This window comes from Rattus norvegicus, chromosome 1, assembly GCF_021556685.1.
Source record: "Rattus norvegicus strain SHRSP/BbbUtx chromosome 1, alternate assembly SHRSP_T2T, whole genome shotgun sequence".
Classification (NCBI taxonomy): domain Eukaryota; kingdom Metazoa; phylum Chordata; class Mammalia; order Rodentia; family Muridae; genus Rattus; species Rattus norvegicus.
Window position 1 is genome coordinate 77,278,518 of NC_141534.1, and position 144,179 is coordinate 77,422,696.

The window sequence follows — 144,179 nt, forward strand, 5'->3', positions numbered from 1 at the left end:
CTGGGCTGGCATTTGTGTTCTCTTAGGGTCTGTATGACATCAGTCCAGGATCTTCTGGCCTTCATAGTTTCTGGCGAGAAGTCTGGTGTGATTCTGATACGTCTGCCTTTATATGTTACTTGTTCTTTTTTCCTTACTGATTTTACTATTCTTTCTTTGTTTTGTGTATTTTGTGTTTTGACATTTATGTGATGGGAGGAATTTCTTTTCTGGTCCAATATATTTGGAGTTCCGTATGCTTCTTTTATGTTTTTTTTTTTAATTAACTTGAGTATTTCTTATATACATTTCGAGTGTTATTCCCTTTCCCGGTATCCGAGCAAACATCCCCCTCCCCCCTCCCCTTCTTTATGGGTGTTTCCCTCCCAACCCTCCCCCCATTGCCACCCTCCCCCCACCAGTCTAGTTCACTGGGGGTTCAGTCTTAGCAGGACCCAGGGCTTCTCCTTTCACTGGTGCTCTTACTAGGATATTCATTGCTACCTATGAGGTCAGAGTCCAGGGTCAGTCCATGTATAGTCTTTAGGTAGTGGCTTAGTCCCTGGAAGCTCTGGTTGCTTAGCATTGTTGTACATATGGGGTCTCGAGCCCCTTCAAGATCTTCCAGTTCTTTCTCTGATTCCTTCAACGGGGGTCCTATTCTCAGTTCAGTGGTTTGCTGCTGGCATTTGCCTCTGTATTTGCTGTATTGTGGCTGTGTCTCTCAGGAGCCATCTACATCCGGCTCCTGTCAGTCTGCACTTCTTTGCTTCATCCATTATGTCTAATTGGGTGGCTGTATATGTATGGGCCACATGTGGGGCAGGCTCTGAATGGGTGTTACTTCATTCTCTGTTTTAATCTTTGCCTCTCTCTTCCCTGCCAAGGGTATTCTTGTTCCCCTTTTAAAGAAGGAGTGAAGCATTCACATTTTGATCATCCGTCTTGAGTTTCATTTGTTCTAGGTATCTAGGGTAATTCAAGCATTTGGGCTAATAGCCACTTATCAATGAGTGCATACCATGTATGTCTTTCTGTGATTGGGTTAGCTCACTCAGGATGATATTTTCCAGTTCCAACCATTTGCCTACGAATTTCATAAAGTCGTTGTTTTTGATAGCTGAGTAATATTCCATTGTGTAGATGTACCACATTTTCTGTATCCATTCCTCTGTTGAAGGGCATCTGGGTTCTTTCCATTTTCTGGCTATTATAAATAAGGCTGCAATGAACATAGTGGAGCACGTGTCTTTTTTATATGTTGGGGCACCTTTTGGGTATATGCCCAAGAGAGGTATAGCTGGGTCCTCAGGCAGTTCAATGTCCAATTTTCTGAGGAACCTCCAGACTGATTTCCAGAATGGTTGTACCAGTTTGCAATCCCACCAACAATGGAGGAGTGTTCCTCTTTCTCCACATCCTCGCCAGCATCTGTTGTCCCCTGAGTTTTTGATCATAGCCATTCTCACTGGTGTGAGGTGAAATCTCAGGGTTGTTTTGATTTGCATTTCCCTTATGACTAAAGATGTTGAACATTTCTTTAGTTGTTTCTCAGCCATTTGGCATTCCTCAGCTGTGAATTCTTTGTTTAGCTCTGAACCCCGTTTTTTAATAGGGTTATTTGTTTCCCTGCGGTCTAACTTCTTGAGTTCTTTGTATATTTTGGATATAAGGCCTCTATCTGTTGTAGGATTGGTAAAGATCTTTTCCCAATCTGTTGGTTGCCATTTTGTCCTAACCACAGTGTCCTTTGCCTTACAGAAGCTTTGCAGTTTTAAGAGATCCCATTTGTCGATTCTTGATCTTAGAGCGTAAGCCATTGGTGTTTTGTTCAGGAAATTTTTTTCCAGTGCCCATGTGTTCCAGATGCTTCCCTAGTTTTTCTTCTATTAGTTTGAGTGTGTCTGGTTTGATGTGGAGGTCCTTGATCCACTTGGACTTAAGCTTTGTACAGGGTGATAAGCATGGATCGATCTTCTTTCTTCTACATGTTGACCTCCAGTTGAACCAGCACCATTTGCTGAAAATGCTATCTTTTTTCCATTGGATGGTTTTGGCTCCTTTGTCAAAAATCAAGTGACCATAGGTGTGTGGGTTCATTTCTGGGTCTTCAATTCTATTCCATTGGTCTATCTGTCTGTCTCTGTACCAATACCATGCAGTTTTTATCACTATTGCTCTGTAATACTGCTTGAGTTCAGGGATAGTGATTCCCCCTGAAGTCCTTTTATTGTTGAGGATAGCTTTAGCTATCCTGGGTTTTTTGTTATTCCAGATGAATTTGCAAATTGTTCTGTCTAACTCTTTGAAGAATTGGATTGGTATTTTGATGGGGATTGCATTGAATCTGTAGATTGCTTTTGGTAAAATGGCCATTTTTACTATATTAATCCTGCCAATCCATGAGCATGGGAGATCTTTCCATTTTCTGAGGTCTTCTTCAATTTCTTTCTTCAGTGTCTTGAAGTTCTTATTGTACAGATCTTTTACTTGCTTTGTTAAAGTCACACCGAGGTACTTTATATTATTTGGGTCTATTATGAAGGGTGTCGTTTCCCTAATTTCTTTCTCGGCTTGTTTCTCTTTTGTATAGTGGAAGGCAACTGATTTATTTGAGTTAATTTTATACCCAGCCACTTTGCTGAAGTTGTCTATCAGCTTTAGTAGTTCTCTGGTGGAACTTTTGGGATCACTTAAATATACTATCATATCATCTGCAAATAGTGATATTTTGACTTCTTCTTTTCCGATCTGTATCCCCTTGACCTCCTTTTGTTGTCTGATTGCTCTGGCTATAACTTCAAGAACTATATTGAATAAGTAGGGAGAGAGTGGGCAGCCTTGTCTAGTCCCTGATTTTAGTGGGATTGCTTCAAGTTTCTCTCCATTTAGTTTAATGTTAGCAACTGGTTTGCTGTATATGGCTTTTACTATGTTTAGGTATGGGCCTTGAATTCCTATTCTTTCCAGGACTTTTATCATGAAGGGGTGTTGAATTTTGTCAAATGTTTCTCAGCATCTAATGAAATAATCATGTGGTTCTGTTCTTTCAGTTTGTTTATATAATGGATCACGTTGATGGTTTTACATATATTAAACCATCCCTGCATGCCTGGGATGAAGCCTACTTGATCATGGTGGATGATTGTTTTGATGTGCTCTTGGATTCGGTTTGCCAGAATTTTATTGAGTATTTTTGCGTCGATATTCATAAGGGAAATTGGTCTGAAGTTCTCTTTCTTTGTTGTGTCTTTGTGTGGTTTAGGTATAAGTGTAATTGTGGCTTCGTAGAAGGTATTCGGTAGTGATCCATCTGTTTCAATTTTGTGGAATAGTTTGGATAATATTGGTATGAGGTCTTCTATGAAGGTTTGATAGAATTCTGCACTAAACCCGTCTGGACCTGGGCTCTTTTTGGTTGGGAGACCTTTAATGACTGCTTCTATTTCCTTAGGAGTTATGGGGTTGTTTAACTGGTTTATCTGTTCCTGATTTAACTTCTGTACCTGGTATCTGTCTAGGAAATTGTCCATTTCCTGAAGATTTTCAAGTTTTGTTGAATATAGGTTTTTATAGTAAGATCTGATGATTTTTTGAATTTCCTCTGAATCTGTTGTTATGTCTCCCTTTTCATTTCTGATTTTGTTAATTTGGACACACTCTCTGTGTCCTCTCGTTAGTCTGGCTAAGGGTTTATCTATCTTGTTGATTTTCTCAAAGAACCAACTTTTGGTTCTGTTGATTCTTTCTATGGTCCTTTTTGTTTCTACTTGGTTGATTTCAGCTCTGAGTTTGATTATTTCCTGCCTTCTACTCCTCCTGGGTGTATGTGATTCTTTTTGTTCTAGAGCTTTTAGGTGTGCTGTGAAGCTCCTGACATATGCTCTTTCCTGTTTCTTTCTGCAGGCACTCAGCGCTATGAGTTTTCCTCTTAGCACAGCTTTCATTGTGTCCCATAAGTTTGGGTATGTTGTACCTTCATTTTCATTAAATTCTAAAAAGTTTTTAATTTCTTTCTTTATTTCTTCCTTGACCAGGTTATCATTGAGTAGAGCATTGTTCAGTTTCCAAGTATATGTGGGCATTCTTCCTTGATTGTTATTGAAGACCAGTTTTAGGCCGTGGTGGTCCGATAGCACGCATGGGATTATTTCTATCTTTCTGTACCTGTTGAGGCCCGTTTTTTGACCAATTATATGGTCAATTTTGGAGAAAGTACCATGAGGAGCTGAGAAGAAGGTATATCCTTTTGCTTTAGGATAGAATGTTCTATAAATATCCATTAAGTCCATTTGGCTCATGACTTCTCTTAGTCTGTCTACATCTCTGTTTAATTTCTGTTTCCATGATCTGTCCATTGATGAGAGTGAGGTGTTGAAATGTCCCACTAGTATTGTGTGAGGTGCAATGTATGTTTTGAGCTTTAGTAAGGTTTCTTTTACATATGTAGGTGCCCTTGTATTTGGGGCATAGATATTTAGGATTGAGAGTTCATCTTGGTGGATTTTTCCTTTGATGAATATGAAGTGTCCTTCCTTATCTTTTTTGATGACTTTTATTTGAAAATTGATTTTATTTGATATTAGAATGGCTACTCCAGCTTGCTTCTTCTGACCATTTGCTTGGAAATTTGTTTTCCAGCCTTTCAATCTGAGGTAATGTCTGTCTTTGTCTCTGAGGTGTGTTTCCTGTAGGCAGCAGAATGCAGGGTCCTCGTTGCATATCCAGTTTGTTAATCTATGTCTTTTTATTGGGGAGTTAAGGCCATTGATGTTGAGAGATATTAAGGAATAGTGATTATTGCTTCCCGTTATATTCATATTTGGATGTGAGGTTATGTTTGTGTGCTTTCATTCTCTTTGTTTTGTTGCCAAGACGATTAGTTTCTTGCTTCTTCTAGGGTGTAGCTTGCCTCCTTATGTTGGGCTTTATCATTTATTATCCTTTGTAGTGCTGGATTTGTAGAAAGATATTGTGTAAATTTGGTTTTGTCATGGAATATCTTGGTTTCTCCATCAATGTTAATTGAGAGTTTTGCAGGATACAGTAACCTGGGCTGGCATTTGTGTTCTCTTAGGGTCTGTATGACATCAGTCCAGGATCTTCTGGCCTTCATAGTTTCTGGCGAGAAGTCTGGTGTGATTCTGATAGGTCTGCCTTTATATGTTACTTGTTCTTTTTTCCTTACTGATTTTACTATTCTTTCTTTGTTTTGTGCGTTTGGTGTTTTGACTATTATGTGACGGGAGGTGTTTCTTTTCTGGTCCAATCTATTTGGAGTTCTGTAGGCTTCTTGTATGCCTATGGGTATCTCTCTCTTTTTTTTTTTTTTTTTTTTTTTTTTTTTTTTAGCATTTCACATGCTTCAGTTTTAATGAGCATTTTATGAAACTTTCCAAAACTCTCTTTTTTTATTTATTTAGAGAATACTTTATTAGTTTTTGTAATCAAACCCACGTATATAAGACCTTACATATTTAATACAGTGTGTTACCCCTGTACAAATGGAAAAAACTTAAGTTCAACATTTCTAGACCAATATGGCTGTTAATTTCTGTACAGTGCAAACTCAACACCGTAAACGGGGATACTTTTTTCCAAAGTTGACAGCACAGCTAAAGTTTCAAAAATTCAAATTATATATCTGTATATATATATTTATATTTACATAAAAAGACCAATAATAGCAGTGTGTTATGCATCAACAGCAGCAACAGCTTTTCCAGGTTCTGCAGTCATCTGAACAAAACTGTAGAGACATCCAGCACACACCATTAAAAAAAAAAAGTAAAAAAACCAAACCCGAGAAAACAGCACAGTTCTGTTACTCTTGTGGTATCTGGCACCATTTTTTTTTAAATTAGCTTCTCAATCATCATCTGGAAAGAAAACATTCTGAGCAACATCATTAAAAACAGCTCTGATAAAGCACGGTCACTACTACGTATCATAAAGCAGGTACAAGCTATTTTACATCCACAGAGGTATGATACAGTACTGTCCTACATCTATAATACTAGAGGATACAATTTAAGGCATTATTTGAGACTTGATTCTACTTTTCCAGCAGAGAGCCCAAAGGATGGTGTGACACAGCTTTGTAAAGAAACATACTCTAGACAGGATTTCCTTTCACTAGTGGCACACTTCTAAGGATTCATTCTCTCCATGAATGTCAGCTAAAACCGTTATTAAAAAAATGAAATATCCCTAGAACAAAACCGTATAACCACCGGATTCACATGAAGATGACCTAGTGGAGACAAGCTGGACCTCACCTTACCAACAAGCTAGCAAATCTGTTATGTTTAAACAGTGAGACCTCCAAGGAAGGAGATGCCAAGTAGTGCTTCAAAGCTTCGGACCACAATCAAACACAGCATCCTTTTCAACAGAAGCAGAAGCTCATCTGAATATGCTCATGGATGCTGACATCAACATTTAATCATCTACTCACTCATCCAGGAAGAAGGGGAGATCAGTTACTACTGTACTTTATTGTGTTCAACCAAATCACCATGTTACAAAAATAGCAAGCTGCCATAATAAAAAATAAGGCTCCTCTATCCAGCACCAGATAGCATCATTTTACTTTCAAGCCTAGAAACTGCACACTTGTATATAAACCAATCGAAGATGAGGATTGAGAGTTCATCTTGGTGGATTTTTCCTTTGATGAATATGAAGTGTCCTTCCTTATCTTTTTTGATGACTTTTAATTGAAAATTGATTTTATTTGATAATAGAATGGCTACTCCAGCTTGCTTCTTCTGACCATTTGCTTGGAAAGTTGTTTTCCAGCCTTTCACTCTGAGGTAGTGTCTGTCTTTGTCTCTGAGGTGTGTTTCCTGTACGCAGCAGAATGCAGGGTCCTCATTGTATCCAGTTTGTTAATCTATGTCTTTTTATTGGGGAGTTGAGGCCATTGATGTTGAGAGATATTAAGGAATAATGATTATTGCTTCCTGTTATATTCATATTTGGATGTGAGGTTATGTTTGTGTGCTTTCATTCTCTTTGTTTTGTTGCCAAGACGATTAGTTTCTTGCTTCTTCTAGGGTATAGCTTGCCTCCTTATGTTGGGCTTTACCCTTTATTATCCTTTGTAGTGCTGGATTTGTAGAAAGATATTGTGTAAATTTGGTTTTGTCATGGAATATCTTGGTTTCTCCATCTATGTTAATTGAGAGTTTTGCAGGATACAGTAACCTGGGCTGGCATTTGTGTTCTCTTAGGGTCTGTATGACATCTGTCCGGGATCTTCTGGCCTTCATAGTTTCTGGCGAAAAGTCTGGTGTGATTCTGATAGGTCTGCCTTTATATGTTACTTGACCTTTTTCCCTTACTGCCTTTAATATTCTTTCTTTATTTTGTGCGTTTGGTGTTTTGACAATTATGTGACGGGAGGTGTTTCTTTTCTGGTCCAATCTATTTGGAGTTCTGTAGGCTTCTTGTATGCCTATGGGTATCTCTTTTTTTAGGTTAGGGAAGTTTTCTTCTATGATTTTGTTGAAGATATTTACTGGTCCTTTGAGCTGGGAGTCTTCACTCTCTTCTATACCTATTATCCTTAGGTTTGATCTTCTCATTGAGTCCTGGATTTCCTGTATGTTTTGGACCAGTAGCTTTTTCTGCTTTACATTATCTTTGACAGTTGAGTCAATGATTTCTATGGAATCTTCTGCTCCCGAGATTCTCTCTTCCATCTCTTGTATTCTGTTGGTGAAGCTTGTATCTACAGCTCTTGTCTTTTCTTTTGATTTTCTATGTCCAGGGTTGTTTCCATGTGTTCTTTCTTGATTGCTTCTATTTCCATTTTTAATTCCTTCAACTGTTTGATTGTGTTTTCCTGGAATTCTTTCAGGGATTTTTGCGATTCCTCTTTGTAGGCTTCTACTTGTTCTCTAAGGGAGTTCTTTATGTCTTTCTTGAAGTCCTCCAGCATCATGATCAAATATGATTTTGAAACTAGATCTTGCTTTTCTGGTGTGTTTGGATATTCCGTGTTTGCTTTGGTGGGAGAATTTGGCTCCGATGATGCCATGTAGTCTTGGTTTCAGTTGCTTGGGTTCCTGCGCTTGCCTCTCGCCATCAGATTATCTCTAGTGTTACTTTGTTCTGCTATTTCTGACCGTGGCTAGACTGTCCTATAAGCCTGTGTGTCAGGAGTGCTGTAGACCTGTTTTCCTGTTTTCTTTCAGCCAGTTATGGGGACAGAGTGTTCTGCTTTCGGGCGTGTAGTTTTTCCTCTCTACAGGTCTTCAGCTGTTCCTGTGGCCTGTGTCTTGAGTTCACCAGGCAGGTTTCTTGCAGGGGAAAAGTTGGTCCTACCTGTGGTTCCACGGCTTAAGTTTGCTCGTGGGGTACTGCCTAAGTCCTCTCCGCTGCGGCAGCAACCGGGAAGATCTGCGCCGCTCTTTCCGGGAGCCTCCGTGCATCAGGGTTCCAGATGGCGTTTGGTGTTTTCCTCTGGCGTCTGGATGTGCACAGAGTGCAGTCTCTTCTGGTTTCCCAGGCGTGTCCGCCTCTCTGAAGGTTTAGCTCTCCCTCCCACGGGATTTGGGTGCAGAGAACTGTTTATCCGGTCTGTTTCCTTCAGGTTCAGGCGGTGTCTCAGGCGCAGGGATCCTGCCGCTCCTGGGCCCTCCCCTACGGGAACCTAGAGGCCTTATACAGTTGCCTCTTGGGCCAGGGATGTGGGCAGGGGTGGGCAGTGTTGGTGGTCTCCTCTGCTCTGCAGCCTCAGGAGTGCCCACCTGATCAGGAGGTGAGGTCTCTCTCCCATGGGGTTTGGGAGCAGAGAGCTGCTGCGGGCCGGGATCCGTGGGTGTGGGACTTCCGGTAAACACAGGAAGTGCCCGGTCCTAGAGGAATTTTGCCTCTGTGTGTCCTGAGTTCTCCAGGCAGGTTTCTTGCAGGGGAAAAGTTGGTCCTACCTGCGGTTCCACGGCTCAAGTTTGCTCGTGGGGTACTGCCTAAGTCCTCTCCGCTGCGTCAGCAACCGGGAAGATCTGCGCCGCTCTTTCCGGGAGCCTCCGTGCACCAGGGTTCCAGATGGCGTTTGGTGTTTTCCTCTGGCGTCTGGATGTGCACAGAGTGCAGTCTCTTCTGGTTTCCCAGGCGTGTCCGCCTCTCTGAAGGTTTAGCTCTCCCTCCCACGGGATTTGGGTGCAGAGAACTGTTTATCCAGTCTGTTTCCTTCAGGTTCCGGCGGTGTCTCAGGCGCAGGGGTCCTGCCGCCCCTGGGCCCTCCCCTATGGGAACCCAGAGGCCTTATACAGTTGCCTCTTGGGCCAGGGATGTGGGCAGGGGTGGGCAGTGTTGGTGGTCTTCTCCGCTCTGCAGCCTCAGGAGTGCCCACCTGATCAGGCGGTGAGGTCTCTCTCCCACGGGGTTTGGGAGCAGAGAGCTGCTGGGGTATCTCTTTTTTTAGGTTAGGGAAGTTTTCTTCTATGATTCTGTTGAAGATATTTACTGGTCCTTTGAGCTGGGAGTCTTCACTCTCTTCTATACCTATTATCCTTAGGTTTGATCTTCTCATTGAGTCCTGGATTTCCTGTATGTTTTGGACCAGTAGCTTTTTCTGCTTTACATTATCTTTGACAGTTGAGTCAATGATTTCTATGGAATCTTCTGCTCCCGAGATTCTCTCTTCCATCTCTTGTATTCTGTTGGTGAAGCTTGTATCTACAGCTCTTGTCTTTTCTTTTGATTTTCTATGTCCAGGGTTGTTTCCATGTGTTCTTTTGTTGATTGCTTCTATTTCCATTTTTAATTCCTTCAACTGTTTGATTGTGCTTTCCTGGAATTCTTTCAGGGATTTTTGCGATTCCTCTCTGTAGGCTTCTACTTGTTCTCTAAGGGAGTTCTTTATGTCTTTCTTGAAGTCCTCCAGCATCATGATCAAATATGATTTTGAAAGTAGATCTTGCTTTTCTGGTGTGTTTGGATATTCCGTGTTTGCTTTGGTGGGAGAATTGGGCTCCGATGATGCCATGTAGTCTTGGTTTCTGTTGCTTGGGTTCCTGCGCTTGCCTCTCGCCATCAGATTATCTCTAGTGTTACTTTGTTCTGCTATTTCTGACCGTGGCTAGACTGTCCTATAAGCCTGTGTGTCAGGAGTGCTGTAGACCTGTTTTCCTCTCTTTCAGTCCGTTATGGGGACAGAGTGTTCTGCTTTCGGGCGTGTAGTTTACCCTCTCTGCAGGTCTTCAGCTGTTCCTGTGGGCCTGTGTCTTGAGTTCACCAGGCGGGTGCTGCCCAAGGGCTCTCTGTGGCGGCAGCAACCAGGAAGACCTGTGCCGCCCCTTCCAGGAGCTTCAGTGCACCAGGGTTCCAGATGGCCTTTGGTGTTTTCCTCTGGCGTCCGAGATGTATGTACAGAGAGCAGTCTCTTCTGGTTTCCCAGGCCTGTCTGCCTCTCTGAAGGTTCAGCTCTCCTTCCCACGGGATTTGGGTGCAGAGAACTGTTTATCCGGTCTGTTTCTTTCAGGTTCTGGCAGTATCTCAGGCAGGGGTCCTGCCACTCCTGGGCCCTCCCCCACGGGAGCCCAGAGGCCTTATACAGTTTCCTCTTGGGCCAGGGATGTGGGCAGGGTTGGGCAGTGTTGGTGGTCTCTTCGGCTCTGCAGCCTCAGGGGTGCCCACCTGACCAGGCGGTGAGGTGTCTTTCCCACGGGTTCTGGGAGCAGAGAGCTGCTGCGGGCCAGGATCCGCGGGCGTGGGATCTCCGGCAAACACAGGACGTGCCTGGTCCTACATGAACTCTGCCTCTGTGTGTCCCAATCTCACCAGGCAGCTCTCTTGCAGCAGACAAGTTTGTCTTACCTGTGGTCCCGAGGCTCAAGTTTGCTCACGGGGTGCTGCCCACGGGCTCTCTGGGGCGGCAGCAACCAGGAAGCTCTTCTTTTATGTTTATGGGCATCTCTTTCTTTAGGTTAGGTAATTTTCTTCTATAATTTTGTTGAAACATTTACTGCCTCTTTAAGATGGGAGTCCCAGATTTCCTCGATATTTTGTTAGGAACTTTTTGTGATTCACATTATCTTTGACGGTTGTGTCCATGTTTTCTGTGGTATCTTCTTCCACTGAGATTCTCTCTTTTACCTCTTGTATTCTTTTGGTGATGCTTGCATCTATGACTCCTGATCTCTTCCTTAGGTTTTCTATCCCCAGGGTTGTCTCCCTTTGTGCTTAGTTTCTGTTGCTTAGTGTCGTGAACTTGACCCTCGCCCTCAGGTTGTCTTTGGTGTTAGATTTTCTTGCTGTTTCTGACAGTGGCTTGACCCTCTTGTAGGCCTGTGCATCATCCCTCCCATAGACCTGCATTCCTGTTTTCTTTCAGCTGGTTCTGGGAATAGAGTGCTCTGGTATCATGTGTGTGGGCACTCCTGGTGACCAGCTTTAAGCTCTAGGTACAGGCAGGAACTGGACAAGTCCTGCCCCTGACTGCTCCTATGTTCCTGTGTCTCGGGGGCACAGATTGTACTTGGTGATTCTCTTTTTGTTCGGGAATGTGGGCAGAGGGTAGCCTCTTCTCAGACCTCAGGAGTGTCTGTACTTCTGAGGATCTAGTTCTTTCCCCCATCTGATTTGGTTGCAGGGAGCTGTGTGACTGGTTCAGTTAAGTTCCAGGCCCAGACTGGAACCACTGGAACCAAAGCCTCTGACTGTTCCTATATTCCTTTGTCCAGAGGCACTATGCACTTTCCTCTTGGGCCAGAGATGTGGGAAAAGGTGGGCAGAAGTGGCATTATGTCCCGTGGTCTTGGGATCGTCCACACTTCTGGGTGTTCAGCTATCTCCCCCATGGGATTTGGGAGCAGGGAGCTGTGGGGTGGGGTCAGTTCAGTTCTGGGCACAGCCAGAAAGTGGAATTGCCCTGGCCCAGAGTACGTCTGCCTTTGTATGTCCTGAGTACACCTAGCAGGTCACTTGGAGCAGAAACGTTGGTCTTACCTCTGTTCTCAGGTTTGTAGTTCCTCTTGGTGACTCTCTTTCACCTTTAGGTGCAGGACTCAAGTCTCTCCTATTTGTTGATACTTTCCCTGTGCCTTAAATTGAGATCTATTTTAGACCAAGTCTTATGCTCTGCTTTGAAGAATATGTGTTAAACAATGTTTGAGTAAAGTGTCCTGAAGACATATGTCATTTCACCTACATTTCCATTTAACTCTATTGGAACTTTGTTTACTTTTTGTGTGCATGACTACTCTAATGGCAATGGCATCAAATGGGAACATATCAACAACTCACAGACATTTCTAGGGAAAGGGATAGACATTTCCAGGTGTAGTAAATGACTTGGCAAGTGAAATCTTCACTACATATCATCTCCACCACCAGTCCTACTATGCTTATTGCAGGATCACTCAGAATCCCTAGGAATGTGGGTATAATATGAAACATTATGTGGCATCCGGGTCAGAGAAGAAAGCAAGCATCACTGACTATAGGACAATCCGAACAAGAATATCTGAAATCCAAAGATGCTCAAAAGCACCTGAGCAGAAACCATAATATTTAGGATCCCTGTTGGAGAAGTTTTTGGTCAGAAATTCTAAGTATAATATGACTGTTCCTAGAAGACCATGTTGTTGTTGCTGGTGTTGTAGCTATTGTTTGGTTTTGTTTTTTTTTGTTTTTTTTTTTTTTGTTTGCTTTTTGCTATCTTTGTTTTACTGAATGGAAAAGGAGAGAGTGGAGAAGTAAATCTGAGAGAAAGGGGAGATAAAATGGAAGAAAATAGGAATGATGGGGGAGCAGAAACAGCCATAGGTATGTATCGGTGAAAAACAAAACTGTGTTCTAGACAGACAGGGATATATGAAAGTGCCAAACACTTGGGTGTGGTCACAGCCAACTAGAATAAAGATTCTCTCTCTCTCTCTCTCTCTCTCTCAACTAGAATAAAGATTCTCTCTCTCTCAACTAGAATAAAGATTCTCTCTCTCTCTCTCTCTCTCTCTCTCTCTCTCGTCTTGATTTTTAGATTTTCCTTTTTTTTAACTTACATTTCCCAATTTCCCCTCTGGAGTTCCCCTATCCCTTCCCTCCTCCTCTGTCTCTATTAGAGTATTTCCTCTACCCACTAGTCCACTCCCTCCCATCTCCCCATCCTAGCTTTCCCCTACACAGGAGCATTGAGCCTTCACCGGGCCAAGGGCCTCTACTTTCATTGATGCCCAATTAGGTCATCCTCTGCTACATATGTGGTTGGAACCATGGGTCCCTCCATGTGTATTCTTTGGTTGGTGGTTTAGTCTCTGGGAGCTCTGGGCAGTCTGGTTGGTTGATATTGTTGTTCTTCCTATGGGGTTAAAAACTCCTTCAGCTCCTTCAGTTCTTTCTCTAACTCCTCCATTAGGGACCCTATTCTCAGTTCAGTGGTTGTCTGCAAGTACCTGCCTCTATAATGTCAGGCTCTTGCAGAGCCTCCCAGGAGACAGCTATGTCAGACTCCTATCAGCATGCACTTCTTGGCATCCACATTATTGTCTGGGTTTGATGATAGTATATGGGATGGATCCTTGGGTGGGGACATCTCTGGATGACCTTTCCCTCAGTCTCTCTTCCACGTTTTGTCTCTGTATTTCCTCCTGTGAATATTCTGTTCTTTATGAAAGAGTGAAGCATCCACTTTTTGGTCTTCCAACTTCTTGAGATTCATATGGTGTGTGGATTGTACCTTGGATATTTCAAGCTTTTGGGCTAATATCCACTTATCAGTGAGTAAATACCATGTGTGTTTTTTGTGATGAGGTTACCTCACTCAGGATATTTTCTAGTTCCATCCATTTGCCTATAAATCTCATGAAGTAATTGTTTTTGATAGGTGAGTAATATGGAGTCACTTGAGTTTTTGAATTTAGCCATTTGACTGATGTGTAGTGGAATTTTAGGGTTGTTTTGATTTGCATTAGCCTGATGACTAAGGATGTTGAACATTTCTTTATGTAGTTCTCAATCTACATTTAGTATAGGATTTTTTACAAGCAAGTGAAACAAGAGTGTTCTAAGGGGGGAACACAGTAGAAGCACCTTGAGATAGAAAATAAATAGCTCAAAATAGCTACAGAAAGACCCTGATATGAAATAAACTCATTATTGCTCTTCTACTCCTACTGGAGAATAAACAGTAAAGATAATGCAGATTCCAGCCCCTGCCTTCTTCCCTTCAAGTTTCAGAGATCACACCAGCAACTTAGAAGTACATACTAGCAGGACTGTGTAGAACAAATGGAGACAAGTCAGCTATCTGGAAAGGACACTCCAACCTGCAGGCTGGGAAATGAGATCCAGTTTTCTAGCTTTGGGATGTGAACTGTCACCCATTCTAGAGTGGGCTTTCATGATGTAGTAGACTTTGCATCATTCTGATACTCTGAGTATAGCCAATAAAGCTCACTGTATCACCCATGTTGTACTCAGGTAGTATATTATTTGTTCTATAATTGGTCCCTATCTTGAGTGAATAGAGCTAGTTCATGTCTCTCTAGGAATGGTGGCACCCAACACTTTGTCATTAAACTGTTTACCAGATTTTTTAAAACAACACTAAGTACAATTTCTGCTGCCCATATACTCTTGGATGTTTGGCTTTCTCCTGGAGTAATGGTCACTTTTCCAGTGTCTTCATCTTTAAAGAAAATAGACTCTTTCTCTCAGGAGGTATTAATTGCCAAAAGCTCTTTAAATATAGGTGGGATTTCATGCCTACTTCTCTACATTGGGGTTTTACTTGAGACAAGGTTTCACACAGCCAAGGATAGCCTTAAATTCCTTATACAGCAAGAATTACCTTGAAATTTTGAGCTGTGTGCCTCTACCTCCACAGTACTGGGACCATAGAAGAGAGTGACATATCATAACTGGTTACATAAATTTGTTTTTGGGTATTTATTGATTTGTGTGTAATTGTGTGTGGTCAGAGCCCTACTTTTGGGACTCAGTTTTCTCCTTCTACAACAATTCCAGAGATGGAGCTGAAGCTGTCCATTTTAGTGGCAAGAACACTTAACCACTGAGCAAGCTTACATTAACATTTTAAAACATCACTAAGCATGGTATAAATTCATAAGTATATATTTCATATTTATTCTTGCTTCTAGTCTGGTCATGCAGGGATAGATACATGTATATGCATGTTTATTAATTTAAACTTGTTATCTATGGCTCTTCCTCACTCGCGCTATCTGTGCTTGTAGGCACATAAAAGTAGCTACAGGGCCAGACCAACAATATTGACAACTTGAAGATGTTATTTCTTTTAGATAACTAAAAAATTCAATATTTTATGTTATTGAAAGAATTGGTTAAGAATATATGAATAATGCTGCCACTTGTCTTAGGAAAGGGTTACTTGTAGAATTTACACAGAGAGGAATAAGACGAGGTTTGATTAAAAAGAGTATCAGCTCTTATTTTTAGTGTTAGTTAGAAGGAATGAGTGATTTCTTTAAAAATATGCCTTTCATATGCCTAAGACATATGTAAGACTAAATTAAGACCAGATCACAATGTGAAAAGTGGGGTTGTACATGAAGTTCCATCTCTAGTTGAGGAGCTGTAACTCCTTAGCTGCTGGGAAGAAGGATCAGTTTTCTTTAAGTTCAGCAACTAACCATGTTCCAGTAAAGGAGCTCATATTCAAGAATGCTTGGATACAAGTACAAGATCTGTTCAATAAGAACTTCAAGCCTCTGAAGAAAGAAATTGAAGAAGACCTCAGAAGATGGAAAGATCTCCAATGCTCATGGATTGGCAGGATTAATATAGTAAAAATGGCCATTTTACCAAAAGCGATCTACAGATTCAATGCAATCCCCATCAAAATACCAATCCAATTCTTCAAAGAGTTAGACAGAACAATTTGCAAATTCATCTGGAATAACAAAAAACCCAGGATAGCTAAAACTATCCTCAACAATAAAAGGCCTTCAGGGGGAATCACTATCCCTGAACTCAAGCAGTATTACAGAGCAATAGTGATAAAAACTGCATGGTATTGGTACAGAGACAGACAGATAGACCAATGGAATAGAATTGAAGACCCAGAAATGAACCCACACACTTATGGGCACTTGATTTTTGACAAAGGAGCCAAAACCATCCAATGGAAAAAAGATACCATTTTCAACAAATGGTACTGGTTCAACTGGAGGTCAACATGCAGAATAATGCAGATCGATCCATGCTTATCACCCTGTACAAAGCTTAAGTCCAAGTGGATCAAGGACCTCCATATCAAACCAGATACACTCAAACTAATAGAAGAAAAAGTGGGGAAGAATCTCAAACACATGCACACTGGAGAAAATTTCCTGAACAAAACACCAATGGCTTATGCTTGAAGATCAAGAATTGACAAATGGGGGGAGGGAGAGCTAAACCTTCAGAGAGGCAGACACGCCTGGGAAACCAGAAGAGACTGCACTCTGTACACACATCTCGGAAGCCAGAGGAAAACACCAAACGCCATCTGGAACCCTGGTGCACTGAAGCTCCCGGAAACGACGGCACAGATCTTCCTGGTTGCTGCTGCCGCAGAGAGCACCCCGCGAGCAAACTTGAGCCTCGGGACCACAGGTAAGACCAACTTTTCTGCTGCAAGAGACCTGCCTGGTGATCTCGGGACACACAGAGGCAGAATTCCTCTAGGACCAGGCACCTAATGTATTTACCGGGAGTCCCACACCCGCGGATCCCGGCCCACAGCAGCTCTCTGCTCCCAGACCCCGTGGGAGAGAGACCTCACCGCCTGGTCAGGTGGGCACTCCTGAGGCTGCAGAGCGGAAGAGACCACCAACACTGCCCACCCCTGCCCACATCCCTGGCCCAAGAGGAAACTGTATAAGGCCTCTGGGTTCCCGTGGGGGAGGGCCCAGGAGCGGCAGGACCGCTGCGCCTGAGACACCGCCTGAACCTGAAGGAAACAGACCGGACAAACAGTTCTCTGCACCCAAATCCCGTGGGAGGGAGAGCTAAACCTTCAGAGAGTCAGACACGCCTGGGAAACCAGAAGAGACTGCACTCTGCACACACATCTCAGACACCAGAGGAAAACACCAAACGCCATCTGGAACCCTGGTGCGCTGAAGCTCCCGGAAATGACGGCACAGATCTTCCTGGTTGCTGCCGCCGCAGAGAGCTATTGGGCAGCACACCCCGAGCAAACTTGAGCCTCGGGACCACAGGTAAGAGCAACTTTTCTGCTGCAAGAGACCTGCCTGGTGAACTCAAGACACAGGCCCACAGGAACAGCTGAAGATCTGTAGATAGGAAAAACTATATGCCCGAAAGCAGAACACTCTGTCCCCATAACAGGCTGAAAGAAAACAGGAAAACAGGTCTACAGCACTCCTGACACACAGGCTTATAGGGCAGTCTAGCCACTGTCAGAAATAGCAGAACAAAGTAACACTAGAGATAATCTAATGGCGAGAGGCAAGCGCAGGAACCCAAGCAACAGAAACCAAGACTACATGGCACAATCAGAGCCCAATTCTCCCATCAAAACAAACATGGAATATCCAAACACACCAGAAAAGCAAGATCTAGATTCAAAATCATATTTGATCATGATGCTGGAGGACTTCAAGAAAGACGTGAAGAACTCCCCTAGAGAAACAGAGGAAAACATTAATAAACAAGTAGAAGCCTACAGAGAAGAATCGCAAAAATACCTGAAAGAATTCCAGGAAAACATAAATAAACAAGTACAAGCCCATAGAGAGGAGACACAAAAATCCCTGAAAGAATTCCAGGAAAACACAATCAAACAGTTGAAGGAATTAAAAATGGAAATAGAAGCAATCAAGAAAGAACACATGGAAACAACCCTGGATATAGAAAACCAAAAGAAAAACCAAAAGAAGGGACAAGGAGCTGTAGATACGAGCTTCACCAACAGAATACAAGAGATGGAAGAGAGAATCTCAGGAGCAGAAGATTCCATAGAAATCATTGACTCAACTGTCAAAGATAATGTAAAGCAGAAAAAGCTACTGGTCCAAAACATACAGGAAATCCAGGACTCAATGAGAAGATCAAACCTAAGGATAATAGGTATAGAAGAGAGTGAAGACTCCCAGCTCAAAGGACCAGTAAATATCTTCAACAAAATCATAGAAGAAAACTTCCCTAACCTAAAAAAAAGAGATACCCATAGGCATACAAGAAGCTTACAGAACTCCAAATAGATTGGACCAGAAAAGAAACACCTCCCGTCACATAATTGTCAAAACACCAAACGCACAAAATAAAGAAAGAATATTAAAAGCAGTAAGGGAAAAGGTCAAGTAACATATAAAGGCAGACCTATCAGAATCACACCAGACTTTTCGCCAGAAACTATGAAGGCCAGAAGATCCTGGACTGATGTCATACAGACCCTAAGAGAACACAAATGCCAGCCCAGGTTACTGTATCCTGCAAAACTCTCAATTAACATAGATGGAGAAACCAAGATATTCTATGACAAAACCAAATTTACACAATATCTTTCTACAAATCCAGCACTACAAAGGATAATAAAGGGTAAAGCCCAACATAAGGAGGCAAGCTATACCCTAGAAGAAGCAAGAAACTAATCGTCTTGGCAACAAAACAAAGAGAAGAAAAGCACACAAACATAACCTCATATCCAAATATGAATATAACAGGAAGCAATAATCACTATTCCTTAATATCTCTCAACATCAATGGCCTCAACTCCCCAATAAAAAGACATAGATTAACAAACTGGATACGCAATGAGGACCCTGCATTCTGCTGCCTACAGGTAACACGCCTCAGAGACAAAGACAGACACTACCTCAGAGTGAAAGACTGGAAAACAACTTTCCAAGCAAAGGGTCAGAAGAAGCAAGCTGGAGTAGCCATTCTAATATTAAATAAAATCAATTTTCAATTAAAAGTCATCAAAAAAGATAAGGAAGGACACTTCATATTCATCAAAGGAAAAATCCACCAAGATGAACTCTCAATCCTCATCTTCGATTGGTTTATATACAAGTGTGCAATTTCTAGGCTTGAAAGTAAAATGATGCTATCTGGTGCTGGATAGAGGAGCCTTATTTTTTATTATGGCAGCTTGCTATTTTTGTAACATGGTGATTTGGTTGAACACAATAAAGTACAGTAGTAACTGATCTCCCCTTCTTCCTGGATGAGTGAGGAGATGATTAAATGTTGATGTCAGCATCCATGAGCATATTCAGATGAGCTTCTGCTTCTGTTGAAAAGGATGCTGTGTTTGATTGTGGTCCGAAGCTTTGAAGCACTACTTGGCATCTCCTTCCTTGGAGGTCTCACTGTTTAAACATAACAGATTTGATAGCTTGCTGGTAAGGTGAGGTCCAGCTTGTCTCCACTAGGTCATCTTCATGTGAATCCGGTGGTTATACGGTTTTGTTTTAGGGATATTTCATTTTTTTAATAACGGTTTTATCTGACATTCATGGAGAGAATGAATCCTTAGAAGTGTGCCACTAGTGAAAGGAAATCCTGTGTAGAGTATGTTTCTTTACAAAGCTGTGTCACACCATCCTTTGGGCCCTCTGCTGGAAAAGTAGAATCAAGTCTCAAATAATGCCTTTTAAATTGTATCCTCTAGTATTATAGATGTAGGACAGTACTGTATCATACCTCTGTGGATGTAAAATAGCTTGTACCTGCTTTATGATACGTAGTAGTGACCGTGCTTTATCAGAGCTGTTTTTAATGATGTTGCTCAGAATGTTTTCTTTCCAGATGATGATTGAGAAGCTAATTTAAAAAAAAATGGTGCCAGGTACCACAAGAGTAACAGAACTGTGCTGTTTTCTCGGGTTTTGTTTTTTTACTTTTTTTTTTTTTTAATGGAGTGTGCTGGATGTCTCTACAGTTTTGTTCAGATGACTGCAGAACCTGGAAAAGCTGTTGCTGCTGTTGCTGCATAACACACTGCTATTATTGGTCTTTATATATATATATATATATATATATATATATATATATATATATATACATATATATATATATACAGATATATAATTTGAATTTTTGGAAACTTTAGCTGTGCTGTCAACTTTGGAAAAAAGTATCCCCATTTACTGTGTTGAGTTGGCACTGTACAGAAATTAACAGCCATATTGGTCTAGAAATGTTGAACTTAAGTTTTTTCCATTTGTACAGGGTAACGCACTGTATTAAATATGTAAGGTCTTATCTACGTGGGTTTGATTACAAAAACTAATAAAGTATTCTCTAAATTAAAAAAAAAAGAAAGGCTGGAAAACAACTTTCCAAGCAAATGGTCAGAAGAAGCAAGCTGGAGTAGCCATTCTAATATCAGATAAAATCAATTTTCAACTAAAAGTCATCAAAAAAGATAAGGAAGGAAACTTCATATTCATCAAAGGAAAAATCCACCAAGATGAACTCTCAATCCTAAATATCTATGCCCCAAATATAAGGGCACCTACATACGTAAAAGAAACCTTACTAAAGCTCAAAACATACATTGCACCTCACACAATAGTAGTTGGAGATTTCAACACCCCACTCTCATCAATGGACAGATCATGGAAACAGAAATTAAACAAAGACGTAGACAGACTAAGAGAAGTCATGAGCCAAATGGACTTAACGGATATTTATAGAACATTCTATCCTAAAGCAAAAGGATATACCTTCTTCTCAGCTCCTCATGGTACTTTCTCCAAAATTGACCATATAATTGGTCAAAAAATGGGCCTCAACAGGTACAGAAAGATAGAAATAATCCCATGCGTGCTATCGGACCACCACGGCCTAAAACTGGTCTTCAATAACAATAAGGGAAGAATGCCCACATATATGTGGAAATTGAACAATGCTCTACTCAATGATAACCTGGTCAAGGAAGAAATAAAGAAAGAAATTAAAGACTTTTTAGAATTTAATGAAAATGAAGGTACAACATACCCAAACTTATGGGACACAATGAAAGCTGTGCTAAGAGGAAAACTCATAGCGCTGAGTGCCTGCAGAAAGAAACAGGAAAGAGCATATGTCAGCAACTTGACAACACACCTAAAAGCTCTAGAACAAAAAGAAGCAAATACACACACGAGGAGTAGAAGGCAGGAAATAATCAAACTCAGAGCTGAAACCAACCAAGCAGAAACAAAAAGGACCATAGAAAGAATCAACAGAACCAAAAGTTGGTTCTTTGAGAAAATCAACAAGATAGATAAACCCTTAGCCAGACTAACAAGAGGACACAGAGAGTATGTCCAAATTAACAAAATCAGAAATGAAAAGGGAGACATAACTACAGATTCAGAGGAAATTCAAAAAATCATCAGTTCTTACTATAAAAACCTGTATTCAACAAAACTTGAAAATCTTCAGGAAATGGACAATTTCCTAGACAGATACCAGGTACCGAAGTCAAATCAGGAACAGATAAACCAGTTAAATAACCCCATAACTCTTAAGGATATAGAAGCAGTCATTAAAGGTCTCCCAACCAAAAAGAGCCCAGGTCCAGACGGGTTTAGTGCAGAATTCGATCAGACCTTCATAGAAGACCTCATACCAACATTATCCAAACTATTCCACAAAATTGAAACACATGGAGCACTACCGAATTCCTTCTATGAAGCCACAATTACTCTTATACCTAAACCACACAAAGACACAACAAAGAAAGAGAACTTCAGACCAATTTCCCTTATGAATATCGATGAAAAAATACTCAATAAAATTCTGGCAAACCAAATCCAAGAGCACATCAAAACAATCATCCACCATGATCAAGTAGGCTTCATCCCAGGCATGCAGGGATGGTTTAATATACGGAAAACCATCAACGTGATCCATTATATAAACAAACTGAAAGAACAAAACCACATGATCATTTCATTAGACGCTGAGAAAGCATTTGACAAAATTCAACACCCCTTCATGATAAAAGTCCTGGAAAGAATAGGAATTCAAGGCCCATACCTGAACATAGTAAAAGCCATATACAGCAAACCAGTCGCTAACATTAAACTAAATGGAGAGAAACTTGAAGCAATCCCACTAAAATCAGGGACTAGACAAGGCTGCCCACTCTCTCCCTACTTATTCAATATAGTTCTTGAAGTTCTAGCCAGAGCAATCAGACAACAAAAGGAGGTCAAGGGGATACAGATCGGAAAAGAAGAAGTCAAAGTATCACTATTTGCAGATGATATGATAGTATATTTAAGTGATCCCAAAAGTTCCACCAGAGAACTACTAAAGCTGATAAACAACTTCAGCAAAGTGGCTGGGTATAAAATTAACTCAAATAAATCAGTAGCCTTCCTCTACACAAAAGAGAAACAAGCCGAGAAAGAAATTAGGGAAACGACACCCTTCATAATAGACCCAAATAATATAAAGTACCTCGGTGTGACTTTAAAAAAGCAAGTAAAAGATCTGTACAATAGAACTTCAAGACACTGAAGAAAGAAATTGAAGAAGACCTCAGAAAATGGAAAGATCTCCCATGCTCATGGATTGGCAGGATTAATATAGTAAAAATGGCCATTTTACCAAAAGCAATCTACAGATTCAATGCAATCCCCATCAAAATACCAATCCAATTCTTCAAAGAGTTAGACAGAACAATTTGCAAATTCATCTGGAATAACAAAAAACCCAGGATAGCTAAAGCTATCCTCAACAATAAAAGGCCTTCAGGGGGAATCACTATCCCTGAACCCAAGCAGTATTATAGAGTAATAGTGATAAAAACTGCCTGGTATTGGTACAGAGACAGACAGATAGACCAATGGAATAGAATTGATGACCTAGAAATGAACCCACACATCTATGGTCACTTGATTTTTGACAAAGGAGCTAAAACCATCCAATGGAAAAAAGATAGCATTTTCAGCAAATGGTGCTGGTTCAACTGGAGGTCAATATGTAGAAGAATGCAGATCAATCCATGCTTATTACCCTTATTTGTACTTATTATTAAGTACAAAGCTTAAGTACAAGTGGATCAAGGACCTCCACATCAAACCAGACACACTCAAACTAATAGAAGAAAAACTAGGGAAGCATCTGGAACACATGGGCACTGGAAAAAATTTCCTGAACAAAACACCAATGGCTTATGCTCTAAGATCAAGAATCGACAAATGGGATCTCATAAAACTGCAAAGCTTCTGTAAGGCAAAGGACAGTGTGGTTAGGACAAAACAGCAACCAACAGATTGGGAAAAGATCTTTACCAATCCTACAACAGATAGAGGGCTTATATCCAAAATATACAAAGAACTCAAGAAGTTAGACCGTAGGGAGACAAATAGCCCTATTAAAAATGGGGTTCAGAGCTAAACAAAGAATTCACAGCTGAGGAATGCCAAATGGCTGAGAAACACCTAAAGAAATGTTCAACATCTTTAGTCATAAGGGAAATGCAAATCAAAACAACCCTGAGATTTCACCTCACACCAGTGAGAATGGCTAAGATCAAAAACTCAGGTGACAGCAAATGCTGTTGAGGATGTGGAGAAAGAGGAACACTCCTCCATTTTTGGTGGGATTGCAGACTGGTACAACCATTCTGGAAATCAGTGTGGAGGTTCCTCAAAAAATTGGACATTGAACTACCTGAGGACACAGCTATACCTCTTTTGATCATATACCCAAAAGATGCCCCAACATATAAAAGAGACACATGCTCCACTATGTTCATAGCAGCCTTATTTATAATAGCCAGAAGCTGAAAAGAACCCAGATGCTCTTCAACAGAGGAATGGATACAGAAAATGTGGTACATCTATACAATGGAATATTACTCTGCTATCAAATGCAATGACTTTATGAAATTCATAGGCAAATGGATGGAACTGGAAAATATCATCCTGTGTGAGGTAACTCAATCACAGAAAAACACACATGGTATGCACTCATTGATAAGTGGCTATTAGCCCAAATGCTTGAATTACCCAAATGCAAAGAACACATGAAACTGAAGACGGATGTTCAAAATGTGAATGCTTCACTCCTTCTTTAAAAGGGGAACAAGAATACCCATGGGAGGGAATAGGGAGACAAAGATTAAAACAGAGGCAGAAGGAACACCCATTCAGAGCCTACCCGACATGTGACCCATACATATACAGCCACCCAATTCAATGAGATGGATGAAGCAAGGAAGTGCAGGCTGACAGGAACTGGATGTAGATCTGTCCTGAGAGACACAGCCAGAATACAGCAAATACATAGGCGAATGCCAGTAGCAAACCACTGAACTGAGAACAGGATCCCCGTTGAAGGAATCAGAGAAAGGACTGGAAGAACTTGAAGGGGCTCGAGACCCCTTATGAACAGCAATGCCAAGCAACCCGAGCTTCCAGGGACTAAGCCACTGCCCAAGGACTATACATGGACCGACCCTGGGCTCCAACCTCATAGGTAGCAATGAATAGCCTAGTAAGAGCACCAGTGGAAGGGGAAGCCCTTGGCCCCACCAAGACTGAACCCCCAGTGAACGTGATAGTTCGGGGGAGGGCTTTAATGGGGGGAGGATGGGGAGGGGAACACCTGTATAGAAAAGGAGTGGGAGGGGTTAGGGGGATGTTGGCCCAGAAACTGGGAAAGGGAATAGCAATCGAAATGTAAATAGGAAATACTCAAGTTAATAAAGAAAAAAATAAAGCATATTTTGCTTCTGTTCAAAAAAAGAAAGGAATGCTTGGATAACACATAGTGACATTGAGAGGAGAGTGAGGCATGACACTAAGTTGGGTGGAAAGAGGAGGAGGGATCTGAGAAGAGTTAAGAAGGAAGGATTGTGAGTATGATCAAAATATATAGTATTAAATATTCAAGGAAATAATAAAAATATAAAAATATGCCTTTTCAATACCTTCATCCAAAACCAGAAGACCCTAATTAGATTGATAATAGGTCTAAGAATCAAGTCAAGTCAGCCTTTCTCAGAATCTCAGTTTGGCCACTATCTTTCAAAGTCAACATAAACAAGAGGTTAGAAATGGCTCAGCAGTTAAGCTCACATACTGTTCTTTCAGGATGTAAGTCCAGTTTCCAGTACCCATGATGGACAGCTTATAACTGCCTGAAGCTCTAGCTTCAAGGCATCTGACACCCTCTTGTGTTCTTTGCAGGTACTGATGCTCATGTGTTCATATATACACACGTGTACACACACACACACACACACACACACACACACACACACACGTAACTATGTAGAACATTAATATTTGAAACTAGAAGTCAGTAAAGTTGGAAAATGCATAAATTATTATTTAATGAAAAAAGCGCAAAACAGCAACAGTTTCCATATTCTGAGTGTCCAGTCTAGACACTCTGCTAAAGGTTTCTCATGCAGAGCCAATTAAAACTTCCCCAACAACCTTTTAGGGTACCATTACTGCTTAGACTTACTCTATGGCTCCAGTAATCTACTAACAGGCAAATATCATTTTAAGAGATTTCCAAGTCACTACTTAAAGATACTTAACACTTTATTGGGTGCTCAAGATACCAGTATGGAAAATAAAATGTAATTATAGTATGTTTGAATATGTAGTACAAATAAAAAAACCACATCTGTCTTGCAAAACATATCCAAAAGGGATACAAAGAAATCATATTTTATTAGAACATTATTGATCTATAACATTGTATTCAATGGGCCAAAATAATGATCCTACTTTCTTTTTATGGAGGTAGTTTGAGTTCAGAGTATACCCCTGGTTCTTGCATCAGAATTTCCATCCTTGTTTTCTGCTTCTGCTCACACGCCACTTAGGATGCTCAAGTCAGGATTTTTCTCTTGCTCAGCAACCAGAAATGCCTGGGTTTCATTATCAAAATCAGTAATTCGCAATCTAGAAAGATATAAAAATTAACAATTTTAATTAATTTTTCTTGTTTTAAGATTTAAAGGTTTATTTATTTATGTACATGTATGTGCCTGTGTGAGTTTATATGCACCACATGTGTTCAGGTGTCTGTGGAAATCAGAAATACGTTATGGATCCTCTGAAGCTAGGGTTATTGCAGCTGTGAGCTGCCATGTTGGGAACTGGGAACTATAGTTGATTCCTCTGCAAGAGAGGAAACTGCTCTTAACTGAAGAGCCATTTCTCAGACCCTCACATGTCTGTTTGTGCTTTCCACCATCTCATTTTCCCTCTATAGTTTTTCCTCAGGTCACAAGAATATGACCCTGATGATCCCTCTGAATAGGGTACAATATCTGTGCTATGAGATGATATGCTCTTACATGTAAACATCCGATTCTTCCATTAAAAATTAATTTGAGTACTGAAGCAATGGTTCTATAGCTAAGGGAACTGGCTATTTTTGAAGAGGATTCAGGTTCAGTCCCCACATTGAAGCTTACAACCATCTGAAACTCAAATTCCAGAGTGTCTGACACCACCTTCTGGTCTCTAAGCCAGAAAATGCATGCAGGCAAAATACACATACACATAATTATTTGAAAAATGAAGGAAACAAATTTGTGTGATTGTATTTGTGTGTGTGTGTGTGTGTGTGTGTGTGTGTGTGTGTGTGTGTGTGTGTGTGTGTGTGTGTGTATGTTTTCCAGTCAGGGTCTCTCACTGAACCTGCCGTTCATGGACTGGCTGTCCAGCAAGCTTCAGGGAGCTTCCTGTCTCCACTGTTCTCTCCGGCTCTAAGGTTACAGACATATGAGAACACAATCAACATTTTTTTATGTGGATGAACTCAGGTCCTCATACTTCTGCTGCAAGTGCTTTACTTGCCTGAACCTCTTCACAGAGTCTGCTCTGACCATCTCTGTGGTATGAATTCTCACCTTTTGTTGATTTCAATTTGATTTTTATACTGAGACTGGTGATAAGAGGCATGAAGTTTTAGGGTTTTGGGTAGAAGACTTGGAAAAGGCTTGATTTTTCTTCAAGTCCCAGAAGGTAATTCTTTCCATGATCTTTATAGTCTTAGTGCTCTAGCTAACTGTTCTCATGAATGTGCATCCAGACACATACACTCACAGTCACACCCCCCACCACACAAACTCAAACCCTTGTTCCTTGTTCTCTGTTTTCTTTGTCTGTATTTAGTATTTACTATTGTAATAAAACACCATGCCCAAAGCAACTCTCAGAAGGAGTGGATTATTTGTGTAGAACCCCTACAGTTCTTACAGGATTAGAGTCCATCACCATGGTAGCTTGGAAGAGTGGTCCAGAAGAACAAAGCAGAGCCATTTCTTAAACCACAATCATGAAGTAGAGAAAGCTCACTGTGCATGGTACGAGGTTTTGCAAACTCAAAGCCTATTCCAGGGACATGCTTCCCCAAGCAAGGTCACACTACGCCTATCTACCCAAATAGCAGTATGAACTTCAGACCATCTATTCAAACATCTGAGCTTGCAGAAGAAAATTTATGCAAACCATCATGTTATATATATATTTTTTTATGTATCAAGTATAAACCATAGGAATCAACCATAATCCTAGGGCATATATTAATTACAGTATATGTCTTTCTGAGACTTTCCATGGTGGCGGAAAGGAGAACACCATAGAAGTTTCCTTGGTTTGATAAGATCTGCCACATTATCTGATCTGTATATTTCTTAAATTATCACGTCAAATGGCAATGCTTACTTTCCAGATCAGATCAAAGGAACTTATACCATGCCAAAGGGTGCAGTGTAAACGTGGCTCAATTGGAATCAAATGCTGAGCTAGAAGGCTCAGAAAATAACAGTAAATTTGCCTTTGTCTAATTCATTATGCAATGACTCCAGCTTGGTACCCTCTAAACCTCCAGAGAACAACAATTAAGAAAGAATTTTTTCAGACACTCATCATTTTCATGAGGCAGGGGAATTTGCCAGAGGAAATCTTAAGGAATTGAGCCTCTGCCTTCTTCTCAGGAGAGGCATCTAGAGTTATAAATATTTTAACCCAATATCTCATAGACATGTGGTCCACAGATAACATGAAGAAGAGGGTAGTTTTGAAAAGGTTTAACACAAAAGTTTATCCAAAACAATATGACTTTTTTTAAAAAAAAAACAAACTTCATGTTTTTGAGTCTGAACTGTGTGTGTGTTATGTGTGTGTGTGTGTGTGTGTGTGTGTGAGAGAGTGTGTGTGTCTGTGTGTCTGTGTGTGTGTGAGAGTGTCTGTGTGTGTGTGAGAGTGTGTGTGAGAGTGTGTGTGTGTGAGAGTGTGTGTGTGAGTGTGTGTGTGAGTGTGTGTGTGTGAGTGTGTGTGTGAGTGTGTGTGGGAGTGTGTGTGTGTGGGAGTGTGTGTGTGAGTGTGTGTGTGTGAGAGTGTGTGTGTGAGTGTGTGTGTGTGAGAGTGTGTGTGTGAGAGTGTGTGTGTGTGTGAGAGAGAGAGAGAGAGAGAGTGTGTGTGTGTGTGTGTGTGTGTTTAATGTCAAAAGGTTGGACACCCTGATAAGATTTCACTCTGCTAGAAATACATGGCTCAGTAATCACCTGAAATGACCCTGATCTTGGGGGTCTGGGGAGACAGCTCTCCTAGTGAAGTGTTTGCTTTATAAGCAGGAAGACCCGAGGCTAATTCCCAACACCTACATAAAAAGCTGGAAATAGTGTCATATGACTGTACTCCAAGAACCAATGAAGCAGAATCTGGCAGGTCCCTAGCACTGGTTGGCTAACCATCCTTACAGAATTTGTTACTTTCATGTTCCAGAGAGAGAGAGAGAGAGAGAGCACATCTCAAAATAACTGAGGTAGATGGTATCTGATGATGTTATGCCCATTAGAGACTGTCATCTGGTCATCACACTTTTGTACATAATCCATATACACAAGTGCACATGAGCTCATATACTTTCATTAAAATTAATTTGATTTCTTATGGGTTTGAAAATGATAGACAGAAAAATTAAGCATAGAGATAAGTGCTGAGTATTATAAAAATAATATATATTGTATATCACATTTATAAAATAACTTATGCTTATATAAAATAACCTGAATAACATATTTATATGAAAAATGCATAACATAAGCCTTTTTTCTACAAAGAGATCACCCTAGATCCCTTAGCCTATCATAAATATTCTCGGAGTAGTCACATTAATCTCTAGGTGGGCAAAAATCAAATCACATAGCAACAATAATAACAACAAAATCTTATACTAAAAATGTTATCTCATATCACTAATGACTACTGTGTTGGAAGAAAAAAGAAAGGAATTACTGGGCAAATCCAAACAATCTTAAGTCAGGAATGTCTGTATAAACAAAATTATATTTACAAGCATTTTGGTGGATTATCAGTATAAGACTACCAAATATCACTAGTACTTACTTAGGTATTCACCAGTCACAAGGCAAGGAAGGTCTTTTTTTTTTTTTTTTCGGAGCTGGGGACCGAACCCAGGGCCTTGCGCTTGCTAGGCAAGCGCTCTACCAGTGAGCTAAATCCCCAACCCCTAGGAAGGTCTTTTTACTTAATCTAATACCCCTACCCTATGTCTCCTATTCACAGAAAATATTATTTGAATCTATTTTTTAATTTTAAGTATTGTAAAATGGCCATTTTACTATGTTAACCTTGCTAATCCATGAGCACGGGGATCTTTCCATCTTCAGAGGTCTTCAATTTCTTCTTTCTTTTTTTTTATTAACTTGAGTATTTCTAATATACATTTCGAGTGTTATTCCCTTTCCCGGTTTCCGGGCAAACATTCCCCTCCCCCCTCCCCTTCCTTATGGGTGTTCCCCTCCCCACCCTCCCCCCATTGCCGTCCTCCCCCCAACAGTCTAGTTCACTGGGGGTTCAGTCTTAGCAGGACCCATGGCTTCCCCTTTCACTGGTGCTCTTACTAGGATATTCATTGCTACCTATGAGGTCAGAGTCCAAGGTCAGTCCATGTATAGTCTTTAGGTAGTGGCTTAGTCCCTGGAAGCTCTGGTTGCTTGGTATTGTTGTACATATGGGGTCTCGAGCCCCTTCAAGCTCTTCCAGTTCTTTCTCTGATTCCTTCAATGGGGGTCCTATTCTCAGTTCAGTGGTTTGCTGCTGGCATTCGCCTCTGTGTTTGCTGTATTCTGGCTGTGTCTCTCAGGAGCGATCTACATCCGGCTCCTGTCGGCCTGCACTTCTTTGCTTCATCCATCTTGTCTAATTGGGTGGCTGTATATGTATGGGCCACATGTGGGGCAGGCTCTGAAGGTGTTCCTTCAGTCTTTGTTTTAATCTTTGCCTCTCTCTTCCCTGCCAAGGGTATTCTTGTTCCCCTTTTAAAGAAGGAGTGAAGCATTCACATTTTGATCATCTGTCTTGAGTTTCATTTGTTCTAGGCATCTAGGGTAATTCAAGCATTTGGGCTAATAGCCACTTATCAATGAGTGCATACCATGTGTGTCTTTCTGTGATTGGGTTAGCTCACTCAGGATGATATTTTCCAGTTCCAACCATTTCAATTTCTTTCATAAAAGACTTGAAGTTCAATTTTTGTCTTCATTTTTTCATTTTAATTTTATTTATTGGATATTTTATGTATTTACATTTCAAATGTAATCCCATTTCCAGGATCTCCCCCTTTCCCTGCTTCTATGAGAATGCTCTCCTTCCCACCCACCCACTCCCAGTTCAACACCCTGGCATTCCCCTTCACTTGGAAAATGAGCCTTCACAGGACCAAGGGCTTTTCCTCCAAGTGATGCCAGACACTGCCATCCTCAGCTGGTGTCACGGGTCCCTCTATGTGTACCCATTGGTTGGTGGTTTAGTCCCTGGGAGCTCTGGGGGGTCTGGTTGTTCTTCCTATGGGGTTGTGAACTCCTTCAGTTCTTTCAGTCTTTTCTCTAACTCTTCCATTGGGATCCCTGTGCTCAGTATGATGGATAGCTGCAATCATCCTCATCTGTATCAGTAAGGTTGTGGGAGAGCTTCTCAAGAGACATCATATCAGGCTCCTGTGAGCAAGCACTTCTTGGCATCAGCAATAGTGACTAAGTTTGGTAGCTGCATATTGGATGAACCCCAGGTAGGGCAGTCTCTGGATGGCCTTTCCTTCAGTCTCTGCTTCACTCTTTGTCCCCGTATTTCCTCCCATGAGTATTGAAGGATTTCAAGTTCTTGTCTTATCTATCTTTCACTTGCTTGGTTAGAGTTACACCAAGAAATTTTCTGTTACTTATGAATATAGCAAAGGGTGTCACTTCCCTAATATCTTCCTCAACCTGTTCATCCTTTGAATAGAGGAGGCTACTGATTTGTTTGAACTAATTTTATATCTAACCACTTTGATGTTGTTCAGCAGCTGTAGGAGTTCTCTGGTGGAATTTTTGGGGTCACATATATACTATCATGTCATCTTCAAATAATGATATCTTGACTTCTTCCTTTCCCATTTGTATCCGTTTGACCTCATTTTGTTATCTAATTGATCTGACTAGAATTTCCAATATTATATTGAACAGATAGTGAGAGAGTCAGCAGCCTTGTCTGGTCCCTGATTTTAGTAAGATTGCTTCAAGTTTCTCTCTATTTAGTTTAATGTTGACTATTGGTTTGTTGTATATTGCTTTCATTATGTTTATGTATGGGGCTTGAATTCTTGATCTTTAAGACTTTTAACATGAAGGGGTATTGTACTTTGTCAAATGCTTTTTCAGCATCCAATGAGATGAACAACAATCTACAGATTCAATGCAATCCCCATAACAATTCCTACTCAATTCTTCTCAGAGATAGAAAGATCAATTCTCAAATTCATTGGAATAACAAAACCCAGTCTAGCAAAAACTATTGTCAGCAATAATAGAACCTTTTAGGGAAACACCATCCCTGACCTCAAGTTGTACTACAGAGCAATAGTGATAAAAACTGCATGATATTAGTACAGAGACAGACAGGTAGATCAGTAGAATAGAATTGAAGACCCAGAATCAAACCCACACTCATATGGTTTCCTAATTTTTACCAAAGGAGCCAGAATCATCCAGTAGATAAAAGTCAGCATATTCAAGAAATGGTGCTGGCTCAAGTGAGGGTCAGCACATAGAAGAAAGTGAATTGATTTATTCTTATCTCCTTGTACAAAGTTCAAGGCCAAGTGGATCCAGGACTTCCACATAAAATCAGATACACTGAAACTAGTAGAAGAGAACGTGGGGAAGAGCCTCGAACACATGGTCATGTAGAAACTTTCCTGAACAGAATACCAATGGCTTATGTGCTAAGATCAACAATTGACAAATGGGACCTGATAAAATTGCAAATCTTCTGTAAGGCAAAGACACTGTCAATAGGACAAAACAGTTACCAACAAATTGGGAAAAGGTCTTTACAAATCCTACATCTGATAGAGTACTAATGTCTAATATATATAACCTGGAAAGTTAGACTCCAGAAAATCAAATAATCCTATTGAAAATGGGGTACAGAGCTAAACAAAGTATTATCAACTGAGGAATACTGAATGACTGCGAAGCACCTAAAGAAATGTTCAACATCCTTCAATCATCAGGGAAATGCAAATCAAAACAACCCTGAGATTCTGCCTCACACCTGTCATAATGGCTAAGATCAAAACTCAGGTGACAACAGATGCTGGTGAGGATGTGGAGAAAGAGGAACACTCCTCCATTGCTGGTGGGATTGCAAGCTGATACAGCCACTCTGGAAATCAGTCTGGTGGCTCCTCAGAAAATTGGACATAGTACTACATGAGGACCCAGCTATTGCACTCCTGGACATATACCTAAAAGATGCTCCAACAAATAAGAAGGACCCATGCTCTCCTATGTTCATCACAGCCTTATTTATAATAACCAGAAGCTGGAATGAAACCAGATGTCCTTCAACAGAAGAATGGATACAGAAAATGTGGTGCATTTACACAATAAAGTACCTTACACCTATTAAAAACAACAACTTTATGACATTTGCAGGCAAATGTACGTACTAGAAAGAATTATTCTGAGTGAGGTATCCCAGTCACAAAAGAACATATATGTTATGTATTCACTGATAAGTGAATTTTAGGGAAACAAGCTCAGTATACCTGTGACACAATTCGTAGACCATATGTAGCTCAAGGAGAAGGAAGACCAAAGTGTGCATGCTTTAGTTTTACTTAGAAGTGGAAAGTAAATGATTATGGGAGATAGAAGAAGTGAGCAATCTGGGAGGGAGATGGAGAGTGGGAGGGGACAGGATCCGGTGGGAGGACACAGGGGAGAAGTACAGTGTGTAAGGAGGTTGCACATAGGTGTGTAGCAGTGGGGGATGGAGAACTGGGGATAGCCACTAAAAATTCCCATATGATAAGAAAAAAGAGGCTACCAGGACCCAACAGGGATGACATTAGCTGAAATACCCAACAGAGGGGAGAGAGAAAATCTGGACACCATATCCAATGGTTAGGCATGGCCCTCAGTTGAGGGATGGAACCACCTACCCATTTAAGAAATATTGACACAGATTTTTTTCCTGTCTAAAGGAAATCCAGGGACAAAGAGTGGAGCAGGGACTGAAGAAAAGGCCATCCAGAGACTGATTTACCTAGGGACCTATCCCATCTTCAAACACCAAACAAAGACACTATTGCTGATGCCAAGAAGCACTTGCTGACAGCCTGGTATGGCTGTCCCCTGAGAGCCAACCCTTGACCAATACAGATGTGGGTGTTCACAGCCACCCATCAGATTGAGCAAGGGGACCCCAATGAAGGAGTTAAGGGAAAGACTGATGGAGCCAAAGGGGTTTGCAACCCCAAAGGAAGAACAACAATATCAACTAACAAGAACCCCCAGAAGTCCCAGGGACTAAACTACCAACCAGAGTTCACACTGAGGAACGCATGGCTCTAGCTGCTTACGTAACAGAGGACAGTCTTATCTGGCATCATTGGGAGTAGGCCCTTGGTCCTGTAGAGACTCGATGCCTCCACATAGGGAATGCTAGGGCAGTGAGATGGAAGTAGTTGGGTGGGTGGTTGGGGGAGCTCCCTCATAGAAGTAGGGGGAAGGGGGATGGACTAGGAGGTTATGGAGGGAAAAGAGGAAAGGGAGAGAACATTTGAAATGTAAATAAATAAAATAACCAATAAATAATATAAACTAAATGAAAAAAATAGACAAAATTAAAAAAATATATTGTAGAGTGTCCCCTCACCAAATACCAATGAATTGCCCATAGTGTCTCAGTAATAGGTGAGGTTTCTTGATAAGATATATGTCCTGGTGCAGCAGTTGCAGGATAATCATTAGTGTGACCAATGGACTTCTTATTGAGTTACTTGCAATTTGGGTGTGTATGTGAACAAGCAGATGTCAGATGTCAACTTCAGGTATTATTCTTGATTTTTTGAGACAGGATCTATTTTTTTTCCTGAAACTCACCAATTTGAGTAGATTGACTGCCCAGTGAGAACATTAAGGATACTCTGTATTTACCCTTCCAATACTGACATTATAATTGCAAACCCCATGCTTGGTTTTTTCATGTAGTTTCTGAGGATCCAACTGTGGTTCCTATGCTTGTATGGCAAGCTCTCTATGGATGGGGTTCATATTTCTATCTTAAATGTTTATTAGCTGTACATTTCATATCTTAGTTTATCCCCTTTTAGCCCGCAGGACTCATCCTACCAAAAAGATCAGAGGCCAGCTCACCCAAGTACATGCGGGGTACACTTTTGCTGTCTCAAAGCCTCACACAGGACAACCAAGCCAGTGTAGTCCAAGGTGTTATTTAGCAGGTTGATCCCCCACAGAGTCCTACACTGGGTAAATGTAGAAGCAAGGTCCTCACAACAGGCACCAGTTAGCTCACAGGCTTCCAACCTGCAACAATAACAACAAAGTAGTTCTATGTTACATTGATTAGGCCTGTGATTGGGAGGTAAATTAATCATTTAACCTAAGCTCACTCCATAGCCTCTGAGGACAGGCTCTTAAATATCCACTGTTCATGACATCAAATTAACCCTTCATTGGCAAATGTGATCACAGTTGCTCATTCTCAGTATCCATGTCGGTGGTGAACTAATAGTTCCAATAATGGTGTGCTGTTCCAGCCCTTGAACCTAGGATGAAATTGTACCTCACACTGGGTAATCCAGTGACGTGATGGTTGGTAAGTTCTGAGCCTACATCTCAAGCACCTTGATAATTATTTTTTTGAACCATTGAGATTCATTCTGACATTAACTAAACTGCATATAATCAAAATTCATGTGTTGAAGTTCTTTTTTTTTTCATTTTTAATTTAATTTTATTTGTATTTTTTTTTTTACGTTTCTCTAATTTTTTTTTTTTTATTAACTTGAGTATTTCTTATATACATTTCAAGTGTTATTCCCTTTCCCGGTTTCCGGGCAAAATCCCCCTCCCCCCTCCCCTTCCTTATGGGTGTTCCCCTCCCAACCCTCCCCCCATTGCCGCCCTCCCCCCATAGTCTAGTTCACTGGGGGTTCAGTCTTAGCAGGACCCAGGGCTTCCCCTTCCACTGGTGCTCTTACTAGGATATTCATTGCTACCAATGGGGTCAGAGTCCAGGGTCACTCCATATATAGTCTTTAGGTAGTGGCTTAGTCCCTGGAAGCTCTGGTTGCTTGACATTGTTGTACTTTTGGGGTCTCGAGCCCCTTCAAGCTCTTCCAGTTCTTTCTCTGATTCCTTCAACGGGGGACCTATTCTCAGCTCAGTGGTTTGCTGCTGGCATTCGCCTCTGTATTTGCTGTATTCTGGCTGTGTCTCTCAGGAGCGATCTACATCCGGCTCCTGTCGGTCTGCACTTCTTTGCTTCATCCATCTTGTCCAATTGGGTGGCTGTATATGTATGGGCCACCTGTGGGGCAGGCTCTGAATGGGTGTTCCTTCAGTCTCTGTTTTAATCTTTGCCTCTCCCTTCCCAGCCAAGGGTATTCTTTTTCCTCATTTAAAGGAGTGAAGCATTCACATTTTGATCATCTGTCTTGAGTTTCGTTTGTTCTAGGGATCTAGGGTAATTCAAGCATTTGGGCTAATAGCCACTTATAAATGAGTGCATACCATGTATGTCTTTCTGTGATTGGGTTAGCTCACTCAGGATGACATTTTCCAGTTCCAACCATTTGCCTACGAATTTCATAGACTCGTTGTTTTTGATAGCTGAGTAATATTCCATTGTGTAGATGTACCACATTTTCTGTATCCATTCCTCTGTTGAAGGGCATCTCGGTTCTTTCCATTTTCTGGCTATTATAAATAAGGCTGCGATGAACATAGTGGAGCACGTGTCTCTTTTATATGTTGAGGCATCTTTTGGGTATATGCCCAAGAGAGGTATAGCTGGATCCTCAGGCAGTTCAATGTCCAATTTTCTGAGGAACCTCCAGACTGATTTCCAGAATGGTTTTACCAGTCTGCAATCCCACCAACAATGGAGGAGTGTTCCTCTTTCTCCACATCCTCGCCAGCATCTGCTGTCACCTGAGTTTTTGATCTTAGCCATTCTCACTGGTGTGAGGTGAAATCTCAGGGTTGTTTTGATTTGCATTTCCCTTATGACTAAAGATGTTGAACATTTCTTTAGGTGTTTCTCAGCCATTCGGCATTCCTCAGCTGTGAATTCTTTGTTTAGCTCTGAACCCCATTTTTTAATAGGGTTATTTGTTTCCCTGCGGTCTAACTTCTTGAGTTCTTTGTATATTTTGGATATAAGGCCTCTATCTGTTGTAGGATTGGTAAAGATCTTTTCCCAATCTGTTGGTTGCCGTTTTGTCCTAACCACAGTGTCCTTTGCCTTACAGAAGCTTTGCAGTTTTATGAGATCCCATTTGTCGATTCTTGATCTTAGAGCATAAGCCATTGGTGTTTTGTTCAGGAAATTTTTTCCAGTGCCCATGTGTTCCAGATGCTTCCCTAGTTTTTCTTCTATTAGTTTGAGTGTGTCTGGTTTGATGTGGAGGTCCTTGATCCACTTGGACTTAAGCTTTGTACAGGGTGATAAGCATGGATCGATCTGCATTCTTCTACATGTTGCCCTCCAGTTGAACCAGCACCATTTGCTGAAAATGCTATCTTTTTTCCATTGGATGGTTTTGGCTCCTTTGTCAAAAATCAAGTGACCATAGGTGTGTGGGTTCATTTCTGGGTCTTCAATTCTATTCCATTGGTCTATCTGTCTGTCTCTGTACCAATACCATGCAGTTTTTATCACTATTGCTCTGTAATACTGCTTGAGTTCAGGGATAGTGATTCCCCCTGAAGTCCTTTTATTGTTGAGGATAGCTTTAGCTATCCTGGGTTTTTTGTTATTCCAGATGAATTTGCAAATTGTTCTGTCTAACTCTTTGAAGAATTGGATTGGTATTTTGATGGGGATTGCATTGAATCTGTAGATTGCTTTTGGTAAAATGGCCATTTTTACTATATTAATCCTGCCAATCCATGAGCATGGGAGATCTTTCCATCTTCTGAGGTCTTCTTCAATTTCTTTCCTCAGTGTCTTGAAGTTCTTATTGTACAGATCTTTTACTTGCTTGGTTAAAGTCACACCGAGGTACTTTATATTATTTGGGTCTATTATGAAGGGTGTCGTTTCCCTAATTTCTTTCTCGGCTTGTTTCTCTTTTGTATAGAGGAAGGCAACTGATTTATTTGAGTTAATTTTATACCCAGCCACTTTGCTGAAGTTGTTTATCAGCTTTAGTAGTTCTCTGGTGGAACTTTTGGGATCACTTAAATATACTATCATGTCATCTGCAAATAGTGATATTTTGACTTCTTCTTTTCCGATCTGTATCCCCTTGATCTCCTTTTGTTGTCTGATTGCTCTGGCTAGAACTTCAAGAACTATATTGAATAAGTAGGGAGAGAGTGGGCAGCCTTGTCTAGTCCCTGATTTTAGTGGGATTGCTTCGAGTTTCTCTCCATTTAGTTTAATGTTAGCAACTGGTTTGCTGTATATGGCTTTTACTATGTTTAGGTATGGGCCTTGAATTCCTATTCTTTCCAGGACTTTTATCATGAAGGGGTGTTGAATTTTGTCAAATGCTTTCTCAGCATCTAATGAAATGATCATGTGGTTTTGTTCTTTCAGTTTGTTTATATGATGGATCACGTTGATGGTTTTCCGTATATTAAACCATCCCTGCATGCCTGGGATGAAGCCTACTTGATCATGGTGGATGATTGTTTTGATGTGCTCTTGAATTGGTTTGCCAGAATTTTATTGAGTATTTTTGCGTCGATATTCATAAGGGAAATTGGTCTGAAGTTCTCTTTCTTTGTTGTGTCTTTGTGTGGTTTAGGTATAAGAGTAATTGTGGCTTCGTAGAAGGAATTCGGTAGTGCTCCATCTGTTTCAATTTTGTGGAATAGTTTGGATAATATTGGTATGAGGTCTTCTATGAAGGTTTGATAGAATTCTGCACTAAACCAGTCTGGACCTGGGCTCTTTTTGGTTGGAAGACCTTTAATGACTGCTTCTATTTCCTTAGGAGTTATGGGGTTGTTTAACTGGTTTATATGTTCCTGATTCAACTTCGATACCTGGTATCTGTCTAGGAAATTTTCCATTTCCTGAAGATTTTCAAATTTTGTTGAATATAGGTTTTTATAGTAAGATCTGATGATTTTTTGAATTTCCTCTGAATCTGTAGTTATGTCTCCCTTTTCATTTCTAATTTTGTTAATTTGGACGCACTCTCTGTGTCCTCTCGTTAGTCTGGCTAAGGGTTTATCTATCTTGTTGATTTTCTCAAAGAACCAACTTTTGGTTCTGTTGATTCTTTCTATGGTCCTTTTTGTTTCTACTTGGTTGATTTCAGCTCTGAGTTTGATTATTTCCTGCCTTCTACTCCTCCTGGGTGTATTTGCTTCTTTTTGTTCTAGAGCTTTTAGGTGTGCTGTCAAGCTGCTGACATATGCTCTTTCCTGTTTCTTTCTGCAGGCACTCAGCGCTATGAGTTTTCCTCTTAGCACAGCTTTCATTGTGTCCCATAAGTTTGGGTATGTTGTATCTTCATTTTCATTAAATTCTAAAAAGTTTTTAATTTCTTTCTTTATTTCTTCCTTGACCAGGTTATCATTGAGTAGAGCATTGTTCAATTTCCACGTATATGTGGGCATTCTTCCCTTATTGTTATTGAAGACCAGTTTTAGGCCGTGGTGGTCCGATAGCATGCATGGGATTATCTCTATCTTTCTGTACCTGTTGAGGCCCGTTTTTTGACCAATTATATGGTCAATTTTGGAGAAAGTACCATGAGGAGCTGAGAAGAAGGTATATCCTTTTGCTTTAGGATAGAATGTTCTATAAATATCCGTTAAGTCCATTTGGCTCATGACTTCTCTTAGTCTGTCGACATCACTGTTTAATTTCTGTTTCCATGATCTGTCCATTGATGAGAGTGGGGTGTTGAAGTCTCCCACTATTATTGTGTGAGGTGCAATGTGTGTTTTGAGCTTTAGTAAGGTTTCTTTTACGTATGTAGGTGCCCTTGTATTTGGGGCATAGATATTTAGGATTGAGAGTTCATCTTGGTGGATTTTTCCTTTGATGAATATGAAGTGTCCTTCCTTATCTTTTTTGATGACTTTTAGTTGGAAATTGATTTTATTTGATATTAGAATGGCTACTCCAGCTTGCTTCTTCTGACCATTTGCTTGGAAAGTTGTTTTCCAGCCTTTCACTCTGAGGTAGTGTCTGTCTTTGTCTCTGAGGTGTGTTTCCTGTAGGCAGCAGAATGCAGGGTCCTCATTGCGTATCCAGTTTGTTAATCTATGTCTTTTTATTGGGGAGTTGAGGCCATTGATATTGAGAGATATTAAGGAATAGTGATTATTGCTTCCCTTTATATTCATATTTGGATGTGAGGTTATGTTTGTGTGCTTTCATTCTCTTTGTTTTGTTGCCAAGACGATTAGTTTCTTGTTTCTTCTAGGGTATAGCTTGCCTCCTTATGTTGGGCTTCACCATTTATTATCCTTTGTAGTGCTGGATTTGTAGAAAGATATTGTGTAAATTTGGTTTTGTCATGGAATATCTTGGTTTCTCCATCTATGTTAATTGAGAGTTTTGCTGGATACAGTAACCTGGGCTGGCATTTGTGTTCTCTTAGGGTCTGTATGACATCAGTCCAGGATCTTCTGGCCTTCATAGTTTCTGGCGAGAAGTCTGGTGTGATTCTGATAGGTCTCCCTTTATATGTTACTTGACCTTTTTCCCTTACTGCTTTTAATATTCTTTCTTTATTTTGTGCGTTTGGTGTTTTGACAATTATGTGACGGGAGGTGTTTCTTTTCTGGTCCAATCTATTTGGAGTTCTGTAGGCTTCTTGTATGTCTATGGGTATCTCTTTTTTTAGGTTAGGGAAGTTTTCTTCTATGATTTTGTTGAAGATATTTACTGGTCCTTTGAGCTGGGAGTCTTCACTCTCTTCTATACCTATTATCCTTAGGTTTGATCTTCTCATTGAGTCCTGGATTTCCTGTATGTTTTGGACCAGTAGCTTTTTCCGCTTTACATTATCTTTGACAGTTGAGTCAATGATTTCTATGGAATCTTCTGCTCCTGAGATTCTCTCTTCCATCTCTTGAATTCTGTTGGTGAGGCTTGTATCTACAGCTCCTTGTCTCTTCTTTTGGTTTTCTATATCCAGGGTTGTTTCCATGTGTTCTTTCTTGATTGCTTCTATTTCCATTTTTAATTCCTTCAACTGTTTGATTGTGTTTTCCTGGAATTCTTTCAGGGATTTTTGCGATTCCTCTCTGTAGGCTTTTACTTGTTTATTAATGTTTTCCTGTGCTTCCCTAAGTGTGTTCATGTCTTTCTTGAAGTCCTCCAGCATCATGATCAAATATGATTTTGAAACTAGATCTTGCTTTTCTGGTGTGTTTGGATATTCCATGTTTGTTTTGGTGGGAGAATTGGGCTCCGATGATGGCATGTAGTCTTGGTTTCTGTTGCTTGGGTTCCTGCGCTTGCCTCTCGCCATCAGATTATCTCTAGTGTTACTTTGTTCTGCTATTTCTGACAGTGGCTAGACTGTCCTATAAGCCTGTGTGACAGGAGTGCTGTAGACCTGTTTTCCTCTCTTTCAGTCAGTTATGGGGACAGAGTGTTCTGCTTTCTGGCGTGTAGTTTTTCCTCTCTACAGGTCTTCAGCTGTTCCTGTGGGCCTGTGTCTTGAGTTCACCAGGCAGTTTTCTTGCAGCAGATAATTTGGTCTTACCTGTGGTCCCGAGGCTCAGGTTCGCTCGTGGGGTGCTGCCCACGGGCTCTCTGCAGCGGCAGCGACCAGGAAGACCTGTGCCGCCCCTTCCGGGAACTTCAGTGCACCAGGGTTCCAGATGGTCTTTGGCTTTTTCCTCTGGCGTCCGAGATGTGTGTGCAGGGAGCAATCACTTCTGGTTTCCCAGGCTTGTCTGCCTCTCTGAAGGTTTAGCTCTCCCTCCCACGGGATTTGGGTGCAGAGAACTGTTTATCCGGTCTGTTTCTTTCAGGTTCCGGCGGTGTCTCAGGCACAGGGGTCCTGCCGCTCCTGGGCCCTTCCCCACGGGAGCCCAGAGGTCTTATACAGTTTCCTCTTGGGCCAGGGATGTGGGCAGGGGTGAGCAGAGTTGGTGGTCTCTTCCGCTCTGCAGCCTCAGGAGTGCCCACCTGACCAGGCGGTTGGGTCTCTCTCTCACAGGGTCTGGGAGCAGAGAGCTGCTGCCGGCCGGGATCCGCGGGTGTGGGACTTCCGGTAAACACAGAACGTGCCCGGTCCTAGAAAAATTCTGCTTTCCTGTGTCCCAAGCTCACCAGGCAGCTTTCTTGCAGCAGAAAATTTGGTCTTACCTGTGGTCCCGAGGCTCAGATTCGCTCGTGGGGTGCTCCCCACGGGCTCTCTGCAGCGGCAGCAACCAGGAAGACCTGTGCCGCCCCTTCCGGGAGCTTCAGTGCACCAGGGTTCCAGATGGTCTTTGGCTTTTTCCTCTGGCGTCCGAGATGTGTGTGCAGGGAGCAGTCACTTCTGGTTTCCCAGGCTTGTCTGCCTCTCTGAAGGTTTAGCTCTCCCTCCCACGGGATTTGGGTGCAGAGAACTGTTTATCCAGTCTGTTTCTTTCAGGTTCCGGCGGTGTCTCAGGGACAGGGGTCCTGCCGCTCCTGGGCCCTCCCCCACGGGAGCCCAGAGGCCTTATACAGTTTCCTCTTGGGCCAGGGATGTGGGCAGGGGTGAGCAGAGTTGGTGGTCTCTTCAGCTCTGCAGCCTCAGGAGTGCCCACCTGACCAGGCGGTTGGGTCTCTCTCTCACCGGGTCTGGGAGCAGAGAGCTGCTGCCATGTGTTGAAGTTCTAATCCCTAGTGTCCTACAGGACCAAATTTTGAGACAGAGTCTTTACAGAGGCAACTAAGATAATGATGACACTAGGGTGGGATCTAATCTTGCATATCTGTTAAGACACACTGAGAAGCCAGTCACTTTCAAGTCATGAAAAAAAAATCCTGTAACATATTTCTTTTCTTGGTCTGATAAATGAACCATCTTTGTTAGTAGCATAATTTTACTTCTACTATCTATAGCCGTGTTTATAAATAAATCTCTGTTTGCCTAGCAAGCGCAAGGCCCTGGGTTCGGTCCCCAGCTCCGAAAAAAAAAAGTAAATAAATCTCTGTTTTATGAGGCACTCAATTTATTTTTGTCATGCCAGCCAAAGAAGTTGCTCCATCAGTTGATCTACTCAAATAGTTAATGAGATGTAATCCAGGCACTCCTGTCATCTCCAGTGGCCATGCATTCTTGTATCTATCCATCTATTTATGTACCCATCCATATAACAGCTATCTGAAATATGCATGCTTCCATCCATTAATGCAACCACACATCTACGCCTGCAACCATCAATCACCAACCAATCCATGTATCCAACCATCTGTGTATTCATCCAACCAAATATGCATCCACCCATCCATGGAATAAACATTTATCCCTTGCATGCAGCCCTCAGCCATCCACCCATCTATGCATTCATTCATTGGAATTGACATCCACCTGTATATCCATGCATCTCTCCATCTATTCATCTAGACATATATCCATGCAAAATAACTTTATCCGATTAGCAGAAAAGACTCATTGCTTCTAGGATTAAACTTATAGAGTGGCTTATTTATACAACCATGGCTAACTGTTATACTGCCTCTATGGAGTTATTTATTTATTTACATTTTTATTTTTATTTTATTAGTTTGCCTACACGTATTATATGTATGAAGGTGGCAGGTTCCCTGCAACTGTAGTTAGAGACATTTCAGAGCTACCTTGTGGGTACTGGGAATTAAATGTGGGTCTTCTGGAAGATCAACCAGTGCTCTTAACTACTGAGCCATCTCTACAGCCCCCTATGGAGTTTTGATTTCTTTTTCTACACATTAATTGCCCACCTTTTCAAATCCTCAAAGGCACAGCTATAACCTTGATGATACCTACCCAAGATCCTCTAAGTGGCAGTTGGGTTGTTTTATAGCATCACACAGCAGCTTCACACCAGCATCTTCTATCTTATTGTATGAAATTTGTAGACTGGTCAGGTTCTGGTTGTTCCTTAAGACTTCAGCCAGGTCCTGGCAGCCACTAGTGGTGATGAGACAATGTCTCAAACTTCAAAAGAAAATTCGCAATACAGTGGTTACTTCTGGATTGGAAGAGGAAGTGTTTCACAAGACTGTGATGCCTGGAATTTCAGACAGCACTGAGCCCCTCAGATAGCATAATATTCTCAGTGACCAATAGACAATGACAAGGGTGTAAGCCAAGCAAACCAAGATATTAATAATGGCCTTGAAGATGAACTGCAATACATTGTAATAAGAATTAAAATAGGGGGGTGAAAAAGGTAGCTCGGAAGTTAAGAGCAGACTTCTGCAGTAGACTCAGGTTTGTTTGCCAGAATCCATTTATGGCAGCTCATAACCACCTATAACTTCAGGACCAGGGGATCTGATTTCCCTTTGCAACCTCCTCATTTATATGCATACAGGAGATGCACTCAGAGGCACACATGTAAAGTGAAGCAAAAAATAATTTTAAAATTAAAAATATTATGTTAGCAGGTCTCCTGTGGTCCAGACACCACACAGACCTGAAGGGACATGCTCAACAGTTCTCCACACCCAAATCCCGTGGGAGGGAGAGCTAAACCTTCAGAGGGGCAGACAGGCCTGGGAAGCCAGAAGAGACTACACTCTGCCCACATTTCTGACTCCAGAGGAAAACACCTAATGCCATCTGGGACCCCAGTGCACGGAGGCTCTGGGAAAAGGTGGTGCAGGCCTTCCTGGTTGCCGCCTTCATTAAGAGCTCAAAAGCAGACGCCACGACGAACAACTTGAGCCACGGGACCACAGATAAGAACAGCTTTTCTGCTCCAAGTGACCTGCCTGGTAGACTCAGGACACAGGTCCACAGGAACAGCTGAAGACCAGTAGACAGGAAAGACTACATGCCCAAAAGCAGAACACTCTGTTCCGATAACTGGCTGAAAGAAAACAGGAAAACAGGTCTACAGCACTCCTGACACACAGGCCTATAGGGCAGTGTAGCCACTGTCAGAAATAGCAGAACAAGGTAACACCAGAGACAACCTGATGGCAAGAGGCAAGCACAGGAACCCAAGCAACAGAAATGAAAACTACATGGCATCATTGGAGCCCAATTCTCCCACCAAAGTAAACACTGAATATACAAACACACCAGAATGGCAAGATCTAGATTTAAAATCACATTTGATCATGATGATGGCGGACTTCAAGAAAGACATAAAGAACTCCCTTAGAGAACATAATAAACATAAATAAACATAAATAAACAAGTAGAAGCCTATAGAGCGGAATCACAAAAATCCCTGAAAGAATTCCAGGAAAACACAATCAAACAGTCGAAGGAATTAAAAATGGAAATAGAAGCAATGAAGAAAGAACACAGGGAAACAACCCTGGATATAGAAAACCAAAGGAAGAGACAAGGAGTCGTAGATACAAGCATCACCAACGGAATACAAGAGATAGAAGAGAGAATCTCAGGAGCAGAAGATTCCATAGAAATCATCGACACAACTGTCAAAGAAAATGTAAAACAGAAAAAACTACTGATCCAAAACATACAGAAAATCCAGGACTCAATGTGAAGATCAAACCTAAGGATAATAGGTATAGAAGAGAGTGAAGACTCCCAGCTCAAAGGACCAGTAAATATCTTCAACAAAATCATAGAAGAAAACTTCCCTAACCTAAAGAAAGAGATGCTCATAAGCATACAAGAAGCCTACAGAACTCCAAATAGATTGGACCAGAAAAGAAACTCCTCCTGTCACATAATAGTCAAAACACCAAATGCACAAAATAAAGAAAGAATATTAAAAACAGTAAGGGAAAAAGGTCAAGTAACATATAAAGGCAGAACTATCAGAATCACACCAGACTTTTCGCCAGAGACTATGAAAGCCAGAAGATCCTGGACAGATGTCATACAGACCCTAAGAGAACACAAATGCCAGCCCAGGTTACTGTATCCTGCAAAACTCTCAATTAACATAGATGAAGAAACCAAGATATTCCATGACAAAGCTAAATTTACACAATATCTTTCTACAAATCCAGCACTACAAAGGATAATAAATGGTGAAGCCCAACATAAGGAGGCAAGCTATACCCTAGAAGAAGCAAGAAACTAATCGTCTTGGCAACAAAACAAAGAGAATGAAAGCACACAAACATAACCTCACATCCAAATATGAATATAACAGGAAGCAATAATCACTATTCCTTAATATCTCTCAACATCAATGGCCTCAACTCCCCAATAAAAAGACAGAGATTAACAAACTGGATACGCAACGAGGACCCTGCATTCTGCTGCCTACAGGAAACACACCTCAGAGACAAAAACAGACACTACCTCAGAGTGAAAGGCTGGAAAACAACTTTCCAAGCAAATGGTCAGAAGAAGCAAGCGGAAGTAGCCATTCTAGTATCAAATAAAATCAATTTTCAACTAAAAGTCATCAAAAAAGATAAGGAGGGACACTTCATAGTCATCAAAGGAAAAATCCACCAAGATGAACTCTCAATCCTGAATATCTATGCTCCAAATACAAGGGCACCTACATACAAACCTTACTAAAGTTCAAAACACACATTGCACCTCACACAATAATAGTAGGAGATTTCAACACCCCACTCTCATCAATGGACAGATCATGGAAACAGAAATTAAACGGAGACTTAGACAGACTAAGAGAAGTTATGAACCAAATGGACTTAACAGGTATTTATAGAACATTCTATCCTAAAGCAAAAGGATATACATTCTTCTCAGCTCCTCATGGTACTTTCTCCAAAATTGACCATATAATTGGTCAAAAAACAGGCCTCAATAGATACAGAAAGATAGAAATAATCCCATGCGCCCTACCAGACCACCACGGGCTAAAGCTGGTCTTCAATAACAATAAGGGAAGAATGCTCACAAATTTGTGGAAGTTGAACAATGCTCTACTCAACGATAACCTGGTCAGGAAGAAAGAAAGAAAGAAAGTAAAGACTTCTTAGAATTTAATGAAAATGAAGGTACAACATACCCAAACTTATGGGACACAATGAAAGCTCTGCTAAGAGGAACATTCATAGCTCTGAGTGCCTCCAGAAAGAAACAGGAGAGAGCATATATCTGCAACTTGACAGCACACCTAAAAGCTCTAGAACAAAAAGTAGCAAATACACCCAGGAGGAGTAGAAGGCAGGAAATAATCAAACTCAGAGCTGAAATCAACCAAGTAGAAACAAAAAGGACCATAGATTGAATCAACAGAACCAATAGTTGGTTCTTTGAGAAAATCAACAAGATAGATAAACCCTTAGCCAGACTAATGAGAGGACACACAGAGTGTGTCCAAATGAACAAAATCAGAAATGAAAAGGGAGACATTACAGAATCAGAGGAAATTAAAAAAATCATCAGATCCTACTACAAAAGCCTATATTCAAAAAAACTTGAAAATCTGCAGGAAATGGACAATTTCCTAGACAGATACCAGGTACTGAAGTTAAATCAGGAACAGATAAACCAGTTAAACAACCCCATAACTCCTAAGGAAATAGAAGCAGTCATTAAAGGTCTCCCAACCAAAAAGAGCCCAGGTCCAGACGGGTTTAGTGCAGAATTCTATCAGACCTTCATAGAAGACCTCATACCAATACTATCCAAACTATTCCACAAAATTGAAACAGATGGAGCACTACCGAATTCCTTCTATGAAGCCACAATTACTCTTATACCTAAACCACACAAAGACCCAACAAAGAAAGAGAACTTCAGACCAATTTCCCTTATGAATATCGATGCAAAAATACTCAATAAAATTCTGGCAAACCAAATCCAAGAGCACATCAAAACAGTCATCCACCATTATCAAGTAGGCTCCATCCCAGGCATGCAGGGATGATTTAATGTATGGAAAACCATCAATGTGATCCATTATATAAACAAGCTGAAAGAACAAAGCCACATGATCATTTCATTAGATGCTGAGAAAGCATTTGACAAAATTCAGCACCCCTTCATGATAAAAGTCCTGGAAAGAATAGGAATTCAAGGTCCATACCTAAACAATGTAAAAGCCATATACAGCAAACCAGTTGCTAACATTAAACTAAATGGAGAGAAACTTGAAGCAATCCCACTAAAATCAGGGACTAGACAAGGCTGCCCACTCTCTCCCTACTCATTCAATATAGTTCTAGAAGTTCTAGCCAGAGCAATCAGAAAACAAAAGATCAAGGGGATACAGATTGGAAAAGAAGAAGTCAATATATCACTATTTGCAGATGATATGATAGTATATTTAAGTGATCCCAAAATTTCCACCAGAGAACTACTAAAGCTGATAAACACCTTCAGCAAAGTGGCTGGGTATAAAATTAACTCAAATAAATCAGTAGCCTTCCTCTACACAAAAGAGAAACAAGCCGAGAAAGAAATTAGGGAAACAACACCCTTCATAATACTCCCAAATAATATAAAACACCTCAGTGTGTCTTTAACCAAGCAAGTGAAAGATCTGTATGATAAGAACTTCAAGCCTCTGAAGAACGAAATTGAAGATGATCTCAGATTTTGGAAAGATCTCCCTCTCATGGATTGGCAGGATTAATATAGTAAAAATGGCCATTTTACCAAAAGCGATCTACAGATTCAATACAATCCCCATCAAAATACCAATCCAGTTCTTCAGAGACTTAGACAGAACAATTTGCAAATTCATCTGGAATAACAAAAAACCCAGGATAGCTAAAACTATCCTCAACAATAAAAGGCCTTCAGGGGGAATCACTTTTCCTGAACTCAAGCAGTATTACAGAGCAATAGTGATAAAAACTGCATGGTATTGGTACAGAGACAGACAGATAGACCAGTGGAATAGAATTGAAGACCCAGAAATGAACCCACACATCTATGGTCACTTGATTTTTGACAAAGGATCCAAAACCGTCCAATGGAAAAAAGATAGCTTTTCAGCAAATGGTGCTGGTTCTACTGGAGGTCAGTATGTAGAAGAATGCAGATAGATCAATGCTATCACTGTGTTCAAAGCTTAAGTCCAAGTGGATCAAGGACCTCCACATCAAACCAGATACACTCAAACTAATAGAAGAAAAAGTGGGGAAGCATCTCGAACACATGGGCACTTGAGAAAATTTCCTGAACAAAACACCAATGGCTTATGCTCTGAGATCAAGAATCGACAAATAGGATCTCATAATACTGCAAAGCCTCTGTAAGGCAAAGCACACTGTTGTTAGGACAAAATGACAACCAACAGATTGGGGAAAGATCTTTACCAATCCTACAACAGATAGAGGGCTTATATCCAAAATATACAAAGAACTCAAGAAGTTATACCACAGGGAGACAAATAACCCTATTAAAAAATGGAGTTCAGAGCTAAACAAAGAATTCACAGCTGAGGAATGCCAAATGGCTGAGAAACACCTAAAGAAATGTTCAACATCTTTAGTCATAAGGGAAATGCGAATCAAAACAACCCTGAGATTTCACCTCATACCTGTGAGAATGGTTAAGATCTAAAATTCAGTTGACAGCAAATGCTGGTGAGAATGTCGAGAAAGAGGAACACTCCTCCATTGTTGGTGGGATTGTAGACTGGTACAACCATTCTGGAAATCAGTCTGGATGTTCCTCAGAAAATTGGACATTGAACTATCTGAGGACTCAGCTATACCTCTCTTGGGCATATACCCAAAAGATGCCCCCAACGTATAATAAAGACACATGCTCCACTATGTTCATAGCAGCCTTATTTATAATAGCCAGAAGCTGGAAAGAACCCAGATGCCCTTCAACAGAGGAATGGATACAGAAAATGTGGAACATCTACACAATGGAATATTAATCAGCTATCAAAAACAATGACTATGTGAAATTCATTGGCAAATGGATGGGACTGGAAAATATCATCCTGAGTTAGGTAACCCAATCACAGAAAGACACACATGGTATGAACTCATTGATAAGTGGCTATTAGCCCAAATGCTTGAATTATCTTAGATGCAGAGAACACATGAAACTCAAGAAGGATGGCCAAAATTCGAATGCTTCACTCTTTCTTTCAAAGGGGAACAAGAATACTCTTGGCAGGGAATAGGGAGGAAAAGTTTTGAACAGAGGCAGAAGAACACCCATTCAGAGCCTGCCCCACATGTGGCCCATACATATATAGCCACCCAATTCGATAAGATGGATGAAGCAAAGAAGTGCAGGTCGACAGGAACCGGATGTAGATCTCTCCTGAGAGACACACCGAGAATACAGCAAATTCGTAGCCAAATGCCAGTAGCAAACAACCGAACCGAGAACGGGACCCTTGTTGAAGGAATCAGAGAAAGGAGTGTAAGAGCTTGAAGGGGCTATAGACCCCATATGAACAACAATGCCAACCAACCAGAGCTTCGAGAGACTAAGCCACTACCCAAAGATTATACATGCACTCACCGTGGGCTGTAATCTCATAGGTAGCAATGAATAGCCTGGTACGAGCACCAGTGGAAAGGGAAGCCCTTGGTCCTGCCAAGACTGAACCCCCAGTGAACATGATTGTCGGGGGGAGGGTGGTAATGTGGGGAGGATGTGAAGGTGAACACCCATTTAGAAGGGGAGGTGAAATTGTTAGGGGAATGTTGGCCCGGAAACTCGGAAGGGAATAATAATCACAATGTAAATAAGAAATACTCAAGTTAATAAAGATAGAAAAAATATTATGTTACATAATACTTTTGAACAATGACTGATTATTGGAAACTCGTATGAAAATATAGTTAGTCTCTATGGCTAACCCCAAATATTGATAAGTCAGGGGTAGGAGTTGCTACCATAGAGCTTTAAAGATTCATATTTTATATTAAGGGAAGAAAGATGACATGGTGTCACTGCCTTTGCTACCCACAAGAATAGTTGCTGACTGGGCATACTTGTTAAAATAGCATATTTTTTATCATCTTTTATCCACTTGCATTATATGATGAGCCTATCTGATGAGCCCATTCTGTTTCTGATTTCTGAAATTTCAGTGTCTTACACGTCTCTCAAATGTACATAGGTGCCTACAAAGGACAAGAGAGTTGGTCAGGTTTCTCAGAGCTGGAGTTACAGAAGGTACTGAGTCTTGTACTTCAGTGCTGGGAACCAAGCAAATTCCACTCAATTGAACCAAGTGCTATATACTGATAATCCAACTTTCCAGCTCTCAAACAACTCTTTAATCTGTGAAAATATTTTGAGTGTAGTTTTCCACTTCATATTATTGACATGTTTGTATTTCTGGGTGTTTGAAAGTACCATATGCTTTTCACTCTTTTTTTTTTGATGTATGCTCTCATTGTAGTTTAGTTTGGCCAAATCAACCAATCACCTAAAACTAAAAAAAACAAAAAAACAAAAACAAAAAACAAAACAACAACAACAACAAAAAAAACCAAACCCCATAATCCTGTGCCTACCTTAGAGTATGGATGATATACTTAATGACACTAAATTGGATAAAACTTGATTTTCCTTTCCCAACGTATTTTAAAATACAAATGCAGTAATTTTAGAGACATTATGGGCTTTATAGTTTTAAACTACTTTTTCTTCATTCTTTATAGTGGGGGAACCTAGGTACTTTGAATATTTTTTAAAATATATTCTATATTTTACCTTCTGTGGGTTTTCAATTATAAAATAGCCAAAGCCATTGTTAGAGGAAAAAGTAAGTTCTACTTTGTGTTTTCATTTTGTTCCCTACCCCCTTTCTAGAGAAGACAAAAATGTGCCTCTGAGATTTCATAACAGATTAAGTAACAGTGTTCTACCAAGACTTACATATCTGGATTTCTCACCAAAAGCCATTTGATCATGGAATACTAATCCACTTGGCATCACCAAATCACCACACTAAATTACTCAAATACTTCTTGATTTTATAATTTGAAAACAAGAGGTCTGCCGTTTCTCTTACCTTTACTGTTACACTGCTGTTTGTTTTTCCATGGTAGAATTTTCAGGCACAATAACTAATTTATACACACATTTTTGAGTCTTCTCTTTCATGCCTTCCTCTTCCTTTGGACATGACATGTTTCCTACAGGCTCCCGTGTTTAAAAACTTAATTCCCAGATGGGGACACTGATTTGATAAGTTGTGGGACCTATGAAATATTGTGGTCTAACAGTGAGTTGTGGGCTTAAAGATTATATCCTAGACCCTGACTTTGATTCCATACTTAGCTTCCTGATCCACAAAAATGTGAAGAACTTTAAAGCACACTCCTACTACTATGAGGCCACTCTATCATGCTTTTTTCTCCACCAGGAGAGATCAGACCATTCCACACCATGACTTCAATGAATCTTGACTCACTTAAGTTGCTTCTGTCAGATATTTTAAAATCACAGTGAGTACAAAAAAATCACTAAAGACTCTTCTATGTAAAATTTGGGGTCCAGTTTTTCGTCTGATGATACCTACTCATCTTCTAGCACCTACTCCAAATATATTAGTCATCCCTTAGACTCAAGCCATAAGTTTTTCTTTATCTTAGTACTTTGTGTCTATATTCAGAATGGCTGCCTACCATATATCAGCGCCATGCATAATACAGAGGTCAAGGCAGATATATATCTGTCCCCAGAAAAGAATCTTCAGGCATATACATTAAATATTCCTTAAGAGGTCCTCCAAGGCCAAGCTCAAAGAAACCTACCATAGTGACTTGAGGACACTGTTTGGGAGAGCCAGAGCCCTACAGAGAACCTTCAGTCCTTCATCCTTCAGATCATTGGAGCTGATATCAAGATGGTTCAGAGTTTTGTTCTGCCTAATACCATCAGAAAGGTAGTCCCAACATTGGTCACTGAGGGAACACTTGGCCAAACTGTGGGGAGAGAAAGGGTGTATGAAGGGGGAAAATATAACATTTACACATAAAACAGTAATTATTCAAGCAAGAGGAGGAACTTCTGGCTTATCCAAACACATCTCTCTTCATTTGTTCTGACTTACATTGGATCTAGCATTGAAACTGAATAAACTGATGGACAATGGTTATGTATTGAAGACCTTAACTGATGCTAACCTAAATCCTTTTATTAACAACACCTCCATTACTGGCTCTAATGAACCTTCTTAAAGCAACATGATTATTTTATTATGGCATCCACATCCCTTTTGTCTTGTGTAATGAACAGTATGAAAAATATATTTTGAAAAAATATATGGTTTAGTTTCACATTTCTGTTGATATTATAGAATATCTTTACAAAAATCAGTTTTGGGAAGACAGGCTCCAATTTAGTTCTGTATTCCAGATTGCACTCTCTCATTGTATGAAGCGAAGAAGACAGAAACTTTGAGCAGCTGGCCACATCACATCTAGAGTTAAGGATACAGAGAATTCATACATATGTAATTAATTTTCACTCACAAATAATCCAAGGCTCAAATCCAGGGTCATGGTGCCGCCTACTGTGACCCCAGTCTTCACAGAACTATTAGCAATATGAAGACAATCGCTCACTGCCATGCTCATGGGTCCTCCAGATCTAGAGACTTGAGACTCGCTTCTCAGGTGATCCTATATTTCCCCAGGATGACCGCTAACACTGACCATCATAATATGGAATATATAGGAATACGTGATATGAAAAATCACAATCACTGTCACCATCCAAAACACCAAACCTCTCTCCTGAATTCTAAAGTTCTTAATTTTCTTCCTTGTTAGCCTACTCATTTATTCCACCTACAATTACAAGAACAACACATTAAGTATGAAATAAGGTCAAGGAGTTAAAGGTATGGACTCTGTGAGTGTCCCAGTTGAGAGCCATACTGTATGCCAAAAACAAGTTATAGAAACAGGTCTGTGTGTCTGCTACAGGGATTTTAATTAAGTCGAAAGCTGTTGAAATTTAGTACATTAATCTCTTGGTATCTATGGGTAGCAAGGTTGAATATGGATGTGGGTTAGGATCACTGTGAATGCAAAAACTCTGTAGGTATTCAAGAGCTGTATGTACAGAGGTTTGGCATGTGTTCAATCTGTCATTATTCTCCCATATACTAGTTCCAACATCCTCCAGTCTTCTTATAATATACAATACAATTTAAACACCAACTATCTGTTGTCTTATGTTGACTAGGGAATAGCAAGAAAAAGAATCTACAAATATTAAGTTCATAACCAAATAAAAATATTAATAATGATTATTGTATGGATGTGTATATATGATGTATGCAAGGTACATACCAGTGTGTGTATGTAGAGGTCAGAGAACAGCTTTGTGGAATCGGTTTTCTTCTTCCATTTTTGCATGGTCGTTTTTGAAGTTTGAACTCGAACTGGAAATCCTCCTGTCTCAGACTCCTACACAGTTGTAACTACAGGTATGTGCAACCAAACCTCGTGTATATCTGAGTAACTGCATGTTTTAAAGATTTTATTTTTAATTATGTGTATTTGTTTATGCTATGTGCGGGTCTTTCCTTATGAGGAAGGGTGCCTGTGCAGCTTATTTGATTCCATAGACCTAGAGGAACTTAACAGTGGTTCTTAAGTTTCTTGACAGGAGTGCAAGGAAACAAATGAGTCTTCTGGAAGAGCAATGTGAGTGTGTTCTTCATCACTGAGCTATCTTTCTGGTCCCATGTCATTGTCTATGTTTCTTAGGGTTTTACTTTGAAGCTTATGCTATGAGACATATCAATGGGTGCTATTATAACTAGTTAAGATGTCTGTGTGGTGTCACAGACTGTCGTGGTCCACGGACAGGATTCCTACACATTATCTTGCTCCAGTCAGCAGGTAAACACAGAATGCTATGACAATTCAAGGAAAGGAAGAATGCAGACCCACCCAAGCACCCTTTGGCAGCATTCTAATCCCAACGAAAGAGAGACTAGGTAACTGTACTAGCCCCTTATGGATGCAAACAATACTCTCACATCACCCCTATCAAGATTCACAGCTAGATTTCCTCCACACAAGCACCCCTTTCCAACAGGAAATGCTCTGCCCTTTACTGTTTTGGAATAAATAGTCCAGTCTGCTGAGATTAGGCTCTATTTTTTTCTACCCCTTGTCTCTCTATGTTTCCTTGGAAATCTAACAATCAATGTGTATGCTGCATTGTGCTTCTGTGTCTGGAAGCTGATGCTGATGCTGATGCTGATGCTGATGCTGATGCTGATGCTGATGCTGGTGTCTACCTCAGTTGCTCTCTGCCTTATTAACACTAGGACTCAGCTCTCTGCTCCCAAACCCCGTGGGAGAGAGACCTCACCACCTGATCAGGTGGGCACTCCCGAGGCTGCAGAGCGGAGAAGACCACCAACACTGCCCACCCCTGCCCACATCCCTGGCCCAAGAGGCAACTGTATAAGGCCTCTGGGTTCCCGTAGGGGAGGGCCCAGGAGCGGCAGGACCCCTGCACCTGAGACACCGCCGGAACCTGAAGGAAACAGACTGGATAAACAGTTCTCTGCACCCAAATCCCGTGGGAGGGAGAGCTAAACCTTCAGAGAGGCAGACAAGCCTGGGAAACCAGAAGAGACTGCACTCTGTGCACATCCAGACGCCAGAGGAAAACAGCAAACGACATCTGGAACCCTGGTGCACGGAGGCTCCCGGAAAGAGCGGCGCAGATCTTCCCGGTTGCTGCCGCCGCGGAGAGGACTTAGGCAGTACCCCACGAGCAAACTTGAGCCTTGGAACCGCAGGTAGGACCAACTTTTCCCCTGCAAGAAACCTGCCTGGTGAACTCAGGACACACAGAGGCAAAATTCCTCTAGGACCGGGCACTTCCTGTGTTTACCGGAAGTCCCACACCCGCGGATCCCGGCCCGCAGCAGCTCTCTGCTCCCAAACCCCGTGGGAGAGAGACCTCACTGCCTGATCAGGTGGGCACTCCTGAGGCTGCAGAGCGGAGGAGACCACCAACACTGCCCACATCCCTGGCCCAAGAGGCAACTGTATAAGGCCTCTGGGTTCCCGTAGGGGAGGGCCCAGGAGCGGCAGGATCCCTGCGCCTGAGACACCGCCAGAACCTGAAGGAAACAGACCGGATAAACAGTTCTCTGCACCCAAATCCCGTGGGAGGGAGAGCTAAACCTTCAGAGAGGCAGACACGCCTGGGAAACCAGAAGAGACTGCACTCTGTGCACATCCAGACACCAGAGGAAAACACCAAACGTCATCTGGAACCCTGGTGCACGGAGGCTCCCGGAAGGAGCAGCGCAGATCTTCCCAGTTGCTGCCGCCGCGGAGAGGACTTAGGCAGTACCGCATGAGCAAACTTGAGCCTTGGAACCACAGGTAGGACCAACTTTTCCCCTGCAAGAAACCTGCCTGGTGAACTCAAGACACAGGCCCACAGGAACAGCTGAAGACCTGTAGAGAGGAAAAACTACACGCCCGAAAGCAGAACACTCTGTCCCCATAACTGGCTGAAAGAAAACAGGAAAACAGGTCTACAGCACTCCTGACACACAGGCTTATAGGACAGTCTAGCCACGGTCAGAAATAGCAGAACAAAGTAACACTAGAGATAATCTGATGGCGAGAGGCAAGCGCAGGAACCCAAGCAACAGAAACCAAGACTACATGGCATCATCGGAGCCCAATTCTCCCACCAAAGCAAACACGGAATATCCAAACACACCAGAAAAGCAAGATCTAGTTTCAAAATCATATTTGATCATGATGCTGGAGGACTTCAAGAAAGACATAAAGAACTCCCTTAGAGAACAAGTAGAAGCCTACAGAGAGGAATCGCAAAAATCCCTGAAAGAATTCCAGGAAAACACAATCAAACAGTTGAAGGAATTAAAAATGGAAATAGAAGCAATCAAGAAAGAACACATGGAAACAACCCTGGACATAGAAAATCGAAAGAAAAGACAAGGAGCTGTAGATACAAGCTTCACCAACAGAATACAAGAGATGGAAGAGAGAATCTCGGGAGCAGAAGATTCCATAGAAATCATTGACTCAACTGTCAAAGATAATGTAAAGCGGAAAAAGCTACTGGTCCAAAACATACAGGAAATCCAGGACTCAATGAGAAGATCAAACCTAAGGATAATAGGTATAGAAGAGAGTGAAGACTCCCAGCTCAAAGGACCAGTAAATATCTTCAACAAAATCATAGAAGAAAACTTCCCTAACCTAAAAAAAGAGATACCCATAGGCATACAAGAAGCCTACAGAACTCCAAATAGATTGGACCAGAAAAGAAACACCTCCCGTCACATAATTGTCAAAACACCAAACGCACAAAATAAAGAAAGAATATTAAAAGCAGTAAGGGAAAAAGGTCAAGTAACATATAAAGGCAGACCTATCAGAATCACACCAGACTTTTCGCCAGAAACTATGAAGGCCAGAAGATCCTGGACAGATGTCATACAGACCCTAAGAGAACACAAATGCCAGCCCAGGTTACTGTATCCTGCAAAACTCTCAATTAACATAGATGGAGAAACCAAGATATTCCATGACAAAACCAAATTTACACAATATCTTTCTACAAATCCAGCACTACAAAGGATAATAAAGGGTAAAGCCCAACATAAGGAGGCAAGCTATACCCTAGAAGAAGCAAGAAACTAATCGTCTTGGCAACAAAACAAAGAGAATGAAAGCACACAAACATAACCTCACATCCAAATATGAATATAACAGGAAGCAATAATCACTATTCCTTAATATCTCTCAACATCAATGGCCTCAACTCCCCAATAAAAAGACAGAGATTAACAAACTGGATACGCAATGAGGACCCTGCATTCTGCTGCCTACAGGAAACACACCTCAGAGACAAAGACAGACACTACCTCAGAGTGAAAGGCTGGAAAACAACTTTCCAAGCAAAGGGTCAGAAGAAGCAAGCTGGAGTAGCCATTCTAATATCAAATAAAATCAATTTTCAATTAAAAGTCATCAAAAAAGATAAGGAAGGACACTTCATATTCATCAAAGGAAAAATCCACCAAGATGAACTCTCAATCCTCATCTTCGATTGGTTTATATACAAGTGTGCAATTTCTAGGCTTGAAAGTAAAATGATGCTATCTGGTGCTGGATAGAGGAGCCTTATTTTTTATTATGGCAGCTTGCTATTTTTGTAACATGGTGATTTGGTTGAACACAATAAAGTACAGTAGTAACTGATCTCCCCCTCTTCCTGGATGAGTGAGGAGATGATTAAATGTTGATGTCAGCATCCATGAGCATATTCAGATGAGCTTCTGCTTCTGTTGAAAAGGATGCTGTGTTTGATTGTGGTCCGAAGCTTTGAAGCACTACTTGGCATCTCCTTCCTTGGAGGTCTCACTGTTTAAACATAACAGATTTGCTAGCTTGTTGGTAAGGTGAGGTCCAGCTTGTCTCCACTAGGTCATCTTCATGTGAATCCGGTGGTTATACGGTTTTGTTCTAGGGATATTTCATTTTTTTTAATAACGGTTTTAGCTGACATTCATGGAGAGAATGAATCCTTAGAAGTGTGCCACTAGTGAAAGGAAATCCTGTCTAGAGTATGTTTCTTTACAAAGCTGTGTCACACCATCCTTTGGGCCCTCTGCTGGAAAAGTAGAATCAAGTCTCAAATAATGCCTTTTAAATTGTATCCTCTAGTATTATAGATGTAGGACAGTACTGTATCATACCTCTGTGGATGTAAAATAGCTTGTACCTGCTTTATGATACGTAGTAGTGACCGTGCTTTATCAGAGCTGTTTTTAATGATGTTGCTCAGAATGTTTTCTTTCCAGATGATGATTGAGAAGCTAATTTAAAAAAAAATGGTGCCAGGTACCACAAGAGTAACAGAACTGTGCTGTTTTCTCGGGTTTTGTTTTTTTACTTTTTTTTTTTTTAATGGAGTGTGCTGGATGTCTCTACAGTTTTGTTCAGATGACTGCAGAACCTGGAAAAGCTGTTGCTGCTGTTGATGCATAACACACTGCTATTATTGGTCTTTTTATATAAATATAAATATATATATACAGATATATAATTTGAATTTTTTGAAACTTTACCTGTGCTGTCAACTTTCGAAAAAAGTATCCCCGTTTACTGTGTTGAGTTGGCACTGTACAGAAATTAACAGCCATATTGGTCTAGAAATGTTGAACTTAAGTTTTTTCCATTTGTACAGGGGTAACACACTGTATTAAATATGTAAGGTCTTATATACGTGGGTTTGATTACAAAAACTAATAAAGTATTCTCTAAATTAAAAAAAATAGCATATAAAAAAATAGAAGTAAGTGTGGACACTTACAATTGCCCTCAAGATGAAAAATTCCTCAGCACATATTTACCAAACTATGCATGGAGACACTTGTTAAAGCTGGAAAACAGTGAAGGAAAGCTATTGTGTACACAAGGTCGGTGACTCAACAGTAATGATATCAATTGTTCTGAAATCGATCTGCAAATTTTATCCCCAATAAAATCTAGTTAACACACACACACACACACACACACACACAAAAAAAAAAAGACTAGGACTCACCAATAAGACTAATCCTTGTGTTCTAGGACTCACCTATCTTCATTTCTCAGCTCTGCTATTACAGACGTCATTTACTGCTGATATCAGCATAGAAAGCACTCCTACCCACAGATCCATTTCCCCAGACACACAGTGGAGAGATTTTAGTAAACAGAGTCCATGTTCAAACTATTTCCACAGTCTCTATAGTGCATCACATCACCCAAGGCCACTTACACTAAGTGCTCCAGAATGCAGTCTGGGTGGCACAAAGATTTGCACAGTGAGGATATCCCTTTTCCTAAGATATTGGATGACAAATTAAGTTGCTTTAAAGTCTTGCTGCTCATCAGGATAGAGGCAAACATCTTGCAGTCATCAGGTGAAAGGTTACAGGCTGCTACCCTGTAGGAAAAGGATAACATCATATGCTTCTCTGTGTTTATGACATTTTATTTTGCTATCCCCATGAAGCTGTGGGACTTCTCAGAACTTGACATTATTTACTTTTTAAAAAATTATTTGTAATTTGTATAAGACTATGCCCGCATGTATATATGTGTATGAAATGTATGTCTTTTGCCTATAGAGTGCAGGAGGTGGTTGCCATATCCCCTAGAACTAGAATTATAGGTAGATAAAAGCTGTATGATTGTACGGTGTGAGTGCTGGAACAGCACTTAAACCTAGATTCACTCCATGAAAACCAAATGCCCATAATCCTCTGAGCAATGTTTCTAGTCCAGTTTATAATCGACATGTATTTATTGGTGTGTGTGTGTGTGTGTGTGTGTGTGTGTGTGTGTGTGTGTGATGCACTTGAGTTACCAGATGTAATAAAAGCTATATTTATAAATTGTGCTGTTGAAATTGAATGCCGCTGTCTCCTCTTGATCTTTAATAAGAAGTGGGGTGAGTAGCCACACCCACGATAAAATCACTATTCTTGAGAATGGCTCGAAGTTAAGCCAGTACCAACTAAAGTTACTATTGTTTATACCACAACATAACAACAACATAATAATGGTATACACCATGAAAGAGAGTGCTGGAGGGAACATATGAGTAGAAAGAAATCTCTATTCTGCCTGGTTCTCTCAATGGGGGAACTCCACCAGGGCTATGTCAAGTCCTTTCCACTCATTTTGGATGGATGAGCCAAAGCACCCCTCTTCCTCATGTTATTGCAGACATTATCCATCTGCTGTCTTTTCTCTTCTTTAACATTGGGTTGCAAATGGACACCCTGCTCATTCTCCCAGGACATGATATTAGGATTTGCCTCTGATTAGTTCAGTGAGGTTTCTTCAGTCAGTTTCTTCTGGATGTTTGTAGGTTCTTATATGATGTCACCTTTAGTTTTCTTGCACACTGAGCTATCCTAGTCTCCACTGCTGATGTGTGACTTGCTATTTACTTATTTAGTTAGTTATTAGTTTTCTTGCTCAATAAACTCAATCATTCAAAATCAATGCACCATTATCTGAAAACCATACAGATTAACAGTACCTAGGGCAGAAAATTAGGATAAAGTATATACATCAAGTACTGTAGTCCTTCATATTAATTCCCATTCAGCTTTTCTGTCACTAGCTGCAGACCAGGAACCACTCTCCTTGCCTCTAATACCACAGTCCTGGCCATTTTAAACATTGTATGTGAACCACATGACATCCTTTGAATCAAATTCGTGCTGCCAACAATATTTGAGATCCATTTAGATATGATCAATAGCCACATGTTTTTCAGCTAGTTTACTATCAGTCATAATTACAACTTTCTGGTATGAACACCTGCAATGAATGGTTCAGATTAGCCCCCATCTTTCAGCAAATGGACTCATGCAACCATAGACAGTACTCACTCACAGACAGTACACTTAGCAGTTCTGAGTTCTAAGGTACATTGGGAGCCATGAAATCTGAAGCAAAGTAATGATTTCCAAAGTAAATATACCCACTTAGAAATTAACCTTCACATTCCATAATCAGTTAAATTTAAGAAAAAAATAAATTAGACTTACACAATTTTTGTTTCACATGTGTTTTGCCTGTGTATTTCTGTGTATCATACAAATACCTAATGCCTACACGTGACAGAAGATAGAAGATTCTGTGAAACTCGAGTTACAGTTGGTTGTGAACCACCATGCTGGGTATGAATATTGAACTCTGGACCTCTGAAAGGGCAACAGTAGCTCATAACAACACAGTATTTTACATTATTATCCATTGCATTCATTTATTTATTTACATTTTGTATGTATGCACTATTACATATGCTATAGCATACAAAAGACAATGTGGAGAATGTGTGGCAAAAGAGAACAACTTGTGGAAGTTGATTCTTTCCTTTCTACATGTGGGTCCCGGGGGTAGAACTTGGGTCGTGGGATTGGCAGCAAATGCCTTAATCCACTGAACCACCTCATTGACTAGCTATGATCAGGTTTTAAAGTAAGGAAGTCTACACATGAATAGAAAAATAGGACACAAGTGAACAAATTAAAAACTAGTTCTGTGATGATTTTTGTCACCTCCACACAATCTATAGTCACCTAGAAAGGGAATCTCAATGAGTGGTTCTCTAGAAAAGGTTGGCCTGTAGACATGTTTATGGGCAATGTCTTAATGAAGTTAACTGAGATGGTAAGACTCAGCCACTGTGGGGGGGGGCACCTTTCCTCAGGAAGCAGGATCCTGACCTGTATAGGAGTGAAGAAAGTGAGTTGATCACTAGCATGTGTGCATTAATCCATTGCTCTATGCTCTTGATAGTGCATGTGATGTGACTGTGCATCCAGGTTTTGCTACCTTGATTTTCCATAGCGATGGCTCATAAGTTGAACTTTTGAGTCCAGTAAACATTTTTTTCTACCATTTCTTAGGTTAGAGGATTTTTAAATCACAGGAAATGGATCAAAATTAAGATGCCTTCTTTGAGGGGAGTCAGTGAGATAATAGACCACACAGACTTACTCCAGTTTTTCTATGTTGCATTCTGCCTGGTTCAAGACATCACACAACAGTTTCACATCACTGTGGGAGAGGAATGTGAGGTTGAGGTTCAAGTGCTGTAAATTGCAATTCTGAATCAACTCAAAGAACAGGTACTTTTCACATAAGAAGAACACATTATTTTCCCTGCAAAATAAAGAGTGGGATCAATCAATTTCCACCCAGCCTGAGCTGTCATCTTCGGCAAGATTCTATATCCTGCAGTAACAACATAAGTAATTTTAGAACCCCATGACACAGCTCACTGTTTCTCAAACTGGGAGATTTTTCCCTTCTATGTGGAACTTGTGTGGAAATGTGTGAAAGCAAGGTTGGCTATTATATGAGGAAGCTACTAGCATCTAAAGAGCAGAGCCCCCTTCCCCCAACACACACACACACACACACACACACACACACACACACACACACACTATCTCATCATCCTATAATTTATGGGACACCCCTCAATGAATAAGGATCAGCAACAGACATTAGAAGTTGAAAGACAGTGAGATTCTATTTTAGACTGAACAAGCCTTCATTTATTCAGTTAGCTAGGAGATGGTGGGTAGGCTAGTCTGTTACTTCTGTTATACGACTAAATCAAATATACCTCTAACTTACACAAGTACTTTAAGGGTGTCATTGCAGTACTTCAAACTATTATACAAGACTGAGAATGCTGGTTCATTGAGATTAGTGTCTTTTATTTGGAGTTCCTGGATGTCCTTACTGTTTATGAGCACAGAGCAAATATGACGCCAACAGGTTAGAAGATTTTCCCTGTAAAAGAGGAGAGAGGGATATGTTACACAGTTAGTAAGTTAATTCAAAGATCTGGAAAGATGGCTCAGTGGCTAAGAGTATTTGGCTTTTCTCCCAGAAGACCTGAGTCCAGTTTTCAGCACCTACATGGTGGCTCACAACTATCCATAACTCCAATTCCAGGTTTACCTGACACAGTCTTCTGTCTACCTTGGGCATTGCATGGACACCATGAACATGCACATGTTTAGGCAAAATCATTCATAAAATAAAAATAAATTGATTATAATACCTGTCAGCACTTTCAGATTCTACTCATTTACAAAATGTTAAGTCAAGCCATTAACAGCACATGAATGTAGCAAACTGACTCCTATACTGAGTAAGGGTAGCTAGCTAAGGTCATTTCATGTTTTCAGTTCTTAGTCAGACATATGACAAGTTCTGTGGGAGTCTGGCTGCTACATCTTGAGGTAGAGATGCAGTTAATGTCTATTGGGAAAATATCAGAGGATTCTGAGAACCTACCCATGGGGAACCAGACTTATCTGCGGCTTTCATTTACCCTTCCCATTCCCACAACAGGATAAGATAACCCAGATAGCATGGCAGTGTCAAAGTTGAGAAAACCTGCTTCATAGATAACCCAGGTAGTTTTAGAATAAAAAAATGAAAAAGGGTGCCATAGCCACTGAGTCAAAACTTACAACAAAACCTTCTGGCTCAACCTTCAGATGCCACTACTTACTCAGTCTATTTTTATTTTTTTTACTTACTTTTGTTTTTTTAAGTTTATAATCTTAGATAGTATTAATGAGTTTGTCTACTTTATTTACCTCTAACAGGATAATAAAATTTGCCTTGTAACATTTCTGTGTGTGGAAACGTATGTGTCATGATGTGTGTATGGAAGTCAATGAACAACCTGTGGAACTCAGGATCAGTTTTCCTATGTGGTCTAAGGGTCATCAGATTTGAGGGAAGGTACCTTGTATCTGCTGAGTCATTGTGCCAGCTCACCTAATAAGACTTCAAATATGAAATGAGTTCCAAGGATAAATTATAGGGCTCCTAAGGAATCACGTTAACTTATATTATTGCTGCAGAAAGACCAGAAATTCAATGCCAGCCTTGATTACAGAACAAATAGAAGGCTAAATCATGTCTCAAGAACATAAGCTTGGGCTGCCATTCCTGGTCACATTCTAGCCTTATATATACGATGCCCTGGATTCTATTCTCAGGATAGAAAAAATAGAGCCAAAAGATCAGAAACTATACAAATGTATTTTTTGTTTAATTTGGTTATTTTGGGTTTTGACTTTTTGTTTTTGGAAAAAATCACACTCTTTAGACCAGACTGACCTGGAACCCACATTGTATGTAGCCCAAGTTCCTTTAAAATGCTGAGTGAACTTTTTGCTTCAGTTTCCTGAGTGCTGGTGTTACAAATATGATACTCTCATACCTGGCTAAGTGTGATTAATGTGTTGCTTTCTTCACATACATTGTCTTATACATTCTAAGCCTGGCACAGTATTTAGATTACAGGCATATTCCCTTATACTCAGTTTTATGAGTCTGGGAACAGTTCCAGGACCTGTACATTATACCACACAATACTCTGCATAATGAGCTACTTCCTGGGCTCATGCATATATGAACTAATGTATCACTGTGACCTCATAAATATGCAAACTAATAATTAACAAAAATAGCCAGGCCCGGTGGCAAATTCCTTTAATCCCAGTACTCTGGAGACTGGCACATGGATATCTATCTGAGTTCCAGGCTTGCCACATCTACATAGTAAGACCCAGTCTCAAAACAATTAACAAAAAAAATATTAATAAGAACAATAGAATTATCTTTAAAAGAGTCCATCTGGGGCTCAAAATAGAGCCTGTTGGACTGCAGACAGTTCAGTATTTAAGATTCTTCAGATAATAAGAATTTGGATCCCAGAACCCACATCTGGCATTGAACTATAGCTCCAGGGGATCTGATGACTTCCTCTGGCCATTCAGGCCATCTCCACACATGTGCATACTAACATGTAGCTACACACATATAAATTAAAAATGAATCTTACAAAAAGGAAGCTATTATCAAAACAGGTGAATTTCGTCTCTCTGCTCCCAGACCCGGTGAGAGAGAGACCCAACCGCCTGGTCAGGTGGGCACTCCTGAGGCTGCAGAGCGGAAGAGACCACCAACACTGCTCACCCCTGCCCACATCCCTGGCCCAAGAGGAAACTGTATAAGGCCTCTGAGCTCCCGTGGGGGAGGGCCCAGGAGCAGCAGGACACCTGCCAGAGACACCGCCGGACCCTGAAGGAAACAGACCGGATAAACAGTTCTCTGCACCCAAATCCCGTGGGAGGGAGAGCTAAACCTTCAGAGAGGCAGACAAGCCTGGGAAACCAGAAGAGACTGCTCCCTGCACACACATCTCTGACGCCAGAGGAAAAAGCCAAAGACCATCTGGAACCCTGGTGCACTGAAGCTCCCGGAAGGGGCGGCACAGGTCTTCCTGGTTGCTGCCGCTGCAGAGAGCCCCTGGGCAGCACCCCACTAGCGAACTTGAGCCTCGGGACCACAGGTAAGACCAACTTTTCTGCTCCAAGAAAGCTGCCTGATGAACTCAAGACACAAGCCCACAGGAACAGCTGAATACCTGTAGAGAGGAAAAACTACACGCCCGAAAGCAGTACACTCTGTCCCCATAACTGACTGAAAGAGAGGAAAACAGGTCTACAGCACTCCTGACACACAGGCTTATAGGACAGTCTAGCCACTGTCAGAAATAGCAGAACAAAGTAACACTAGAGATAATCTGACGGCGAGAGGCAAGCGCAGGAACCCAAGCAACAGAAACCAAGACTACATGCCATCATCGGAGCCCAATTCTCCCACCAAAACAAACATGGAATATCCAAACACACCAGAAAAGCAAGATCTAGTTTCAAAATCATATTTGATCATGATGCTGGAGGACTTCAAGAAAGACATGAACACACTTAGGGAAGCACAGGAAAACATTAATAAACAAGTAAAAGCCTACAGAGAGGAATCGCAAAAATCCCTGAAAGAATTCCAGGAAAACACAATCAAACAGTTGAAGGAATTAAAAATGGAAATAGAAGCAATCAAGAAAGAACACATGGAAACAACCCTGGAAATAGAAAACCAAAAGAAGAGACAAGGAGCTGTAGATACAAGCTTCACCAACAGAATACAAGAGATGGAAGAGAGAATCTCAGGAGCAGAAGATTCCATAGAAATCATTGACTCAACTGTCAAAGATAATGTAAAGCGGAAAAAGCTACTGGTCCAAAACATACAGGAAATCCAGGACTCAATGAGAAGATCAAACCTAAGGATAATAGGTATAGAAGAGAGTGAAGACTCCCAGCTCAAAGGACCAGTAAATATCTTCAACAAAATCATAGAAGAAAACTTCCCTAACCTAAAAAAAGAGATACCCATAGACATACAAGAAGCCTACAGAACTCCAAATAGATTGGACCAGAAAAGAAACACCTCCCGTCACATAATTGTCAAAACACCAAACGCACAAAATAAAGAAAGAATATTAAAAGCAGTAAGGGAAAAAGGTCAAGTAACATATAAAGGGAGACCTATCAGAATCACACCAGACTTCTCGCCAGAAACTATGAAGGCCAGAAGATCCTGGACTGATGTCATACAGACCCTAAGAGAACACAAATGCCAGCCCAGGTTACTGTATCCAGCAAAACTCTCAATTAACATTGATGGAGAAACCAAGATATTCCATGACAAAACCAAATTTACACAATATCTTTCTACAAATTCAGCACTACAAAGGATAATAAATGGTAAAGCCCAACATAAGGAGGCAAGCTATACCCTAGAAGAAGCAAGAAACTAATCGTCTTGGCAACAAAACAAAGAGAATGAAAGCACACAAACATAACCTCACATCCAAATATGAATATAACGGGAAGCAATAATCACTATTCCTTAATATCTCTCAATATCAATGGCCTCAACTCCCCAATAAAAAGACATAGATTAACAAACTGGATACGCAATGAGGACCCTGCATTCTGCTGCCTACAGGAAACACACCTCAGAGACAAAGACAGACACTACCTCAGAGTGAAAGGCTGGAAAACAACTTTCCAAGCAAATGGTCAGAAGAAGCAAGCTGGAGTAGCCATTCTAATATCAAATAAAATCAATTTTCAACTAAAAGTCATCAAAAAAGATAAGGAAGGACACTTCATATTCATCAAAGGAAAAATCAACCAAGATGAACTCTCAATCCTAAATATCTATGCCCCAAATACAAGGGCACCTACATACGTAAAAGAAACCTTACTAAAGCTCAAAACACACATTGCACCTCACACAATAATAGTGGGAGATTTCAACACACCACTCTCATCAATGGACAGATCATGGAAACAGAAATTAAACAGAGACTTAGACAGACTAAGAGAAGTTATGAACCAAATGGACTTAACAGGTATTTATAGAACATTCTATCCTAAAGCAAAAGGATATACATTCTTCTCAGCTCCTCATGGTACTTTCTCCAAAATTGACCATATAATTGGTCAAAAAACGGGCCTCAACAGGTACAGAAAGATAGAAATAATCCCATGCGTGCTATCGGACCACCACGGCCTAAAACTGGTCTTCAATAACAATAAGGGAAGAATGCCCACATATACGTGGAAATTGAACAATGCTCTACTCAATGATAACCTGGTCAAGGAAGAAATAAAGAAAGAAATTAAAAACTTTTTAGAATTTAATGAAAATGAAGATACAACATACTCAAACTTATGGGACACAATGAAAGCTGTGCTAAGAGGAAAACTCATAGCGCTGAGTGCCTGCAGAAAGAAACAGGAAAGAGCATATGTCAGCAGCTTGACAGCACACCTAAAAGCTCTAGAACAAAAAGAAGCAAATACACCCAGGAGGAGTAGAAGGCAGGAAATAATCAAACTCAGAGCTGAAATCAACCAAGTAGAAACAAAAAGGACCATAGAAAGAATCAACAGGACCAAAAGTTTGTTCTTTGAGAAAATCAACAAGATAGATAAACCCTTAGCCAGACTAACGAGAGGACACAGAGAGTGTGTCCAAATTAACAAAATCAGAAATGAAAAGGGAGACATAACTACAGATTCGGAGGAAATTCAAAAAATCATCAGATCTTACTATAAAAACCTATATTCAACAAAATTTGAAAATCTTCAGGAAATGGACAATTTCCTAGACAGATACCAGGTATCGAGGTTAAATCAGGAACAGATAAACCAGTTAAACAACCCCATAACTCCTAAGGAAATAGAAGCAGTCATTAAAGGTCTCCCAACCAAAAAGAGCCCAGGTCCAGACGGGTTTAGTGCAGAATTCTATCAAACCTTCATAGAAGACCTCATACCAATATTATCCAAACTATTCCACAAAATTGAAACAGATGGAGCCCTACCGAATTCCTTCTACGAAGCCACAATTACTCTTATACCTAAACCACACAAAGACACAACAAAGAAGGAGAACTTCAGACCAATTTCCCTTATGAATATCGACGCAAAAATACTCAATAAAATTCTGGCAAACCGAATTCAAGAGCACATCAAAACAATCATCCACCATGATCAAGTAGGCTTCATCCCAGGCATGCAGGGATGGTTTAATATACGGAAAACCATCAACGTGATCCATCATATAAACAAACTGAAAGAACAGAACCACATGATCATTTCATTAGATGCTGAGAAAGCATTTGACAAAATTCAACACCCCTTCATGATAAAAGTCCTGGAAAGAATAGGAATTCAAGGCCCATACCTAAACATAGTAAAAGCCATATACAGCAAACCAGTTGCTAACATTAAACTAAATGGAGAGAAACTTGAAGCAATCCCACTAAAATCAGGGACTAGACAAGGCTGCCCACTCTCTCCCTACTTATTCAATATAGTTCTTGAAGTTCTAGCCAGAGCAATCAGACAACAAAAGGCGGTCAAGGGGATACAGATCGGAAAAGAAGAGGTCAAAATATCACTATTTGCAGATGACATGATAGTATATTTAAGTGATCCCAAAAGTTCCACCAGAGAACTACTAAAGCTGATAAACAACTTCAGCAAAGTGGTTGGGTATAAAATTAACTCAAATAAATCAGTTGCCTTCCTCTATACAAAACAGAAACAAGCCGAGAAAGAAATTAGGGAAACGACACCCTTCATAATAGACCCAAATAATATAAAGTACCTCGGTGTGACTTTAACCAAGCAAGTAAAAGATCTGTACAATAAGAACTTCAAGACACTGAGGAAAGAAATTGAAGAAGACCTCAGAAGATGGAAAGATCTCCCATGCTCATGGATTGGCAGGATTAATATAGTAAAAATGGCCATTTTACCAAAAGCGATCTACAGATTCAATGCAATCCCCATCAAAATACCAATCCAATTCTTCAAAGAGTTAGACAGAACAATTTGCAAATTCATCTGGAATAACAAAAAACCCAGGATAGCTAAAGCTATCCTCAACAATAAAAGGACTTCAGGGGGAATCACTATCCCTGAACTCAAGCAGTATTACAGAGCAATAGTGATAAAAACTGCATGGTATTGGTACAGAGACAGACAGATAGACCAATGGAATAGAATTGAAGACCCAGAAATGAACCCACACACCTATGGTCACTTGATTTTTGACAAAGGAGCCAAAACCATCCAATGGAAAAAAGATAGCATTTTCAGCAAATGGTGCTGGTTCAACTGGAGGGCAACATGTAGAAGAATGCAGATCGATCCATGCTTATCACCCTGTACAAAGCTTAAGTCCAAGTGGATCAAGGACCTCCACATCAAACCAGACACACTCAAACTAATAGAAGAAAAACTAGGGAAGCATCTGGAACACATGAGCACTGGAAAAAATTTCCTGAACAAAACACCAATGGCTTATGCTCTAAGATCAAGAATCGACAAATGGGATCTCATAAAACTGCAAAGCTTCTGTAAGGCAAAGGACACTGTGGTTAGGACAAAACGGCAACCAACAGATTGGGAAAAGATCTTTACCAACCCTACAACAGATAGAGGCCTTCTATCCAAAATATACAAAGAACTCAAGAAGTTAGACCGCAGGGAAACAAATAACCCTATTAAAAAATGGGGTTCAGAGCTAAACAAAGAATTCACAGCTGAGGAATGCCGAATGGCTGAGAAACACCTAAAGAAATGTTCAACATCTTTAGTCATAAGGGAAATGCAAATCAAAACAACCCTGAGATTTCACCTCACACCAGTGCGATTGGCTAAGATCAAAAACTCAGGTGACAGCAGATGCTGGCGAGGATGTGGAGAAAGAGGAACACTCCTCCATTGTTGGTGGGATTGCAGACTGGTAAAACCATTCTGGAAATCAGTCTGGAGGTTCCTCAGAAAATTGGACATTGAACTGCCTGAGGATCTAGCTATACCTCTCTTGGGCATATACCCAAAAGATGCCTCAACATATAAAAGAGACATGTGCTCCACTATGTTCATAGCAGCCTTATTTATAATAGCCAGAAGCTGGAAAGAACCCAGATGCCCTTCAACAGAGGAATGGATACAGAAAATGTGGTACATCTACACAATGGAACATTACTCAGCTATCAAAAACAATGACTTTATGAAATTCGTAGGCAAATGGTTGGAACTGGAAAATGTCATCCTGAGTGAGCTAACCCAATCACAGAAAGACATACACGGTATGCACTCATTGATAAGTGGCTATTAGCCCAAATGCTTGAATTACCCTAGATCCCTAGAACAAACGAAACTCAAGACGGATGATCAAAATGTGAATGCTTCACTCCTTCTTTAAATGAGGAAAAAGAATACCCTTGGCAGGGAAGGGAGAGGCAAAGATTAAAACAGAGACTGAAGGAACACCCATTCAGAGCCTGCCCCACATGTGGCCCATACATATACAGCCACCCAATTAGACAAGATGGATGAAGCAAAGAAGTGCAGACCGACAGGAGCCGGATATAGATCGCTCCTGAGAGACACAGCCAGAATACAGCAAATATAGAGGCGAATGCCAGCAGCAAACCACTGAACTGAGAATAGGTCCCCTATTGAAGGAATCAGAGAAAGAACTGGAAGAGCTTGAAGGGGCTCGAGACCCCAAAAGTACAACAATGCCAAGCAACCAGAGCTTCCAGGGACTAAGCCACTACCTAAAGACTATACATGGACTGACCCTGGACTCTGACCCCATAGGTAGCAATGAATATCCTAGTAAGAGCACCAGTGGAAGGGGAAGCCCTGGGTCCTGCTAAGACTGAACCCCCAGTGAACTAGTCTATGGGGGGAGGGCGGCAATTGGGGGAGGGTTGGGAGGGGAACACCCATAAGGAAGGGGAGGGGGGAGGGGGATGTTTGCCCGGAAACCGGGAAAGGGAATAACACTCGAAATGTATATAAGAAATACTCAAGTTAATAAAAAAAAAAAACAAAAAAACAGGTGAATTTCTTGTTTTGTCCCATAAATGCTCTATTTTCTTTTTAAATTTATTTTTAAAACCATGTAATTGACATAGTATTCCATTACTATCTCCCTGCTGTCCCTTATGTGCACCACCATCTCTAAAATTGACAGCTTATATATATGCATATATGAATATATATGAATACGTTTATATACATACATATTTATACAAAGTATGTATATACATGTGTATACACACATATGTATATTACATATACGTATATACACACACAACCTTTTGAGTTTGGTTTTGTGGTTTGTCTGTACGTAGTTTCTAGGTCTATCACTTACTGTTGAACCACCAGTAAGGGTAAGTTTTAAATCTGTCTATATAAATCATCAATACACCAGGGCAGATTCTGAAAGTGGGACTGAAAAAAATAGTGAAGGGACTCACATACAGCTGTGTTCGTGTTCTTCATTAAGAATATTTTGGGTAGAAAAGGATAGTTTCTTCAGTGTATAACAGTGTTTTAAGCAGTAGGCAGCAACAATAACATCAGAATAATCCTTAGCCACAAAGTTAATCTGTTCCATATAGTTCATTGCTTCCATTAAAAAGTCTTCATCCTCCATCTCAAACAGACAGTAAAACAACTTCATGCCATCTATCTGTTCTTGAAGCTCTTCATTGACACTTATGGTTTCCAGGCACTGATACAGCTGATGTTTTATTTCCTGGGACAACTGGTGGCCAAAAAATGCCTCTAGCTTTTTTTGTTCTGATTCATGTAAAAGGCCAAAGATGAAACGGCCCCCCAAAATCCACTGTACTTTGGCTTTCTTTAGAAATGTAAACAAGAGTGCCTCTACACTTTTTACGTCCTCGATAGGGTGGTCTCCATGGCTCTTTAGCAGATAAAAGATGGCAGCACAGGCCTCCTGGAGAGATGGGTGGAGGAAAATGTAACAATTTTCAAATTTTCCCATCTTTCCAAGCATGCCAATGTCCAATAGTGTGGGGATGTCAGAATCCAGGATCCCATTTCTCCTGAGAGCCTCCTCAGTAAAAACAAATGTGTCAGTCCATATGCCCTCTGCAGCTAGAGAACACAAGCCCTGCAGCTGGTCTTGGCTTTTCTTACTTGGAGAATGGGCACTTTGGGGAATGAACAAATTGAAGATATAAGTAGTGTACAGAGAGGTGGTCCGTCGGCAGGTGGAGACTAGATTTCTTCCCTTCTCTATTTCTGTTTTTAGACAAGTAGCCACCATCCAGCAGAGCACAGGGACTTGACATATAGTCAACATCTGCTCATTTTCTCTCACCAGACTGAAGGCTTCCTGGGCTCTGTTCCTATCTTGGAATAATCTGTGGAAACACATCTTAATATCGCTCTCATTAAGTCCTGTTATTATTTTCACATGTGTGTACTCAATCCTGTCCTCCATCTTTTCAAAAGTTTCTGGGGTAGTGGAAATGAGGAGAGAGGCTTCTAAGAGCATCTTCTTTCTGAGCAAACTGCTTAACAGTATATTCACTGGCTGCTTCTCCATGCAGTTATCACACAGCTCTGAATCACATTTGAACAAATCACATTCGATCCCTTCTAAGCTGTCAATGATAAATAAGAGTTTTTCAGGTTCAGATAGAATCTCCTCTATGGGAGCTGAGGGGTCAGGCCATTCTCTGGAGATCAGTTCAGCCAGGCTAGCTGTCTTCAACTGCTTCACTTCTTGACAGCAGAAGTAGAAGATGTAGGAGAATTTGTATGGAAACACGAGGCCTTCTATCCAGGCCAGCATTAACCTCTTCAACATCAGTGTCTTGCCAATTCCAGCAACACCACTCAGGACCACCACCTGTGGCTTCGATTCAGTTCCCTTTGATTGAAGAAGGGTCTCAAAACGATCATGGTCATCCTTGGTAAATTTCTCCTTCAAAAAATCCTGAATATTAATATTAAATATTCTGGAACTGTCATGGGTCAGCTTTGTCTTCAGATGAGCTCGGTATAATTTTGGGTATCCTGAGAACAAGGGAAATAAATCCACAATATATCAAAGTTAAGCATTGCCCCACATCTGACAATAACACTTTAATTACCAGAATGGATCATTAAAATAATTTGTTTTAGGCTATTATATAAAAATTGAATGTATTTCCTTACACTGGTACCAATTAGAACATAAGCTTTAAATAAATGTTTACAATAGCATAAGAAAATCCTAATAATCAAATACTGATTTGATTTTTGAACTTGTTAAACTACTGATAAATTTGTAAAACCTTTGAAGTACTATAAAACATTGAAACCAAAGTAACGTTAAAAAAAAAGACATACCACACTAGCAAATTAGAAGACTCACAAGTATAAAGATTCAGTTCTTATTAAAGACTCACTGTCATCTCAATAAAACTCCAGCAAGGTTTTGTGAAAATTACTAACCATATTCTAGAATTCACAAGAATAAATAAAAGGCCACATACGGTCAATGCAGTCAGGAAGAGTGACAGTGGAGGATGGTCACTACTGTTATGGGACAATGGTCAAAGGTCAAAGGGAGGGCACATAGAGAACTGTGTGCTGCAGAAACACCTTCTATGTGGCAAGAATAGCCTTGAAGAGAAGTGGGAAATAAAAGGCTATTCTACCAGTGAGGCTGAGTAAACTGGGTACAACAAAGGTTAGAAACTAAGGCAGAAATACATTCTGAGATCACAGATTTCATCATGGGACACCCACAGTAATGCATGGTGGAGGCCCATGTGACTACTTGGAGCTTCTATGTGGCTACATGGCAGGATCAAGAGACTCAGTACTGGATTACGAACTTTTGTCAGTGTAACATTTGCATGCTTCATGAAAAGTGGGTTGGTGCCTCCCTTAAATTGAACCCAAAACAAATCACAGACTTTGTTATATTTTGATCTTGACTCTAAGATTTAATTAAAACATAATATAGTTAAATACATAATGGCAATATGTCCACTTAGTTTTAGTATTAAATACTGAAATACAAAAAAAAATTGTTTTAGTGGTTTCCTATAGAGGTCAGACACATTAAATCCCACCACAACTCAGAGCTGGATTTACCACTGTCCATGAATAACCCACACACGGGTGCTGGGAACTGAACTCAGGCACTCTACAAGAGAGGAACATGCTCTTGGCCACTGATTCATTTCTTCAGCCCCCTTATGATATATGTTTTTATGATTTTGTAATCTGTTGGCCCAAAACAAGGCTAGTTTAAGTGAGAAGTTTATGCACTGGCCAGGATCACAGTTGCATTTCTGTGTGTATCAGGAATGTTACACTGTTAAATTGTCACAGGCTCTTTTAAAAGCTGCCACTTGAAGTAAGGTTGTCTGTCTTCCTCATTTCAGACCCAAACATGTCTAAATGTAGTACCCACCTTCTTGGGTTCTTGTCTAGGAATAGGGTGACCCTAATTCTGTAACAGGAAGAGACGAGAATAAAACAGATCAAGCATAAAAATACTATGCCCTTGAGGACAGGTAAAATATGAAGCATTTCAAGCATATTTTATGACTGTTTTCCCCATGATATGAAAGTGCCTGCAGTGGAATAAGAAGCCCAAATTAGAATCCAGTGAAACTAAGCTATGGAAAACGAGCTGAACTGGGAGCTCCAGCTGGCTTCAACTTCCCAACCTGGTTTAAGCTGGATGCTGTGAAAATACAATTTGATGATGTTATGAGAGTCAGATTTGTTAATGTAACCTTCTTAACATTATATGCTTTTAGAATTGGGATTATTGCTTGACAGGACACTAATTACTGTACATGGGAACTCCAGTTGGCTGTCTTGAGGAGGCTTCCCCATTGATCTACCTGCCGGTCTCTGTACCATTACCATGCAGTTTTTAATGACAATTGCTCTGTAATACAGTTTGAGGTCAGGGATAGTGATTCCCCCAGAAGTTCGTGTATTGTTGAGAAGAGTTTTTGATAGCCTGGGATTTTTGTTACTGCCAATGAATTTGCAAATTGCTCTTTCTAAGTCTATGAAGAGTTGAATGGAATATGGGGGATTACTTTGAATCTGTGTACTGGTTTAGGCAAGATGGCCATTTTTACTATATTAATATGCAAATCTATGAGCATGAGCATGGGAGATCTTACCGTCTTCTGAGATCCTCTTTCATTTCTTTTTCAGAGACAACGTTTTTGTCATACAGATTTTAACTTGCTTCATTAGACTCACACAGAGGTTTATTACTTGTGAATATTGTGAAGAGTGCTGTTTTTCTCATTTCTTTCTCAGACGGTTTATCATTTGAGTAGACGAAGGCTACTGATTTGATTGAGGTAATTTTATATCCAGCCACTTTGCTGAAATTTTATCAGGTTAAGGAGTTCTCTGGTGGAAGTTTTGGGAGTCACTTAAGTATACTACCATATCATCTGCAAATAGTGATATTTCTTTCCAATTTGTAACTTTGACCTCTTTTTGTTGTCTAATTGCACTGCCCAGAGCTTCAAGTACAATGTTGAATATGTAGGGAGAGAGTGGGCAGCCTTGTTTAGGGCCTGATTTTAGTGGGATTGCTTTAAGTTTCTCTTCACTTAGTTTGATGTTGACTTCTGGTTTGCTGTATATTGCTTTTACTATGTTTAGATATGGGCCTTGAATTCTTGATGTTTCCAAGACTTTTAGCAAGAAGGGGTTTTGAATTTTGTCAATGCTTTCTCGGTATCTAATGAGATAATCATGTGGTTTTTCTTTTCCTTTATCTACTGAATTACATTGATGGATTTCCATATATTGAACCATCCCTGCATCCCTGTGATGAAGCCTGCTTGGTCACAGCGAATAATCTTTTTGATGTGTTCTTGGATTTAGTTTGCAAGAATTTTATTGAGGGATATTGGTCTGAAGTTCTCTTTCTTTGTAGGGTCTTTGTGTGGTTTAGGTATAAGCTTAATTGTTGCTTCAAAGAACACATTGGGTAGTGTTCCTTTTGTTTCTATTTTGTGGGATCATTTGAAGAGTATTGATATTAGGTCTTCTTTGAAGGTGTGCTAGAATTCTGCCATAAACCCACCTGGTCCTGGGCTTTTTTTGGTTGGGACACTTTTAATGACTGCTTCTATTCCTTTAGGGGTTATGGGACTGTTTAGAAGATTTATCTGACCCTGATTAAAGTTCAGTACCTTGTGTCTTCCTAGAAAATTGTCCATTTAATCTAGATTTTCCAGTTTTGTTGAATCTATGCTTTTGTAATAAGATCTGAAAAAAATTTTGAATTTCTTCATTTTCTGTTGTTATGTCTCCTTTTTCTTTTATGATTTTGTTAATTTGGATACTGTCTCTGTGCCCTCTGGTTAGTCTGGCTAAGGGTTTATCTATCTTGTTGAGTTTCTCTTTAAAGTTCTTTTTGTTTCTACTTGGTTGATTTCAGTCCTGAGCTTGATTATTTCCTGCCATCTACTCCTCCTGGGTGTATTTGCTTCTTTTTGTTCTAGAGCTTTTAGGTGTACTGTCAAGCTACTCATGTATGCTCTCTCCTGTTTCTTCTTGCAGGCACTCAGAGTTGAGTTTTCCTCTTAGCACTGCTTTCATTGTGTCCCATAAGTTTGGGAATGTTGTGCCTTTGTTTTTATTAAATTCTAAAAAGTCTTTAATTTCTTTATTTCTTCCTTGACCAAGTTATCATTGAGTAGAGTGTTGTTCAACTTCCATCATATGTGGGCTTTTTGTCATTTTTGTTGTTGTTGAAGACCAGCCTTAGTCTGTGTGATCTGTTAGAATGCATGGCATTATTTCATTCCTCTTGTATCTGTTGAGGCCTATTTTGTGATGGATTATATGGTCAATTTTGGGGAACATATCATGTGGCGCTAAGAGAAAGTTATATTCGCCCACACCCGCGGATCCCGGCCCGCAGCAGCTCTCTGCTCCCAGACCCGGTGAGAGAGAGACCCAACCGCCTGGTCAGGTGGGCACTCCTGAGGCTGCAGAGCGGAAGAGACCACCAACACTGCTCACCCCTGCCCACATCCCTGGCCCAAGAGGAAACTGTATAAGGCCTCTGGGCTCCCGTGGGGGAGGGCCCAGGAGCGGCAGGACTTCTGCGCCTGAGACACCGCCGGAACCTGAAAGAAACAGACCGGATAAACAGTTCTCTGCACCCAAATCCCGTGGGAGGGAGAGCTAAACCTTCAGAGAGGCAGACAAGCCTGGGAAACCAGAAGAGACTGCTCCCTGCACACACATCTCGGACGCCAGAGGAAAAAGCCAAAGACCATCTGGAACCCTGGTGCACTGAAGCTCCCGGAAGGGGCGGCACAGGTCTTCCTGGTTGCTGCCGCTGCAGAGAGCCCCTGGGCAGCACCCCACGAGCGAACCTGAGCCTCGGGACCACAGGTAAGACCAAATTTTCTGCTGCAAGAAAGCTGCCTGGTGAGCTTGGGACACACGGAAGCAGAATTTCTCTAGGACCGGGCACGTTCTGTGTTTACCGGAAGTCCCACACCCGCGGATCCCGGCCCGCAGCAGCTCTCTGCTCCCAGACCCTGTGAGAGAGAGACCCAACCGCCTGGTCAGGTGGGCACTCCTGAGGCTGCAGAGCTGAAGAGACCAACAACACTGCTCACCCCTGCCCACATCCCTGGCCCAAGAGGAAACTGTATAAGGCCTCTTGGCTCCCGTGGGGGAGGGCCCAGGAGCAGCAGGACACCTGCCTGAGACACCACCGGAACCGGAAAGAAACAGACCGGATAAACAGTTCTCTGCACCCAAATCCCGTGGGAGGGAGAGCTAAACCTTCAGAGAGGCAGACAAGCCTGGGAAACCAGAAGAGACTGCTCCCTGCACACACATCTCGGACGCCAGAGGAAAAAGCCAAAGACCATCTGGAACCCTGGTGCACTGAAGCTCCCGGAAGGGGCGGCACAGGTCTTCCTGGTTGCTGCCCCTGCAGAGAGCCCCTGGGCAGCACCCCACGAGCGAACCTGAGCCTCGGGACCACAGGTAAGACCAAATTTTCTGCTGCAAGAAAGCTGCCTGGTGAACTCAAGACACAGGCCCACAGGAACAGCTGAAGACCTGTAGAGAGGAAAAACTACACGCCCGAAAGCAGAACACACTGTCCCCATAACTGACTGAAAGAGAGGAAAACAGGTCTACAGCACTCCTGACACACAGGCTTATAGGTCAGTCTAGCCACTGTCAGAAATAGCAGAACAAAGTAACACTAGAGATAATCTGATGGCGAGAGGCAAGCGCAGGAACCCAAGCAACAGAAACCAATACTGCATGCCATCATCGGAGCCCAATTCTCCCACCAAAACAAACATGGAATATCCAAACACACCAGAAAAGCAAGATCTAGTTTCAAAATCATATTTGATCATGATGCTGGAGGACTTCAAGAAAGACATGAACACACTTAGGGAAACACAGGAAATCATTAATAAACAAGTAGAAGCCTACAGAGAGGAATGGCAAAAATCCCTGAAAGAATTCCAGGAAAACACAATCAAACAGATGAAGGAATTAAAAATGGAAATAGAAGCAATCAAGAAAGAACACATGGAAACAACCCTGGATATAGAAAACCAAAAGAAGAGACAAGGAGCTGTAGATACAAGCTTCACCAACAGAATACAAGAGATGGAAGAGAGAATCTCAGGAGCAGAAGATTCCATAGAAATCATTGACTCAACTGTCAAAGATAATGTAAAGCGGAAAAAGCTACTGGTCCAAAACATACAGGAAATCCAGGACTCAATGAGAAGATCAAACCTAAGGATAATAGGTATAGAAGAGAGTGAAGACTCCCAGCTCAAAGGACCAGTAAATATCTTCAACAAAATCATAGAAGAAAACTTCCCTAACCTAAAAAAAGAGATACCCATAGGCATACAAGAAGCCTACAGAACTCCAAATAGATTGGACCAGAAAAGAAACACCTCCCGTCACATAATTGTCAAAACACCAAACGCACAAAATAAAGAAAGAATATTAAAAGCAGTAAGGGAAAAAGGTCAAGTAACATATAAAGGGAGACCTATCAGAATCACACCAGACTTTTCGCCAGAAACTATGAAGGCCAGAAGATCCTGGACTGATGTCATACAGACCCTAAGAGAACACAAATGCCAGCCCAGGTTACTGTATCCTGCAAAACTCTCAATTAACATAGATGGAGAAACCAAGATATTCCATGACAAAACCAAATTTACACAATATCTTTCTACAAATCCAGCACTACAAAGGATAATAAATGGTAAAGCCCAACATAAGGAGGCAAGCTATACCCTAGAAGAAGCAAGAAACTAATCGTCTTGGCAACAAAACAAAGAGAATGAAAGCACACAAACATAACCTCACATCCAAATATGAATATAAAGGGAAACAATAATCACTATTCCTTAATATCTCTCAATATCAATGGCCTCAACTCCCCAATAAAAAGACATAGATTAACAAACTGGATACGCAACGAGGACCCTGCATTCTGCTGCCTACAGGAAACACACCTCAGAGACAAAGACAGACACTACCTCAGAGTGAAAGGCTGGAAAACAACTTTCCAAGCAAATGGTCAGAAGAAGCAAGCTGGAGTAGCCATTCTAATATCAAATAAAATCAATTTCCAACTAAAAGTCATCAAAAAAGATAAGGAAGGACACTTCATATTCATCAAAGGAAAAATCCACCAAGATGAACTCTCAATCCTAAATATCTATGCCCCAAATACAAGGGCACCTACATACGTAAAAGAAACCTTACTAAAGCTCAAAACACACATTGCACCTCACACAATAATAGTGGGAGATTTTAACACCCCACTCTCATCAATGGACAGATCATGGAAACAGAAATGAAACAGTGATGTCGACAGACTAAGAGAAGTCATGAGCCAAATGGACTTAACGGATATTTATAGAACATTCTATCCTAAAGCAAAAGGATATACCTTCTTCTCAGCTCCTCATGGTACTTTCTCCAAAATTGACCATATAATTGGTCAAAAAACGGGCCTCAACAGGTACAAAAAGATAGAAATAATCCCATGAGTGCTATCGGACCACCACGGCCTAAAACTGGTCTTCAATAACAATAAGGGAAGAATGCCCACATATACGTGGAAATTGAACAATGCTCTACTCAATGATAACCTGGTCAAGGAAGAAATAAAGAAAGAAATTAAAAACTTTTTAGAATTTAATGAATATGAAGATACAACATACTCAAACTTATGGGACACAATGAAAGCTGTGCTAAGAGGAAAACTCATAGCGCTGAGTGCCTGCAGAAAGAAACAGGAAAGAGCATATGTCAGCAGCTTGACAGCACACCTAAAAGCTCTAGAACAAAAAGAAGCAAATACACCCAGGAGGAGTAGAAGGCAGGAAATAATCAAACTCAGAGCTGAAATCAACCAAGTAGAAACAAAAAGGACCATAGAAAGAATCAACAGGACCAAAAGTTGGTTCTTTGAGAAAATCAACAAGATAGATAAACCCTTAGCCAGACTAACGAGAGGACACAGAGAGTGCGTCCAAATTAACAAAATCAGAAATGAAAAGGGAGACATAACTACAGATTCAGAGGAAATTCAAAAAATCATCAGATCTTACTATAAAAACCTATATTCAACAAAATTTGAAAATCTTCAGGAAATGGACAATTTCCTAGACAGATACCAGGTATCAAAGTTAAATCAGGAACAGATAAACCAGTTAAACAACCCCATAACTCCTAAGGAAATAGAAGCAGTCATTAAAGGTCTCCCAACCAAAAAGAGCCCAGGTCCAGACGGGTTTAGTGCAGAATTCTATCAAACCTTCATAGAAGACCTCATACCAATATCATCCAAACTATTCCACAAAATTGAAACAGATGAAGCCCTACCGAATTCCTTCTACGAAGCCACAATTACTCTTATACCTAAACCACACAAAGACACAACAAAGAAAGAGAACTTCAGACCAATTTCCCTTATGAATATCGACGCAAAAATACTCAATAAAATTCTGGCAAACCGAATTCAAGAGCACATCAAAACAATCATCCACCATGATCAAGTAGGCTTCATCCCAGGCATGCAGGGATGGTTTAATATACGGAAAACCATCAACGTGATCCATCATATAAACAAACTGAAAGAACAGAACCACATGATCATTTCATTAGATGCTGAGAAAGCATTTGACAAAATTCAACACCCCTTCATGATAAAAGTCCTGGAAAGAATAGGAATTCAAGGCCCATACCTAAACATAGTAAAAGCCATATACAGCAAACCAGTTGCTAACATTAAACTAAATGGAGAGAAACTTGAAGCAATCCCACTAAAATCAGGGACTAGACAAGGCTGCCCACTCTCTCCCTACTTATTCAATATAGTTCTTGAAGTTCTAGCCAGAGCAATCAGACAACAAAAGGAGATCAAAGGGATACAGATCGGAAAAGAAGAGGCCAAAATATCACTATTTGCAGATGATATGATAGTATATTTAAGTGATCCCAAAAGTTCCACCAGAGAACTACTAAAGCTGATAAACAACTTCAGCAAAGTGGCTGGGTATAAAATTAACTCAAATAAATCAGTTGCCTTCCTCTATACAAAAGAGAAACAAGCCGAGAAAGAAATTAGGGAAACGACACCCTTCATAATAGACCCAAATAATATAAAGTACCTCGGTGTGACTTTAACCAAGCAAGTAAAAGATCTGTACAATAAGAACTTCAAGACACTGAAGAAAGAAATTGAAGAAGACCTCAGAAGATGGAAAGATCTCCCATGCTCATGGATTGGCAGGATTAATATAGTAAAAATGGCCATTTTACCAAAAGCAATCTACAGATTCAATGCAATCCCCATCAAAATACCAATCCAATTCTTCAAAGAGTTAGACAGAACAATTTGCAAATTCATCTGGAATAACAAAAAACCCAGGATAGCTAAAGCTATCCTCAACAATAAAAGGACTTCAGGGGGAATCACTATCCCTGAACTCAAGCAGTATTACAGAGCAATAGTGATAAAAACTGCATGGTATTGGTACAGAGACAGACAGATAGACCAATGGAATAGAATTGAAGACCCAGAAATGAACCCACACACCTATGGTCACTTGATTTTTGACAAAGGAGCCAAAACCATCCAATGGAAAACGATAGCATTTTCAGCAAATGGTGCTGGTTCAACTGGAGGGCAACATGTAGAAGAATGCAGATCGATCCATGCTTATCACCCTGTACAAAGCTTAAGTCGAAGTGGATCAAGGACCTCCACATCAAACCAGACACACTCAAACTAATAGAAGAAAAACTAGGGAAGCATCTGGAACACATGGGCACTGGAAAAAAATTTCCTGAACAAAACACCAATGGCTTATGCTCTAAGATCAAGAATCGACAAATGGGATCTCATAAAACTGCAAATCTTCTGTAAGGCAAAGGACACTGTGGTTAGGACAAAACGGCAACCAACAGATTGGGAAAAGATCTTTACCAACCCTACAACAGATAGAGGCCTTCTATCCAAAATATACAAAGAACTCAAGAAGTTAGACCGCAGGGAAACAAATAACCCTATTAAAAAATGGGGTTCAGAGCTAAACAAAGAATTCACAGCTGAGGAATGCCGAATGGCTGAGAAACACCTAAAGAAATGTTCAACATCTTTAGTCATAAGGGAAATGCAAATCAAAACAACCCTGAGATTTCACCTCACACCAGTGCGATTGGCTAAGATCAAAAACTCAGGTGACAGCAGATGCTGGCGAGGATGTGGAGAAAGAGGAACACTCCTCCATTGTTGGTGGGATTGCAGACTGGTAAAACCATTCTGGAAATCAGTCTGGAGGTTCCTCAGAAAATTGGACATTGAACTGCCTGAGGATCCAGCTATACCTCTCTTGGGCATATACCCAAAAGATGCCTCAACATATAAAAGAGACACGTGCTCCACTATGTTCATCGCAGCCTTATTTATAATAGCCAGAAAATTGAAAGAACCCAGATGCCCTTCAACAGAGGAATGGATACAGAAAATGTGGTACATCTACACAATGGAATACTACTCAGCTATCAAAAACAACGAGTTTATGAAATTCGTAGGCAAATGGTTGGAACTGGAAAATATCATCCTGAGTGAACTAACCCAATCACAGAAAGACATACATGGTATGCACTCATTGATAAGTGGCTATTAGCCCAAATGCTTGAATTACCCTAGATCCCTAGAACAAACGAAACTCAAGACGGATGATCAAAATGTGAATGCTTCACTCCTTCTTTAAATGAGGAAAAAGAATACCCTTGGCAGGGAAGGGAGAGGCAAAGATTAAAACAGAGACTGAAGGAACACCCATTCAGAGCCTGTCCCACATTTGGCCCATACATATACAGCCACCCAATTGGACTAGATGGATGAAGCAAAGAAGTGCAGACCGACAGGAGCCGGATGTAGATTGCTCCTGAGAGACACAGCCAGAATACAGCAAATACAGAGGCGAATGCCAGCAGCAAACCACTGAACTGAGAATAGGTCCCCTATTGAAGGAATCAGAGAAAGAACTGGAAGAGCTTGAAGGGGCTCGAGACCCCAAAAGTACAACAATGCCAAGCAACCAGAGCTTCCAGGGACTAAGCCACTACCTAAAGACTATACATGGACTGACCCTGGACTCTGACCCCATAGGTAGCAATGAATATCCTAGTAAGAGCACCAGTGGAAGGGGAAGCCCTGGGTCCTGCTAAGACTGAACCCCCAGTGAACTAGTCTATGGGGGGAGGGCGGCAATGGTGGGAGGGTTGGGAGGGGAACACCCATAAGGAAGGGGAGGGGGGAGGGGGATGTTTGCCCGGAAACCGGGAAAGGGAATAACACTCGAAATGTATATAAGAAATACTCAAGTTAATTAAAAAAAAAAAAAAAGAGAAAGTTATATTCTTTTGTTTTAGGATGAAATATTATATAGATATCTGTTAAATCCATTTGGGTTATAACTTCTGTTAGTTTCACTGTGTGTCAGTTTAGTTTCTGTTTCCATGATTTGTCCATTAATGAGAGTGGGGTGAAGTTTCCCATTATTTATTGTGGTGCAATGCATGCTTTGAGCTTTAGTAAAGTTTCTTTTCTGAATATGGGTGTCCTTTCATTTGAAGCATAGGTGTTTAGAATTGAGAGTTTATCTTGGTAGATTTTTCCTTTGATGAATATAAAGTATCCTTCCTTATCTTTTTTTGATAACTACTGGTTGAAAGTCAATTTTATGTTTGTATAAGTATCTTCTTTTGTGTTTGTTGAAAAATGATTAATTTCTTACTCTTTCTAGGGTATAATTTCCCTCATGTTGGAGTTCTCCATGTATTTACCTTTGTATGGTTGGATTTGTTGAAAAAATATTATGTAAATTTGGTTTTGTCATGGAGTATCTTGGTTTCTGTATGAATGGTAATTGAGAGTTTTGTTGGATATAGTAGCCTGGGCTAGTATTTTTGTTCTCTTAGGGTCTGTATGACATTTGCCCACTATTTCACAGCTTTCATAGTCTCTATTGAGAAGTCTGGTATAATTCTAATAGGACTGCCTTACATGTTTCTTGACCTTTTTCTTTTATTCTAATATTCTAATATTCTTTGTGCATTTGGTGTTTTGACTATTATGTGACAGGAAGAATTTCTTTTCTGGTCCAATCTATTTGGAGTTCTGTAGGCTTCTTGTATGTTCATGGCCATCTCTTCTTTTTAGGTTAGGGAAGTTTTCTTCCATAATTATGTCGAAGATATTTACTTGCCCTTAAAGTTGGGGATCTTCACTCTCTTCTACCCTTATTATCCATAGGTTTGGTTGTCTCATTGCGTTCTGAATTTCGTGGATGATTTGGGTAAGGTGATTTTGCATTTTGCAAAATCGTATACTAACCACAAAGAAGAAGAATTCCCTGCTCTTCAATATGACCACTAACCAGTGACCAATACAATAGAAAAACAGTGACTAATGAAAAACCTTCAAGACAGTGTGCTGGAACATTGGATAAATGACACTCAGTTAATAGACAGGCGAACACTGGTGCTCCTGGTGCCCACTATTCTGATATGCTGGAGAATGTCTTCTTTTGTCTCACGAATGATCAGTATGATGTGGCAATGAATTGAACCATGGACATAGTAGAAATGAACACAGAAGTGAAAGAACAGTGCCACAGAGTTGATCTGGGCTGTGCTGGCAGACTTCAACAAATCCTATAGCCAGCAGGCTAGTTTTCTCCTTTTCCCTGCTTGCTGGTAACTGTCAGAGAACCCATCACTGAGTTTTATGTGATAAGATAATGTCATCATTTTCTTTCTTTTTGATTCAGACACCTGATGTACAGGACAACCTCAAGGATTTTCCATGGGTCATGATCTTCTACATAGATTATTTACCCTCATTCCCAATCTGTCTGAATGAGAGGGGGTGAAAATATACGTCTAATCAACATTCTGCATCTCTGGGTTTACTTTTAAGCAGTGTGCTTCTGGATAAACAGGAGTTCCTGTGTGGGGATTAGAGTTATCCAGTGAAGAAATGAGAAGGAAATGAAGAGTAAACCATATTTTCCCCCATTCATGTTTCATAGTCTTTTTCTCTCCAACTCTGTTAAACAATGATGGATTCACTGATTCAGTGAATGGAAGGTAATGGAAACAAGACTAATAATAAAAGCAAATTTAGAATATCAGACCAATTTCCTTCATGAATATCAATGTAAAAACACTCAACAAGGAGAGAGAGCTCACTGCCCGGACAGGTGGGCACTCCTGAGACTGTAGAGTGGGAGAGACCACAAATACTGCCCACCCCTGCCTACATCCCTGGTCAAAGAGGAAACTGTATATGGCCTCTGGGAACCGGAAGATAGGGCCAATCGAACAGCAGATCCCCCACAGTCCAGACACTGCCCGGACATGAAGGGAATCAGTCAACAGTTCTCTGCACCAAAATCCCGTGGGAGGGAGAACTAAAATTTCAAAGGGGCAGACGCGCCTGGGAAGCCAGAAGAGACTACACTCTGCCCACATTTCTGACTCCAGAGGAAAACACCTAATGCCATTTGGGATTCCAGTGCACGGGAGCTCCGGGAAAAGGCAGTGCAGGCCCTCCTGGTTGGCGCCCTCACTGAGAGCTCAAAAGCAGCCCCCCACGAACAACTTGAGCTGAGGGACCACAGGTAAGAACAACTTTTCTGCTCCAAGTGACCTGCCTGATAGACTCAGGACACAGGCCCACAGGAACAGCGGGAAGACCAGTAGACAGGAAAGACTACGTGACTAAAAGCAGAACACTCTGTTCCCATAACTGGCTGAAAGAAAACAGGAAAACAGGTCTACAGCACTCCTGACACACAGGCCTATAGGACAGTCTAGCCACTGTCAGAAACAGAAGAACAAGGTAACACCAGAGACAACGTGATGGCAAGAGGAAAGCACAGGAACCCAAGCAACAGAAACCAAGACTACATGGCATCATTGGAGCCCAACTCTCCCACCAAAGCAAACACTGAATATCCAAACACACCAGAAAAGTAAGATCTAGATTTAAAATCACAGTTGATCATGATGCTGGAGGACTTCAAGAAAGACATGAAGAACTCCCTTAGAGAAACACAGGAAAACATAAATCAACAAGTAGAAGCCTATAGAGAGGAATCACAAAAAATCCCTGAAAGAAATCCAGGAAAACATAATCAAACAGGTGAAGGAGATAAAAATTGAAATAGTAGCAATAAAGAAAGGACACAGGGAAACAATCCTGGATATAGAAAACCAAAGGAAGAGACAAGGAGCCATAGATACAAGCATCACCAACAGAATACAAGAGATAGAAGAGAGAATCTGAGGAGCAGAAGCTTCCATAGAAACATCGACACAACTGTCAAAGAAAATGTAAGACGGAAAAAGCTACTGGTCCAAAACATACAGGAAATCCAGGACTCAATGAGGGTAATAGGTATAGAAGAGAGAGAAGACTCCCAGCTCAAAGGACCAGTAAATATCTTCAACAAAATCATAGAAGAAAACTTCCCTAACCTAAAGAAAGAGATGCCCATAAACATACAAGAAGCCTACAGAACTCCAAACAGATTGGACCAAAAAAGAAAATCTTCTCGTCACATAATAGTCAAAACACCAAATGCACAAAACAAAGAAAGAATACTAAAAGCAGTAAGGGAAAAAGGTCAAGTAACATATAAAGGCAGACCTATCAGAATCACACCAGACTTTTCACCAGAAACTATGAAGGACAGAAGATCCTGGACAGATGTCATACAGACCCTAAGAGAACACAAATGCCAGCCCAGGTTACTGTATCCAGCAAAACTCTCAATTAACATAGATGGAGAAACCAAGATATTCCATGACAAAACCAAATTTACACAATATCTTTCTAGAAATCCAGCGCTACAAAGGATAATAAATGGTAAAGCCCAACAGAAGGAGGCAAGCTACACCCTAGAAAAAGCAAGAAACTAATCGTCTTGGCAACAAAACAAAGAGAAGAAAAGCACACAAACATAACCTCACATCCAAACATGAATATAACAGGAAGCAATAATCAATATTCCTTAATATCTCTCAGCATCAATGGTCTCAACTCCCCAATAAAAAGACATAGATTAAAAAACTGGATACGCAATGAGGACCCTGCATTCTGCTGCCTACAGGAAACACACCCCAGAGACAAAGACAGACACTACCTCAGAGTGAAAGGCTGGAAAACAACTTTCCAAGCAAATGGTCAGAAGAAGCAAGCTGGAGTAGCCATTCCAATATCAAATAAAATAGATTTTCAACTAAAGTCTTCAAAAAAGATAAGGAAAGACACTTCATATTCATCAAAGGAAAAATCCACCAAGATGAACTCTCAATCCTAAATATCTATGCCCCAAATACAAGGGCACCTACATACATAAAAGAAACCTTACTAAAGCTCAAAACACATATTGCACCTCACATAATAATAGTGGGAGATTTCAACACCACCCTCTCATCAATGGACAGATCATGGAAACAGAAATTAAACAGTGATGTAGACAGACTAAGAGAAGTCATGAACCAAATGGACTTAAGAGGTATTTATAGAACATTCTATCCTAAAGCAAAAGGATATACATTCTTCTCACCACCTCATAGTACTTTCTCCAAAATTGACCATATAATTGGTCATAAAACAGGCCTCAACAGATAGAGAAAGATAGAAATAATTCCATGTGTCTTATCAGACCACCATGGGCTAAAGCTGGTCTTCAAATACAATAAGGGAAGAACGCCCACATATACATGGAAGTTGAACAATGCTCTACTCAATGATAACCTGTACAAGGAAGCAATAAAGAAAGAACTTAAAGACTTCTTAGAATTTAATGAAAATGAAGGTACAACATACCCAAACTTATGGGACAAAATGGAATCTGTGCTAAGAGGAAAACTCATAGCTCCAAGTGCCTGCAGAAAGAAACAGGAGAGAGCATATGTCAGCAGCTTGACAGCACACCTAAAAGCTCTAGAACAAAAAGAAGCAAATGCACCCAGGAGGAGTAGAAGGCAGGAAATAATCAAACTCAGAGCTGACATCAACCAAGTAGAAACAAAAAGGACCATAGAAAGAATCAACAGAACCAAAAGTTGATTCTTTGAGAAAATCAACATGATAGATAAACCCTTCGCCATACTAACGAGAGGACACAGAGAGTGTGTCCAAATTAACAAAATCAGAAACGAGATGGGAGACATAACTATAGAATCAGAGGAAATTCAAAAAATCATCAGATCCTACTACAAAAGCCTATATTCAAAAAAACTTGAAAATCTGCAGGAAATGGACAATTTCCTATACAGATATCAGGTACCGAAGTTAAATCAGGAACAGATAAACCAGTTAAACAACCCCATAACTCCCAGCGAAATAGAAGCAGTCATTCAAGGTCTCCCACCCAAAAAGAGCCCAGGTCCAGACGGGTTTAGTGCAGAATTCTATCAGACCTTCATAGAAGACCTTATACCAATACTATCCAAACTATTCCACAAAATTGAAACAGATGGAGCACTACCGAATTCCTTCTATGAAGCCACAATTACTCTTATACCTAAACCACACAAAGACCCAACAAAGAAAGAGAACTTCAGACCAATTTCCCTTATGAATATCGACGCAAAAATACTCAATAAAATTCTGGCAAACCGAATCCAAGAGCACATTAAAACAATCATCCACCATGGTCAAGTAGGCTACATCCCAGGCATGCAGGGATGGTTTAATATACTGAAGACCAGCTACATATATATCAGAGGATGACCTTATTTGGCATCAATGAGAGGGGAGGCCCTTGGTCCTATGAAGGCTCTATGCCCGTGGGTAGTGAAATGCCAGGGCATGGAGATGGGAAGGAGTTTGTGGGTGGGTGGGTAGGGGAGCACTCTCATAGAGGCATGGAGTGGGGGGAGGCATGGGGCATTCCAGCAGGGAATTTGAAATGTAAGTAAAGGAAATATGAAAATATAATAAAAATAAAATAAAAATGCACAATTAAAATTGGGGTACAGAACAAAACAAAGAATTCTCAACTGAGGAATAGCAAATGGTTGAGAAGCACCTAAAGAAATGTTCAATATCCTTAGTCATCAGGGAAATGCAAATCAAAAGGACCCCGAGAGTCTAACTCACACCAGTCAGAATGGCTAAGTTCAAAAACTCAGGTGTCAACAGATGCTGGTGAGGATCTGGATAAATAGGAATACTCCTCCTCTGTTGGTGGGATTGCTAGCTGGTACTAATGGTTGACTCTGGAAATCAATCTGGCAGTTCCTCAGAAAAATTGGACATAGTATTACCTGAAGACCTAGCTATACCACTCCTGCCTGGGCATACATCCAAAGGATGCTCCAATGTATAGCAAGGACCCATACTCCACTAAGTTCATAACAGCCTTCTTTATAATAGCCAGAAGCTGGAAAGAAACCAGATGCCCTTCAACAGAAGAATAGATACAGAAAATGTGGTACATTTACTCAATGGAATATTACTCAGCTATTAAAACAATGATTTCATGAAATTCTTAGGCATATGGAAGGAACTAGAAAATATCATGAGTGAGGTAGCACAGTCACAAAAGAACTTACATGGTTTGTACTCACTGATATGTGGCTATTAGCCCCAAAGCACGGAATACCTTAGAGAAACTTCACAGACAATATGAAGCTCAAGAAGAAGTAAGACCAAAAATGTAGATGCTTTAGTCTTTCTTAGAAGGGGAAAGAACATATTCATAGGAGGATATACAGAAACAAAGAATGGAGCAGGGACTAAAGGAAAGTTCATCCAGAGACCTCCCACCTGTGGATCCATCCCATATGCTGTCACCAAACCCAGTCACTATTGCTGATGCCAAGAAGTGCTTGCTGACAGGAGTCTCATATGGATGTCTCCTAATATGCCAGGGCCTTACTGATACAGATGAGGATGCTTGCAGCTAACCATCTGACTGAGCACAGGAATACAATAGGGGAGTTAGAGAAAGTACTGAAGTAGCTGAAGGGGTTTGCAACCCCATAGGAAGAATAATATCAACCAATTATATCCCTGCACAACTCCCAGGGACTAAACCACCAACTAATGAGTATACATGGAGGGACCGATGGCTCCAGCCTCATATGTAGCAGGATGGCATTGTCTGGCATCAATAGTAGGATATGCCCTTGGTCCTGTGAAGGCTTGTTTCCCCAATGTAGGGTAATGCTAGGGCAGTGAGGTGAGAGCATCTTCATAGAAGGAGGGGTATTGAAGAGGGGGGAAATAAGATAACCTTTGAAATGTAAATACATAAAATATCAAATAAAATAAAAAAACAGTTTTTCCCATCAACTTCTATTGGATGGTTTGAGGGCACAATTTGATGATGTTTTGCTATCTATCAGTCTGTCTGCCCATCCATCTGTCCATCCATCCATCCATCTGTCCATCCATCCATCCATCCATCCATCCATCCACCTACTACCTACCTACTTACCTACATATCCACCTACTGTTTATCTCTATCATTTCCTTTTTATTATTGACTTTGACTTGCAATGTACTTAGTGAATGTTCTCATTCAAAACCAGAAGGATCACTTTCCTAGATAATACTTTGAACCATATGGAACCCTGTGCTGTGTGAAGCTGCACCACTTGGATATTAGAAGCACCAATCAGGTGTGGCAGAATGCATGGCTCTCTAAACTCAATTATCAGTGTCTGTTAACCCCTCCTACATACACAGATGAGTACACCTAACAGAGTGTAATAATACATGGTTGTCATGACAGCGTAAAACTAAAAAATTGTATTACTATTAACAGAAGATTGACTACATAATGAAAACAGGTACTATCACCCTGACATTAAAAGTATAGAATAATGGGGCTAGAGAGATGCATTAGTAGTTAAGGGCACTGGCTATTCTAAAAGAGGTCTTGAGAGTGGTTTCCATCATACATATCAGGGTGCTCAAAACATCCTATGATCCATCTCGAGAGGGCCTGGCCTCTGCAGGCACTGCACTCACACACATAACCCCACACATATGCATGTGCATGGGAAAATTTAAAAGGTGCCTTAAACATATTTTAACATACACAACCTACCACATACATGGCAAGAAAGCAAAAAGGGTACAGGTTCAAGGGCCTGAAGATAGTAATGGGAAATGGAGAGTGACAGTGGTCAAATACTGAGAGCAAAGCATAAGGACACACACACACACACACACACACACACACACACACACCACACATCACACACACACACAAATTTGTACTGAAACACTTTGTATGCCAAGTATAACAATTTTTAAAAGGCACTTAATAAAAAAAAAGGCAGTTTGGGAAATCAGTAGAAACTAAGGAAAAGCAAGGCATACATATATACAAAAGGTCTTAGTTTATGAATCAACAGATTCTGGTTGTGCCTGGAACTTTTCTGATCCCAGCCTACAGCTCCCTGCACCCAAATCCCATGATGTAGAGCTAGACCCTTAGAAGTGCAGAAACTTCTGAGAAACCAGAGGAGACTACTCTCTGCCCATATTCCCAACTCAAGAGGAAAATGCCTAGTGCTATCTGTGCCCTCTGCATACAAGGACCTAGGAGCCATAGGGGCAGGACACTTCTAGTTGCTGCCCTCACCGAGAGCTGAAAGCCAACTGCAAGGAGTGACTACACAACTGACAGCAGAACACTTGGTTCCCATAACTGGCTGAAAGAAAATAGGAAAACAGGTCTATAGGAGTGCTGACACACAGGCCCACAGGAGGGTCAAGCCACCACAGAAACAGCCAGAAAAGCAAACACCAGAAACAACCTGATGGTGAGAGGCAAGCACAGGAACTCAAGCAACAGAAACCAAGACAACTTGGAATTATCAGAGACCAGTTCTCCCACCAAAGCAAATACTGGACATACAAAAACACCAGAAAAGCAAGATTTAGATTTAAAATCATATTTTATCATCATGATGGAGAACTTTAAGAAGGTCATAAATAACTCCCTTAAGGAAATACAGGAAAACACAAGTAAACAAGCAGAAGCCCTTTAAGAGGAAACACAAAAATCCCTTAAAGGATTACAGGAAAACATGACTAAACAGGAGTAGGAAATGAACAAAACGACCTAGGAGTTAAAAATGGAAATAGAAGGGGCTCGAGACCCCAAAAGTACAACAATGCCAAGCAACCAGAGCTTCCAGGGACTAAGCCACTACCTAAAGACTATACATGGACTGACCCTGGACTCTGACCCCATAGGTAGCAATGAATATCCTAGTAAGAGCACCAGTGGAAGGGGAAGCCCTGGGTCCTGCTAAGACTGAACCCCCAGTGAACTAGTCTATGGGGGGAGGGCGGCAATGGTGGGAGGGTTGGGAGGGGAACACCCATAAGGAAGGGGAGGGGGGAGGGGGATGTTTGCCCGGAAACCGGGAAAGGGAATAACACTCGAAATGTATATAAGAAACACTCAAGTTAATAAAAAAATAAAAATAAAAAAAAATAAAAAAAATAAATAAATAAAAAAAGAAAGCAATTCAAATGAAAATGTAATCTCTAAAAAAAAAAAAAGGAAATAGAAACACTAAAGACAGCACAAAGGGAGAAAACCTAGGGAAGAGATGAGGAGTCATAGATGTGAGCATCACCAACAGAATACAAAAGATAGAAGAAAGAATCTCAGGGGAAGAAAATACCATAGAAAACATCGACACAACTCTCAAAGATAATGTAAAACGGAAAAAGCTCCTAGCCCAAAACATACAGGAAATCCAGGACACAATGAGAAGATCAAACTGAAGGAAAATAGGTATAGAAGAGAGTGAAGACTTCCAACTTAAAGGGCCAGTAAATATCTTCAACAAAATCATAGAATAAAACTTCCCAAACCTAAAGAAAGAGATGCCCATAAACATACAAGAAGCCTACAGAACTCCAAATAGATTGTATCAGAAAAGAAATTCCTCCTGTCACATAATAATCAAAACACCAAGTGCGCAAAACAAAGAAAGAATATTAAAAGCAGTAAGGGAGAAAGGTCAAGTAACATATAAATGTAGACCTATCAGAATTACACCAGACTTCTCGCCAGAAACTATGAAGGCCAGAAGATCCTGGGCAGATGTCACATAGACCCTAAGAGAACACAAATGCCAGCCCAGGCTACTGTATCCAGCAAAACTCTCAATTATCACTGAGGGAGAAACCAAGATATTCAATAACAAAACCAAATTTACACAATATCTTTCTACAAATCCAGCCCTACAAAGGATAATAAATGATAAAGCCCAACACAAGGAGATAAACCTCACCCTAGATAAAGCAAGAAAGGAATCACCTTGCAACAAAACCAAAAGAAGAGAAGCACACAAACATAATTCCACCTCCAAATAAAAAAATAACAGGTAGAAACAATCACTATTCCTTAATATCTCTGAATATCAATGGACTCAATTCCCCAATAAAAAGACACAGATTAACAAACTGAATATGTAATGAGGACCCAGTATTTTGCTGCCTGCAGGAAACACACCTCAGAGACAAAGACAAAAGGTTGGAAAACTACTTTCCTATCAAATGGTCCAAAGAAGCAAACTGGAATAGCCATTCTAATATTTAATAAGATCGACATTCTACCAAAAGTCATAAAAAAAAGATAAGGAAGGACACTTCATATTCATCAAAGGAAAAATCCACCAAGAGGAACTCTCAATCCTAAATATCTACACTCCAAATACAAGGACACCTACATTCATAAAAGAAACCTTACTGAAGCTCAAATCACACATTGAACCCCACACAATAATAGTAGGAGATTTCAACACCCCACTCTCACCAACCATCCAATGGAAAAAAGAGCATTTTCAATGAATGATGATGGTTCAACTGGAGGTCAGCATGTAGAAGAATGCAGATCGATCCATGCTTATTGCCCTGTAGAAAGCTTAAGTCCAAGTGGATCAAGGTCCTCCTCATTAAACCAGATACACTCAAACTAATTGAAGAGAAAGTGGGGAAGAGTCTCGATCATATGGGCACCAGGGAAAATTAACTGAACAGAACACCAATCGCTTATGCTCTAAGATCAAGACTCAACAAATGGGACCTCATAAAACTGCAAAGCTTCTGTATGCAAAGGATGCTGTCATTAGGACAAATTGGCAACCAACAGATTGGGAAAAGATATTTACCAATCCTCCAACTGATAGATGGCTAATATCCAAAATATACAATGAACTCAAGAAGTTAGACTCCAGAGCACCAAATAACTCTATTTAAAAATGTGGAACAGCACTAAACAAAACATTCTCAGCTGAGCAATATTGAATGGCAGAAAGGCACCTAAAGAAATGTTCAACATCCTTAGTCATCAGGGAAATGCAAATCAAGACAACCCTGAGATTACTCCACACACCAGTCAAAATGGCTAAGAGCAAAACCTCAGGGGATAGCAGATGCTAGCAACAATGTGGAGAAAGAGGAACACTCTTCCATTGTTGGTGGGATTGCAGACTGGTACAACCACTCTCGAAATCAGTCTGGAGGTTCCTCAGATAATTGGACATTGCACTACCTGAGGACCCAGCTATACCTCTCCTGGGCATATACCCAAAAGATGCTCCAACATACAACAAAGACACATGTTCCACCATGTTCATAGCAGCCTTATTTATAATAGCCAGAAGCTGGAAAGAACCCAGATGCCCTTCAACAGAAAATATGGTACATCCATACAATGGAGTACTTCTCAGCTATCAAAGCAATGACTTCATGAAATTCATATGCAAATGGATGGAACTAGAAAATACCATCTTGAGTGATATAACCCTATCACAGAAAAACACACGTGCTATGCTCTCACTGATAAGTGGATATTAGCCCAAAATCTCTAATTACCCAAGATGGAATGCACTGACCACATGAAACTCAGGAAGGATGACCAAAGTGCCAATGCCTCACTCTTTCTTAAAAAGGGGCAGAAAAATATCCATAGGAGGGGCTAGGGAGACAAAGTTTAGAGCAGAGACTGAAGGAATGGTCACTCAGAGCCTGCCTCATATGTGACCCATATATACATAGCCACCCAATTAGACAAGATAGATGAAGCTAAGAAGTGCATGCTGACAGGATACAGATCTCTCCTGAGAGACACAGCCAGAACAGGTCAAATACAGACGCGAATGCTAGTAGCAAACCACTGAACTAAGAATGGGACTCCTGTTGTAGGAATTAGAGAAAGGACTGAAAGAGCTGAAAGGTCTTTCAACCCGATAATAACAACAATGCCAACCAACCAGATCTTCCAGGCAGTAAACTACTACCCAAAGACTATACATGGACTGATCCAAGGCTCCAACTGCATATGTAGCAAAGGATTGCCTTGTTGGGGCACCAATGGAAGGAGAAGCCCTTGGTCCTGCCATGGTTGGACCCCCAGTGTAGGGAATTGTTGGTGAGGGTATTAAGGGGGGTCGATAGGGTGGGGAACACCCTTATAGAAGGGGAGGGGTAGGAGTTAGGGGACTGATGGACAGGAAACTGGGAAAGGGAATAACATTTGAAATGTAAATAAAAAATATCCATTTTTTAAAATGAAAAAAATCAATAAATAGGGGCTGGTAATATTCTATAGAGACATTTGCCATTAGGCCTGAGTACTTAAGTTTGGTCTGGGACACCCAAATGTCAGAGCCAGAATTAAATCTCTAAGTTTTTCTCTTATCTCAACTTGTGAAGTATGGTATACTAATGAGTAAGTGTGTACAAACAAATAATACATGTAAGAAAAGTCAAAAGAAGCCAACAAGTGGATATTTTATTGCTTATAAGTGGCTGAATAGGGAATGAAGGGTCCAAGGACAGTTAGAAACTAAAGCTATCCTAAAGCACAGAGAGAAATATAAAAATAAATATATACAAGACACTGTATGAAGATCCAACATGTGACGTTCAAGAGACGGCTCAGGGTTTAACAGCACCCAGAAGTTCTGGGTTTAGTTACAAGCATCCACATGAGAGTATCCACATTCTGTAGGTCCAGATCTGATGTACTCTTCTTGCCTTCAAGGTATATATAGTCCCTAAATAGTGTATGCAGTCACTCTCATATACATATAATATAGTTTCTAACTGTTCACATATATTTTAATCATGAATTAAAGACTCTTACATGCAACTGTATTTCAAGAAGAAGGTGGGAAACAACAAAGCACTGACACAATTTTTAAACAAATAAAAATAACATGAATTGTATATACTCACTTATAAGTGGATATTAGACATAAAGTACAGGATAACCACACTATAATCAACACAACTAAAGAACCAAATAACAAGGAGGGCCCAAGGGACGATGGTTGAATATTTCTTAGAAAAAGAAATAAAATACATATTAGAATTTGATGGAGAGAGGGAACTGGGTAGAAGAGAAGATGGGGAGGTGATGAGGATGGGGGCTATGGTTTAGGGAGTACAGGGGAGAGAGAATAGTAATCAATGGGGGGCAACTCTAGGATGTGCCAGAGACCTAGGATGGGGAGAGATCCCAGGGAGTCTATGAATATAACTCTAGCTTATATTTCTAGCAGTTGAAAACATGGATTCTGAAGTGGCCACTTCCTGAAGCCAGGCAGTACTTGCCATGGAGGGATAAGGACAGCAACCCACCCACAAACCTGTCAACTCATTAATGTACCCTGCATACCTACAGGATGTTCAGAGAAAACAATGGAGCAGAAACTGAGGCAGTGGCCAAGAAGTGACTGCCCCAAATTGAGACCCATCCTACTGGCAAGGACCAAACTCTGAGACTGTTAATAATACTCCATTATGTTTGCAGACAGGAGCCTAGCATAACTGTCCTCTGAGAGGTCACCCACCAGCCAATAGAAAGAGATGCAGAGGCCCACAGCCTAACATTAATTTGAGCTTTCAGAATCTTATGGAGGAGTTGGAGGAAGAGACCTGAAGAGAGCAGGGCCTCCACAGGAACATCAAAAGTGTCAATTAATCTTGGTTCCCAAAGACTGAACCACCAATCAAAGAGCAAGCATGGGCTGAATCTAGGCCCTCCTGCCCACAGCATGTGTGTAGCAGATGTGCAGCCTGATTTTCATGTGGGTCCCCCAACAACTGGAGTATTTGCTGTCCCTGAATCTGTTGCCAGCCTGTGGATCCCCTAACTGGGCTGCCTTCTCTGCTCTCAGCAGGAGATGATGTGCCTAGACAAGAAGTGACTTAATATGGCAGCACAGGGTTGGGGGGGGGTGTACCCAGGGGTCTCCTTCTCAGAGGAAAAGGGGAGGGGGATGAGTGGAGGATCTGTGTGAGGTGTTTATTAAGAAGAGGGGGCATTGATATTGAGATGGAAAGCAAATTTTTTTAGATGTGGGGAAAAATCAGCACAATGACACCTTTTAATGGCTGGAGTAAAGAATATTTTATAGCCACAGATTTAAGATTATCAGTGACTTCCAAGCAGAATGAGCTTAGAACTCACATAAATCTAGGTTCATTGTACTAAAACACTAGAACATAAAAGACAAATGAATTAAACCTTACACCATCCATGATATCTTATACCAGGATGATTCAAATGCATATATGATACGTATGTGGGAGGGAGAGAGAGGTGCAATACACATGCATATGGAGACCAGAGGTGGATATTAGGTGTCTAATTGCTTATCACTTTAAAAGATTTGTTTTTAATTTGAGTAAATGAATGCTTTTGTCTGTATGCATATATGTGCACCAGATGTGTACAATGTCCTCAGAGGATAGCAGAAATCATTGGATCCCCTGAAAGTGAAGTCACTGATTGCTGTGAACCACTAGGTAGGTTCTGGAAATAGAGTCAAGATCCTCTGTAAGATCAGGTGTTCTTAATCACTGACTTATCTCTTCAGGCCCTCCATCTCATTTTTTGAGACAGCTTTTTAGCTGACTTAGAAACTGCCAAACTGACTGGCCAACTTGCTGATATCTAAAGTCAGTTTTTCATGTTTAATCAGCAAGCACCTGACAGACTCAGCCACCTTCCTAACCCCATGAATATGATCTATTATAGGTGTTTTCTGTTGCTGCTAGCCTAAATTCATAGTGCTACCCTTTCACTATAGGTTTAAGGCTCCAGTTTAGATTCAAGGGAACATTACTAATGTCCTGTGTAGAAGCTTGCTCAACTAGTTAGAGCATGATAGCATGATACACTCATACTTTTGACCACACAGACTAGACCTAATGTGTCTATATAAAGCTGTCTCCTTCCTCCAGGAGAAAATCCCATTCTACCTGCTGCCTCTATGGTAGATGGGCATGAAAAATTTATCAAAACTAAGACATGATCCTCAATCACTGTAAAGAAGCTTTCGCCAACTCACCGTCAATCTCTCTTTTTGCCCTCTTTATGAGATCCTTCCTATTGATCTTCTGGAAAAAATTGAAGGTCATATCCCAGGCTTGCTTTTCTTCATAATGTTTCAACAGTAAGCTGGCAAGGTCTTCCCGGGATGCTTTCTTCACTTCTGTCCAGGAAACCTGCTTCAGCCCTAGTTGCAAAATCTCCTGTTTGAGGAACTCCTTAAACTTCATGAATTCTTTCTTGTTTAACTCTTCCAAGTACCACATAAGGCCAAAATCAGAAAAGAAAGATGCCATTGTGTCTTCAGGAAGATAGAGTACAAGGATCTGTGGGAAAATCAGGCAAACAGCTGAGTTTCATAATTAAGATTAAACAATGTCAATGGGAAATGTTTGAGCTCATAAAGTGTTTGGTGCACAATTGTAGGGGCATAAGTTGGTTCCACATCATTCATGTCAGAAGCAGGATGTGAAGCCACAAAAACCTTTAACCTGCTGTATATGTCTGGTCTTCAAGATATGTTGGAGTAAAGGGGATGTAGAACTTTTGGGAGTGGACAACCAGTGACTGATCCAACTTGAAGCCCATAATATGGGAGGGAACATACACCTGGAGCTACAGTTATGGCCAGGAACCACTCGTTGGGCAGTCTAGAGACCCATGATAGAAGCAAACACAACTGTCCAAAAAATAAAAGTCAATGAAATGATTTGGAATGATTTTTCTGCTATACTCATATATTAGTGCTGGTCTCAGGAATCATCAGAGGCATCATTGAGCAAGTAAAAGAAGCAGATGCAGAGACTATGACCAAAATGAAGGTGAATCCAGGAAAAATCCCACAGAAGAGACAGAAGGATTTCAGAAGCAAGAAGGGTGGAGGACACCATGAGAACACAACCCACACAATCAATTAAACAGGGCTCATAGGGGCTCAAAGAGACTGAAGAGACAATCATGGAGCCTGCATGGGTCTGCCCTAGGTTTTCTGAATAAATGTTATGGTTGTATAGTTTGGTATTTTTGGGGGCTCTCTAAGAGTTGGGGGGCGATCTGTCCCTGACTCTTTTATCTGGATTTGACAATTTTTCTCCTATTGGGTTTCCTCATCCAGCCTTGATGAGGCTTTGTGCCTAGTCTTATTGTAGTATATTTTATTTTTTTAAAGATTTTTTAATTTATTATATATAAGTACACTGTAGCTGTCTTCAGACACACCAGAAGAGGGCATCGGATCTCCTTACAGATGGTTGTGAGCCACCATGTGGTTGCTGGGAATTGAACTCAGGACCTCTGGAAGAGTAGTCGGGTGCTCTTAACCACTGAGCCGTCTCTCCAGCCCCTTATTGTAGTTTATTATGCTGTATTTTTTTTAAGGGAAACAAAGGAGGAGTAGATCTTGGAAAGAGGTATATGTGAAGGAAACTGGGATCCATGAAAGTAGGGGAAACTGCTTTTTGGGAATTAATGCATTTAAAGATATAAAAAGATGCAGGGCGTGATGGCAAATTGCTGTAATCCTAGCAGTGGGAAGACATAAAAGGATCCCTGTGGCCTGATAGCTGCTGCTGTAGTCAAATTCCTTGAGCTCTAGCTTCACTGTGAAATCCTATCTCAAAAATCAGGTAGAAAGTAATTGAGGAAATCCTTGCTGTCGATATTTATCTTCTACACAAACACCTCACTTTCTACCTCAACACATACATTTGGTCACAAACTTATCACATAATACACTGTTCATTGTGGGGGATAAATAAGGGCAGGAACTTTTTCAATATGGGATCATATTAGTTCTCATCTCATTAAAAGGCTCAAAGGCCTAATGCTATAACCCTTTAATACAGTTTCTCATGTCTTGGTGTCCTCCAATCAGAAAATTACTTTCTCTGCTTCTTCATAACACCAGTTTTGCTACTTTATGAATAGTGTATTTTTCTTATGGTGTTGGGCGATCCCTTTTAAGTAGTGTTTCATCCCCCCCACCCCAAAAGGGTTGCAACTCACAGGTTGAGAACCACTGCAATAACACTTAGAAAACAACACAGTGAGATTTACTATTCTAAAGAATTACTGATGGGGCTGGAATAATGGCTCAGCAGTTAAGAGCGTTTGATGTTCTTGCAGAAGACTCAGCTTTACTTTCCAGTGCCCATACTGGTGGGCTCACAGTTGTCTATAACGTTAGCTTCATGGGATCTGACTCCCTCTTATGGACTCTGCAGGTATGCTACACATATTGTACACTACATATACTCAAGCACACACAAACACATGAACAAATGTTAAAAAGAATTACTGCTACCAGTAACTCCAGTGACATTAGGTGGAATGCTAGTATACAGATGCTAGCATATAAGGAAATAAGTATTATAATGTTATTTTGGAACATGATACACTGTCATAAAATAGCTGTAAATATAAACAGATATCTAAGTCCAGTAGCACAGGCCTGGGATCCCACCTATGTCAGAGGAAGGAGCAGGAGGATTAAAACCTCAGTGTCTGCCTACAAACATACTCAAGGCAAGGCAAACCACGGCAATTAGTGAACTTCTGTCTCAAAATAAATGGCTAGAAGTACCACCTGCTTTTCCAGAGAACTTGGGTTTATGTTCCAGCACTCATGTAGTGGCTTACAATAACAGTGAGGTGCACCTCAGCGGTTTAAAAAAAAAAAGGGAGGGGGATGTTTGCCCGGAAACTGGGAAAGGGAATAACACTCGAAATGTATATAAGAAATACTCAAGTTAATAAAAAAAAAGTACCTGGTGATTACGAAGAGGACCTGAGTTTAGTTACTTGCACCCATATCAAATGACTCACAATCACCTATAACTCCAGTTCAACAGCATGTGGTAACTTGTTCCCTGCGCACCACACATGCATGTGGTGCACTGACAAAACTTTCATACACATAAGTAAATAAGTAAATATTATCTTTGAAGCGTATTAAAACAAAAAATAAAAAGAAGGCTGATATACAGATCAATGGTAGACTGCTTGTATAGTGTGTTCACTGCACTAGATTCAGTCTTCAGTACTGCAAAACAAAACAATCAGAAATGAGAAAATCATCCAAAGGAAGACTTAACAAAGATACCCCAGAATTTTAACTCTAAGACAACAGCACAGAAAGGAGGACCCTCACCAGATATCAGATGCAGAAATAGAATTATCCAGAAAATATGAAAATTCTTAACCTATAGTCACCTAGCACATGTCAATCTAAAGGAAATAGATTTATATGTAAGTAATGGGAATGTACATGAAGGAGTGTCCTTTCAACAAATGGTATTAGAACAACACAGTCTACGTGCAAAATAAAATGAACTGGCTCCTATAGAGTGACACCTGAGGTTGTCTTCTGGTTCCCCACACACCTGTGCACACACATGCATTCACACTCATGAAAAGATGTTAAACATTATTCATCATTAATAATATGAAAATAAAAACAAAGGACTTTGGATGTGGTTCAGCTGGAAGAATGCTTGCCTAGCAAGCAGCCAGCTCTGGTTTAGTTCTAGCATCACATGCAAATGAAGGAAGGAAGGAAAGAAAAAAGGAAGGAGGAAGGGATGGGGAAGGGAAGCAGCAAAGGAGGGAGAGAAGGAAGGATGAAGAGATGGAGGGAGGGAGCAAAGGAGGGATGGAAGAAAAAGGAAAGACGGAAGGAGTATAAAACCTACTCCTGAGTGGCCTTAGGATTCAGATGTGAGTACACAGTGGAAAGAGAAAATCGACTCTTATAAGCAGGTCTCTGACAAAACAGACACTCCTATGCATGTGTATAACCCTATGTGTATACTCATATGCAAATAAAATAAATGTAATTGAAATTACAAGTATATATGTATGTTCAATTCACACTTGATTTTTTGAGATGGAACTTTATATCTATGTATCTGGATACATAGGGTACTACTGGGCCCTTTGAAATAACTGATGAAATCACTAACTGACTATATCAAGAAGTCCAAAGGGAGACTTTACCCAACATCTAGACTCTTTAGAGGGAAACTAAGAAATCAAGATACACACAAAAAATTGGAGACAATTCCAAAGTTCTAGATAGAGCTTGTAGATGGCAAGGATTGAATTATGGTGATGTGGGAAAAGGCTTGGGGAGAAATGACGCTGTGCTCTAGAAACACAGTCTCCTGTTTTGACTGATAAAATAGTCAGAAGTTAGACCCCACTGACAAGGGCCAAAAAGCCCACTGACACGGTGTATGTTCTTCAAAAGATATTGTATCTAAGAAGATAAATGAACTGCCATCACATAGTTCTAGGTCATACCTTCTTGAAGACATCTCTACTGGGTATAACAAAAACAAGAATAATCTGTGATTACATCTCGCTAAAACAGATTCTCAACCTGTGGTCATGACCCCTTAAAGATCGAGTAACCCTTTCACTGGGGTTGCATATCAGATATTCTGCATATCACATACTTTCATTAAGACCCATAACAGTTAGCAAATATACAGCAATAAATTAGCAATGAAAAATTTTTATGATTAGGGATCACCACAATTTGAGGAACTATATAGAGACACAGAATTAGGAAGGTTGATAACCACTGAGTTAACATAATCTATAACTTTGATTCTCTACCATTCTGGTCTCCTGTTCTACAAGATACCCATCCTAAAGCCACCTCAAAACTTTGTATTGTGAGAAAATACCTTCAACTTTTAATTATATTACAAATGACATTCTTGTTTAAAATATTTGGATTCTTTTTAGTGTGTATGTATGTATTCATATGCTTCTTGATATGATTTTTGTGTCTGTGAGTCTGTGTGTGTGTGTGTGTGTGTGTGTGTGCGTGTGTGTTTACACATGCATGTGCTTGATGTGTGTGCATAGGCCAAAAGAAGGCATCAGTAGTCTGGAACAAGTTACAGGCAGTTGTGAGCCACTCATCTGGGAAATAAACATGGGTCTGCTGGAAGAGCAGCAAACATTCTTAATCACTGAGCTGTCTCTCCATCACCACAAAGTACACTCTTTGGCAGTATTAGAAGTGGGAGGGTCAACAGGTTGGTGGTATTTCTTAGCAATCTTAAGAGGTATAACCTCATTGAGAGCCACCAAGTTCCAGTGTGTGCCTACTGCAAAGAAACTATCTCCGAGTAGCTCTTAGGAATCTGATTTCCTATCTAGTATGTTCCCCCCAACCCCACCCTCTCTCTCTCTCTCTCTCTCTCTCTCTCTCTCTCTCTCTCTCTCTCTCTCTCTCTCTCTCTCTCTCTCTCTCTCTCTCTCTCTCTCTCTCTCTCTCTTCTGGAACATTTTCCTATTTTTTTAAAAAATACATCCAATTGGGCTTCACATCTGCCTTGAAGCCACAAATTCTAGTTTTGCCTGGGTGGATGAGGTTTGGTTTCTCCAAAAAGAACTTCCCAGACAGTTGCCAGTGTGGTGTGGAACTATGTTCCTACCATTAGTGACAACTAGATCATACACTGTAGGAAGAAGTAAAGTGTAAGAATCCACATAAGACTTTTGCTCAGGTTACCATAACCGCAGCAGTCCCTCTTCTCTCATGGGCACTGTAAGAAATGAATTGTTTTGGTCCATTTTCAGTGTGCTCTGAACTTAAAGATCATCAAAGAATCAAAGACTGAAAGCAGGAAGCCCTAGGTCATGTCTCCTATAACTTCTGCCTGACAGTTTGCAGAGTTACAAAGTTACAGGCAGTCTTCCTGTGAATGATGCTGAAAAGAGAAAAGGGGCAGTCTCAACCATGAATATTCTTTAGATGAGGCTTTGCTTTCTGAAATATGATGGGGAAATTTGTGAAAGAATTTAAATTGCAGAATATGGGAAGGAGAACTGTGAAAAGCTGTCTCTTGGACTTGGCACAGTTGTTGTACACCCAAACCCACAGTGGCTGTGGTTCCATGAACAAACTCAAGCTGTCAACATTCTATCATGAATGGAAGAGAAGGTGACAAGGTCCCACTCCTAACTGAGGAGCTATTGGCACTTGATAGCTACTGAGATGTGAACCTGTCTTCATACGGAGGGGGCATACTTGGTAGTTGACAGTGATCAAATGAGTGACCCCACAACTGTTCACGTATACTAACTGAACTATACTTAGCTTAAAATTTCATGAGCAAGTTACATACTTTAAGAGAGAAACAACAAAGAGGGGAATCAAACTCAGAAGGAAATAATAATAGGCAAAATACAGTGAGAGAGAGAGAGAGAGAGAGAGAGAGAGAGAGAGAGAGAGACAGAGACAGAGAGACAGAGACAGAGACAGAGACAGACTCAAAGTCAGTAGATTCTTTGAGAATAACTATCAGGTACAATTAACATATATAAAATAAGCCATGCAGTGGTGGCATACACCTTTGCTCCCAACATTTAGGAAGTAGAGTCAGGATTATCTTTGAGTTCCAGGCCAGCCTCATCTACAGACTGAGTTACAGGACAGCCAGTGCTACACAGAGAATCCTTATCACAAACCAACCAACCAACCAACCAACCAACCAACCAAACAAACAAACAAAAACTTAACCTTGTTGGCACACACCTTTAATCCCAGAACCCAGGAGGCAGAGGTAGTTCTATTTCTAATTTTGAAGCAGGTTAAGAGTACAAAAGGAGACCATGTCTCAAAAACAAACAAAAAACAAACAAGCAAACAAAACTTAAAAAAGGAAAATTATTATTTTTTAAAAAGCAGGATACATGGCACTCCAGATACCGCCCGGACCTGAAGGGGCTGGATCAACAGTTCTCTGCACCCAAATCCCATGGTAGGGAGAGCTAAACTTTCAGAGAGGCAGACACGCCTGGGAAGCCAGAGAGACTAAACTCTGCCCACATTTCTGACTCCAGAGGAAAACACATAATGCCATCTGGGACCCTGGTGCACAGGGGCTCCTGGAAAAGGTGGCGCAGGCCCTCCTGGTTGCTGCCCTCACAGAGAGCTCAAAAGCAGCCCCCCACGAGCAATTTGAGCTGTGGGACCACAGTTAAGACCAACTTTTCTGTTCCAAGCAACCTGCCTGGTGGACTCAGGACACAGGCCTACAGGAACAGCTGAACACCTGTAGACAGGAAAGACTACACACCCAAAAGCAGAACACTCTGTTCCCATAACTGGCTGAAAGAAAACAGGAAAACAGGTCTACAGCATTCCTGACACACAGGCCTATAGGACGGTCTAGCCACTGTCAGAAATAGCAGAACAAAGTAACACCAGAGACAATCTGATGGCAAGAGGCAAGCTGTGCTAAGAGGAAAACTCATAGCTCTGAGTGCCTGCAGAAAGAAACAGGAGAGAGCATATGTTACCAGCTTGACAGCACACCTAAAAGCTCTAGAACAAAAAGAAGCAAATACACCCAGGAGGAGTAGAAGGCAGGAAATAATCAAACTCAGAGCTGAAATCAACCAAGTAGAAACAAAAAGGACCATAGAAAGAATCAACAGAACCAAAAGTAGGTTCTTTGAGAAAATCAACAAGATAGATAAACCCTTAGCCAGAATAATGAGAGGACACAGAGAATGTGTCCAAATTAACAAAATCAGAAACGAGATGGGAGACAACTATAGAATCAGAGGAAATTCAAAAAAATCATCAGATCCTACTACAAAAGCCTATATTCAACAAAACTTGAAAATCTGCAGGAAATGGACAATTTCCTAGACAGATACCAGGTACCAAAGTTAAATCAGGAACAGATAAACCATTTAAACAACCCCATAACTCCTAACGAAATAGAAGCAGTCATTCAAGGTCTCCCAACCAAAAAGAGCCCAGGTCCAGACAGGTTTAGTGCAGAATTCTATCAGACCTTCATAGAAGACCTCATACCAATACTATCCAAACTATTCCACAAAATTGAAACAGATGGAGCACTACCGAATTCCTTCTATGAAGCCACAATTACTCTTATACCTAAACCACACAAAGACCCAACAAAGAAAGACAACTTCAGACCAATTTCCCTTATGAATATCGATGCAAAAATACTAAATAAACTTCTGGCAAACCGAATCCAAGAGCACATCAAAACAATCATCCACCATGATCAAGTAGGCTTCATCCCAGGCATGCAGGGATGGTTTAATATATGGAAAACGATCACCGTGATCCATTATATACAGAAACTGAAAGATAAAAAACCACATGATCATTTCATTAGATGCTGAGAAAGCATTTGACAAAATTCAACACCCCTTCATGATAAAAGTCCTGGAAAGAATACGAATTCAAGGCCTATACCTAAACATAGTAAAAGCCATGTACAGCAAACCAGTTACTAACATTAAACTAAATGGAGAGAAACTTGAAGTAATCCCATTAAAATCAGGGACTAGACAAGGCTGCCCACTCTCTCCCTACTTATTCAATATAGTTCTTGAAGTTCTAGCCAGAGCAATCAGACAACAAAAGGAGATCAAGGGGATACAGATTGGAAAAGAAGAAGTCAAAATATCACTATTTGCAGATGACATGATAGTATATTTAAGTGATCCCAAAAGTTCCACCAGAGAACTACTAAAGCTGATAAACACCTTCAGCAAAGTGGCAGGGTATAAAATTAACTCAAATAAATCAGTAGCCTTCCTCTACCGAGAAAGAAATTAGGGAACTGACACTCTTCATAATAGTTCCAAATAATATAAAATACCTTGGTGTCACTTTAACCAAGCAAGTAAAATATCTGTATGATAAGAACTTCAAGACTCTGAAGAAAGAAATTGAAGAAGACCTCAGAAGATAGAAAGATCTCCCATGCTCATGGATTGGCAGGATTCATATAGTAAAAATGGCCATTTTACCAAAAGTGATCTACAGATTCAATGCAATCCCCCTCAAAATACAAATCCAATTCTTCAGAGAGTTAGGCAGATCAATTTCCAAATTCATCTGGAATAACAAAAAACCCAGGATAGCTAAAACTATCCTCAACAATAAAAGGACTTCTGTGGGAATCACTATCCGTGAACACAAGCAGTATTACAGAGCAATAGTGATAAAAACTGCATGGTATTGGTACAGAGACAGACAGATAGACCAAAGGAACAGAATTGAAGACCCAGAAATGAACCCACACTCCTATGGGCACTTGATTTTTGACAAAGGAGCCAAAACCATCCAATGGAAAAAAGATAGCATTTTCAGCAAATGGTGCTGGTTCAACTGGAGGTCCACATGTAGAAGAATGCAGATCGATCCATGGTTATCACCCTGTACAAAGCTTAAGTCCAAGTGGATCAAGGACCTCCACATCAAACCCGATACACTCAAACTAATAGAAGAAAAAGTGGGGAAGCATCTCGAACTTTTGGGAACTGGAGAAAATTTCCTGAACAAAACACTGATAGCTTATGTTCTAAGATCAAGAATCGACAAATGGGATCTCATAAAACTGCAAAACTTCTGTAAGGCAAAGGACACTCTGGGTAGAACAAAACGGTAACCAACAGATTGGGAAAAGATCTTTACCAATCCTACAACAGACAGAGGGCATATATCCAAAATATACAAAGAACTCAACAAGTTACACCGCAGGGAGACAAATAACCCTATTAAAAAATGGAGTTCAGAGCCAAACAAAGAATTCACAGCTGAGGAATGCCGAATGGCTGAGAAACACCTAAGGAAATGTTCAACATCTTTAGTCATAAGGGAAATGCAAATCAAAACAACCCTGAGATTTCACCTCACACCAGTGAGAATGGCTAAGATCAAAAACTCAGGTGACAGCAAATGCTGGCAAGGATGTGGAGAAAGAGGAGCACTCCTCCATTGTTGGTGGTATTGAAGACTGGTACAAGCATTCTGGAAATCAGTCTGGAGGTTCCTCAGAAAATTCGACATTGAACTACCTGAGGACCCAGGTATACCTCTCTTGGGCATATACCCAAAAGATGCCCCAACATATAACAAAGACACATGCTCCACTATGTTCATAGCAGCCTTATTTATAATAGCCAGAAGCTGAAAAGAACCCAGATGCCCTTCAACAGAGGAATGGATACAGAAAATGTGGTACATCTACCCAATGGAATATTACTCAGCTATCAAAAACAAAGACTTTATGAAATTCATAGGCAAATGAATGGAACTGGAAAATATCATCCTGTGTGAGGTAACCCAATCACAGAAAAACACACATGGTATGCACTCATTAATAAATGGCCATTAGCCCAAATGCTTGAATTGCCCTAGATGCATAGAACACATGAAACTCAAGAGGGATGACCAAAATGCGAATGCTTCACTCTTTCTTCAAAAGGGGAACAAGAAAACCCTTGGCAGGGAATAAGGAGGCAAAATTTAGAACAGAGGCAGAAGGAACACCCATTCAGAGCCTGCCCCACATGTGGCCCATACATATACAGCCACCAAACTAGATAAGATGGATGAAGCAAAGAAGTGCAGGCCGACAGGAACCGAATGTAGATCTCTCCTGAGAGACACAGCCTGAATACAGCAAATACATAGGCGAATGCCAGCAGCAAACCACTGAACTGAGAACGGGACCCCCGTTGAAGGAATCAGAGAAAGGACTAGAAGAGCTTGAAGGGGCTTGAGACCCCATATGTACAACAATGCCAAGCAACCAGAGCTTCCAGGGACTAAGCCACTACCCAAAGACTATACATGGACTGACCCTGGGCTCCAACCTCATAGGTAGCAATGAATATCCTAGTAAGAGCACCATGGAAGGGGACGCCTTTGGTCCTGCCAAGACTGAACCCCCAGTGAACGTGATTGTTGGGCGGTGGGCGGTAATGGGGGGAGGATGGGGAGGGGAGCACCCATATAGAGAGGGAGGGGAGGGGTTAGGGGGATGTTGGCCTGGAAACCGGGAAACGGGATGACAATCGAAATGTAAATAAGAAATACTGAAGTTAATAAAGATTAAAAAAAAGAATAAAAAAAAGCAGGATACACAAAACCAAAACAGAATAGCAAATAGAGTATCCTCAGTTATCTTCTTGGAGCTTTATCACATACCATTAATTAACACTTTCAACCCAACAAAACTGATGATTTTGGTTATCTATACAGATTCTTGGAGAAGAACATTCTTCACTTTTCATTTCTTTTTAAGAGTTTTTAGTTCCAGCATTGGATATCACTCTCAGGGTTTTGAGCAGTTTGGCAAGTATGCTTGTCACCATCTAAACCTTCAACCCCTAAGGGAAATGTTGAAGCCTAACTCTACCAGGTGAAACAAATTCTTTCTCCAGACTTCAGATTCCAGCATCTTTTTCAATATGTTGGTTCAAAACAAACTCATCTTGTCCTTCTAGATGAATTTTACACACACACACACACACACACACACACACACACACACACACACACCCCTCACAGGAGTGGAGGGATTCAGGGTATGCACAAGCATACACATTTATGCCAGTACCCCAACTGCTTGAGGCACAGGCTTCATGCTGGAAGTGGTAACACATATTTAATAGAAAAACACATTGTACCATTTAAAAACAATACACTATAAACATTAAGTGTTTTTTTTGGTTGTTTTTGTTTTGTTTGTTTGTTTGTTTTCTTTTTATTGTTGTTATTGAAGTTGAGGTTTAATGAAGCATTGGCTGTCCTGAAATTTACTTTGTAGAAGAAGTAGATTTCAAACTCAAGGAGACTTTCTGCTGGAATGGGGTTCATTGTGTGACACTATGACTATTTTCTTATTTATTTATTCATTTTTAATATTCCTTTTAATTAGGCCTTTGAGGTCTCTCACAGAATCTACTGACTTTTTTTTTATTCTACTCTCTTTCCTTCGTTCATTATTATTTCACCTGGTTTTGGTGCTAGGTCAAAGGTATGAGCCATCATTCCAGGATAAATAATTCTTAATGTTGGCCAACAGTTAATTTCCTGACTTTGATATACTGTGGTTCTAAACAACACCACTTTTATTTTCAGAAAACAAACCCTGAGTTATTTGTGATAAATATTACAGATAAATTTGCAGGGTCTCTATTACAAAATTATGTAAACTAAGTCGTATAAAACTGCAGAAATAGTTAGGCATGTAAGCTAGCTGGTAGCATGCTCGATTAGTATCTACAGAGCCCTGGATTCCATCCCTAACAACAAAGAAAATCAGATGTTGTGGAGCAAACCTGTTACACCAGATCCTGGGAGCTGAAAGCAGATGGATTAGAAGTTCAAGGTCATCCTTGGCTACACAGTGATTTCTCAGCTGCCCATTGTACTTGATACAGACTCAAAACACGGAACAACTCCAGTAACATCAAAATTATTGAGAATTATATAGCCTTACTGTTTGTGATGCAAGGGTTGGCAGCTTCACATTTCCTCCCTCATGGAACACCTGGTCTGCTCCTTCTGAGCTCCCGCTCTGCTGCTGAAAATCTTTGTTGTCTTTTCCTTGAAGCTACCTAACTCCAGTATCTGCCTTGATTATCACATTACATTTTCCTGGTGTTCCGGTAACTACATGGTTTCCCTTTAAAAACTAATTAAATCTACGACAGTATCTTTTTGAGATATTAGAGGTCAGGGAGTTCATATATTCCTTTAGAACTGGCACAACAACTCAACACTCCGGCCAACAGTAAAGAGCAGTTTTTATTGATATGAAAGCAATTTTTGTCCACGCATTTACCTAATAGCCAAGAAACAAAAAGTGTGAGTCTTTAAAGGGTGAACTCAGGTAAAGATCTCAGACACAAATACTAGTGTACCTGCCTGGTTCTCTGTGGGTTCTCCTGGTTATTGGTCTCACAAACATATAAATAAATATAAATATAAATATAAATATAAATATAAATATAAATATGTATCTCTACATTTTCAGTTGTCCAATCCTCACTATGCCTACACATTATTTATTTTCTCTTTGTATCTGAAGGGCCTCACTCCCTGGTCTTTTAATGTCTCCAGCCCCGCTAACAGTCTCTTGTGATCCCTCTACTTACTTCAAAGTTGAAAAAAAGCCAGATTAAGTTGTTAGGGATGTCTGTGGATCCAGCTGAAGCAAGTGTTTGAGGATTTGGACAAGTAATGATTTTTGTTTTCCTGCAAAAACAAAAAAGAAAAAAAAAGTTAGAGTCCTGGCTACCCTGCTAAAGTGAGTCCAAATAACCATGAGAAAGGATGCAAACTTGTTCTGGTTGCTCTGGACATGAGGGAAGCAAATGGGAAGAATAACGGATGCACACATACTGGCTCCTCAAATAACAAAGCCAATAAAAACATACAAGAGAGGGGTTGGGGATTTAGCTCAGTGGTAGAGCGCTTGCCTAGCAAGCGCAAGGCCCTGGGTTCGGTCCCCAGCTCCGAAAAAAAGAAAAAAAACATACAAGAGAAATGAAGCAGAAGACAAGACTTGCTGACTCACTGCCCTAGGTTAGTTCTTAATATATGGCAGCAGCTGAAACTGGGAAGAAACAGTCTATGTTGCTGTGTGATTGGCTAGTGCTTCCCTCCTTCTCATCGGTGGTGGTGGTTGGGGGAGGGAGTTTGGCAAAAGGAAAGCAGACATGATTGATGTTGAAAGTTTGGTGTAGCTCTAAACCCTCAGGTCTTGGTATTCTATAGGCAATGGATATTGCAGTGAATCTGGGTATTTAGGGTTCCTGATGAATCCAGGTAAGGGATCTCCAAGGCTTCTGACTGTACAGATGGACCCCTTCATCCTCCTCTTATCATTTTATGTGTATCGTCATTATTTAGCATTTAAAAGGAGGGTATAAATGAGGGTAGACAGTCCGTCTCTGACACCAGTCTTCAGTGATCAAGTTAGTCCAAATCGGGCTCTTTCTACATCAGAATCTGAAATGCTAGGATTACAGATGTGTACAACACTTGTGGATAAATTTCAAACTCTGTCATTACCATGGCTCTTCCTTTTCTTGACTTAGGCTGCCAATATCAACTGCGTTTTGAAAATATTAAGTGGGAAAGGGGCCAGCCATGAGAAGGCTCAGCTGATTGTACTTGACTTCAAGCCTTGAAGACCTGAGTTGATGGAGGAAAGAGAAATTTACTTTTGCAAGTTTTCCTCGGACCCACTATCCAGTCATAGATGGATAAATAACTGTATTAAACATTTAAAAAGTTAAGTGGTAAATCTCAGAAATAAAGAACTCATTAGTATTAAATAGCTTTTACTGTGTATTATTCATGTTGCTCTATTTTATTATAAGTTATTACTAATAATTTATTATACTCAATATATATTAAACTTCTATAGGTGTATATATTGAAAAAATTTATGGAGTTCCATTTAATCTTATTCTCACACATCCACTGGGAAGCTTTGCATGGACATAGGTGATCAATGTAAACATCTCTCTCTCTCTCTCTCTCTCTCTATATATATATATATATATATATACACACATACATACATACAATGGGAATATATGAGAATATATATACATACAATGGGAATATATGAGAATATATATACATACAATGGGAATATATGAGAATATATAATGAGAACATATAATACATACATACACACACACACGCACGCACACACACACACACACACACACACACACACACACATATATATATATATATATATATATATATATGGAAGATGGGTCAGGCTTATATCAACTTTGAATTGATCAAACCTGCCTTATATCTCCTTGTATTCCCTGTTTTTTGTAATCAAGGCTGGCTTGATGTGAAACACAATTGTGGTCCTCGAGTATGTCAGGCAAGTGCTCCACTACCAAACTAGAACTCCACACTGTTCTCTCTTCAGTGTGTCCAGTGTTGTCACTGTAGTGCCACCCTTACTCTCAAAAAAATACCTGCTCCAAAGTCCAAGAACCTGAGTTCAATCCAGTGGACACAGTTTGTGGAAGGAAAGAACAAGAAATGACTCTCCTGAATTATCCTCTGTACTGAACACACACACACACACACACACACACACACACACACACACACACACTTTTTAAAAAAGAGGATTATTTTAAATGATCTTTTCTTTCATTGTGAGGGTTTTGGTGGGTTTTTTGTATGTTTGTTTGTTCATTTGTTTTTGGACCTCTTTATTGGGCTATTTTCTAGCTTACAAAGACCTGGGAGTAGAGAGAGATATTACATCTTTTGCATTTTTTTCTTTTGATTCTACTGAGAGGACAATTGTTCTTTCTTTGTTGAGTACGATGGGAGGAGTCAGTCACCAGTGATACCTAGAACACTTGGCTGATTTCTGCAGACAGGTGTGAGTGAAAACAGGTTCTCAGTGAAGGTTACAGATGCCCAGATGATTCTAGCTTACTGAAACCTGGATTAAGGATGGTTAAAGATGTAGACCAGTGGGTCTTAACCTTCCTAATGTGGCAGCCCTTTAATAGAGTTCCTCATGTTGTTGTATCCCTCAACAATCACATTACTTTTATAACTACTTCATAACTTCAATTTTTCTACTGTTATGAATCATCAGGTAAATATCTGATAGGCTGATTATCTCATTTCAACCCCAACACACAAGGGATCAAGACCCAAAAGTTGAGAAAAGCTGATCTAGGAAGTCTGTCTACACCCCCTTCAATACTATAATTTTGCATATTATACAGGTATTTATTTACTATTAGACATATTTATTTATTTACTTATTATTTATTTATTGAATAAGAGAATAATTTTCAGGAGTCAGTGCTCTCCTTCCATGTATTGGTCCCAGGAATTGAATGCAGATCATCAGGCTTGATGGCAAGCACCTTTACCAAAGGAGCCATTTTGCTGGCCTTCCACAAGCATCTGTAACATCTCTCAGATTTACATGGAGTCTTGGCATGTGATGACATATCTTATTCATTAATTTAGTTATGTTATCTAAAGATATATGAAATTGAAATTATGTATGGAGAAGTTCCTTGTTTTTTGTGCCCTCCCGATGTCTTGTGAGGTTCTTGCTTAATGTCCTAGGAGTTCTGACATTGTTAGCTGAGTGTGGACCATTTTTCAGGAGATTCTGGGAAAACCTGCAATGAGGAAGAGTTCTGGGGTGCCCAGTCTTGCTCAGAAATACATAGGTGTGACACTGCTCCTTTTCGTTATCTTCTCTGTGAGGAGTTACTGTGGCTTTGGAGTTATGTCCAACTTTGGAGTAATTGTCCATTTCCTGCAGATTTTTAAGTTTTGTTGAATATAGGCTTTTGTAGTAGGATCTGATGATCTTTTGAATTTCCTCTGATTCTGTAGTTATGTCTTCCTTTTCATTTCTGATTTTGTTAATTTGGACACACTCTCTGTGTCCTCTCATTAGTCTGGCTAAGGGTTTATCTATCGTGTTGATTTTCTCAAAGAACCAACTTTTGGTTCTGTTGATTCTTTCTATGGTCCTTTTTGTTTCTATTTGGTTGGTTTCAGCTCTGAGTTTGATTATTTCCTGCCTTCTACTCCTCCTGGGTGTATTTGCTTCTTTTTGTTCTAGAGCTTTTAGGTGTGCTGTCAAGCTGCTGATATATGCTCTTTCCTCTTTCTTTTTGCAGGCACCCAGAGCTATGAGTTTTCCTCTTAGCACAGCTTTCATTGTGTCCCATAAGTTTGGGTATGTTGTACCTTCATTTTCATTAAATTCTAGGAAGTCTTTAATTTCTTTCTTTATTTCTTCCTTGATCAGGTTATCATTGAGTAGAGCATTGTTCAACTTCCATGTATATGTGGGCATTCTTTCCTTATTTTTATTGAAGACCAGCTTTAGCCCATGATGGTCTGATAGGACCCATGGGATTCTTTCTATATTTCTGTATCTGTTGAGTCCTGTTAAATGACCAATTATATGGTCCATTTTGGAGTAAGTACCATGAGGTGGTGGGAAGAAGGCATATGCTTCTGTTTTAGGATAGAATGTTCTCTAAATATCTGTTAAATCCATTTGGTTCATGACTTCTCTTAGTCTGTCTATGTCTCTGTTTAATTTCTGTTTCCATGATCTGTCCATTGATGAGAGTGGGGTGTTGAAATCTACTATTATTTTGTGAGGTGCAAAGTGTGCTTTGAGCTTTTGTAAGGTTTCTTTTATGTATGTAGGTGCCCTTGTATTTGGAGCATAGATATTTAGGATTGAGAGTCCATCTTTGAGGTATATGAAGTGTCCTTTCTTATCTTTTTTGATGACTTTTGGTTGAAAATTGATTTTATCCGATCTTGGAATGTCTACTCCAGCTTGCTTCTTCACACCACTTGCTTGGAAAGTTGTTTTCCAGCCTTTCACTCTGAGGTAGTATCTGTCTTTCTCTCTGAGGTGTGTTTTCTGTAAGCAGCAAAATGTTGAGTCGTCATTGCATATCCAGTTTTTTAATCTATGTCTTTTTATTGGGGAATTGAGTCCATTGATTTTGAGAGATATTAAGGAATAGTGGTTCTTGCTTCCTGTTATATTCGTATTTGGATGTGAGGTTATTTTTGTGTGCTTGTCTTCTCTTTGTTTTGTTGGAAAAGGATTAGTTTCTTGCTTTTTCTAGGGTGTAGCTTGCCTCCTTATGTTGGGCTTTACCATTTATTATCCTTTGTAGGGCTTGATTTGTAGAAAGATATTTTGTAAATTTGGTTTTGTCATGGAATATCTTTTTTTTTTATTAACTTGAGTATTTCTTATATACATTTCGAGTGTTATTCCCTTTCCTGGTTTCCGGGCAAACATCCCCCTCCCCCCTCCCCTTCCTTATGGGTGTTCCCCTCCCAACCCTCCCCCCATTGCCGCCCTCCCACCACCAGTCTAGTTCACTGGGGGTTCAGTCTTAGCAGGACCCAGGGGTTCCCCTTCCACTGGTGCTCTTACTAGGATATTCATTGCTACCTATGAGGTCAGAGTCCAGGGTCAGTCCATGTATAGTCTTTAGGTAGTGGCTTAGTCCCTGGAAGCTCTGGTTGCTTGGCATTGTTGTACATATGGGGTCTCGAGCCCCTTCAAGCTCTTCCAGTTCTTTCTCTGATTCCTTCAACGGGGGTCCTATTCTCAGTTCAGTGGTTTGCTGCTGGCATTTGCCTCTGTATTTGCTGTATTCTGGCTGTGTCTCTCAGGAGCGATCTACATCTGGCTCCTGTCGGTCTGCACTTCTTTGCTTCATCCATCTTGTCTAATTGGGTGGCTGTATATGTATGGGCCACATGTGGGGCAGGCTCTCAATGGGTGTTCCTTCAGTCTCTGTTTTAATCTTTGCCTCTCTCTTCCCTGCCAAGGGTATTCTTGTTCCCCTTTTAAAGAAGGCGTGAAGCATTCACATTTTGATCATGTCATGGAATATCTTGGTCTCTCCATCTATGTTAATTGATAGTTTTGCTGGATCCAGTAACCTGGGCTGGCATTTGTGTTCTCTTAATGTCTGTATGACATCTGTCCAGGATCTTCTGGCTTTCATAGTCTCTGGTGAGAAGTCTGGTATAATTCTGATAGGTCTGCCTTTATATGTTACTTGACCTTTTTCCCTTACTGCTCTTTATATTCTTTCATTGTTTTGCTCATTTGGTGTTTTGACTATTATGTGACCAGAGGAGTTTCTTTTCTGGTCCATTCTATTTGGAGTTCTCTAGGCTTCTTGTATGTTTGTGGGCATCTCTTTCTTTAGGTTAGGAAAGTTTTCTTCTATGATTTTGTTGAAGATATTTACTGGTCCTTTGAGCTGGGAGTCTTTACTCTCTTCTATATCTATTATCCTTAGGTTTGATCTTCTCATTATTTCCTAGATTTCCTGTATGGTTTGGGCCAGTACCTTTTTCCCTTTTACATTATCTTTAACAGTTGTGTTGATAATACCTATGGAATCTTCTGCTCCTGAGATTCTGTCTTCTATCTCTTGTATTCTGTTGGTGATGCTTGTATCTATGGCACCTTGTCTCTTTTGGTTTCTATATCCAGGGTTGTCTCCCTTTGTGCTTTCTTTATTGCTTCTATTTCCATTTTTGATTCCTTTACCTCTTTCATTGTGTTTTCCTGTAATTCTTTCATGGATTTTTGTGATTCCTCTCTATAGGCTTCTACTTGTTTACTTGTGCTTTCCTGCATTTCTCTGAGGGAGTTCTTTATGTCTTTCTTGAAGTCCTCCATCATCATGATCAACTGTGATTTAAAATCTAGATCTTGCTTTTCTGGTGTGTTTGGATATTTAGTGTTTGCTTTGGTGGGAGAATTGGGCTCCGATGATACCATGTAGTCTTAGTTTCTGTTGCTTGGGTTCCTGTGCTTTCCTCTTGTCATCACATTATCTCTGGTGTTACCTTGTTCTGCTATTTCTGACAGTGGCTAGACCATCCTATAGGCCTGTGTGTCAGGAGTGCTGTAGACCTGTTTTCCTGTTTTCTTTCAGCCAGTTATGGGAACAGAGTGTTCTGCTTTCAGGCATGTAGTCTTTTCTGTCTACTGGTCTTCAGCTGTTCCTGTGGGCGTGTGTGTCCTGACTCCACCAGGCAGGTCACTTGGAGCAGTAAAGTTGGTCTTACATCTGGTCTCAGGCCTGAAGTCACTCCTCGGGGGCTGTGTTTCAGCTCTCTGTGAGGCCAGCAACCAGAAGGGCCTGCCCTGCCTTTTCTTGTGCACAAGGGGCCCAGATGGTACTAGGAATTTTCCTCTAGAGTCAGAAATGTGGGCAGAGGGTAATCTCCTCTGACTTCCTAGGTGTGTCTGCCCCTCTGAAGATTTAGCTCTCCCTCCCACGGGGTTTGGGAACAGGGAGCTGTGGGCCGGGATCCGAGACATTCAGGCTCTTGCTAGAAACCAGAAGTGTCCGGTCCCATAGGAATTTTGCCTTTGTGTGTCCTGAGTCCACCAGGCAGGTTACTTGGAGCAGGAAAGTTGGTCTTACCTCTGGTCTCAGGCCTGAATTCACTCCTCGGGGTTTCTGTTTCAGCTCTCCGTGAGGCCAGCAACCAGAAGGACCTTCCCTGCCTTTTCTCGGGTCTCTGTGCACAGGGTGCCCAGATGGTGTTAGGCCTTTTCCTCTAGTGTCAGAAATGTGGGCAGAGTGTTCCCAGGCATGTCTGCCCTCTGAAGGTTTAGCTCTCCCTCCCACGGGATTTGTTTGACCGGATCCCTTCAGATCCAGGCTCAGTCTTGACAGCAGGGTACCTGCAGCTTCAGTGCCTACATTTCTTTTTTTATTAGATATATTTCTTAATTTACTTTTCAAGTGTTATTCCCTTTCCTGGTTTCTGTCCATAAGCCCCCTATCTCCTCCCCCTCCATCAGAATTGTGTTACCTCCCCATACACCCCCACTTACCACCTCCCAACATTCCCCTGCACTGAGGGTTCAACCTTGGCAGGACCAAGGACTTCCCCTTCCATTGGTGCTTCAACAAGTCTATTCTCTGCTACACATGCAGTTTGAGCCCTGGGTCAGTCCATGTATAGTCTTTGGGTAGTAGTTTAGTCCCTGGAAGCTCTAGTTGGTTGGTTTTATTGCTCTTATGGGGTTGCAAACCCCGTTAGCTCTTTCAATCCTTCCTAATTCCCCCAAGGGGAGTCCTGTTCTCAGTTCAGTGGTTTGCTGCTAGCATTCACCTCTGTATTTGACATGCTCTGGTTGTGTCTCTCAGTAATATATATATATATATATATATATATATATATATATATATATATATCCATCTGCCACATGTGGGGCAGGCTCTGAATGGCTGTTCCTTCACTTTCTGCTCTAAACTTTGCCTCCATATCCCCTCCTATGGATACTTTTATTCCTCCTTTTAAGAAGGAGTGGAAGCATGTGCATTTTGGTCATCTTTCTTCTTGAACTTCCTGTGGTCTGTGGATTGCATCTTGTGTAATTCGAGCTTTTGGGCTAATATCCACTTATCAGTGAGTACATTCCATGTGTGTTTTTCTGTGATTGGGTTACCTCACTCAGGATGATATTTTCTAGTTCATTCCATTTGCCTCTGAACTTCATGAAGTCGTTATTTTTGATTGCTGAGTAGTACTCCATTGTGTAGCTGTACCACATTTTCTATATCCATTCCTGTGTTGAAGGTCATCTGGATTCTTTACAGCTTCTGGCTATTATAAATGAGACTGCTATGAACATAGTGGAGCATGTGTCTTTGTTGTATGTTGGAGCATATTTTGGGTATATGCCCAGGAGATGTATAGCTGGGTCCTCAGGTAGGGGAATATCCAATTTTCTAAGGAACCTCCAGACTGATTTTCAGAGTGGTTGTACCAGTTTGCAATCCCACCAAAAATGGAGGAGAGTTTCTCTTTCTCCACATCCTGGCCAGCATCTGCTGTCACCAGAGTTTTTTTTTTTTTTTTCTGGAGCTGGGGACCGAACCCAGGGCCTTGTGCTTGCTAGGCAAGTGCTCTACCACTGAGCTAAATCCCCAACCCCATCACTGGAGTTTTTGATCTTAGCGATCCTGACTGGTGTGAGGTGGAATCTCAGGGTTGTTCTGATTTGCATTTTCCTGATGACTAAGGATGTTGAACATTTCTTTTAGTGCTTCTCAGCCTTTCAAAATTCCTCAGCTGAGAATCTTCTGTTTATCTCTGTACCCCATTTTTTAGTAGGCTTATTTGATTCTCTGGAGTCTACCTTCTTGAATTCTTTGTATATTTTGGATATTAGCCCTCTATCAGATGTAGGATTGGTAAAGATCTTTTCTCAATCTGTTTGTTGTCATTTTGTCCTAATGACAGTGACCTTTGCCTTTGTCCTTTGCAGTTTTATGAGGTCCCATTTGCTGATTCTTGATCTTACAGCATAAGATCTAAGTGTTTTGTTCAGGAATTTTTTCCCAGTGCCCATGTGTTTGAGACTCTTCACCACTTTTTCTTCTATTAGTTTGAGTGTATCTGGTTTGATGTGGAGGTCCTTGATCCACTTGGACCTCAGCTTTGTTTAGGGGGCTAAGAATGGATCGATTTGCATTCTTCTACATGCTGACCTCCAGTTGAACCAGCACCATTTGTTGAAAATCCTATCTTTTTTCCATTAGATGGGTTTAGCTCCTTTGTCAAAGATCAAGTGACCTTAGGTGTATGGATTCATTTATATGTCTTCAATTCTATTCCATTGATATATCTGCCTGTCTCTGTACCTATACTATACAGGTTTTATGACTATTGCTCTGTAATACTTTAATATGCATATGTTAATGAAAATATGCTGGTAATTTCCATAGAAGCAAGTATCTATATCATGTTTCAAAACACTACTAGTGTTTGTTATCAATCTTTGTAGTCCCTCCTCTACCTTAACCTCTCACTGCACCCAAATTCCCTATTTCCCATTATTTCCTTTAATATTTTAACCATAGTATATTTTCTCTACTCTTTTGAAAACCTGTCACCATATTGTCTCTTAGAGAATTTATGACTACTAACGTTATTCTACACTAAGCATACATCCAAAGAACCAAAGCTGCCATCCACAAATGAAAGAAAAATGGCAAAAGTTGTTTTCCTTCATCTCATTACCAGACTCAGAGTGTTTTCAGCTCAATCAGTTTAACTATGAATGTCCTAATTTTGCTTAACAGGTGAAAATATTCTAGCATGTAATTATGCAACATTTTCATTACTCTTTTATCAGCTGATGGACACTTAGGGAATATGTACATCATAGCTATGATGTGCATAGGAATGATAGTAGATGGTTGTCCATATTTCTTGATCATAGCAGCATTTTGGAGAACCCTTGTACCTGGCTTTGAATATGGAATGATGGCTATGCTTGAAGAAGCCTTTAAAGAGTGATTGTTACCTCAACTTTTTTTTTTGTTATCTTAACTTTTATAGAGTTACTCATTCTTTTGAAGAAGTTTCAGAGCCTTTGCATAACTTAGTCTGGCATCAGGCCTGGCAAACCAGGATATCTCCTCTGGCTGAGAACTGCTTGGTGATGGGTCTTTCAAGACAACCCCTAGATCAGATTTGAAGTTTTGGTATGCAGAAACTTACTTGTGAAAGATGCCTTATTGTATAACAATATAAAGAGTTTATAGGAATCTCTTAGGGTTCAGTCCTTGAGAGGCTAATCCCTTGCTCCAGAGAAGACTAAATTCATCATGCTGTGGCTCTGTTTTCTTCTGTCTTCATCCTTAGTAAGCCAGAACATTAACAAGGAATCAAAAGCAAATTCTCTCAATGTTTACACAGTAAATGCAAAAATATTTTGCAGACTGTCCCTCTGTTTGTCAAGAGCCTTCTTAACTATTCCTGTTCCTAACATATTTTAATATCAGAAATGAACTACATGGATACCAAAAGAAAGACTGTCTGGAGGTAACAAATGCCTCTGAAACTGAATTCTCTCCAATACAACCAGACCTGTTTTAAGATGACAGTTGTTTACCAAATAATCTATACAACCAATCTAAATTTTGCTGCCTATTCAGAAGGGTGGGCTCTCTCCTTTGCCATGCTCCTTTCCCCTTTCCCTGCTCTTTGGACTCCTCTTCCCAGCTACAAGGGCCATGAACCATATAGTCTCAAATGAACATCTATGAACATTTTTAAATTAACTCCTTAACTTCACCTCTGTCCTTAGGATATTTGTCCCAACAGATTTCTAATCAACTCCAGACTGCTCTTACAAATACAGGGCCACACCCAGCTATTTTATTGGAAATGACATCCTGGTTCATTAGAATCTACATGCTTCACCGATTACATTGCCCTAGTATCAGATGGTTCCACAGAACCTGAACACCAACTGACACAGTCTACTCTTCTTGGCTTTGACAAACAAGACAGATTCCTTGGGTCTCCTTACAACAATGCCCCAATGTCAGCAAGTATCAGCCAGAGAGACCGAAGGCCACTGCCCCAACACTCAGCAAAACAAAAATGTAGGAATGGAAGGAGTCTGGGCAGCTGGAGGATGGTGAGCATGGCAAGCATGACTCTGGCAGGCCTTGCCCTTCTCCCCTATTCTCTCTGCCTTGTTTAAAACCATTAGGTTACATTCTCAAAGCTATGTACCAAGATTTAGTCCTTTGATTTGACTACTTCCTCCTGCTCAGCCTGACTATGGAGGTCCAATTATTAAAGTATTTAAGTAGAACAATCAACCTGCCCCCTTGGCTTACCTTATTAATGTGCCCAGATAAAAGTAATCACTTCACCCTACCACCAGGTTTTATTCCATTTTACCTTTATAAAATGGCATTTGCCTATGGACCACTTCTGTCTTCTCTCTATGCAGAGGCAGTCCTTTGTCTCCCCACAACCCCTGTCCTTGGGACAAATATACCTCCCCCCTCTTCTTTTCTCATTCAAGCTCTATTTCTATAGTTTTATCTTCTTCACTTCCTTCTTCACTTCACTTCATTTCCCCAAGGGAGCAAATAAATCTCTCTCGTGCTGAGAACTTGGTACTGAGGGTCCTGAGCTGATTCTTTTCCAAACACACAGCACTTAGAAGGCAGAGGCAGGAGTGTTGGCAATAAAGCACTTCCATGGCCAACTGAAGGTTCCCATCAACAACATGGTCATTAGTCACCTCCATGGCCAGGCCAAGGTGCATGATATTAATAGGATCATCAGGCAACTCCATGGTCAGGCCAAAGGAACCTGTGACAACAGAACTAGTCATCACCAGCTGCACAGAGGTGACACATTTTCATTGTCAGTTAGCATTTCATGTCTTCCTGTACAGGCATCACATTCCTAATAAAAGCTGTGCTTCTCCTCACACCACTCTTTCTTTCCTTCCTCCACAGATATGCAGCCTCTGTGCTCCAAACCCCTCACATTAGTAAACGTCCTTCAGGAGACCAGTCACATGCTGTTATTTTGTCAGATTTCATCACGTAGATCCAACAAGGGGGCTGTCTATGAGTTTGAGGTCAGCTTAGTCTAGAAAGTAAGTGCCAAGAAAGTGAGGGTTGTTACAGAAGTAAAACTTGTCTTGTAAACATACAACAGCAACAAACAAACAAAAACAAACAAACAACACACAAACAACCAAAACCAAATGAGAAAAGAAAAAAAACCTAAACACTTTGGGAAATAGATATGAAAATTTAGTGTCTGTATTCTACATGCCAGGTTTAAAAAAGGGTTAATACATATAGAAACATTATTCTCATTTATTACTTCTTTGAATATTTTCTTACAATGTGTTTTGATCATATTGATCTCCCACAACTCATCATAGACCCAGCTTTCCCTGCAATACTGCTGTGAGGCAGTTTTCTCAAAGACTGAAAATCTGTTACCTTAGAGAGAAACTTCCTGAAGCACCGGATGTGAAAGTGAGCTTAAAACAAGAGATCTTTTAGGACAGGATTTTTCAAGGAAGTGACACAAGAAGAGTGTTCTATGGGGAAGCTGAAACACTCCACCCAGTTGCAGCTCCTTAAGAAAGAAAGTAAGTGACTCAAAATAGCTCCAGAAGGACCAGATACATTAGTGTCCTCTGTCCCTTTTGAAGAGTAACAATAAAGACTATGCAGAGTCCAGCCCCTGACTCCCAACCCACAACCATCAGAGAGCATGACAACTCGGAGGTAGACACCAGCAGAACTGCCTAGTTGAAATAAAGACCAGCTGACTGTTTGGAAAGGACATTCCAACCTCTACAGCTTCCTGCAGTCTGGGCAATGAGAGATCCAGGTTGCTAGCTTTGGGATGTGAGCTCTCACCCCTACTGGGGTAGGCTTTGAGATATATCAGACTTTGCATCATTTCTGTTTCTCTGAGTAACCCCAATAAAATCACTGGCTCACCCGTATTGGACTCAGGTGGTACATTCCTTGTTGTGTCATTGGTCCCTCTCTCTGGGGTGAGTAGAACTAGTTCATGTCTCTCTACAATTGGGGTCACCCAACACTTTGGCACTAAACTATGTCCAGTTTTTGAATAGCCTTAAGTACCATTTCTGCTGTTTCCCCAAACTCTTGGATGATTGTTCTTTTACCTCACAATTGCCCACACCTTTAAAGAAATTTGACACTCTCTCAGAAACTATCAGTTGCCAATAGATCCTAAACTAGAGGAGGTAATTCATGCCTCCCTCCCCTAAGTTGGGATTTACCCTGAGACAGGGTCTCATGTAGACTACCCTAGCCTTAAACTCCTTATGCAGTCAAGGATAACCTTAAAGTCCTGAGCTGTGTGCCTTTCTCCAGAGTATTGGCATCACAGATATGTCAGACCATACCTGAGTACATGAACTTGTTTTTTTATAAATGTGTGTATTTTTGTGTGTGGTCAGAGGCCTACTTAGGGGAGGCAATTTTCTCCTTTTACCAAGAGAATGTGCCAGACAGGGAGCTGAGGTGATCCGTCTTAGTGGCAAGAATACTTCACCACTGAGCCATCATATTGACCCCCATTTAAACATTTTAAAACATCACTAAAATGGTACAAATTCATGCATATATATTTCATATTTACTTTTGCTTTAATGCAGCCATGCAGGGATACATTCACATGTGCATATATACATTTAAAAATGGATATTTTTTCCACTCTATCTATGCTGATAGGCACATACAAGTAGCTATAGGGCCAGACCAACAATGCTGACAACTTGAAGATATAATATCGTCTACATAACAGAAAAATCTCAATGTTATGTCATTTAAGGACTTGGTTAAATATATATGAATGGTGATTCAAAGTCCTCCATTTGTCTTATGACAAGGTTACTCCTCGAATTTATGGAGAACGCAATAAATTGGGTTGGAATTTAAAAGTGTATTTGCTCTTATTTGTATTGTTAGGTAGAAGAGATGAGTAATTTCTATAAAAATCTGCTTTTCACATGCATAACACCTATGTAAGCCAAATTAAAATGAAATCTGAGCATGGAGAGGTGTTGGGCATGAAATTCCATCCCTATTTAAGGAGCTGTAATTGTTAGCTGCCGGAAGAAAGGGTCAATTTTCTTAAGTACAGCCCCTTGCCACACTCTGGTAGACCACATTTCCAATAATGCTTGAATAACACATATTAGCATCAGTGGGAAAGATAGAGATGACACAAAGTTAGTGAAAAAGGAGGATGGTTCTGGGAAGAGTTAAGGGGGGGGGAGGGAGGATGAATATGATCAAAACACATGGTATGAAATCCTCAAATAAATAATAAAATGTAAAAATGTGCTTTTTAAATGCTTTCATCCAGAAACAGAAGAGAAAAAGTCTGAATTAGATTGCTAGTAGGACTAAGAATCAAGTCATATCAGCCTTTTCTCAGTAATTCTATCACCTTTCTAAGTCAAGACAGATGAGAGTTTAGAGGTGACCCAGCAGTTAAGCTCATACTTTCTTGAACATTAAGTTCAAGTTTCAAATATTGATTTATTTCAAATTATGATTGCCTGAAACTGGAACTTGGAGGGATCTGAGGTCTACTTGTGGCCTTTGCAGGTATCTATGCTCATGTACACACACACACACACACACACACACACACACACACACACACACACACACACACACACAAAGAGAGAGAGTGGGGAAGAACTATCTGTGCATTAACATTTGAAACTAGCAGTAAGTAGATTTGGAAAATGACTACATTATTCTTTAATAGAAAACACAAAACAGCAGCAATTTCCATTATCTGGATATCCAGTCTATGACCCTCTGCTGAAGGCTTATCATGCATAGCCAAATAAAATTTCCCCAAAAACCATTTCCTCAAAATCATTATTGCCTGGACCTACACTGTAGCTCCAATAATCCAACAAAAGGCAAAACTCTTGTTAAGCAGTTCTAAAGCATTAATTAAAGATACTTAACATTTTGTTGAGTGCTAAGAAACTTGTGTGGGGAAAAGAAAGGTCATTATAAGGAAGTCATTTTAGCAAGAATATCTTTGAATGCTCTGTCTGAAACTGTAGTTCAAACAAAAAGCCATATCTATCTTGCAAAACACATCTGAATAAGGTACAAAGAAATCGTATCTCATTGGAATGTTAGTGAGCTGTAATGTTTTATACAATAAAACAAAATAAAGATCCTCCTGTTTTTCTTCTGGGAATACTTTGAATTTATAATACATCCATGGCTCTTGCATCAGAATTTTCACCCTTGTTTTCTTCTTCTGCTTCCACACTGCTTCTGATGGTCAAAAAGTAATTTTTCTTTTCCTCAGAGAGCAGAAATGCCTGGAATTCATTATCAAAGTCAGTAATTCACAGTCTTAAATGATGTAAAAAAAATAAACAGAATTAATTCACTCTTTTATGATTTAAAGGTGTGTGTGTGTGTGTGTGTGTGTGTGTGTGTGTGTGTGTGAGTTTATTTTGTGTTCCCTGTGTGTGGAGGTGCCTGTAGAAGTCAGATGTCTCCAGATCCCCTGGAACCAGTGTTACAGCAGTTGTGAACGGTCATGTTGGTGCTGGGAACTGAGGCTGAGTCCTTTGCAAGAGCAGCAAGTGTTCTTAACTGAAGACTCATTTCCCTAGATCCTTACCCTTCCTTTTGCGCTTCCCAATTTCTTTTTCCCTTTATACTTTTTTCCTAAGGCCAAGTTAAGGAGATGATGATTTTCTCTCTAAATGGGGTGACATATCCATGCTATGAGATGGTGTTCAACATCCATACTCTTTCATAAAAATTGATCTGGAGACTGGAAAGATTGCTCAGTGGTTAAGAGCACTGGCTACACTTGTAGAGGACCTAGGTTTTCCAAGCCATTTCATACCTTCTTCTGTCCTCAAAGCTAGAATATACATGCAGGCAAATTACCTATACATATAAAATTTTAAAAATTAAGGAAAAATATTAATATGTTGGTTTGCCTATGTGTATGTGTGTGTGTGTGTGTGTGTGTGTGTGAGTTTATTTTGTGTTCCCTGTGTGTGGAGGTGCCTGTAGAAGTCAGATGTCTCCAGATCCCCTGGAACCAGTGTTACAGCAGTTGTGAACGGTCATGTTGGTGCTGGGAACTGAGGCTGAGTCCTTTGCAAGAGCAGCAAGTGTTCTTAACTGAAGACTCATTTCCCTAGATCCTTACCCTTCCTTTTGCGCTTCCCAATTTCTTTTTCCCTTTATACTTTTTTCCTAAGGCCAAGTTAAGGAGATGATGATTTTCTCTCTAAATGGGGTGACATATCCATGCTATGAGATGGTGTTCAACATCCATACTCTTTCATAAAAATTGATCTGGAGACTGGAAAGATTGCTCAGTGGTTAAGAGCACTGGCTACACTTGTAGAGGACCTAGGTTTTCCAAGCCATTTCATACCTTCTTCTGTCCTCAAAGCTAGAATATACATGCAGGCAAATTACCTATACATATAAAATTTTAAAAATTAAGGAAAAATATTAATATGTTGGTTTGCCTATGTGTATGTGTGTGTGTGTGTGTGTGTGTGTGTGTGTGTGTGTGTGTGTGTGCCAGAAGTCAATTATCAGGACTCTTCAATTATCTTATTATTACCTTATGTTTTTGAGACATTGTCTTTCAATAAACCTGCCATTCAAGTTGGCCAATGGTCTGGTTGACCAATAACCTTAAGGGAACCTCCTTCTCCTTGGCCCTAAGATTATGGACATGAGACCACAATCAATAATTTTTAGGTGGATGCTGAAGATCAGGTTCTTCTACTCTGCTGCAAGAATGTTACCTAACTGAGTCTCTGAGCAGTTTCTGCTCTGACCATCTCTATGCTATGAATTTTGTACCTCAATTGTTCGACTGTAGTCTATTCAGTTTGATGCCAACATCCAGAATGGTGAAATGATTCCAATGAGTCCATCTAAGCCTTAGGGTTTTGCACAGATGACTTGAAAAATGATTGAGGTTTTTTTTAAATTTAAGTCCCAAACAATAATTCTTTTCATAATTTGACTGTCTGGTCTTAGCCCTTTAGCTAACTGTTCTCATGCATGATCTCTCTCTCTCTCTCTCTCTCTCTCTCTCTCTCTCTCTCTCTCTCTCTCTCTGCTTACTGTCTCTGTTTTTGGTCTGTATTAATTCCTTTTTTATCATTGAAGTAAAATACCATGACTAATTAACATTCAGGAGGAAAGGCCTATTTGCCTAAAATAACCTATAGTTCCAGCAGGGAAAAAGTCTACCTGCATGGTGGCAGGGAAGAGTGACAGGAGGAGCAGGAAGCTGAATCACATCTTGAGAAATAAGCGTGATGTGGAGAAAACTCACTATGAAGCTTTGCAATCTCAAAACCTGTCCCAGTGACATACTTTCTCTAGCAAGGTCACACTTCCAAAACCTACCCAAATAGCAACATCTGCTGCAGATCAAATATTCAAACTTCTAAAACTATGAGAGGTGCTTTTATTCAAATCATCACATTATGTATATTTTTATGATTCAAGTAGCTTTGTCCTATAGGAATGAACCATGTTCCTAGGGCATATATTAATTGTAGTATATGTCTTTCTGAGACTATCCATGGTGGGGCAAGAGGACACCATAGAAACTTACTTGGTTTCATAATATCTACTACATTACCTGACACCTGTATATTTTTTTAATTTCTCATGTCAAATAATGATACTTTGAAGATCAAATCTGAGGAACTGATACCTTGCCCCAGAGTGCAGAGTAAACATGACTGAATTGGAAAGAAGTAAAAACCTGGAAAGCTCAGAAAATTCCAGATAACTCACCTCTTTCTACTCCCTTATGTATCTACCACTCCAGCTTTGTACCCTCTCAAATTCCAACCAACACAAAATAAGAAAGAAATCTTATAGGCACTCAACATTTCCAGGGCAGAGGGGGTGTTGCAAGAGTAAATCTTAAGGAAGTGAACTTGTGCTTTCTCCCAGGAGATACAACTACAGTTATAAATATTTTAATCCAACATCTGATAGACATATTCAACCTGCAACTCATGGTCCACATGTAGAAGATTGCAGCTATGAAAAGGTCTAGCACAAAAGAATAAGTTTACACAGAAAAATAAGATTATTTTGTAAACCAACTACACAGTTGAATTATGTGTGCATGTGGGAGGGGGTGGTATGCCATTTTGAATGTCAAAAGTTTGGACATTCTGATAAGGTTTCACTTTCCTAGAAATGAGTGGCTAATAACTATTTAAAATGACACTGGTCTTGTGGGCCAGGGGAGATGACTTTCCCAGGAAATATTTGCTATACCAGCATGAGGACCTGAGGCTAATTCTCATCATTCACATAAAAAAAAACTGGAAATGACTGTGGTCCAAGAACCAATGAAACAAAGACTGACAGGTCCCTATAATTTGATGGCTAACCAGCTTTACAGAATTTGTTAGTCTCAGGTTCCAGTGAGAGATTCCATATCAAAAATAACTGAAGTGGATGGCATCTGATGATAGATGGCCATTAGAGGTTGTCTTCTACTCTCCACATTTGTGCACATAATCCATGTGTATACATGTTCACCTGCACTTACATGCTTTCACTGAAATTGTCTTGATCTCATATGGATTTGAAGACCATAGTGGGAAAAATGAATCACAGGGATGAATGTTGAAGATTTTTTAAAATAAAATTATATAGCGTATATCATACCTATAAAATACCTTATGCTTAAAGTAATCTGAATCCCATGTATATGATAAATACATAATGTAAATTTCTATCTATAAATCAGACCACCCTAGTTCCCTTAGTCTATTTTAAATGTTCTCAGATCCCTAACATTAGGCTCGGTAGGAAAATCAGATCACCTAACAAAGACCATTTTATATTAAAATGTTAAAATGTTAATATGTCATCTCATATAATTGCTCAGTACTGTGTTGGAAGAAAAAAAGTGAATGACCAGGCATGTTTTTCTATTGTAGATCTAAACAATCTTAAGTCAGGACTATTTGCATAAACAAAGTTATATTTACAAGTATATTTCTCCATTATCCTTATAATAGTACTATCACCAGTAATTGGGCCTCACCAGTCACAGGGAAAGGAAGGGCTTAATCTAATAGTCATGCTACATACACCTTCAGGCAGTGAGAAAATGTTTCTTGAATATATTTTAGTTTACATTTTAATAATCCTTTATGGCATTCCCTCCCCAAACACCAATTAACTCCCCATACTCCTTCAGGGAGAGGTGAAGTTTGGTGATAAGGTATGCCTACTGGTGTGGTATTTGCAGGATTATTATGGGTGCAACCAAATAGCTTATTATTGAGTTACTTTTATTTACTGTGTATAAACAGGCAGAGGCCAGAGGCTAAACTCAGGTATCATTCTTGATTTTTTGAGGTGAGATCACTCATTGGTTCTGGAACTCACCAATTTGACTAGACTGATGCCCAGTGAACATTAGGATCCTCGTATATTTACCTCTCCAGTACTGGATTACAATGGGAAATTTAAAACTAGGTTTAGGTAGTTTCTGGGGATGCAACTCTGATTCTTATGCTTGTATAAAAAGCATTCTATGGACTGAGACATTCCCTCAGCTATTATTTCTGTCTTCAATGATTATATTAATAGCTGTACATTTCAGATCTCAGTTCATCCCATCTTATCCCCAAGGACTCATCTTATCAAGAAGAACAAAGGCCAGCTTACCCAAGTGAAGGAATGGAACACTTGCTGTTTTAGAACTTTGGAGGGAAAACCATCCCACTGATTTCGAAGGCATTCCCCTTCAGGGTGAGCCTCTTCAGGGTCTTACATTGGATAAAAGCAAAAGAAAGGTTCTCACTACTGGCACCAGTTATCTCACAGGCCTCCAACCTATAAAAAACAAAAAGGTAACAGTTCTATGTCATGGTGAGAAGGAATATGAATGGGAGGTGACTTAGTTATTTAGATTATGCCCAGTCCGTAGCCTTTGTGGACTGGACAGTCTCTCAAAAGCCCAGTGTTCATAACAATAAATTTTCCCTTCATTGGCAGATGTGACCACAATAGCTTATTCTCATTATTGGTGTCTGTGGTAAACTAATAGTTTGCTGTTCTAGCCCCAGAACATGGGATAACATTGGGCCTTGCACTGGGTAATACAGTGAAACAAGGGTTGGGAAGGTCTAAACCTACAATCTCAGGCACCTTGAAACCTTTTGAGTTGAACCATTGAGATTCGTTCTGCCATAAACTAAACTACATACAATCGAAATTCATGTGTTGAAGTTCTAATCCCCAGTGTCCTATGGTACTAAATTTGGAGATAGAGTTTTCACAGAGACAACTAAGATAAAATGAGGACTACCAGGTGGGATCTAATCTTGTATAACTGTGAAAATACAGGGAGAAGATAACCATTTTGACATCATTGAAAGATTCGGGAGTATATTTCTTGTATTGATCATCTAAAGGAACCATCCCTGTTGATGCATAATCTCACTACTAGCATCTGCAATTGTCTTTATCAACAAACCCCTACTATATGACCCACTCGGTCTATTTTTGCCATGGCAGCCAAAGCAGTTGTCACATCCATTAGTCCAAATTTGTCAATGGGATGTGATCTAGTCACTCCTGTCATCTTTGGTGGACATCCATCCTTGCATGCATACAACCATCTGTGCATGCATCCAGTATCCATATATGTTCCCATCCCAAGTAAGATCTATTTATCTATGCAGTCTTCCATCCATGAAGTCAAGCATTCATCTATACTTGCAACCATCAATCACCCACCCACCACAGCTAACTGCTCTATTTTCCCTTTGGAATTTTATTTATTTTACGTGCATTGGTATTTTGCCTGCATGTATGTCTGTATGAAGGTAGTGGGTACCAGAAACTGTAACCATAGACAGCTGTGAAACTACCATGTGGTTTCAAGGAATTGAACCTGCATCCTCTGGAAGAGCAGTCAATGCTCCTAACTACTTTTAGTGAATTTTAATTTACTTTGGTGCGTATTAATCACCTCCCTTTTGCCATTCTCAAAGAGACAGGTACAAGTTTGATAATACCCACCCTAGATCCACTAAGTGGCAGTTGGGATGTTTTATAGCATCACACAAGAGCTTCACTCCAGCATCTTTTAGCTTATTGTTTGAAACATGTAGGTGCTTCAGGTTCTGGTTGTTCCTCAGTACTTCAGCCAGGTCCTGGCAGCCCCTAGTGGTGATTTGACAATGTTTCAAACTTCAAGAGAAAGATCACAATACTTTGGTTACTCCCTGATCTGAAGAGGAAGCATTTCACAAAGTTCAATGATGCCTAAAACTGAAGACAGCACTCAGTGATTCAGAAAACATTATCTTCTCAGTGATCCATAGGCCATCAACACTGAGTTTACCAGGCATATTCAGATATTTAAAATGTCATATAATATGATGTACATTACACTGTAATGGAAGTTAAAACAGAGGGCTGGAGAGGTGCCTCAGAGGTTAAGGCTACACTTTTCTTGCAGAAGACCCAGGTTTTGTTTCCAGAATCCATGTCAGGCATCTCACAAGCACTTTTCACTCCAGTCCCAGGGGATCCAATTCCCTCTTGAAGCCTCCTCAGGCACGTGAACACACAAACACTCAGAAGCACATATATATTAGGTGATGCAAAAAAATCATTTCAAAAGTTAAAATAATATTATGCTAAATAACACTTAAAACAATAATTGAATATAGGTAACTCATAAAAATTGAGTCTGGCATTACAGTTAACCCAAAACATGTATAAGGCAGGGGTAGGAGGGATAAATGTGTATCTCTCAAGGTTTATACTTACATCAAGGGAAGTAAGAAAACATGTTATTTCAGTCTAGCCTAGTTTGGCTAAACCAACTGAACAAGTAAAGCACAAGAAACAGTCCATTTTATGTTGGCCAATTATTCCTGATTATGAGGCCTACCCTAGACCATTGATGATATACTAAGTTTTATTCCATTGGGGAAAACTGATGTTTGCTCTCCCAATGAATTTCTAAATAAATATTCAGAATTTTGAGAATAATTAAGTGATTTATATTTTTAAAATAACTTTTCTTTTCTTTTTTTACAGCTCAAGGGAATCATAGATACTTTTTTTTTTATTAACTTGAGTATTTCTTATATACATTTCGAGTGTTATTCCCTTTCCCAGTTTCCGGGCAAACATCCCCCTCCCCCCTCCCCTTCCTTATGGGTGTTCCCCTCCCCACCCTCCCCCCATTGCCGCCCTCCCACCACCAGTCTAGTTCACTGGGGGTTCAGTCTTAGCAGGACCCAGGGCTTCCCCTTCCACTGGTGCTCTTACTAGGATATTCATTGCTACCTATGAGGTCAGAGTCCAGGGTCAGTCCATGTATAGTCTTTAGGTAGTGGCTTAGTCCCTGGAAGCTCTGGTTGCTTGGCATTGTTGTACATATGGGGTCTCGAGCCCCTTCAAGCTCTTCCAGTTCTTTCTCTCATAGATACCTTTAATGTTTTCAAAATATATCCTATATGATATCTTAGTGGGCTCTAGAAAGCCATCATAAGAGGGAAAACACACTATACATGTGCCTTCATTTTGTTCCTTTTCCTCTTTTTAGAGAGGACAAAAACGTTGGGACTCTGAGATTTCACAACAGATGAGGTAAGAGTGTTCTCCCAAGTCCCTCACATCTGGATTTGTCACCCAAAGCCATTTGATCCTGCAACACTTGGCATGATCAAAACAACAACCACCTTAAATTACCCCCAAATCTCTCAATTCTATAATTTGAAATCAAGAGTTCTGTCATTTCTCTTCCTATTATTGTTACACTGCAGTTTACTCTTTCAAAGTAGAATTGTCAACTACACTAATTCACACACGTATTTTAAAATACCCTCTTCCATGTTTTACTCTTTCTTTGGACTTGAAATATCTTCTACAGACTCCTGTGTTTAAACACTTATTTCCAAGATGGAGCCACTGTTTTGGGAAGTTGTTGTATTTATGGAATATTGGGGACATCAAACAAGTAGATGTGGACCATTGAGTGTGGGCTTATGGATTATATCCTAGACCTTGATTTTGGTTCCACACTCTGCTTCCTGATCCACAAAGATGAGAAGAATTTTTATACACACTCCTATCACTGTAGCTTTTCTCTAATAGTAAAGATTAGACCATTCCTCAACATGATCTACAATGAACCCTGCATCCCTTAATTTGCTTGTGTTAGATATTTTGTCACAGAGATTACAAGGAAATCACTATTTATCTTCTAGCACCCACTATGTGCAGCCACTCAGAATATAGTCACAAATAAACCATGACACAGATGTCAAGGTACAGATCTGTCCTTAGGAAGTGTCTTCAGGAACCAGAGAGGAGTGATTCTACCCTGAAAATTCTTGACTTCTAAACAGGGCTTCTAAGACCAAGCTCGAAGAAACCTACCATAGTGACTTCATGAAACAGTCTGGGAGAGTCAGAGCTTTACAGAGAATCTTGATTCCTTTATCCTTCAGGTCATTGCAGCTGATGTCTAGATGGTTCAGAGTTTTGTTCTTCCTAAGAACATCAGAAAGGTAGTCCCAACATTGCTCACTGAGGGAACAGTTGGCCAAACTGCAGGAGGAAAGGAAGGGCATGTAAAGGGTGAAAATGTAACATTTCCACAACTTTACACACAATAACAATAATAAAATATTCAAGCAAGAGGATGAACTTCTGGTTTATCCAAACACATCACCCTTTGTTTCTTTTGACTCATGTCAGAACTAGTATTGTAACTGGGTAAATTATTGAACATGCTTAGGTTTGGAAGACCTTAACATAAAATCTTAATAATGCCTCAGTCACTGACTCTAATGACACTCTTTAAAGCCATGTCATTATTGTAGTATAGGTAGCCATATCAATGTTATCTTGTGTAATCAACAGTATGAAAAGTATATTTTGCAAAACATTGTGTATGTGATTTAGTTTCAATTTTGTTGCTGTTATAAAAATTATCCTTACAAAATGAATTGTGCAGAGAGGCTCTAAGTTTTTCACTATTCCAGATTGTACTCTCTCAGTGTGTGAAGACAAGAGGGCAGAAACTTCAAATAGCTTATCATATATCTAGAGACAAGGATACAGAGAATTCATACATTTATGTTTTCCATTCTTAAATAATACAGGGCCCAAATTAAGGGTAGTGGTGTTGTCCACCAGGGGCTCAGTCTTTACAGACCAATTAGCATAGTGAAGACAATTCCTCAGTGACATGTTCACTGGCCCACATGATCTAAACACTACTTCATTGAGACTCACTTCTCAAGTGATTCTCCATTGTGCCAAGTTGACAGGTAACACTAACAATCATCATATGAAATATATAGGTATTGTCAATATGAAATCACTTGGCCTCATCTAAATCTCTAAATCATCTTTCTCTGATGAGGTATAAAAGACCTTAATTTTCTCCTATGTTTGCCTACCCATTCCTTTTAACAATAGTTACAAGGGAGGTACATTCAGTATGAAATGATGTCAATAGATTCATAGGCATTGTTCTCAGTGACTGTCCCAGTTGAGAGTCCATTCTGCATTCCAAGAACAATTTATTGACACAGTGCTATGTACCTGCTATACAAACTTTAGTCTATTCTACAATCTTTTGATTGGTAAGTATGGGTATCAGCAGAATGCATGCATGTGGGGGTCTGAGTCACTGTGCATGTAAAAATCAACATGTACTCAAGAGCAGTTCAGTTCAACATGTGTCCAAACCTGTCCAAACTTTGGACAAGGTGTACTGGTTTCAAAATCCTCCAGTTTTCTTATAATATACAGTACATTTAAACACCAACTAACTGTTCTACCATGTTGAGGAGGGAATAACTAAGAAAAATCTAAAAGTATTAAGTTCAAAACCAGTTTAAAAAGTTAAATGATTATTTTTGTTTATATGTGTGTATATGACATGTGGTGTGTAGGTAGGTATGCCTGTGGAAGTCAGAACAACTTTTTTTAAAAAAGATTTATTTATTATATATTAATTATACTGTCTCTGTCTTCAGACACACCAGAAAAGGGCATCAGATCCCATTACAGATGGTTGTGAGCCACCATGTGGTTGCTGGGATTTGAACTCAGGACCTCTGGAAGGGTAGTCAGTGCTCTTAGCTGCTGAGCCATCTCTCCAGCCCCAGAACAGCTTTGTAGAGTTGGTTTTCTCCTTCCACCTTTATGTGCACTGTTTTGAAGATTGAAATTAAATTTGAAATTTTCCTGTCTCAGCCTTCTGCATAGTAGTAACTACAGGGATGCGAAACCAACCATGATGTATATATGCAGGAGTACATGGTTTAAATATTTTATTTTTAATTATGTTCATTTGTGAATGCTATGTTTGGTCTGTCCATGTTAGTGAGGGAGCCTGTGAAATTTGTTGGATTCTTCAGACATAGAGCTAGTACAAGTTTATTAAGTTGGATACTAGGAAACAAATGGGTCTTCTGGAATTGGAATGTGTGTGTTCTTAACCATCTAACCATCTCTCCAGGTCCAAGTACTTTTCTATGTTTCTTAGGTTTGTGTTTGAAATTTCTGCAATGGGATTGCATCAATGGGAAGATATTATAACTGATTAATTTGTCTATGTATGTCTGAGAAAATGCCTTGGTCTCTGGACAGGATTACTATAGATGACCTTCTTCAAGTTAGCAGGTCAACATAGAATCTATGACAGTTGTAGGACAAAAGAAGGCAGAACTTCTCAGGCACACTTTGGCAGCATTTTGAGCCCGAGGAAAGAAAGACTGGATAATTGTTCTAGCCTGTTAGGGTGCAAACAATATTTTCACATCAGCACCATTAAGAATCATAGCCATCCTTCACAGGTATCCCTTTCCCACAAGAAATGATCTGTCCTTCACTATTGTGGAATAAACAATATTGGATTAGGGTGCAGTGTCTTAGCCTGTCCCTTGTATGTCTGTGATGTCTAGAAATCTAACAATGTGTATATTTCATGTGTGCTTTTTTATTTGGAGGATAGAGAATGATGATAATGTCTTCCTCAGTGGCCCTCTACCCTGTTTTGATACTGGAACTCAGCAATAAGGCTAATCCTTAAGTTCTAGGACCCAACTATCCTCAGTCCTCAGCTCTACAATAACAGATATTGAGTATTGCTGTTATCAGCATAGAATGTACCATTACCCACTGAGGCTTTTTTCTCAGCTACAAAATTGGCAGATTCTAGTAAACAAAGGCAAGGTTTATACTATTTCCACAGTTCTTCCAGGGTGCACCTCCTTACACCACTTACACTAAGTACTCCAGAACGCAATTTGGGTGGCACAAACCCTCGCACAATGAGGATATTCCTTGGTTCAAATTGTTGGATGCCAAATTAAGAATTTTCAATGTCTTGCTGCTCATCAGGATGGAGCCAAAGATCTTGCAGTCATCAGGTGAAAGCTTACAGTGTGCTACCCTGTAAGGGAAAGGATAACATATTTTTCTCTGTTTTCATGACATTTTTTCTTGTTATCCACATGAAGGTTTGAGACCTCTCAGAAATTGACAATGTTCTTTATTAAACAACAAAAAAGTGTTTATTTTTAATGTGAATGAATGTTTGCGTACATGTTTATGTATGCATCAAAATGTATGGCTGGTGCCTAGACAGACAAGAAGGGAGTGCTATATTCCCTAGAACTAGGTTGTAAGCTATGGCGCAGAGTGTGAATACTTCTCTGCATGAGGAGCAAGGACTCTTAACCTACATAGCCATATTTCTAGCTCAGTTTTAAAATTAATTTATTTATTGGTGTGTATGTGTGTGAATACCTTAAGATACCATATATAACATATGCTATCTCAGTAAATTTTGATGTGCTGTTTAAGCTGGCTGAAATTGAACTCTTTTTTTAAATCTTTATTAACTTGGGTATTTCTTATTTACATTTTGATTGTTATTCCCTTTCCCGGTTTCCCAGCCAAAATTCCCAGAATGTCCTCTAACACTTTTTGTAGGGATGAACTGGCCCCTCTGGATCTCTCATAAGGAGTAGAGATAAAAGTCACATGGTATAGCCCAAGAGTAAAACCACTGTGTTCCTGAGAATGGCTGTATGGTAAGCCAGTACCAACCAAAGTTACTATTGTTTATACCACAGCATGATAATGGCATATATTATGAAAGAGAAGAAAGGAAGGAACTCATGGGTGGAGAGAATGTTCTACTCTACCTGGAACTCTCAATGGGGAACTCCAGCAAGGCTGTGTCAAGAGCTACCCAGTTATTTCTGCTGCATGATCTGAAGCACCTTTCTTATTCATGCTATTTGCCGATATTACCTATCTGCTGTTGTTTCTTCTTTTACTTGGGGTCCAAAATGTACACCCTGTTCCTCATTTCAGATCAGGTGATCAGGATTTTCTCTGACTGTTTCAGTGAGGTTTCCCAAGTCAGTTTCTGCTGGATATATGTAGCCTCTAATATGAGGATCTCTCTAGTTTTCTTTCTCATTGGGGTATCCTAGACTCTGATGATGTGTGATGATCTGGTGATAATTTGCTAGCTATTTGTGGTTACTTTCTGTTACTTACTACTATTTTAAAATTTTTTTTTGCTGTAAAGCTCAATAAATTTAATTGTTGGAAAACAAAGTATAGTTATCATAGAACCATACTGAATAACAGTGCCCAGGACAGAAAAATAGAATGAAAGTGTACATACCTAGAACTGTAGTCCTCCATATTCATTAGCACTGTCTTTCTGTCACTAGCTGCAAACCAAGAAACACTATCCTTGCCTCTAATACTACAACCCTGTTCATCATTGAACTTTATATGTAAAGCACCTCACACCCATTTGAATCAAATTCGTGCCACCAACAATATCTGAGATCCATCTAGATATAACCAATAGCCATGGGTTTTTCAACCAGCTTATAGTTAGTCAGAATTTCAACTTTTCAGGTATGAACACCTGGCATGAATAGTTTAGGAAGCACCCATCTTTGAGCAAATGGAGTCATGTAACCATAGACCTTATATGTACCAGTGAGAGTTCTGAGTTCTTAGGTAGGTCAGAAGCCATGAAATCTGAACTAAATCCATGATTTCCAAAGTAGATTACCCATCTAGAAATTAATTTTCATATTCAATAACCAGTTCAATTTAAATAAAATGTAAATTAGACTTATTTGTTTTCATTTCACATGGGAGTGTTTTGCCTGCATGTGTCTGGGCACTGTATAACATGTGTCTGTAGATATCAGAAGGTATAAGGAACTCTGGAACTAGAGTTACAGACAGTCACGGCTGAGGATTAAACTGTGGTCCTCTGATAGAGCAACAAGTTGTCATAACAACCCAGTGTTTAAAATTACTATCAATTGCAATTATGCACATTGTATGTGCATGTTCAAGTACATATGCTATAACATACAAAAGACAATGTGGTGAGTGTGGAACAAAAGAAGACAACTTGTGGAAGTTGGTTCTCTCCATGTGAGTTCTGGAATAGAACTCAGATTGTTGAAGTTGGCAGCAACTTCCTTAATCCACTGATCCATCTCATTGACTAGTTGTGATCAGTTCCTAAAGTGAGTACATCTATACATGAACAGTAGAAAAATAGGACACAAGTGCACAAATTAAAAGCTGTTGTCCTGTGGTGGTTTTGATGTCAACCTGACACAATCTAAAAATCACATAGAAAGGGAGTCTCAATGATGAGTTCTCTAGATGAGGAAGACTTGTGAGCATGTTTATGGACAAATTAAGTTAACTATAGTGGTAAGTCTTGCCCACTGTGGAGGGCACCATTCATCAGGAAGCAGGACACTGACCTATATAGGAGTGAAGAAAGTGAGTTGAGTACTAGCATGGGTGCATCAATCCACCACTCTTTGCTTTTGATTGTTCATGTGATGTTTCCCATTTTCACTCCCCTGGCTTCCCACAGCAACAGCCTATAACCTGATAATTTGAATCCAGTAAAAGATTATTTTAATTACTTCTTAGTTCAGACCATTTTTGTCACAGAAAGATAGATCAAAATTAAGATGCCTCCTTTGAGGGGTGTCAGTGAGCTAGGAGAACACAAAAACTTACATAAGTTTTTCTATGTTGCACTCTGCCTGGTTCAAGACATCAAACAATAGTTTCACTCCATTGGGGGACAGGGATGAGCAGCTGAGGTCCAAGTACTGTAAATTGTGATTCTGAATCAACTCAAAGAACATGTGGTTATCACCAAAGAAGTGCACATTATTTGCCCTGCAGAGCGAAGAAAAGTATCCATTAATTTCTATCTAGTCTGAGCTCTTGTCTTTGACAAGATCTTCTATCCATACTGGCCACATAACTCTAATTTTGTAGCCTGGTACCATCTCAGTGCTTCTCAAACTGGGTAAGTTTTCCCTTCCATGTGGGACTCTGAGAAACATATTGAGGCAAGGTTGGCTGTCATATGAGGAAGCTACTGGCATCTAGAATGCAGAGCCCTGCACATGCTCTCATCATCCTAAAATTCCTGGGACATCCCTCAATGAAGAATGGTCAGCAACAAACATTAGAGGTGTCAAGACAGTGAGATTCCACTTTAGACTATACAAGCCTTCATTTATGCAGTTAGCTGAGAGATGGTAGGAAGGCTAGACTGTTACTTTGGTTTTATGATTAAATCACAATCTACTTTTAACTTACACAAGTTTGCTAAGAGGGAAGCTTGGGTACTTCAGAGATTCATACAAGACCCGAAAAGTTGGCTCACTGAAATTAGTGTCTTTTATTTGGAGTGTCTGGATGTTTTTACTCCTTACAAACACAGAGCATATATCATTCCAACAAATGAGTAGCCTTTCCCTGTAACAGAGGAGAAAATAATATATTTCATTGTTAGAAAGTTAATTCAAGGGGAAGGAGAGATCACGCAGTAGTAAAGAGCATTTGTGCTTTTTGAAGAAGACCTAAGGTCAGTTTCCAGCACCAATGTGGTGGCTTACAACCATCTGTAACTCCAATTCCAGGGCTATTCAACACCTCTTCCAGCCACCATGGTTACAGTATGCACACCATGTGCATGCACACATGTAGACAAAAATATTCAGACCCATAAAATATTAATAAACAGATGATAAAACTGCCAGAGGTTTTAGATTGTACTCTTTGATAAAAAGTTAAGCCATTCACAACACATAAATGTAGAAATTGGACTCCCATACTAAGTAATTGTAGTCACCTAAGGTCATTTGACATTTGCAGTTCTTAGACCAGTGGCGAGGTCTGTGTGAGGTTAGCTGTTATAGTGTGTGAACGTAGAGATACAGTTAATACCTATTGGGAAAAGGCCAGAGGATTCTGAGCTTCCTATGCATTGGGGACCAGGCTAGTCATCTGGCATTTAACTATAGCTCTAGAGGATCTGATGACTTCTTCTGGCCACTGAGGCCATCTTCACATGTGTGCATACTAACACGCACCCACAAACACACAAAATAAAAGTGAATCTTAAAAAAAATAGAAACTGTTGCTAAAACAGGTGAATTTCTTGTTTCCTCTTATGAGTGCTATTTCATTTTTAAAAATTTAATTGAAATATTCTGTGCCACTAACAATCAAGTTAACAGCATTTTTATTGTTTGTTTACACATACATACATATATATGTGTTTATGGATATGCAAACATAATACAGTATAGATATATATATACCCCCCCCACACACACACACCCACACACACCCACACGACCTGTTGAGTCTGTTTTTGTTGTTTGTGTGTCAGTAGATTTTAGGCTGACAACTCACCATTGGACAATCAGTGTGGGTGAGTTTTGAATGTGTCTGTATAAAGCATAAACACACATGGACAGACTCAGGAAATCGGACTGAAAAGAAAGATAGTGGATGGACTCACCTATACTGCTGTTCTAATTCTTCATTCAGGGCATTTTGGGTTGAAAAGGATAGTTTCTTCAGTGTAGAACAGCGTTTCAAGCAATAGGCAGCAACAAAAAAATCAGAATAATAATTAGCCACGAAGTTAATTTGCTGCATACAATTCACTGCTTTCACGAGGAAGGCGTCATCTTCCATCTCAAACAGACAGTAAAACAATTTCATGCCATCTATTTGTTCTTGGAGTTCTACATTGCCATTTATTGTTTCCAGACACTGATATAACTTATGCCGTATTTTCTGGGACAACTGGTAGCCAAAAAACACTGCTAGCTTTTCTTGTTCTGATTTGTGCAAAAGGCCGAAGATGAAACTGCCCCAAAGAATCCACTGTGTTTTTACTTTCTTTAAAAACATAAACAAGACTGTCTCTACACTTTTCACATCCTGGCTAGGGTGGACTCCATGGCTCTTTAGCAGATAAAAGATGGCAGCACAGATCTCCTGAACCGATGGGTGGAGGAATAGGTAAGAATTTTCAAACTCTCTGATCTTTCCAAGCATGCCAATGTCCAATAGTGTGGGGATGTCAGAGTCCATGATTCCATTTCTCCGGAGCGCCTCCTCACTAAACACGAATGTGTCGGTCCACATGCCCTCGGCCGCTAGAGAACACAAGCCCTGCAGCTGGTCTTGGCTTTTCTTACTTGGATATTTGGCACTTTGGGGAATGAATGAATTGAAGATATAAGTGGTATACAGGGAAGTGATATGTCGGCAGATGGAGACTGGGTCTTTTCCCTTCTCTATCTCCTTTTTTAAACAGGTGGCCACCATCCAGCAGAGCAGAGGGGCCTGGCACAGAGTGAATAGCTGCTCATTTTCTCTTACCAAACTGAAGGCCTTCTGGGCTGTGTTCCTATCTTGGAACAATCTGTGGAAACATATCTCAATACTTCTCTCATTGAATGCAGTTGCTGTTTTCACATCTGTGCACCGAATCCTGTCCTCCATTTTCTCAAAAGTCTCTGGGGTAGCGGAGATGAGGAAAGAGGATTCGGGGAGCATCTTCCTCCTGAGCAAACTGCTCAGCAGTAAACTCACGGGCTGCTTCTCCGTGCAGTTACCACACAGCTCCGATTCCTGTTTGGTTAAATCCCATTCCATCCCTTCCAAGCTGTCAATGATAAATAAGAGTTTCTCAGGTTGGGACAGAATCTCCTCTATAGGAGCTGAGGAGATGGGCCACTCTCTGGAGATAAGTTCAGCAAGGCTTGCTGTCTTCAACTGCTTCACATCTTGACAACAAAAGTAGAAGGTGTATGAGAATTTGTTTTGAAACACCAGACCTTTTGCCC

The 144,179-nt window shown here is 40.3% G+C and overlaps 2 protein-coding genes across 3 annotated transcripts in view; both read right to left on the reverse strand.

Annotated features, from left to right (window-relative positions):
• Nucleotides 1–25,244: 25,244 nt before the first annotated feature.
• Nlrp4a (NLR family, pyrin domain containing 4A) lies at nt 25,245–112,257 on the reverse strand. The gene is made up of 10 exons (NM_001106220.2): nt 112,156–112,257; nt 99,224–99,530; nt 71,749–73,321; nt 62,655–62,813; nt 62,010–62,174; nt 59,269–59,436; nt 52,239–52,409; nt 43,411–43,581; nt 34,622–34,792; nt 25,245–25,844 (listed from the first exon to the last, which is right to left on the reverse strand). Exons 2-10 carry the CDS (start codon nt 99,498–99,500, stop codon nt 25,751–25,753), a joined length of 2,949 nt encoding a protein of 982 aa, NP_001099690.1. The 5' UTR covers nt 99,501–99,530; nt 112,156–112,257; the 3' UTR covers nt 25,245–25,750.
• A 14,398-nt stretch (nt 112,258–126,655) lies between these two features.
• The window catches only part of Nlrp4f (NLR family, pyrin domain containing 4F), a 21,890-nt gene continuing 4,366 nt past the window's right edge, over nt 126,656–144,179 (reverse strand). Inside the window, exons 2-9 of one of the 2 annotated variants that reach the window (XM_087610003.1) lie at nt 142,841–144,179; nt 141,631–141,789; nt 141,037–141,201; nt 138,239–138,406; nt 135,376–135,546; nt 133,000–133,170; nt 131,641–131,808; nt 126,656–127,265 (exon numbers count right to left, since the gene is read on the reverse strand). The exon at nt 142,841–144,179 is cut by the window's right edge and continues 234 nt beyond it. In XM_087610003.1, coding sequence (XP_087466129.1) covers nt 131,670–131,808; nt 133,000–133,170; nt 135,376–135,546; nt 138,239–138,406; nt 141,037–141,201; nt 141,631–141,789; nt 142,841–144,179 — 2,312 coding nt within the window. In that variant the 3' untranslated portion in view covers nt 126,656–127,265; nt 131,641–131,669. Of the gene's footprint in view, nt 127,266–131,640; nt 131,809–132,999; nt 133,171–135,375; nt 135,547–138,238; nt 138,407–141,032; nt 141,202–141,630; nt 141,790–142,840 lie in introns of those variants that run through there. The other variant, XM_087610004.1, reaches the window with a different exon arrangement.

Bases quoted from the DNA above. Each gene is read 5' to 3' on its own strand.
- Nlrp4a (NM_001106220.2), bottom strand. From the start codon at position 99,500: ATGGCATCTTTCTTTTCTGATTTTGGCCTTATGTGGTACTTGGAAGAG. The intron at 73,322-99,223 runs GTGAGTTGGCGA...CCTTGTTCTCAG, and splicing joins GGCAAAAAGAGAGATTGACG to GATACCCAAAATTATACCGA. The intron at 34,793-43,410 runs GTAGGTATCATC...TTATTGTTGCAG, and splicing joins TGCCACTTAGAGGATCTTGG to GTTGGAAGCCTGTGAGCTAA.